This window comes from Neopelma chrysocephalum, unplaced genomic scaffold, assembly GCF_003984885.1.
Source record: "Neopelma chrysocephalum unplaced genomic scaffold, ASM398488v2 Primary Assembly neopelma1_24, whole genome shotgun sequence".
Lineage (NCBI taxonomy): Eukaryota > Metazoa > Chordata > Aves > Passeriformes > Pipridae > Neopelma > Neopelma chrysocephalum.
The window spans coordinates 47112233-47256411 of record NW_020897693.1 but is presented as its reverse complement, the minus strand read 5'-3'; the positions used below and the strand labels follow the sequence as shown (position 1 = coordinate 47256411).

At 41.4% G+C, this 144179-nt stretch overlaps 1 protein-coding gene across 10 annotated transcripts; it reads left to right on the top strand.

Annotated features, from left to right (window-relative positions):
• Nucleotides 1-45666: 45666 nt before the first annotated feature.
• CDC42BPB (CDC42 binding protein kinase beta) lies at nt 45667-140993 on the top strand. 10 transcript variants are annotated; one of them, XM_027674021.1, is made up of 39 exons: nt 45667-46043; nt 73884-73975; nt 85037-85120; nt 88612-88707; nt 92879-93027; nt 96325-96418; nt 98187-98387; nt 100224-100472; nt 101437-101516; nt 102509-102675; nt 102764-102883; nt 104763-104896; nt 107255-107497; nt 109077-109187; nt 109643-109887; nt 110059-110164; nt 110724-110848; nt 111595-111700; nt 113308-113456; nt 114055-114149; nt 114237-114316; nt 115658-115708; nt 116773-116862; nt 117286-117375; nt 117764-117869; nt 120239-120375; nt 120953-121092; nt 122652-122733; nt 125953-126169; nt 126572-126634; nt 131483-132079; nt 135072-135169; nt 135281-135365; nt 135520-135640; nt 135733-135850; nt 136788-136826; nt 136956-137061; nt 137154-137224; nt 139240-140993. In XM_027674021.1, the coding sequence occupies exons 1-39, from the start codon at nt 45866-45868 to the stop codon at nt 139369-139371; spliced, it is 5247 nt and encodes a 1748-aa protein (XP_027529822.1). In that variant the 5' UTR covers nt 45667-45865; the 3' UTR covers nt 139372-140993. The 10 variants fall into 10 exon arrangements, 9 of the variants coding, with proteins under 9 accessions (XP_027529822.1, XP_027529813.1, XP_027529816.1 ...); XM_027674012.1 differs by lacking the exon at nt 115658-115708 and having other exon boundaries at nt 45669-46043; XM_027674015.1 differs by lacking the exon at nt 115658-115708 and having other exon boundaries at nt 45866-46043; nt 117301-117375.
• The last annotated feature ends 3186 nt before the right edge of the window (nt 140994-144179 follow it).

Sequence of the window (144179 nt, the reverse complement as noted above, 5' to 3'; positions counted from 1 at the left end):
AGACCAGATCCCCAGGGAGATATTAGGGTGCCTCGATACCCCATCAGGGTAGTATCCCTTGTGCAGTGCAGGTGCTGGCTGGGACAGGGCAGAATCTGGATATGGGGCTGGACAAACTGCTCCACTGTATCAAACAGAGAAACAGCTGCGCCTGCTTTTGCACCTGTATCTAAGGGCAGCAGAATCTTTCAGGGAGATTGATGGGGACAGTACTATTCCCCCAAGGGACTTTTCCCTCTGCTTTCCCTTCTTCTCCCCAAAAGGAGGTTCCTGCCTGTGCTTTTCCTGAGTTGCTTCACTAGGAGCTGCAAAAGACAAGGTGGAGAGCAGAGACAGGCAGTGACTGCTGTCAGGAAAAACCCAATGTTTTAAAGCTATTCTGAGTTTTGTGGCAACAACTATTTATTTTGGTTTTGTGGCCCCAAGGAAGAAAAGAGGAAGCTTCTGTCTCCACTACAAGATCTGTTTGGTCCTGAGTGGCAGAATATGCTTCAGTGGCACACATGGGCTGCACCCAACCCTGAGGGCACTGTGGGACATTCTACTTTCTGTCAGCCCCCACGGTGACCACAGTGTGTTGGGGCTTTGCTCCTGCTCCTCACAGAGATTGTTGTGGGGAAGTGAGCAGTTGTGCCTCTTCCTGAGGGGCTTTCAGGTAACAGGTACGGCTCAGAGCCTCTCTGTCCTTCCTTCCCACCAGCATGTTGAAGCCTCTGAGGGATGGGCACCAGTCAGAGGTTTTCTTCCCTTCTTTGGATGTCGCTGGGCAGTGAGCAGCTGCTAGCTGACACTGATGAAGAGCAGCCAGCTGGGACACTACCCAGATAGAGCAGCAGTGATAATGAGAAAGTTACGGACAGCCAGAGGGAATGGTTGAGGTCTGTCTGGATGATGAGAAATCCCCAGGTGCTTTTTGATGGTCCTCTTGTAGAAATATCTCCACTGTGTGTTTACCATGTATCTGGTGAGGAAATGGGATCCTTTTTTTCTCACACAAACACTTGTGATATGGCCCATGTCTCTGTCAGCTCAAGATGTGTCCATGGCAGACAGAGAAAACACTCAGAAGAAGCAATTGGCATCTGCCTGGTCCTCTCCAGGAGAACTTTGGAGTGGTGTTTCCAACCCTTGATGCCTTGAGTGCGGAATTCACTTGCCCTCCATGGGCAAGTTGATCAGACACCAGCGGGGAAAGCAGAGGGTGTGGATAGGATATCCTCTGTGTGGGCTCCTGGAAGCCTCATACTGGTTGTTTCTGAAGCCCACTGCAGTTTCTAAAATAGGCTGTAATGGCAAAGGCTCTTTTGATGACAAACAGGGTAAGTGCCAATCAACCAGTGTTATTCCTGTGGAACTGATTTGAACACTGCACAGACTGAATTTAATTTCATGATTAATTATACCAGGAGACCACAAGTATTGGATGGGTGCCTTTCTTAAATATATATATAATGGAAATAATTATTGGCTTCAAGAGAAGGAGGTTGCATTTTCAGATCCAGGTAAGACTGGTGTGGGAAGGGCACTCAATTTGCACACCAAATCCAGATGAAAACCCAGCGCCAAGGTGCTCAGTGAGACGTGCCAGTGCTTAGGCCCAGGGTGGCACCAGCTGCACATGACATCTCCAGATTCTTGGGAGGGGACCATGTGCAAGCCCCCAGCGCCAGGGGGGCATGTGTTGCATAACAGAAGCCCCTGCCTTGAGCCTCTGCCAAAATCTGACTCATTATTATGACCAAAGGCAGCCAGGTTAGACGTGCAATTTCCACAGCTGGATGTCCACAGCGGCACCTGCACACACGTGCCCATCTTCCATATCTGCCTGTAGAGCTGTGTGCAAGAGATGTAGCTGTCACTTTGCTCCTTCATGGTGTGTGTCCTGCTGTTTCCACGTGCCTTGACAAGTCAGTGCCTCAGATGAGCAGTGGCAACTGCCCATTCACACAGCATCTATGTAATGGTGTGTCTTACCACAAACCTTGCTATGGATTAAAAGGAACAAATTTCTTTTGCCTCTGTTGTAGGGTAACATCAGAATCAGGGACAGCGGTGCTGGCTCAGCTGAAGTGAAGGAGTCAGATGAATATGCATGATGCTGAGGCATTATTATTAACCTTGTGAATTTAATGTAGTAAATTTGACCTTTCTTCTCCCATCTCTTTCCCCTTTGTGGATCACTGTGCTTCTCAGACACACCTCTCATTGTGAACCATAAGGTGTCATTCCTTGTTGTTTGCTGTGCATGTCACCTGTGAGCGCTCCGAGACAATTAATCACTCCAGTGCTGATTGAAAATTCTCAGTCCTTCAATTTTCTGGTTGCATTCGACTGAGTAATGTCCTTGCAGAGACAGTGGAGAGAAGAGTTTCCAATTCATTTGCAGATACTCGATTATTTCAAAAGGTGGTTTGTGAAGCATCTGGTAATACATAAAGTCCCATGGCTACATATCCTGAAGGAAAACCCACGCAGCACAGCTCCTCAATCCAAGCAGACATGAGTGAGCTGGCCAGTGACAGGCTCAGCTCTCACACAAATCAGGCAGCAGCTAAAGGGATTGATTCCCACCCGATACAAGGGCTTTTGGGTCAGAAAATCTGGTCACACTGTGGTTCTGTTTGAACCAGGGAACATAAGGTGTATTAACATGCACTGAGCATGGGAATCGCAGAGGCTTCAGGTGCCAGGGCTTCAGGCTGAGAAATAATGAAGAATCACACAAAGCATTCTGATACTAAGCATCAAAAACCTACTAGAAGGAGGAGAGTTCTTTTTATTAAAACATCTGCTCTTCCTTGGCTGCAGAGCTCCTACTTATATGCTTTCCCCATCCCTTCAAGCTTTACTCCCTGATACACTTTCCAAGCCACACATCTTCATCCCTTGCCACTGTGCAGGGAAGGGTGCCTACCCCACACGTGAGTGTGCAACGCTGCAGGGGTTGTTTGTGGGATAAGATCTGCAGGGATTGCTGTAACAGGGGCCTCCCTTTGTAATACCCAATGTCCATTTAAATTATTAAGCTAAATGTTGGCTATGATAATGAGTTACTATGTGTTATAGTATTGGCTTTATTTCCTTCTCCAGATTTGGTTCCTTCTGGTATTGGAGCAAGGTTTTATCTATCTGAATCACTGCATAAGTCATATGTGGTCTATAGGCACAGGACTGTCCTCCAATAGCCCACCTTCACTCCTGGAGGCTGTGGTTGGGAGTATGGTTGCCATGGTGGTAGCAAGACAATTAAAATGGGTTTATAATCAGCTGAAGTTACTGACTGTTTCCAGGATACCATATATCCTAATCAATCTCAGCTCTGACAGACCTTGGAGCCAAGCCAGATCCAATGACAGCAGTTGGTGGCGTTTAATTTTTTTCTTCCTCCTCCAGCCCTCTAGGGTTAGCTTTCCTGCATGGGTTTGAAGCTGCAGTTCAAGGTGAAAAAACCCTCCATCCTTTCTGGATGTGGTATATTTCATTCTGCATCCTTTAATTTGGGCTTTGCAGCACAAAAAATGTGTGAAGTTATCCCCATTCCTCTGACCTCCTGACCTGGCAGAAGCTGAACTGGCTTCCTTGCATCGCCTGATGTGGGTGCTGCCCTTTCGTTGAGTGCAGGGAATAAGGGATCTCTTTGTTGAAGGCTCCTCCTAACAGGCTGTGCTGCTCCCCCTGCCAGGCCATTCCCTGTGGGTGGTGGAGGCTGGAAGCAATATGTTGGAAGTCACACTGTATCCCAACAGCTTGGGATTCAGAGCTGTCAAGCAGTGGCTCATTGTTAGTACAACTTCTTCCAGAACGCCAGAAAAAGAAAAGGCGACTTAAAACTTTTTATGACCTGCTGACACATGAGTCTGGTAGGAAACTGACTGTGAATCTGGAGAAACAGCAGAGGGGTTTGGAGATTTGCTGCTGCTGCTAGTTACAGGGTTATTTTTTCCTACAGGTAGCAATGTGAGCCAGCAATTTACATCAGGTTGTTCCAGCTGGCTTACATGAATCTACTTTGTGGTGTAGGTGCTGCCCTATGCTTGGTCAGCACTTCACAGGGATGTATAGTATTTTTCTGAGGGCTTTTTGTATTTTTGCCATGGTTCAAGAACACTTGGATTCCCATTTTAGAGAGTTCCTGACCTACATGAGCCCTGAGGTGACTATGTAGTCCCAGGTTGGGCCAGCTGTGTCCTGCGAGTCTGTGTGAGTTTGTAGTATGAGACTACAGGATGGCACAAAATGGAACTGCCGATTGCTACTACTAACAGAGTAGCAGCTCAGAGCTGCTCTGTATGGCACTGGACACTTCCCCAGTGCAGGTGCTACTGTGGGTTTCAATCTCAGGGCTCTCCTGTGTTTTGTGGTGACATTGTCTAGCTCCATGTTCTTAACTTTTCTCTTTCTTGAATCCTCACTTACAGGCAGAATACTTGAAGCCACAACAATTATCAGCATTAAAATAAAATTAACTTGAATCTAGCTTAGGTTTATGGCCCTGCTTAAACCTTCTAGGTTTGTGAAGCCTATTTTGGAAGCTGCTGGTCCATGTCTTTGCAATCAATCAATCAATCAGTAGCATGCCATCAATCATTGCAAGCATTTGGTTTAGGTTATCAGACCCTGCACAAATCTCCTGAATTTCTAGCATGCCTGGAGATTTGCTAGCTCTTCACTCTCTGTTGGGATTTACCTGATCCCTCCAGCTGGAAGAGTCTGCCAACAGCCTCCACTTCACAGAAGGGGCCCTCCACCCTGGCATCTGCTGAAACAAAAGATTTGGAAGCATTAGCCTGCTCCATTAGTCTCCAGGTTAGAGGGTCATTGAAGTCTCCAGGGTATACCAAAAACCTTGTTTGGAGACTTTTTCTTTCTTAGGAACCTGTTACTCTCAACACAAAGTGACCAAAGACAAAATCTTGAAAAAGTCCTAATTTTCCAAAGATAAGCAAATTAGCGATGAAAATGAAAAGCCACGGTTTTCTTTAGAGGCTCTGTTTGAACATATTTTTTCCATGACTCGCCCTTGACACCATTAGGTCTTTCTGGCAGCTCATTTTGGATGATTTTGTTTCAAAATATGTTTAGAAACTTAGGTTCTAATGAAGGATAATAATTACTCAACTAACAATGAACTTATCCAACCACCCGAGGAGTCAGAATGATTTACAGCTTTCAAGGGAGCTGATGCTAGCTCGCCTTTTGTCTTTCTACTTAATGCCTCTCTAATATTTTTCTCTGGACACAATGCCTTTATGAACTGTTTTTTCTCCTTCTTTTTTTTTGTTCTTCAATAGAATGCCAAGTCCTTCCACCACCTAATTCTCTGCATACAAAAGGAGATTTAATATCCTCTAAATGACTATAAAGAACAAACCTACCAGATGGCAGACTTCATTGCTCAAGGGGGATGCAGGCTGCTTCTCTTGGAGAAGCATTTCAATGTGGTTTTGAGAGAGAGAGTCACTAGATGTATTCATCTTTCCCTTACTGGGGTGCTGTGATATAACTCAGGAAAGGTGCAAGAAGAGGGAAATACATTTTGTGATCCAACAGAGGAAACAAACAGGCATGAAAAGCCTTTTTTGCTAATTTCTTCAGTCTCTCTGAGGCACATGTTGATCATGACCTTGAGCATCTCAGCGGAAGTTCTGAGATGTACCGTCTGGATGCTATGCATAACTTTTCAGACTTGAAGCAAGATTTAAGAAAGTTTCTCATTCAAAGACTACTTCTCCAGATTTAAAACAAGGATGTTGCTGACATATAATCAATGCTCTTCAGGAAGAAACTGTTCTGCTTCATTTTCTTTCCATTTTTCCTGTGTCAGAAATCGACAAGATTAGTTGATTAAAAAGACTTCTTTAAGAGCAAATGTTTTGCATCTCACTTATTTTCCAAGTATTTGGCTGAATAATTCATCTGACACATAGCTAAATCATTTATCTTCATAGATTATCTGAGAAGAGATCATAATATTTACATATGGACCTATTGCTCAGACTTATTTGCTAAATAACTTATTGGAATAATTTGTGCTCTGTGTCTCATTTGTGGCCAGTTCCTTGGGAGATGTTGATATTCTGATGATGTGATGTGTTTCTGTTCCCAAGTGGGTGAGTGTAACTTTCTGGAATTATTTTGTGATGTAAGTGGCTGTTATTATGAGTTTGAAATGTGTTTTCATGCTAAATTCACACTTGGTGAGTATTCTTTCCAGAAAATGTGTTCCCTAGGATAACTGTGGAAAGCAAACACAAAAAAAGGAAGGAACACAGTCAAAGCAAATCCATAAAAAGATTCAGATGCACAGAAACGTATTTGCAGGACACACTTATCTCTATTGTGAAGCAATATGACAGAGGAGGAGACCTCAGATTTACGAGGCAAAGATCACTATGTGCCAACCACATCCTGTATGGACAGCTTGGATGACAATCAGCTGCCAGACCTGCTACCAAACAAATATGACCCACAGTCACTTGTGTTCTCCTTGGGATATAGGTTACACAGCAAAGTACCAAGCAAAGCAAAGTGTAGCGTTACATGTCAAATGAAGGAAAGGAGGAAAAGATAAAAAGGGCATATTAATGGGATGGCAACAATCTTGGTTTTAAGGATGAAGAAAATAGGGTATTTTATGTGCCTCCAAACTGACACAATAGCCTGCAGTAATGGCCATTACTTGATACCTTGAAAGCAAGAGAATAATTTCCATCATGATTTAGTGATCAGCTTTCACCCTGAATTTGGAGATCTGATCTCCTTATCTTTGCAAGTGCTACTGGGAGACCTGCTTGGTAACAAGAAAAGAATTCAACCTAACAACAGCTCATTCATCCCGGTGCTGTGCCAGGTAAAACCCAAGCATTTAACTAGAATATTAATTCTCTACAGACCTTTGCTTCCAATCATGTTTGCTGGAGCCAGTATGTATTTTAATATAGCCAGAGAGAGGGTTTATCTCACAGAAAGTCAATTGAACTGTGTTTTTTCCCACCATAAAAGAGTAGATTCCAATGTAACACTCATCACAATATAGTCATGGGGAAAAACAACTATTCCAGACTTAATCCCAGCTACCAGTTGGGAAAACAGGTTGCAGTTTTGTCCCTCTCTAGTATTCACATATATCTCTAAATTTTGAAGGATGTCCTTGGCCATCTGGAAGTGATATTGACTTTTTTAGAGCTTTGGCCATGTCTATATAGGGATGGTATTTTTAAGTGTGTGTATATATATACATATATACATATATATACATTTTACACACTACATTAAACTCCCTGGTCTGCCCTCCTTGTTAAAATAGTCTAAGGTGTTTCCCTTGACAGCCCTGGTGCATATACTGTTTTCTCAGTACTTGGGAGATATCCTGAGGTCCAGTGATCCCTTGCTCTACAAATTTACTGACAATACTTTGTGGGATCCCTTTCCAAAACTACAGGAATACTGGTCTGGGGAGTTAAGTGTATTAAACCACCAAACTCCCATGATTCACATCTTTTCCTGCCATCCATTAGTGTTCCTGGCACCATTTTCAAGTTACTATTGGGCAGCAGATGGAGGACATGCTGCTAAGTGCTATGATTATGAGATTCATTAATATGGATGGGATTATGCACATGCATTTGTAGTTGGGCAAGCAGAAGAATTTATGTCTGGAGTTTTCAAAGACACTGGATACTGAGGTGATACAGCTGTAAGAAATGATGGTGTAGGAAGATGAGATCAAATTTTGTGGAGCACTTACGTGAAGCCTTTTTACTTGATGAAATTTTTGTTTCAGGGCTTATGTAGGCAGCAACAACTGCTGGGATATAGGTAGTGGTGCAGAACTGGACGGTCACTTCCAGTGGCAAAGCTTTTGGATGACAAAGACCAGTTAGATATGTGAGCAGAACTCAGAGCTACTAGAGAAGAGCATAGCCGTGAATGTCCATGCCACCATTACCTCTGGCATCTTACTGCTGATCAGGAGCTCACCGGCTGGGTTTGGGAGATCAGCTACAGCAAATGTTGTCACAGAGATTTGAAATGGGGAGGTTTCAGCTCCATCATGTCATAAGCTTGGAAATGTGCAAGAGCTGGAGCTGGCTTTAAAGGGCTGTAAATGACAAACAGTCAGGTCTGGTCTTTGCCAGCAGAATCAGGTATTTTCCATGGGTTTGCAGAGGCTGACTGATCACTATAAAATATTCACTGGCAGTAATGGGAAGTGGAAAGGTCTGTGATGCCGTATCATTGCAAAAAAACAGGTCTGGGTGCCGGAATGGAGAGGGACTATTTGATTCTAGAGATGGTACAAACATTATGGTTCCTCTTCTTGTTCTGGGCATCTGGATTCAGTGTATGCTCTGTTTCCCTGGCCAAGAAGGCTCTTTGTTGGTGGTTTGGGCATGAAGGAAGAATTATTTAGCTTTGTGCAGAGTGGCTGCAGCTGATCATGTACTTGAGGAAGATGGATAGGAGGGAGGTGGTACTTCATGGGAAGGGTGGGTGTTTCTCACCATGATGTGCCTCATGTGATAAGTGCCTGCAGGTTTTTTGCACCTCCATAAGAAGAGAGACATCCTGAAGGAAATATTGGAGCGGGAATGAGAGTGGGAGCAGGAGGAAGAAATTTAATGTTTTAGGCAAATGGGGAAAGGATCTCTGCAAAATGACCAAAATAGTCATGACCACAACATAACTGGATTTTGGGTGTGCTTAGGAAAGAGAGTGATTTTTGGCCTATGAATGCATTGTAACCAAGGAAATGTCTTCCCCTTTGAAGTATTGATGGTGTGTGGGCATGATCTGTCATTTAGGGGTTGAGCTGGATGTACGTGACCTTTTCCACTCAAATGCACCAAAATGAATTTGAGTGAGGAAAGTAATACATGATGTGTTGAATAAAAACTCAAAGACTGCAGCGAGGAAGCACACAAACATAACAGCTGTGAATGAGATCCCTGGTCAGACTAAGGATACCAAAAGGTACCCAAATGGGGCTGAGAGCCCCGGGATGGTATGTGCCCTGGGTCGCATGGGGTTCTCTGTGCCAAATCCTGTTTCCCAAGATGTTTGACTCTGCACTGCCCATACAATCCTTCTTTCCAGGGTGCCCGATGGGAGCACCTCAGGAAGTGCCATCTCCCTGCTGTCTCTGTAGCCCCGATGCTGAGATGCATTCAGTCAGCCCTGGCACAGATTCTCTCCCAAATTTTTCCCATTCGGGTATCTGTCAGCCTCCCTGTGCAGGATAATGCTTCTTTTCATACAGGTTGTGTGCTACAAGTGCTGAGGGAAATGATAAATTATCTAAGTGCTTATTGTCCATTCCCAGTTTCCATGGCAACCATGATAAAATGTTTCTTTTCCCACATTTCAGGAATGCCGTTCACCTCCTTTCTTCCCACTCTTCAGTTCCCTTCAGAAGGGGGCAATGCATATCCTTCAGTTCCTCAGGGACAGATCCCCATGGCAAAGGCTCAGTGCTGCCCTCACCTCCAAGGAGAGATGTTAGAGGACATGGGGCAGCACTGGGCAGCTGGTACATCGTATTGGTACAAACTCCCAAGACCCAAACGGGTCTTCTCTGAAGAGGAAATGTTCATGCCAGGACCACACCAGGAGCCAGCATCTGCCAGATGAGCTCTCCTCATGCCTGCAGGAGTGGAAGAGGAGAGCCCAGCTCTCTTTGCCTTGCAGAGGTGTGCTGTACCATCTGGGCTTATACAGGACCTACAGAGCAGCACAAGTGCACTGCAAATTAACTGAGTTTCACAGAGGTCTTCCTAAGCACCTCACAGCACCCCAAAATCTGCCTGCACCTTGGTCAGCCTCAGGAATTCAGTTGCAAAAGCTAAAAGCTGATAGCTCACCTTCATCAGCTGAGTGAAATAATGAGCTAGAGAACCTTTCCTAAAGAGTTTTTCTGCACGGGATGTATTACTGTTATACACATACAAGGTTCACAGTGTGCTTAATTATTTAACCGATATGTTGCCAGTCAATGAACCCTCCACTGTGTGAGCTGCTGTGAGTGTGCACAGCTGAGCAAACTGCCAGGAACACGGGAATGGGATGCAAGGGCAGCAAGCCTGGCTACTGGCTGCAGGGTGGTGATAGGAGACAGAAAACCTCTAAGTTTTTGGCGACTTCATTTTATTGTGCAATGCATTTTGGTATCTTCTCCCGGGTAACAAGTGACAGGACAGGAGGAAATGGCATTAAGTTACAGTGGGAGAGGTTTAGGTTGGATATTAGGAAACATTTCTTCACTGAAAGAGTGGTCGAGCATTGGAATAGGCTGCCCAGTGTTTTGGTGGAGTCACCATCCCTGGAAGTGTTCAAAAAACATGGGATGTTGTACGTGGGGCATAGTTTAGTGGTGAAGGCAGCGCAGTTGGGTTAAAGGCTGGACTCGTTGATCTTAAAGGTCTTTTCCAACCTTAAAGATTTTAAGATTCTATGTGCAGAAGGAAAGAGCATTGAATGCTAAGCAAATGACGAGTCAATACCTGGAGAACAGAGGTTTCGTATACTGTCTCAATATTTGAATATATATGATACAATTTACATGTATTTGTACACATATACTACTGGAGGTTTTCTCTGCACCGTGTTCAATGAAAGCTCTTCTCGAGGTATCTGAGTCCATTGCTCAAATCTAGTAGGTCTTTGCCCATCACTGGCTGCCTGTGTTAATGTCCACCTTGGCAGACTCTGGAGCACTTCTGAGGTAACAAAACTAAGATACTGATGGTTGCTTTTGTCTTGTTCCTCACCAAGAGGAACAGAGTGGCAACAGAGTGGTTCTGAGAAAACAGTCTGTCCAACCACTGTCCTTTCTAGCAGCATAATCTGTACAGCACAACTATAATATCAGGTAAATTACCTGCAGAAATATTGTGCAGCTCCTCATAAGTCAAATAAAGAATGGATCATTGCCTGCCTGCCAGAGTGATCTTGCTTTCCTTCAGCTCTGCACTGGCTCCAGGAGAGCCACCTCTTTCCTGTGGCTCTCCTCGTTCTGGTGATGGTTCTTCAGAGGGAGGGAGAATGTGTAGCTCTGACCTTGTCAGGCCCCTGCAAGGTCCTCAGGGAAGCTGTGCAGTGCTGCTAAATGAACACACTCCTTTCAAGCACTGGGAAATGACAGCACCAGAGAGCTGGCATCTAGTCAGGATGTTGCTGGAGCTGTGGTGTGCACACATGGGTACCAAGGACGTCAGTCCCAACAAGGAGCAGTATCACTTGGTTAATATTTGGAAACCCAGCATAAGTGCCAATGTTGGTACCAGAGCTGGCTGAAGATCAGGAATTCTGGTTCACCAAAAAGAACATTTTTCTTGCCTTCCCTTCCCTCTGAGTTTCATGAAATTTGGGCCAAAGACTCATAACCCTAAGGCTTCTTAGCCAACAAAATGACTTTCCAAATACATCTTTCAGATTCCCCAGTTTGCAGTGCCCCCAGCCTGGGGATGTTAGGGATTCAGAGGAAGGCACCCCAGAGCCTGGCCTCAGGTTTGGTTGGCTGAACCTAACTCATTCTATAAGAGACATTCTAGTCCTGAAGAAAGCAGGAACTGTGGAGACCAAACAGCTTCACTGTGAAGTCAACAAGTACCCATTCATAGAGGTTTCTTATGGGACCCTTGGCATGAGCAAACATTTGGGTTTAATCATTGTCTTTCTCCCTGGCCTGGTGCCAGCCAATGCCCTGGCATAGCATGGCATGGAGGGCAGCATGCACTGAGGGCTGTTCCCAAATAAGAGGGAGGGAAGGCTACATCAACTTCAGCACCATCCTCCCCACACAGTGCCACACTTATTCCATACCCCATTTTTGAAGAAACAAAATATCACCCTGCTCAACTGCAATACTATTTCAGACAATTAGAATTGAGGTGAAAAAGAAATAGAAAGATAATTCTAATAATACTGTATTACGGACACAGGGGCAGCAGAGGGGGACCAGATGAGACCCAGAATCAATTGTGTTATGGACTGGAAATGGCTAATCAATGCCACTTGGTTTCAGAGCCAGATAATGGTCCCTGTCCTGATTTTATTTTTTATTTCAGACCTAGACTAGCCAGCAAATTCGGTATGGAAGTGAGCAGCATGAGGATATCAGGCACTTTTTATGCAAACTAATTTAGTTCCTCTGGTGTAACATCTCCTTAATGAAGGCTTTGTGGAAGCAACAAGAGGTACAGATTTGTTGTTCCGCCTGTTTAACAGGCTCATAAGAATGCTCAGGATAAAGTATGCTACACTACAGGTTCTTCAAATTGCCAAGGTGACCAAAATCCTCAGAGCTGCCCAGCTCTGCTGAACGTATGGATTCTCATTTCAGTGGTGGTGTTATAGACTGTCCATAATTTGCCAAATTCCTCACAGACTCATTGTGGGACAGTTAGCACATGGATTTAACCCCAGTATACAGAATGGGGAATGGGCATAATCCAAAGTTGGAGGATATTAACCAACATTAGTTTGGATTCTCTCTCCTCTAGTTTATGAGTAGTTTGGAAATCAGTCTGAGATCCCCAGGTATGTTGAAAGAAAGGTATTTGAAGAAAGACTTCAAGAAAAGGGTTGAAGAAGAGATTGGTTACACAACTAATTCCATCATAGCCATGAGCATCTCATCTATCTCCCAGCCATTCCCATTATATCGAAACAGACCTGTTGTAATGAAGCATTGAGAGGTGAAAGAGGGGGTTAATGTACTAGTCTGTTACTGCTGAAGATATAATTTACAATTTGATGGAGGTCACACGGAAAATAAACATGGTTGTCTTAGTTGATTCTTCAGGGCATGTCCAATGGCTAATTTTCCTGAAATCTGTGGTTTTGCATTAGTTAGGAATCTGCATAAGAGACTTCAAGAGAAGAGATTGTATTTGAGCTTGTTATGCAGCCAAACAATACATCTATACCTCTGGCTTTTATTTAACATTGTACTCTTATTACCTGGGGTTTACTCTTCTGGTATGATGTATTTCCCACCCCTCAGATAAAGCAAAGTAGTAGCTACCCAGGGGCCTGTGAAGTATACAAATGGGGCTGAGTTGGAAAGGTCAGCCCTACAGATATGCTGGACCGTGCCAAAGAGCAAGGCGAGCAGATTAAGCTATATAAATATTTAAAGAGCTGTAATTAGGACTAACATGGCCTCACACTCCCAAGGTTCATTATTATACATGCACATGGCAGAAAAGCAACTAATCATGACCTTTCTCCACTTGCTTTTCTTTACATTTTTGACAGTGTTTTTCACTCTCTAAGATGTTCCTGGCTGGCACTGCCCCCCTAGGAGGGGACATGAGATTTGTCATGTCTTTCTTGAGACCGGGAAAATTCCCAGAAAGGTTTCAGAAGGAAGTAAGGTGGAGGAGATGTTTGCTTTCACACAGGCATCACCCTATGCTGCTGGGGTCTGGGGCAAGGAGGCAGAGGTTTCCCTGTGTGGTCGAAGCTCTTGACCAAAACCCAGCAGGACTTGAGGAGCCCTTGCTGAGGACACCCAAGTGTCCCAGTGTCACAGACGTATTAATACCCTCCTCCTGGTGGGACGACTCCAGCTCATCCTTGGCTCCAAGATCATATATTTGCAGCTCCAAGACTCAGCTGTTACAACTCTCCTTGAGGCGTGTAAAACCTCACAAGCTAAAAACACTCCAGTTGGTACAAAGCACAATATCCTCTTTGCTTAGCAACATGCGTCTCCATGAACACTTCACACCACGAGGCTCACTGTTGCCTCAACACTCGTCAACTGAGCCTAATGCAAGGTCTCCATCCTGGGATGGAGGTAATGGGTGACACAGACACACCACGCCCTGCTTCCATATCCTTCAGCAGCAGCCACCTTCCTTTGACACACGGACCATTGGGACAGCCCATGGGGTCGGCCACCACAGCACCAATCCTGGGGTTTATGCTCCTTGAAGTGCAGCAGTTTTATGCTCCTGGGTTTTATGCTCCTTGAAGTGCAAGAGTAGCTCACCATGGTGGTACCACCACCTCCAGGCAGGGAGAGAACAGTGGGCCAGTCACTGGAGGAGAGTTACCTTCTCCTTCAGAAGAGCACTGAGCTGTCTACCCCAGAAGAAGAGGGCGAGTGAGGGTCAGAGGCTTTTTCCAGATTGTCCATGGACAGACCCTGATGTTGGGTGGGGAATAGACCCATAAATTCTCTCTGCAGCATCCCATGGGGCTTGCTATTAGTGGGAACCAGCCCCTGCAGGGCTGCTGGTGTGGGTCAGGGCTCATGTCATACAAAGCCCCCACATTTTTAGAACTCCTGCTTTTCCAGACCTAGAATTTTAATTCTGTGTCTGTGCCCCTTCCCACCATGCTCACAGCTCAGGAGGAAGAACCAGAATGACCTGCATAGCAAGTGCACCTGTTTTAAACCAAACATGGTGGTGTTGGACAACACCAACTGCACATAAGCAAAACTTCTGATGGCTGTGGACCAGTCTGGATGACATTTCCATTAAGAAAGACTTTATGGTCATCTGACCAAAGAGAAAGACAGAAAGAATGATGCAGAGTGGGAGGGGACATGTCCCCAGATAGCCTGGAAGCTGGCAAGAACACCTGTGCTCCACCAGTCAGTAGCCTGCACCTGGACACACACCTCTGGAAGTGGCCACAGAAGAAGTAAATCCACATACATGCACAGGGGGAAAAAAAAGAAAAAGGAAGAAAAGAAAGGAAAAAAAGGTGGTTTGCTTCCTCACTCTTCCCTGTGGCCATATTAATTGGGGCTTACTCCTGCTGTCTGTACGCTGGCAGTACTCCCACAGCACTGACTTTAATAGGAGTGCAGATTGCAGGATCAGGCCCACAGTGTCCTGGAAAAGATGAATAATAATCACTATGTGGAGAAACACTGCAGTTTGCAGCTCAAAGAACACTTTAAATCTGCTTAGCAATTTGTAACGCCCACAGTAGCACACTGTGTAAAGCTGCAGTTATGAGACAAATCACTTTTCCATTAACCACAGCTCCAGGATGTGCCTTATGGCAGCACACAGGGAGCAACGAGGGATGGAGGGGAGGGGAACACTGCAAGTGAGGCGGTGCAAGAAGCCAAGAGGTTTGCTTTTTCCAGCAGCAGCTGTGTTATCCCTTTATGGTTATTTTCTGGGCTCGCAGCAATTAATCCCCATACAGCCTGACTCCAATGTCCGTCCATCTGCGGACTGTTGTGCCGCCTCTCAGATCTAACCATCACTCAGTATTGATGACTTTCCTTCAACAGCGTGCCTGGGAAAAGGAAATTACATGAATTTTTCCAAATTACAGTGTTCTTCCCAAGTACAAATCTCAGTGTTGTTTGATGAAGTTTGACCTGGCCACCCAATGTTCTGCCAGTAGTTACTTGACCTCACATCCACCTGAAACATTGCTCTACCATGCCAAAACACAACAGTGCGGCTATAAAAGCTCAATTTAAGAGCCTTTCTCTTTCTTATTTAAGACTTTGACATCCTACTGATCATCTGGAAGCAGAGAACATCTCCAGATCAATATGCCCTTGGTTGGCTTGGGGCTGTTTCGGACTAGCAAGAGGCACTGAGCTGCTTGGATCAGGAGTAAATGGCAGGTCCCAGTCTAAGCCACCACAAAGTGGCATAATCAAATGGTATTTGACCTGTACCTGCTGCCAGCCTCACCATATTGAGAGCAGGCAGCCTGGGCAAGCATTGGGAGCCTCTGGGGAGAGGAGTGCTGGGAACCCATGGCAGGGAGTAAGGAGTGTTGTGGTTGGAGCTAATCTTCCCTATTGGTGTGAGACGGTTGGTTCTGGGGAGCCTTGTGACGGCTTTCGAGTGAGGGAAGCCTCAGCAAAGAGAGCCAAAATTAAAGAGTTCACACTAAAATATGACAAGAAGCCAAAGAGAGAGTAACTCCGATGTTCAGTCTGCAAAGCAGGTAAAGGCAGTTTGTCACAGCAAAACAACCCTGACCCATGGGACTGAAGCCTCATTCAATTTTCCCCAAATGGCCAGCTGACATCTCAGGGGCCCTCTCAGATTTGGGCGGGGGGGGCAGCAGTAAGGGAAGATCTTCCTTTCTAGCCTACAGGGAGGGAGCAAAGCTGCTAGTTCTGGAGCCAGGAAGCCCTGCAGCTGAACACCCCTCACTGCCACAGTCACGACGAAGGGTGGATTTAACACACGCTTGCCAGCTCTGACCCTCTAGTCCCAAAACTCCCCCACATACCAGGCACAAAGAGATGAGTACCTAATGATGACAAAAAGCACTGGCAGAGACACTGCCTGAACCACAGCCATCAGGTGGGAGGCCATCTACAACAAATTCTTCACCAAAGCCTTGGGCAGGGTGACCTGGCTTTGAAGCGCCACAAGAACAGAGTGGGTTGCTGAGCACAGATCTCTACGAAGAAAAGGAGAGACCTTGGACACACTGGAAATAAAAGGGTGGTTTGAGATGCAGGAAGAAGGAGGATGGTGAGTTATCTAGAAGCATCTACACAAAAGTACAATGACATTTAAGCCTGACAAGGCCAGTGACGAGATCCAGGCAGACTGGGGAATTAGACAAAACGCCAGGGTCTCATTGCAAGCTTTTATCTCATTCCTAGGGAAGGTGTTTGGAGACCTTGAACAAGAAGAAAGGGTAGCAAGATAAACAGAGCAGGCAGCTGAATCCCTCTAGGTTTTAAAACAATGATCAAAGGAAAATGTAGATGAGGAACCTGCCCTCCGAAAGTCAGAGGAAAAAGATTCATAGTTCAGTGGTGGGAATCAGGTATTAGAAAAGGTATTTCAGCTCCTCCAAGGAATCCAGCCTGTCCTACACTAGGAAAGCACGTGTTTGTGTTGCAGGGAGCATATGGGCAGGTCTTTACAGATAGGCCAAGTTTCCTTCTGCCTAGATTATGGGAAATGCCACAGGTCCTAAGTGTTAGATCTAGGATAGCATGGAAGGATGAATGAAAAACAAGATATTATATGAAAAGGAAAAAATTTTCACAGCAAAACTTGTTAAATGCTGAAACCTAGGGTTGTGCAATCTCCAACCTTAGTGATTTTCAAAGCTCAGAGAGAAAGGCCCTTGGGTAATCTGATTTAATCTTGAAGTTCATCTTGCTTTGAATAGGAGGTTGCACCAAATTATCTCTGGGACTTCCTTCCAACATAAATTGCTCCATGATTCTGTAATTCTATGATCTGAAATGATCTCAGGGTAATATTTTAAAGTTTTAAGATGTTTGCTTGCTGTACTAGGAACTCAAGTACTGCAATATTTGGCCTTAGAGACATAGAAGGGAGCTTAAAAAAAATACAGGCCATCCACAGCTCAGCAAAACCTGAGCTATTCCTAGAATGACTCTAACGACCAAAGTCAAACTTCCCCAGTTTGCTCTCAGGCTGGGTCCTGTGCTCCCATTGTGAATGTGAGAGATTCTACCAGCCAACATTTCCACTGGGCAATGCATCTCCATTTCCAATGAAGCAAAAGAGCATCTCTACTTCTTTCAAGCAGTCAGATATTTTTATGTTACATCTCATCTCAAGAAAAGTTTTAGTGCTGTGTTTGGGCAGTGATGGGGGAGAAGCAGGAACATTTCATACACTTAAGGTTTCTTTGCAGACTTCATCCTGCCAGCCACAGGAGGACAGTGTTTGACCATAATGTGTTTCAAGAGTAAGCCCCAGGTCACGAACCCTGTAGCCCTGACTCAGAGCAGAAGCTAGGGAAATAAAAATTAAAACAAACCTCAAAAATAAAAGTGGAAAAGTGGCATAGGCTAGTCCTCAGTGATACCAGTGGCAACATTTGATTTCGAGCTGGTCATGCCTTGCTTACTGAAGCATGGACAGGATGCCTTATATTGCAGCTGCCAGTCACTCAGGCCTGAATACCCCAAACGGGCCACATTTGATCGTTACTCCTTCAGTAGTACCTTGAGGTTTCCCTATAGGACAAGCAGCCTACAGAACCAAATATTATGTGCACAAAATACACCCCCTCTCCTCCATCATCACAGTGAAATTTCCAGTCTCTTTTGTCCCTTGACCCACATTTTTGTAGCAGGTGCTTTTAAATGAAGGAAAGAAAATGAGAAACAGCTGTTTGATGGCTAGTGAAGGCCTGGGATGGCAGCAGCAGCAGCCAGGGCTGAGAGAAGAATTAATGGGCAGCATGCACATGAGGAGGTCAGAGGTGGCAAATAAATGCAGTTTATCAGAGAGTTATAGAAATAAAGGAATGAATCACATTGCTCACATCACCATAGATGGGGTATAAATAGAGTTAATCAGCACTGAATGAAAGCATATTAACTCAAGAAGAATTATTCATGCACTGCAGGTGTTTTCCCAATCTCTGTCCATGGAAGTAATGAGTGAGAGCAGTAATTGGTGTCCAGCCCATCTCTAGCCAGCAGCTATTGCCCCTTCTGGACTGAATTAATCTTCCAAATTGCTATGCTGTTTTACAACACATATTTCAACATAATGATCTTTTACTTATTATTATTTTTGGTAGCTAGTGAGTTATAGAGATTGATAGCATCCTTTGCAAAAGAAATAATGAACCCGAGGGGAACTGATAATTCATTGAACTTTTGAACTGCCTCCGAGTCACCTCAATGGGACTTGAAAATTATAATGTATTATTTATTCAGCCCTGGCTGTGTCTCTCTCAGTGTGGTAGGAAGCTTCAGGAGAGTAATAACAACATAGACCCTGTACACTTTCCCTGAACACTCACTAGAGAGAGTCTGCTACTAATTTGCTTTTCAGTAGGGACTGTATTTTCCTTTTGTAGATGCTTATTAAAACAGCAATTTCTATGTGTCAGTTTACCAATGCAGCCTCCAGAGTTTCCCTCACTCTGGTCAGCTGAGCTGCTGCTTCCCTGCTGCAGCACAGGAGGTGTTTTGGAGCCCTCCCAGGGAGGTTCACAGGCACTCCTGACCTTCCTCCTCTCTGGGCCAACACCACAACTCCCACAGACTTCAGCAATACAAGAACTGATCCCCAAATAAGTGGATGTAGCTCCTCTGGGTCCAAATCTCCCACTGCAAGGTGCTGAGCTCTATAACCAGACTCAGAAAAGTGCTTAAACAGAGGCTTAACACAAGCATGTGCTCTCCTTCCTTGGGAGCTTAGAGCTCAAAGGATCATCCCTGATAAAGTCCAAACCCCATTTATTTCCCAGTGAAGTGAGGAGGTGAAGGCTTCAACAGGTGCCAAGGCAGCTTTCATCCGCACCATGAGTGCCGGGTTTTGCCACGTTCACCTCCTCATCCTCCCTCTACGGTATCAGAGTGGGGGAAGACGCTGGCTTTAGGGTGCCTGATGGGACCATCCCCAACCCTCTGACCCCTGCAGCGGGAGAGGGGCCATGGCGACGGGCATGAGGTCACACCGCTTTGCCATGACAAAGGCCCATTTCTTTGCACACCTGAAGCAGAGCCGCAGGAGGAAGAGGGGCGAGCACAAGAAGACGTCCACCTACGCTCCTTACGCCAAGTTTTGTCTTTGACAGCAAAGGTTCCCTACAATATCTATTCCGCGAGTACTCGCGTGTGTAAATATGTTGTTGACCCTTTGACGGCCAACCCCAGCTGCGCAGGTCGTGCCTGGGGCGCTGTGGTGGGGCCGCGGGGTGAGGGGGTCCGGGTACTCCCGCAGATCCGCCGGCGCATCCTCCCCGCGGCCGCCGGGCGGGACACGGGGCTCCGCGGCGGAGGCAGCCGCCGTTCCTTTACTGCTGGCTCCCTCTCGTGGGCCTACCCAAAAAGCACAACTTCGGCCGCCTCGCAGCTCCTGCCTCTGGGACCCCCTGCCCCGACAGCAGCCCGCAGCCCCTTCGCCTCCCGGTCGTCCTTCATCTCCGGGAGTGAGTGTGATACAGAACCGGAGTTCGGGCTGCAGCACCCGGCCAGAGGCATCGTTCTGGCTGCCAGGCAAAAGGCAGTAGTTTGAGTTTTCCAGGGTGTATTGGCTTCACTGCTGTGTTCATATCCCCAGCGAGGGGGGTTCCTCATTTAGTGCTCCTGCCTTTATGCCTTACAACTAGTTTTAGGGAGAAATGTGCTTTCTCCCAAGCAAAAACATCATCCACAGTTGTCAATCCTCTGCCCTTTCCTGCATTTCCTCAAGCTGAAGTCTACAGTAGCTGAATCCCTGGCAGTATTGCAGCATTTCCTTCTGCTGCTGCTACCCTATGTCCCATGGGATTGAGCCTGTCTGTCCCTGTAGCATCCTCCATCTACCCTGCAACTTTGTTTAACAATCTTCATCTAAGTCTTCAGCTTGCAGCACTTTCAGAGAGCTGTCACCTTCCTCTTTGTTCCCAGGCTGTCTGCAAGCTCCTCTGCTCCTTCTTGACCCACTGCACCCCAGCTCTCACCTCCATTTTCACTAGCCATGATGCTGCACCTGCTTGGCAGCCCTTTCACACCTCTTCCTTCTCTCTGCACCTTCTACACTGTTCTCTGCCAGGGCACTGTCAGCACTGCTGTCTGTTTTTATCAGCTGACCCCTTCCTTTCATCCCTGTGATGCCAAGTGACCTGAAAATGTGCTCCTCATCCTTCAGTCCTTCCTTTTATTCTTTCCCCTCTCATGTTTTCATGTTTCAATCCAAGCTTTATCCCTTATTCCAACTATAACTTGTTCTGAGATGCAAAGAGTAACAAGCCATGCCACCCAAAGTTGCACTGGGGACATGGAGCTGATGTGAGGATCAGGACATGCCTGCAGCTGCAGGGCTGTAAATTAGGGTCTGTGATACTCTGCTGCGTGAACTCGGGAAGGTAAATGAACCTTCCTATGCCTTTCTTTCCCCCTTTCATCTGTTCTCTGTATTTCAAACATAAGCTGCCCAGTGCAGGACAATTTCTTATTCTCTTGTGGTAAGGTGATAGATTCAAAGAGGTCCCATTTTCTGCGTGAATCTAAGGCCTGATAACAACACAAAAAATAACAGGAGCATGTAGTGCTTGTGAAATAAACCTTTGGCAAATGGGTATCTTGGAAGTGAAGTGATGCCTTCTAGTCTTTTACACATTAAACACCCTTGAGCCTGCAGCTGCCTCCAGGACAATTTATTTCAATTCCACCTCATTTTTATGTGAGATACTCCATGAGATTTAGTGACAGTATGTGAAAAAGGAGCTGGAAAGCGTTTTGTTGTAGAACAGTCACTGAGCCATTCAATATGCTTGATGTGCTTTATTCAGAGACATAAATCACTAAGTACTGAAAATTTATGGAGAATTATACCATTTGGTGATGCATCTGCCTTTCCCTTCTCACCGGTTAGGTTTCTTTGGGCTCACTGGAGCATTTAGCAAAGAGGAGCGTGCCCTGCCGATCAATCCAAGAGCTCCTTTGCCTCACGGTAAAAAGGGTGTAAGTGAAGTGGAAAATACGTGTTCTTTCTCTGTGAGAATTACTATTTACGTGTCACTTGCTTGGAAAATTTAGCAAGGATTGTGTGTGTTAGAGATGTCTGAAGTCTTTGGAAAACAAAGCAAGGCTATTTCTGAATGCTATCATTCGGACTGGAGGGTTTCCCCATCAAGATGGAACTTCACTGTTACATAGCAAGGTAGTTCACTGCTGTCAGAGAAAATAATTTTTGCTTTGACTAGTTTGGTGTCCCTTCAGTCCGGTCATCCAGGTCTCGGCAACATCAACTGCACATGAGCTGTCCTGGGATCATGGAATAGTTTGGGTTGGAAGGGACAGTTAAAGGTCATGTAGTCCAAGCTCCTGCAATAAGCAGCAGCATCTTCTACTACATCCGGTTGCTCAGAGCCCCATCCAACCTGACCTTGGATATTTCAAGGGATGGGGCATCCACCACCTCTCTGGGCACCCTCTTTTGGTGTTTCACCAACCTCATCAAATAAAAGGAGATGATGCAAGCTGCTGGACTGAGGGCAGGATAATTATGCCTTTCCAAGCACCCCAAAGAAGAGCAGGAGGTAAGAGAGATGAACAGAAAGACTCAGCTTTCTTTTATCACCCCTTGGTGCTTGGCCTTTTCTCCAGCAGATCCTTCCAAGGCACTGCCAGCATCGCCAGCGGAGAGCTGACCTCAGGCAGCACAGCATCAGCCACTGCCCACTGCCCAACCACTACTGTGAGAGTGCAAACTCTTTTTGCTTTAAGCAGATGAGATGCCATCATGAGATGGGAAAGAGGATCCTGCTCCTACTGTCACTGCCACCAGTGTGAGACATGTTTTCAGTGTTGATGGCATGGACTCCAGCACAGAGCTGGCCGTGTTGGAGGGACCCAGGCTACTACCTTAAAGCATTGGCTTGGCTCCCATTGAGTCCAGCTGCCAGATTCTCACTGCAGTCTGTAGACGCTGGGTTTGACCCTTGCCAGAGTGAATGCACTGAAGCACAGCCCCTTGCAGGGCCATCAGCCAGCAAACCCCTTTCCCTGTCCTCATTCCTGGTGCTGACCATCCCCTATCCCAGAACCCCTATGCAGACATAGGGGAAGGTGTGTGACATTCGTTTGTCAGTGTTTGCCAGAGACAGTAGCCACTCGTGTCGCTGCCATCTCCATCCTGGCAGCCTGCAACCACTTCCCAATGCATTCTCTTACCAGAGGGATAAATGCTGGCCAGTGGCTTGGCTGTTCAGTGTCTTCCAAGTTGGGGATGTGCTACTAAATGAAGCACCATGTGCTCTCTGTCTGGCCCTCCTCATCTCCTTTCCCTGCAGCAGGAATTATTTATTGCCCAGGAGCAACAGTGAAGGGCTGGGTGTTGGTCTCCCAGTTGGAGAAAAGTCACGGCCAGAGCTGGGCTCTGCCTTTTGCTTCCTTTGCTGTTGGATCTATTTTTGTTTCAGGTGAGCAGATACTCTCTTGATGTATAATAGAAATGAGTGAGGACATAGTTCTTACCCCAGGATCAGTCTCTTTGAATTCAGATTTTTGATCAGCAGATAAAGGGGCAGAGAGCAGGGGAAGGAGAGGAGATCTCAGTACCGTAAGGGTCCTGAGGAGGAGGCCTTGGCATCTCTCTGCTGTTTCCGTCAGTGCAGGAAGGGGCAGAGATTTTGATTCTGCACATCAAAGTCAAAGGCGAAGGCAGGTAAATGGAGTTCATTCACCTCTCATTTGGGCAGTAGATTCACTCATTTCTCACCAGGTGCCTACAGCCCCAAGCAGGGACAAGCGCTTACTTTTGTTCATCACTGATCACCACTTTTTGTTCACCAGCACTGATACTGGTTCAAATACAGCTTACTTCTACTTTTTTTATTTATTTTCTTATTTTACACATATATATATCAACTTAATATCACATAAAAATACAAAGTCCTCTCTAGCCTGTGCCCTGGAGAGGCAACCAGGTGGTACTTAGAGGACACATAAACAGGTGCTTTCCTTGTCCTGCAGCTGTGCCCAGAACTCTGCACTGAGCCCCCCTTGGTGACACCTCTGAACCTGGTGGGTATGCACCTTGGGGGGCTCCCAGGGGGGTGGGCCTTGGTAAGCCATGCAGGGTGAGGTGCTGTGCAAACACCCCCAAAGGACGGTCCCCTCCTCCTCCAGGGTCTTCATGCCGAAGGATGGGACAGGGAACTGCAATATGGCCACAAAGCAGAGGGTAGCAGCAAAACTAGCCCCTTTGCTGCCCATGGTTAACTCCTCTCCACCCCTTCTCATTCACCACAAAACCTCTGTTAGAAAATTTTGGAGATGACTTAAGAGAGACCCCTGCAGTCAGAAGGCAGATTTGGGGAAGGATTTCTAGCAGCTGCTGAAAGGGGAAACAAAAGCATAACCACAAGCAGCAGAAGACCACAAATCAGCCATCAATATTTCCTACATGGGCGAAGCAAAATGGCCAAGGGACTAGACGGCAGAGTGCATGACCTCAAGACAGAGCCCAGTGTGTGGCTGGAGGACGGCTTCTGAGCTAAGAGGGAAAATGGGATGGCCTTGGTGTTATGGAATCTTATGATGCAAAACCAAAAGTGACATTTCCTTCCTTTTTATACTTACTTTTTATTAATAATTTGCAAGGGGAAGGTGGGGAAAATAAAGAGTTTCAGCCTTCATCTTCGGTGGCAAGCTGCACAGCTGGGCCATTTAATAAATGCAGGGCACCTTGTGAGAGCCAGTGGCTGCGAACTGGATGCCCTGCTCATCCCCACACACGTCAGCTTGCACAAAACCAGCAGTGGCACTGTGACTTTGTCTGCAGCAAACCTGAGTTACAGCTCAGTTCCCCAGGGGCTCAGGGTCGCTGACTTAGAAGAGCGTTTGCAGTTAGTCAGACTGGAGAAGTCCAGTCACAGGCAGCAATGTGGCATCTTATTGCTCAATTCATTCATCTCATTTGTTAACTGTTACAGAGGGAGAAACATCCTGGAAGGACATTGTTTCTGAAAGGGGAGAAGCAGCCAGGAGCTCTGCGAACACGGTTGCTGCTCCTGCTGCAGCTACAGCGTAGGGCTGCACTTAACATCCCCATCACGGCCAGAGGGCACGGTTATGGTCTTCTGCTGCAGCAAGCAGGATCTTCAGCATTTAATTTGGATTTAAAAGTGGGAAAATGGCACTTCAAGTAGAGGGTTCTGGCTGGAAATGATGGAGAAATACTATTACAAGCTCCTGTCCCCTCCCTGGGAGGCTGCTGGAGTGATTTATGAGCTGGTTTATGGACTGAGACATGCAGGAGTGATTGCCTGTTCCTCTGCAGTGCAATGCAGGCTGCAGCTAGCATCAGCTGAAGGGTGTAAAGTGCTGCTGTGCAGTCCCCATGGCTGAGAAGAGACAGGCCCCCACTCTTGGCCCTCAAGAGACCCAACCTGGGTTTGTCCTCTGCCATAACACACAGCCCAGCAGTCACAGCAGTCATATCCTGGCCTCTCACAGGTAGTCAGGGCTTGAAAACTCATATTCACAAGGCAGCTGCAATATTCAAGGAGTCAGAGCTGCAAGGACGCTCCTTTATAAATCAAGTGCATCTACTAGCTACATCTTCCCAATCAGTTCCCAGGGAAAAACAGGCTTTTTGTCAGGAATTAATGTCTGCTTCATGGTTCCAAGTCAATATCTTTAAATGCTTTGCAAAAGAGCAATAGAAATGAAAAGCTTTCCAAACTGGCCATGCATATTAAAAGCCTCATCCTTCAGTAGACTAAAGCCAAGCAATAATCCACTCAGCTCTCACTTATTTCAAGCTTCCTTTTAAAACAAACTCATCAGAATATTTGTAGGCGTTAGACAACCCAGTTTCTCTGACTGAACAGATCACAACCTGCAAACTTTCCCAAGGACCCGTGTGTGGCTGATGTGAACATCCCCCTTCTTCTGCCGTCCTGCAGGGCTGTGTGTTGGGATTGCAGCCCACTGGGGCCAAGGACAGCTTATGAGATCAGCTCAGTGGCATTTCGCTCGTCTTGCTTTGCCATAAACAAATAATTACAATCAGCATTATCAGGCTAGCTATTTATTATTGTTATTTGACTTAAGATGATAATTTGCATTATTACATGAGAGCTTCTCTCTATTCCAAGCAACCACATTGGATTGGAAAGATATATCAGCAATCAAGCCACCCATTTTAACTGCCTCCCTCTTCCCAGCAATGGCAGTGGCTGCCAGTGCAGCCAGCATGTGCAGCAAAGACCTACCTGCTGAGCATGCTGGCAATCTGCTCAGCTGTTTATCTTCTCACTTGACTTATGCCAGTAAATAGATTCTCACTGGGAAGCCAAGGAACAGGTAGGCTCCTACCTGAGCCTGCTGCACTTGCACTAATGTGAATGATACAAAAAACCGTGATAAAAACTAGAGAGTTGCCTGGAATAGATACAGACCCTATGCATGGGAGAGCTGGAGGAAGAGATATTTCTTTGCCCTGGCTGTGTGCAGGGCTGAAGGGAGGGAGGAGAGATGCCCGGCTCAGGGCAGTGGCTCAGAGCCCTGGTGCTGTAGGGGCAAGGGAGCAGGCTGAGGGAAGGCGCCACCTTCCCCCTCACTTACCTCATTTATTTGAAAGGGCAGCTGCTGACAGAACCACGAGGAACATTTGTCTGTGACTTTATCACTGGTTTCCATGGAAAATATTGTGTCATGGGGGAGTATGAATTCAAGGCAGGAAAAAGCTGAAGAATCGGAGAAGCTGGGTAACAGGATTGGGAAAAGGCAAGTCAGGGACCGTGCCAGTACCTTACCGGTGGGCTTCCTATGTGGTCAGCATGCTCCCACACTCACACCCCAGGCTGCATGGCTGTCACAGGCAACTGGGGTTTCCTACAGGCTACAATAACAAGACCACGGGTTATTTTAATAAAACCTCACCCCTGCAAAGGTCTCTCCCCAAAATCACCCCCCGAGGCCCCTCTGGGCTCCCACCACCACCCCTCAGCCGTGTCCCGAGTCCATCGATCCCCCCGGCACCCCGGCGTGGCTCCGATCCTGTGTCACTAGAGGGCACTCGGGTTATTTTTTCCACCAAGCTTGAGCATTAATATTCATAACATGCGCCGCGCTCTTGGGGCGGGTTGGCAATATTCTCTTATGGCAGCAGAGAAATTTTTTTTCAGCTGTTTTGCAGGGAGCGGGAGCGAACGCAAAAGGCAGCTCCTGTTTTCGGCGGGGATGCCACAGGAGCTGACGGCAGCGCTAGGATTGCTGCGGGCGCGGCGTGGGCTGCATGGGATGTGTGTGTGCCCGCCGTACGTGGGACCACGTCCTGCTGCACTTCGAAGTGGTGCTAGAGGAAGAGATGGGTCCTGGCCCCGCAGGGTGTTCAGTAAAGTGTAAATTCCTAGCCTCCTAGAGCTCCAAATAAAATAAGAGCACTGACACGTCCAAAGCTTGATGCCTGGTGAAGGATGAACTAGGAGTGTGGGCTTTTGTTTCCCGCCACTGAAGCAGATTGCTAATGCAGAAGTGAAGTAATTCTTCAGGGGCCTAGAAAAGATCCTTTAGAAATAAGAGATGTGAGTGGTGATCTGCCTGCCTGGACCGAGGCGTTGCACTGCATGCCTCACTTGGACGGGTTTTTTTCGTCTATTTTGACCTGACCCTAAGGCTCCTGGTGTCCTGCCCTGACTCTGGTGTCCCCAGAGGAGTAGAGGATCCAGCCACTGCCCACACACTGTCCTGAGCTGGAGCAGCACCAGCCTTCCCAGCTCAGCGCCATGCTCTGCACTTCCCCAGCTGCAGGATGTCCCATGCCAGATCCTCCCCACCACGTCCTGCCCACCGGCACGTACACACACACACACACACACGTCAGCACACAGGGCACCATTGGCACATACCCCAGGAGCAGCCAGCAGCTGGCATAGGGTACAGCTCCATGGAGCAAGGCTGCGAGGGAGGGACACGGATGGTTACAGCTCCCAGGTTCCCCCAGCTGTTGGGTCCTCCCTGACTCAGGGGGTACACGACCTGTGGCAAATTCCCTGATGCCTCCTTCACTGATGGCTGAGAGCAAAACCTTTGCCCTCCCACAGGATGCCAGAGCTGGCACACTGCAGTCACAGTGGGGTTGGTCTCACCGTGACCCTCAGGTCTTCGCCAGGAGCAAAGCGTGTGTTGATCTCCTCTGATGAAGCACATTTCCCTCTCACAAACCACATCTCATTAACAGTAATGCTTTCTAAGCTGTAACTGGTATTCAAATCCAAGAGAAGTAGAGTATTTTCCCTTATTTATTGCCACTTTATTTGTGCTGGAGTAGCAGCTAGAGGCTCTGATTGGGACCCCCTCATGCAAGACATAATGAAAAAATGGTCCCTGCCCCAAAGAGCTTCCGGTTTAATTACAGAATGAGCGACAACAGATGGATGCCCCATACAGACAGGGAGGAGCACAAGGTAACAGGGAGACAATTATGATTAGCTTAATTACCCACGGTCACAGTACAGCAGCTGCCTGCTATTGTCACTAATTGTCATTCCAATTGCAATAAAAGAATTCTTTCAGTTTAATCCCAAAATGTTCTCTGTCACCCAGGGAGAGAAAACACAGGTATTTTCCAGCGCCTTGTGCCTCACCTCTCTATGAAACTGTCCTACCAAGCCTGAGGATGCAGGACACATTGTCTCAGTAGTGGTGCTTTTACAGATACCTCCCTGCCCCTGTTTGCTTCCCAGATGGCCCTGAGACACAACAGCGGTTTCTGTGCCCTCCACTCCTGTCCCTGCCTGGTCTTTCCATGAGATGGATGGAGGAGCTACAAATAAACTTGCTAGCAGCAGTGCAGAGATAGAGCACGGTGCACCCAGCCCCATACAGGAGAGAGCAGCAGGATGAGGTCTCACTGGTGGAGGTCTTGTACTGTTTTACCACAACCTGAGGGTTAGCCCACCTTTCTATATTTCTCTCTCTTTTTCCCCACCGTGACTCAGCTGCATCATGTGTGCTCACTCCCAGCATCCCTCATGTGCTTGGACACTGTGACTGTCACAGAGTAAGACCAAATTGTGTCCTTTTTGTGGTTAGAGTAACCATCACAATTTAGGTGGTATTTAATTCAAAACTATTCCCATGTGCAGCTTTCTTGACTAGCTATTTACTATGTATTTCTGCATATTTTTCTATGTGTTTCTGTATCTACTTCCAGATTTTGGCTGCTCAGATTCATGTTTCAGATGTTCCTGAGCATCTACTGAGACTGGCTTGTCCATGTCACACACATACACATGCATGTATTGCAAGATTTCTCCATGCCCACACAGGACAAGAACAGAGGGCACATCTGGCCATCCAAATTGGATTTCTGCTTTTACTGAGCCCCAGAGGAGCCCGTCCCTCTCTGCCAAGCAAAGAGACTCTCAGGAGACTGAGGCTGCAGTTTGGTCTTAAGCCCAGGCCCCACCAGGCACAGCTTCCCTGCCTCCTCTATTTTTACCACCAGCAGCCATTGTCCCTTCCTACGCACAGGCATGAATCCTTCCAAGGTGAGTTGGCCAGGGGTTGACTTGGATCATCCCATCTCCCTTCTCCACAGCTGCCCATCTTACCTCAGACTGTAAAAAATGACCTATACTGCCTGCTGAGTTACACCCTGGCCCTCAAGCATCCCACTGGGGTGGAGCCATGAGCTCTGCGACAATGCCAGCTCTCGGTAGTGCCTCCTCTAGGACGGAGCAGAACTGTGAGCATTGTCCTTGTTGGCTGCAGCAGTCTCAGTGTTACAGGGCCCTCAACCCACCCTCTCTCCCTTCCAAGGGCTTGTATTAGCTTTTGTTTCCTTTGCTGCTCTCTTCAAGCTGAAGTGTAGAAGACACCTGTGTAGAAGGCATGGGGTAGGGAGGGAGGATGCACTAGACTGCACCATTGAGGGCATGACCCTGAGCTCTCCAGGGCTCAGGGGTTACCTGCAGCACCAAACCTGCTGCTGCAGTGCAGCAAGTGATGTGGAGCAACAGCTGGGCTGACATCTATTGCTCGTGCTCAGGGAAACTTCTCTGACGCAAGACTAGAAGCCTCCTTCACCCAACACAGCCATGGAGAGGCAGGAGAGGCTCTGGTGGCTAGGCTAGTCCAGGCTCAGCCAGGCAAGCAGTGGGCTGCAGCCCACCTCTGCATGTTGGCACACTGTGCCAGCCATGCACACCAAAAGTGCTGTCTGCCAGCACTATGCCATGTGGCACACTGTGCCAGAGCCCTGGAGAGAAGGGGTTTGCCAGTCTATCAGCTATGATGGAGGCTGGCCAGCTTTGAGGGAACGAAGTGGGAGCACTCGCACCAAAGGATGAGCTCGAGCGCTGCCCACCTGCCAAGTGCCATGGGCAGCTGCTGGGCAGGCCTGCTGTGTCCTGCCTGTGAAAGCCATTTCAGGATACTGCATTCAGTTTATAGTGTTCTAAAAGCAAGAAATAAGTTGCTTTTTCCTTGCAACTCAGATCACTCTGTGTCCTTGGATACTCACATCATGTCAAGTGTGAATAAATTGTACTTGCTGCTTTCCTAGATATATTGCTTTTGTTGGAACAGCAAAGTGCCAGGTTTATTAGCAAGCTGAAGAAAATATCTGGGTTTTGGTTTGCTTTTTTATCCTGAGCATTAATAACTTGTTATTTATGCCACTATCATTAAAAAATATATATTAAAATGTTCAAAGATTTTATGGCAGCTGCTGCTGAATCATTGCAAAGTGGAAAAACTCCTTCAGTAAAAATTAGCCCATCACATGTTTGTTAGCTGGGTTATCTAGGGTTGCATTTCTTTCCTCTCCCTACCTGGTAACTATTGACATGACAAGTACAAGCAAGGTACAAGATAAAGTGTAAATGTAATTTTAAAATAAAGCCTTCTGTGTTGAAAAGTGGTAACTATACTGCAATCAATCTGCTGCTACTGTTTTCCTTCTGCTCAAGTGGATATAAGTCAGGGAGAAGGAGGATGCCACAGGATGCAGTGATGTGCTTGCCACAGCCCAGGCTGCCAAATGAGGTATCTAGGGGCCTTAAAGACCATGACAGTTGGATATGATTTGCCGGCACATATTTTGCACCATATGTCCTAGCAGTTGAAGTACCCATGAAGTGTGCTTAAGCAATGATATGCTGCCAGGATGAAGGCTGGTGTTCCTCAGCCTTTCAGCAACTCTTCTGAGGGGAATGATCAGAGAAGCCGCAGAACCTCTTGGTTTTTCTCTATGTTGGGAATGAGGAGTTGGTTGAACGTGCCATCCAGCCCAGCAAAAAAGGTGAAAGACAGAGCCAATAAAAGGTGAGTTAGCATAGAATTTGCAGAGTTCAAAAATTGAACCATTCCTGTCAGAGTGAGACAATATTCCCAAAAGAAAATGCAGTCAAATAGCACAGGGCTGGGGGAAACCCATCATAAACTGTATTGGGAAGAAAATGGTGTTCTTTCTGAAGGATGCAGTAATCTATTTGAGACAGGTCTTGGTAAATCAGTGCTTCAGTGCCTTCTTTGCAATGATGAGACAGATGATGTGAAATGATAAGAAGTCTTGCATAGCTAATTCACTGCAATGTTTCAGAGCTGTTAGTGGGATGATAGTAAGAGAAAATAGAGAGGATATTTTCTGCCAAGGTTTTTAAAAAGCACTTCATAAAGAGATTAATTGACTATTGGCTGTGGTATGATAATGTACTAAAGCATTGAGTTAGATAGACAGCTGGCTCAAAAACAGCTTACAAGGGGAGGCTAGGACATGAGGAAACCAGCAAGCATTTGATTTTAAGACTTTAATTATCTATAATGTCTTGTATGTTTAAATGACTAGGTTGGGATATGAAATATTAGTTACCAAAATTTGCAGGTTAAAACAACAGTTGGATTTAATAAGCAGGAAGGGAGCTGGTATGTTTGCAACACAGCTCTGATCTGAAAGATGACTGTGAAAATTATATACTGGAATTTTTTTTTTTACATGGTTGTATTTCATGTAAAAGCAAATGATAGTTTCATAACCACTTGCTCTGCAAACTGAACAGGAGATCCGTGAACGTCAGTGGGAATATTTGTTGAGTTGGGTGCTTCTCAAAGTGAATCAGGGCATCAGTCTCTAACCCAAAGCCAATAAAGGAGAGATGGGTTTTACTGTTTATGAGTAATGTGAAACAATAAATCAGGGAGAAGTGCCAAGCTGCAAATAGCACTGTCATGCAATACACTGCCAAGTATTTGGGAGTCCTATTCAGAAAAGTTTTGAGCTCATCAGCATTGTATGTCGCTGCAATAAAACTGGGAGAAATAACACTATTGCTGGGGGTACAGAATGCAGAATCTGTGCCATATGGCCTGTGGTAGGTGCATTTTGCTGTGATTACAGCACAAAACTAACACATTAGTTACACAAACGTTGTTTTAGGACTGGATTAAATCTCATGAGCTATGGTAGGTTTCTATGCTTCTCTTCCATTTAAGGAATCTTTAAGATGCAGTAAACATATGATTCATATAGGGGAGGCTGCTCAGGAATTCAGCTGTTCTGGGTAGTGTGGTTTTGTCTGGGTAATGTTTGAGGCTGAGTGACAAGGGTTGAGAGACAGAGAGGAAACTTGCAGGTCATCCAGAAACAGACACAAGAAGATATATTAAAAGCACAGCCCCAGCAGTTGAGGGGAGAGTGCAGGGCTTCTGTGTCCCTGTGTCTGTCCAGCCTGAATCCAGAGAGCTGCTCATTCACATCGAGGCACTGACTGAAAAGCTTCCTGGGATGTAGGCAGCAAAACTGACTTGGACTCTCTTGAGTCCCGTGTTCAGGAAAGCCTGACTAGCTCCCTGGCTTGAGGGGTCTACCTCTCCTGAGCATCACCGTTACATTTTACAAGCCTTGAAGAGCAGTTTCTGATGTTCCCACGCTCTTGTTTTACTCCTTTCTCCAAACTGGGCATGCAATTTAGATCACAGTCAACCCTTCCATTATTGTTTTAAACCCCCAAGCCAGTAAAAATAGCTTATAAATGCTTTCATGTTATCTCTACAACCCATTTTTTAGTAAATCAGCAGGAACACATTGTGCCCTACTCCATTGTTGGTCCTGAGCCTCCCAAGTGCCTTTTGCATCTTTTTTTTTTTTCCCCAAAAATCTTTCTGCAAACAGCTCAGCTGTGCAGAAAATGGCCACTTACTCTTCACCTTTGCCCACCTCTCTGTTAAGGACCTCATTAAAGTGTTCCTCTGCCTTTCTGCAGTTGAATTCTTTAGAACTAAAAGCTTCCATTTTTCTTCTTTATAGGATTCACTCCCACTTGCTATCTTCCCTTCACTGCCACTTTTGTAAAATGCTCACATGCTGTTAGGACTCCTACTCTGACCCATCATGTCCGGAAAGCCACAAAAGAAATATCTTTTGCTTCATTCTGTCAGCTTTTTGTACCCACTTGCAGCAATATCATATTCCTCTGCAAGAGACTGAGTTGGATTTTGAATGCAAACAATCAGTCACACTGCACATTAATCCTCAGCTGCTTTTGTGTCATCCTTCCTGTGTTGGGTGTATCTTGGAGGTACCAACACCTTTCACAACTCTCATACAACACTCACTTAAAACCTCAAGCTCAGCATTTCTGTAATGTCCCTTTCTAGACTTTGGTTTCTCAAAGCCTCCGGGGTATTTCTATGGCTGTTTCTCATCTAATTCCTCATCATGCAGGTATTTCTGCTATTGACATTCTTACAAGTCACAGTCAGAGCTCCTCAGCAGCCTCATCTTTTGCATTTCTGATTTCCTTAGCAACTGTCTTCTGGTTATATGTCTGCTGTTCTCCCTGCACCGGTACCTACAGAACCTGATTTCTGCCAAATTTGTCGAAAGCAAAGAAATAGCAAAGATGTTCTCTTCCTGCACGTTCTGTGCAAATGGGTGATTTAATAGAAGAGAGAGAAGTTGTGGTTTTACCCTCCCAGAAGGAAAGGCAAGACTATCTCCAGCCCTCACCTACCGGGTGTGGCAATAAGCACAGCCAGGGTGCTTGTGGTACTTGGTTGAGAGCCCACAAGAGGTAGGTGGGAAACAAGAAGGGAACTGGAAACACTGACACTAGCCAGAAGGAAGTAGTGAAAGCTTTGGAGGGCTGGAGGACAGAGGCACAGGAAGCATGGGTGGGAAAGGCAGGTACAGGACTGGAGTGCTGGATGTAGAGCAGTTCTGAGGATGCTGATGTGGAAATGTCAGAGAGGATGAGTAGAGTTCATTAGTGATCATTAGTGTAAGGGCACAGATCCAGTGGAAAAAGGTTCCTTAGTTCTGTACCTCATGAACACTGTCCATCCTGGATCACTACTGACAAACTGATTGACATGATTAACAGTGACCTGAATAACAGTGACCTGATCTCTCCATAATATCTTTAAGTGTGTCTGGTCTCATTCCCTTGTAACTGTTCACAGCCCAAGGACTCTTTTAACATGTAATTAGTTTCTTCCTCTATTTTAGCACTGTAGTTCTCTTGCTTGTTTCTTATGATAAACTTGAGAAACCCAGCATGGATCTGCACAGTTCTTCATGGACTGTTCCTGTTATTTCATTATTCGCTTCTGCAGTGATTACTGACGAAGCAGATACCGTGCTCCCTTTTTTATCCTGAAACAGCAAATTTATTCACTGAGGGCTTCCAAACTGGTGACTGCTAATAACCCAGGCTCATCATAATACATGCTCGCACTGCATATCTGGCCAGCTTGCTTCTGCTACAGAACAGTGGGTTTGTGCATTTTTAAATGAGAGTATTCCAGCTCTTTCAACTTTTGCATAGCTGTGATATTCCTCTGGTTGCAATGTCATGTTTCGGGGGTGGCCTGAACTGCATAGGATCAAAACATCTCACAGTCCAAGTTTCACTTGCACACGTTATTCTTGGTGATTTCCTAAAGTGTACTTGAGTTTCATATAAATCAGGGCTTTTATAGGAGAAATGTTCGACATATCCCCACCCTGCAGTCTAAAGGACCAGGCTTCTTCACCTAGACACTCTCTTTCAGCGTGATGGGGGAAGGAACCTGCAAGTAAAATTACTGGAGAATTAGCTGTGTGCCCATGGGAATACTAAAGCCCTTCAGCAGGGCCATACTCTAGCTAGAAAGGGCCATTAAAACACCATTAGAGCTCATACTTCGTATGAGTGAGGCCCACAGCCCTGCCTCAGGGTACTGAAAATGAAGCAAATCTTCACTGGAGCCTCAGGAGTTATTTCTCAAGGGGAAATGCAGCAGGCAGGAGGAAGTGCAGGCAGAACAGGACAAGCTGTAAACTTCCAGCACATCTGGGTTTAACCTGAGCTGCAGACCCAAGACTGCATGCCAACTGCATTAAAATCATAGAAGGATTTAGGATGGAAAAGATCTTTCAGATCATCAAGTCCAACTGTAAACCTGACACTGCCAAATCCACCACCAATATCACGGCCTGTCCCACAGAGACAAGACAGCTACTCACAGCCAGAGGGGAGATGGCCACTCTGACCAGGCTGTGTCTCACCACTCAGGGGCTGCTAAAGGCACCTTGGATACGTGAGGCTGCCTACAAGTCGTCAAGGACAAAATCCTGGGATAGGTGTCCAGCCAGGCATGGCTCAGACCTTGGGTTGTTGCCCCATATTCCCATATCTGCAGCCAATGCCATCCTCGTGCTTTGCTAGGGATCCAGCAGGATCCACAATGAGAACTGCACGTCACCTTGCTCAGTGGTGGCTGCTCCTTGAGAAGGCTTTCTCAGTAGTAACACACCAGACAGTTTTGGGGCAAGACAGATGGGTGGACATGACTAGGGAAGACCTGAAGATGTAGATCCATTGGTTAGCTTAGGGCTGTCTTATTTATGTTCAGAGCAGAGACCATGTCAGCCGTGCTGAGCAGTGTCTCTGCAGGTTCTCTGAACTGTGAGGCTTGGCTCCAGGGGTAATATCCTCTCACTCCTGCACAAAGCCCATTTCCCCCAGGAAAAAAAATGGCAGTTACATGAATCAGCAATGTGTCCCTGTGACAAAGAAAGCCAAAGGTTTCCTGGGCTATGTTAGGAGGAATGTTGCCACCAGGTTGAGGGAGGTTATCCTTCTCCTTTACTCAGTCCTGGTGAGGCCCTGCCTGGAGCATTGTGTCCAGTTCTAGGCTCCTCAGTACAAGGCAGACGTGGACATAGTGGAGAGAGTCTAGTGAAGGGACACTAAGGTGATTAAGGAACTGGATCATCTCTCTTATGAGGAAAGGCTGAGAGAGCTGGGCCTGTTCAGCCTGGAAAATAGAATGCTTGAGGGCATCTTCTGAATGTGTATAAATACCTGAAGGGAGAGTGTAAAAAGAATGGAATCAGGCTCAGTGGTGCCAAGTAACAGGACAAGAAGCAGGGGCCACTAACAGAAACCTGGGAGTTTCCATCTGAACATGAAGAAGCACCTTTCCTCTCTGAGGGTGACCAAGCACCAGCACAGGTTGCCCAGGGAGGTCATGAAGTCTCCACTCCTAGAAATATTCTCTCATCCCTATAGATACTGCCCACAGCCCTGGGCAACTGGCTCTAGATGGCCCTGCTTGAGCAGGGGGAGTGGGAGCAGGTGACCTCCAGAGGTCCCTTCCAACTCCATCCACTCTGTGATCTGTTATTCTGTAACACAGTGAGGATTCTGTAATACAGTGAGGATCGTCTGTAACACCTGGACTTCTAAAAAAGGTGACCTCAACTTTCTATCACGACAATGAGTGATTACATTTGGAAGCTGTCCCTGAGATTCTGCTCGAGTTGAAGCCTGCTGTGAGTACTTTGCATTTACTCTTAAAAACTACACCCAGGTGGATGGCTCAGAGAACAAATGTATTTAAATTAGGCATGTGGATTTGCATCTTAATCATGTTATCATGATTAAGTAGTACCTAGTGTTACCTGAGGCAACTACAGGCTACACACCTAAATGAAACCTGAAATAGTCAAACCCCTTCTGCTTTACATATATTATGTCAGTGCAGATTTTCACATCTGCGGGGCAAATCATAGATTGGCAAGCAGCATTTTAATGACTGAATGAGACAGCCTTGTCCAGCACAGGCCTCAATTAACTGCAGTAATGACAAATGCTTTGAAACAATGTATCCTGTTCCTGGACCATCACAAAATTCAATTTAGGTCTTGTCCTACTCCCAGCATAATCAATAGCAAAATCTCAGAGTCAGATGGACATCAGTGGATTTCAATGAAGTTATGACCGATTCTGTCAGCCCTGGGGAGTTTAGTTATTGACATAGTGAGACTCTGCAATTTGCTATTGACTCAAATGAAGGCATGGCAATTTACTGTAGCTGAGGACCTACTCCCCCGTCCCCACTTAATATCAGGAACAGAAGCAATATCCATTTGGAATAGAATAGAATAGAATAGCATAAGTTATTTCAGTCTATTAGGAAGGGACCCACAGTGATCATCCAGTCCAACTAAACTCTGACAGGTTTGAGGCATCAGTAATCTCTCAAGGAAGCTGTTCCAGTGTTTGATCACTCTCTCCGTAAAGAAATGTTTCCTAATGTGCAGTCTTAACCTCCCTGATGTAGCTTTGAACCATTCCTATGTGTTCTGTCACTGGATCCCAGGGAGAAGAGACCAGCACATCCCTCTCCACCTCCCCTTCTCAGGAAGCTGTGGGAGGTAATGAGGTCATGCCTCAGCCTCCTTTTATCCAAACTAGACAAGCCCAAAGCCCTTAGCCACTCCTGATACGCCATTCCATCCAGCCCTTTTGTCAGTTTTGTTGCCCTCCTCCAGATGCACTCAAGGACCTCACATCCTTCTTAAATTGTGGGGACAGAGCAGCACACAGTCTTCGAGAAGATCCTCTCAGAAAGAGCAATGACAACTTTGTGCTGTCCTGGGTTGTCCACCCTGAGTCCTTGGTCTGTGCCATTGGTCACTGCAGAGTCTTCAGTTTTGCATTCAGGAAAGTTCCCATTTCCCCATCACAGCTAACAGACTCAGAACAAGTGATAACCACAGCAGCTTCCTCCTTGTACACTATACATCTGCTCTTATATCTCTCAGCAGGGAAGCAGCTCTCACACACAAGGCTACTTGGGGATTCCTTCCTTTGCTGCTCCTCTCATGGTGCTTGCTGCTGGCAAGACCTCCTTGCCTGGGACTATGGGCTCCTAGTACGTGTGGTGATCACTGCCTGCTCTTTCATCTCTGAAAACAGAGCTTTGATAGGACATATGTGATGCCATAAAAATGTATGTTTGACACTGTCACGCACACTAGCAAATGCAGTCTCTACCCCCATGGTATTGGGAATTGCATGTACGGTGTTTGGTCTTGTCTCTGAAGTTGAAAACCCAACTGAGGTAGCTCATCACAGATTCAATTTTCAGAACCTCAAGTTGCCCTAAAATGCATGCATCATTTCAACATAATATGGAGACAACTATACAAAGCTAAAAAGAAAACAAGATAAAAGAGCAGGAGCTGCAGATATTTTATATACTAGGAGTGGTTGAGGACTAGCAACTATAGAGCCAGCTGTGGAACTAGCCATTATCCTTTCCTTCTTGACTGAAGCTGGAGAGCAAGCCTTGCTGCTACTCCTTCCAAGGGAGGTTAATCCACTACCAGGGGCATTGCCAGCCACCATACAGCCCCCATCCCCAAATTAGCAGGTGCATGTCCAGCTCTTCAGGATCCTTTCTGGTTTTTTGTCTGTCCTTCCCCTTGATTCCTGCAGGCAGCATGAGCTGCTGTCTGACCTCCGAAAAGCATGACCTCTGAAAAGTCCAGCTGTGTGCCACCACTCACTCCTTCAGCATCTGCTACTGGAGAATGAGTAGCTCATTGCTAGTCCGATTGACATGGGGATGACAAGGAGCCAGCCCTCAGCAGGGAGGTGGGAAGTGGGGGATCAAATATTTCCGATGGGTGGGGGACTGGCGGTGGCTTTGAGAAGGGGAGTCAGGTAGGGGTATCATTCAGACTTCCCTGCAGTGCTGTGAAGTTCAGATCTCTTCTGAATTGCTGTCAGTGTTGTTACAAATCTTTGTAATTGCTAACGTGTGAGAAGAGGGCTTTGGCGCAGCTCTGTGCTGAGGCGGGGTAAGTCTGTAAATCCAGACTGAGCAGCTCTGGATGTGTAATGGTGCAGTCAAGATCAGCCTGAAGGTTGGCTGAAATCTTGGTTCAGAGCAAATGAATAGGAGCAAAATGTCTTTTTTGCACACTGTCAGAAAAATCACTTTGTTTTTGGAAGAGGTTTTATAGGACAGAAAAGAGAGAATTATCAGGAGCAGCCTTTCAGGATATTTGATGCTGAAGCTGGTACAGTTATTATTTCACTGTCCCAGGTTACTCTGAATTGAAGCCATTTTGGTCCCACCTCTGCTTTTCTGAATAGTGCTCAGAAATTTGTAATAAAGAACCATCAGCTGGGAATGGTTTGCCAGGTCATCATTACTGAAAAGTAAAAGCATTTTTCTGTACAATGTCTCCTGCTGCTTTTAGGGCAGTGTACAACTGCATTTTACCTGAATGCTATTTATGCTCTGCCTGTATCTTAGAAAGAGATTGGAATATTTTCTGATTTCAACTTCTCATTACCACAAAATTATTATCTATGGATTGTCCATTGTGGAGAGGGAACCAGGGAAGAGAATACAATAGAACTTGCTCTTTATTTTGATTACGCATTTTCTGAAAAATCAAAGAGCACTTTGTTAGAGAAGAAAGAAGTGTGTATTAAAGTAACATTACTTAAAATGCAAAAATATTTCATTCAAAGCAGATTACTTCTTTTCCCTTTAGATAGACTTAGTTGTGCTTATCTCCATGGGAACACTACTATTAAAGTCAGTGACAGATTTTTAAAGGTTCAAGAGAGAACACTGGAGAAGTTTTATTTTTCAGTCATTCTTCTTAAGGCATCAAAAAATAAAATGTATTAGTTAGTGTTAATTTAAAATGCAGTATGAATAACACTGCTACTCTCAGCAACTCAGGAGAACTAATCCTACAGATTAGCCAAGAAAAAGGAACACATATCCTACCTATCTTTTGCACCTAAATCTCCTCTTATTCTCTGCAACAAACAGTGTGACTCTCAGCTTTGCTGAACCACAGTGCCAGACTATGTAGCAAAAAATAAAAAAGCCCACAAAATAAAATCAGATAATCTTAGTCTAGCATCAACCCAGGCACAAAAAATTGCCTCTAGGAACACTGTGCTTTTCACACTTTGTACAGAAATTGATCTGACCGAGTCTGGCAGATGTGAAGTTGCAGTAACACAACACTATTAAATGACAAAACGGCAGCTGTACAGAGAGCAAGATGTGGTGCTGTGACTTGCAAGGTGTCATAACTGGCGATGAATATTTGGGGTTTTAACATCATCTCTGTACCACTTCTTCCACCTTCTTGGAAGATCCCTAAAGAAGCAGAGATCTGAACTCTAAGGAGGGTTTTATGTTTCGTTTTGTCAGTCTTTCGATACTGCCATGTGCCTAAACAGACAGGATCATTGAGCCAATGTTTTTCTTAGGATACTGTGGACTTGAAATCAGAACTGAAATAAAAATGAGCTGTTGTCTTGCCTAAATGTGGTGATGACATTCTGTTCCAGATGTCCACGACAATGACCTCATCTAAACCCCTAGTTCCATACACTTCAGTCATTTTCAGACAAATCCTGGGGTGGGGGTGAGGGGAGAAGAAAAAGAAAAAAAAGAGAAAGACAAGAACAAGTGATCTCATAATGATTTTGATGAAAGCAGCTGCCCACTTCAGTTAATGCTGCTCTCGAAGCGTGAATGGAATGGGAAGCCTGTTAATTTGATGGGATCCATTTCAGGGTCCTTATATTAAACTGCCCGTAATCAGGAAACATATAGATCAATAAGACTGACAGTTTCCTGAAAGCGCAGCAGAGAGGCAAGTTCCCTTCTTTCAGGTAGAGATATAGGCAGCAATTTTTGAGTAAGACAACTATATGAGCAAGAAAAAATACTGAGGGATAAAATTGTGTGTTTGGGAACCTGCTGCATCTAGGCTGGAAGAAGTAAGGTATTAGCATGATTTCTTTGCCTATTATAGCACTCTGTTCCCTAAATCCCGCAAAGCAAACCAGTCAGAAGCAATAGGATTCCTAAAAGTCTCTACTAACACACCTAATGATATTTTGCTTCTTTATTTTTTGTTCTCTTTAAGAAAGTATGCACCAAGTAAAAAACTTTTCATATCCCAGTTTGCTTCACTTTCAGGTCAAAATGTTGGGTTATACCATCACTAAAATCTAGATGCTTACAAAAGCAATACAGAAGCACTGCTAACAAATGCATGTAATGGCAGAATGCACTTAACAGGAGGTAGCCTGCCAAATGGCTTTGCTGCTCCTTTTTTTTTTTTTAATTATTGTTATGAGAAAGTATTTTACTGAAAATTGGACATGACCAGACTCTTAGCCCTTCCCAGCACTTTCCTGTGAACAACTGCCCTTTCTTTCCTCCCACTTCACTCATCATCATGTGCAAAGGGAAGAGCATTTGTGAAACTGCCTTGCTCAGCTAGTGCTTTGTCTTCTTTGAGAAATTTTCTGTGTACTTCCCACCACAGCTGATATCATACAGTGGTGACTTAGCTGTTGGTTTTAATATTGAGTACATTAGCTCAATGCTCAGGCTTACATGGTGCAACGTCATCAAAGACAACCCCCACTGACGGATTATTTTTGGCTCCCAGTATGGATGACAGCTGTAGATTTACACTGCTTTTGGCAAGAAAGAATTTTTTAGAATATTGCCAAATACAAACAGAGCTGCAAAGGTGACAGTTTCCTAAAAAATAATTCCAGGAAGGAAAGTCCTTGATAATAAAACAGTCATGTTGTTTTTAGGCATACTTAACTTTTTGTTGTAATCTACCTTTGGAAGTTATTACTATGAGCTTTCTCTGATTTCAATTTAATTATATTTTGCATTCTGGATCCTTGAAAAATTCCTCCCTTGCTGCACATTAGTCATCTTCTCTCTCAGTTAAAATATTCATCTAATTTTGTTAATTAGTAGAATATATTTAGGTCTTCTAGCTAGGTTTTCTAGCTCTTTAGAGTCTCCCCTTTGCTCACTAATGTAAAAACAATTAAAACAAATAGCAAATAAAATATTGCAACTTGATGGTTTTTTTCTCTTTTTCTAGAATTATCTGTCTGAATGGGACAAAGGAGATATTTGCAACATCTTCACTTTTTTTCTTTTTATTTTTAGCATGGGGTATTCCTTGTTAATGAGCTGTGTTTGCAATTTCTGTCCATACTCTTTGTATTTCTTCATTTTTCTCAATTCCAAAATGATCGGTGGGTGGATTTTCCTGAAGTCATAAAGTGGTGACACAGCTATTTCCTGTTGCCATCAAAATTCTGTAACAGAATTTCTCCCTCTTCTAGTTACTAAGTTACTGGGAGTACAGCCAAAACAACAACAACAAAAAGAAAAAAGTAATAAAGAGACCTAAATTGATTGGATCCAAAAAAACTTTTCATTAGCCATATGGACTTTGTGCATTCACTTCTGCAGGTCTATAATAATTCCAGATAAATAAGTGAGAAGATGTCCACTCATTAAAAAAAAAAAAATTAATTTAAAAAATAGAGAGAGAGAGAATTTTAAAATATAATTTTCCACTAAAATATGCCACAGGAGAAAAGGAACTGGTAAGATGGATCATTTGGTTCATTTTAGCCAGATCACATTTATTTTTAGTCTATGGAATTGGCACAGATGAGTAACAGAAGCAGAATACCATCAACTACATTTCCAAGCTTGCATATATTTCCTAGTAGGAATACCAAATGTCTACCAACTTTTCAGGTCGGTATGTTTTTTTGTAGTTGAAACCCTTGCTGTGAACACCCGGCATTATTTACAATGCACAAGGCTCTTAACCCTTTGCAAGGGTTCTTTAAATGAAATTTCAACTCAGTCTGGAATACCTACAGTTTTGCTCATAAATAATCCTGCACGTGCTGGTCTCATGTACTAAACCTTCCATAGCTGTTAAAGCCGGCTTCAATATCATCTGTCACCCATCTGTCGTTTTCCCAGCACTGGACCCGGCTCTTCCCTGTGAAGTCAGGAATAGCTCCTGAAAACCCCCGAATTATACTAATGTAAAACAGACTGAGGAGACTGGAAACAATAGAGCAATTGGTGGGCAGGAATGGCTATTTCTTCACCCAGTTGCCGCCTCCTTTATCTCTTCCTTGCTGAGGGAGGTGATGATAATCAACACCTGCAAGAACAGATAAGAAGGGGAAAGATAGATATTGTAACAGGATCTTTAAAACTCCGTTCTCCCCAGCCATTACTCTGATCAACTACCGGAAAATGAGTCTCCAAAGTGGGAATAAGCAGAAAATGTTAAGGTCTTCTTTTAAATAAAAGAACAGCACCAGAAAAACAATTGTGACTTTTAAAATGCCAAGGATCCTTGTAAATGAATGTATCTGTGATACGACACAGTTTGAGATCAGGTGAAACAATTGTAACCAAGGAGGAACACAGCGAGAGAACAACGAAAACTTTTGAGATCTGCTGTGAAATGTTTTGGTTTTTTTTTCCAAGTGGATGTTTTCAGAAGGAAGTACAAAGGGATAGAAGTTATTCAGGAAAAACAAAACTATTTTAGTCCACTGTTGGTTCTCTTTGTTTTAAAATTACAGGTTCTCAGTATAAAAGTATGATTCACAGGATCTTCTATCGACTTGCATTTTTTAGAATGAACAGGTCCTAACATGCCTGTATCTTCTAGACCCAGGTACTGGGTCCAAATGCACAGCACAGTATTATTATGAACTGAATAGGTCTCAGATATAACAGGTGTTAGATGTCAAAGAGATATCAAACATACCTGATTACAAGTATTTCTGTAATCATCAGCTGGACCTCTCTGTCACATTGGAAGCAATACTTTCTGCTACACAATAATCCATCTAACTCTGCCTGGTTATGCTCCTGACCCTTTGAAAAGGGCAGCTCCCTGTGTGCAGCACTGGTTGGGTTTGGCCTCGCCATTGGCCCTGAAGGTGATGGATGAGAACGTTCAGGTCTTTCAGCAATGACTGACATGTCACATCTGACTATGAAGGAGCCCTGGCAACTGCAGCCACCATGGTGCAAACCCTTGTCCAGCTCCTGCTACCAGAGGCAGGGGGTTCCCAGCCCTGACAGAACCAGCACTTGGCTGCCTCCCTTTCCGGTGGGATGGTTTTGAGCACACAGCACTCCAACTACTTGCCGGGGGAGACAAGCAAGGAAATGGCATCCTTGCCAGTTCAGCTTTGCATCAGGACCTGACTGGCTGCATTCCTACAGAAGTAAACTCCCATCCCAAGCTACTCAGCATCTTGCCTTGAGGTGCTGCAGCCTCCACAGAGAACAGTTGTGATGAGAAAGAAAAAAGCAGCACTGCAGAAAGTTTCGAGTGCCTTACACCCAGGTCCCTTCTCTTCAAGGGAACAAGGACATCAGCTGTTACTACATAGGGCTCTCTTTGCCCAGGCAAGCTGCTGCTGCTGGGAAATAAAGCCCTATCACCAGGGAGGTTCTGAAAGCCATAGGAAGCCACAGCTTCCAGACACCACGTCCTGCTGTGAGGCCATGCCTACCCTGCCAGCCTCGCATCTGTTGCCACCAAGGCAAGCCCAGCCACAGAGCAGGGGATCATGGCCAAGGCTGGGAAACAGAAGGTCTCGCTCCAGCCATGCCCAGAGAAGTCTCCCAATGCCCATAGTGCCCAGTGAAGTCCTCCGGGGTCAGTCTCATCCTTTGTGGGAAGCCAGGTGTGGACCTGGGTAGAGGGGACTTTGCCCTGGAGTCCTGCTGGGATGGCACAGGCTGGGCACACACACACACACACACACACACTGAGCCAGGCTGGGACACACAAGTTGTCCAGAAAATGTGATTCGTCACCTGGTGTGCAACAAGCCAACAATTACACACTCAGGAGAGATATTGATTATTTATTTCAGAGTTGCACAAGCCTGGGTGCCCAGTGGCATTGCACAAATCAGGTACCTGCCACCAGACTGTCCACCTATTATTTACACACAGAAATTCAGAGTTAGTAACTTTCCAAATACAACCCCTCTATTAGGATTTGTTGGTAATTTCCATACAAGTTAAGTAAGCCCAGCTAACTTCTATGCATGTTCAGAGGAAGGGTCTTCACCTGGGCAGGGGTCTTTTTGACATGTAGGTGTGATTTTTAGTATTATAATTAAGATAGTTCAGGTGTAGGATACACGGACTTTGAGTATTTTGCCAAGTTAGCAATGTATAGAGAGACATGGAGCTCCTGGTGCAGGATCAATGGAGGGCAACAAAGATGGTTGAGGGGCTGGCGCATCTCTTTTACAAGAAAGGCTCAGGGAGCTCTGAGGCTGTTCAGCTTTGAGTAGAGACAGCCTAGAGGGGACCTCATCACTGCCTATAAGTAATTGGAGGGTGGGTGCCGAGAGAGGATGGAGCCGGGCTCTTCTCAGTGATGCTGAGCAATAGGACAAGAGGCAATGGGCAAAATCTGATGCACAGGAAGTTCCACCTGAACACGAGGAAGAACTACTTTACTGTGCAGTGACCCAGCACTGGAACAGGTTGACCAGAGAGGGTGTGGACTCTCCCTCACTGCTGATATTCAATAACCATTTGGATGCAACCCTGTGCCATATTCTCTGGGATGACCCTGCTTGAGCAAGGGAGGTTGGAGCAGACAATGCACTGCGGTCCCTTCCAACCTGACCCATTCCGTGATTCTGTAAACATAAGACACACGCCAACATCTCGCTTTACTGCATCCTTAAAGCTTGTGAGCTCCGCCCATGTCCTTGAGTAAGGGATGCTGTTCCACTGATTAGGTCTCCTTTCTCAGGCTCGAAAGTACACCAACGCCTCACATCAGAGGCCCTCCCGAAGGAGATCTCACACACTCACTCACACACAGAGTGGGACACACGAAAGTGCTGCCGCGGACGCTCCGCACGCGTCGCCCCCCACCCGCTTCGCGGCGAATCTGCCGCTACGGGTCCCCGCTCGGCCCAACCTTCCTGTGCGGCCCCGCGCGGCCCTGCCCACGTCGGAGCGCGCGGGCGCCGCGCGGGGGGCGTGGCCGGGGCCGCTCCGAGGGCCGCGCCGGGCCGGGGGAGGAGCAGCGGGAACGGGATCGGCCCTTCCCTTCCCTTCCCTTCCCTGCCGCTGCCGGGGCGAGGCCGCAGCGCAGCGGGGTGGGGGGTGGCCGGGCCCGGCCCATGGACCGTCCGCGCCTGAGGCGGAGCCCGCGGAAGGAGCCGCTCGGCCGCGGGAGGCGGCGCGGGGCTGCCGAGCGCGGCTGAGCCCCGGGGCCTTCGCCCCAGCCCCGTCCCGCCCGCGCCCCGCGCCCGCCGCCCCAGCGGCACCATGTCGGCCAAGGTGCGGCTGAAGCGGCTGGAACAGCTGGTGCTGGACGGGCCGCAGCGGCACGACAGCGTGCTGAGCGTGGAGACCCTGCTCGACCTCCTGGTCGGCGTCTACGCCGAGTGCAGCCGCGACTCGCCGCTCCGCCGCGACCGATACGTGTCCGACTTCCTCGAGTGGGGTGAGCCCGGGGGGCCGGGGCCGGGGGGCGGGGGCTGCGAGGGGCCGGGGGCGTCCCGGCCCCGCACGGTGCTCCTTGCTCCCGGCGGCGGCCGGAGACGCCGCCCCTGGATGCGGCGCCTCCCTGGGGAACACCCCCGCCGCCAGCCGGGCCTTGACCCCGCAGGTCTCCTCCCTCGGTCCCAGGCGAACCGCTTGGCAGCCGGCGGCAGGAAGAGCACCGGAGTGTCCTTGGCCTGAAACCCTGCTCGGCTTAGCCCGAAATGTCAGGCTAATCCGGCGCTCCTCGGAGGGTTTCCTACCTGGGGGAGGGGAGGAGGAGAGTACAGCAGGCTCAGGCTTTGAAATGCTGCTCTGGTGCCGGGTCGTTGCTTTGGAGAGGGCGTGTATGTGTGTGTCTTGAAGAAACAACAGCTCCCGTTCATCATGCAGTCTTTTTTGTAATTTGGGTATGCCCCCGAAGGACAGAGCGTTTCTAGGCGGCCTTTATAAGACCTAAGCAGTCTGATAATGAGAGACCTCCAGTAGTCCGGAGAGCGCTGACAAAAGAAAATGTGGATACTTTTGGTAACGCTTAGGATAAAAGTTTCCTATCCAGTGTTGTTTAGTTAAAGGCTATTGACTACAGGTATGTGGAGAGCAGAGATCCTTCCCTGCTGCAAGTCTAAATGAATTTATGTTAAAACGGCCATGGTGGCTGACTGGTTTATTCAGCTGAGTAAGTTATGAATAATAATGCATGATGAAGGTGACTTAACTTCTCCATGGAAATGAGAATTGAAGGGGAGGGAGGAGACATCATTGCTCACGAGTGCATTGTCCCGTTTATCAGCTGTTTCATGGATGTACAGTTAATTAGGCCTTAAAAAGACCACTCTTAAAAAAGAAACGCCAAAACAACAAAAAACAACCAAGAAAACAAAGGATTTCCTAAGGGAGAAGGAGGGGCAGATTTACTTCAGTAAATGCAAATGTGTGTCTTCAGCACTACAGACCAGAGCACTACCATGAAGGGACAGCTGGTTCTCCTTAATTTCTGTGGGGACCACCACTCTTTGTCATACACTAACAAACTAAGAGGATTCACTTCCTGGACTCTTCTATTGACGTCAGTAATGCGATTGCCAACTGAATAATTAACCACTTTATCACATCTGCCCCCCAAGGCTGCAGCCCGGGGAACATTGATTATTTGTTTTGTCGTGGGAGCTTTGTACATCTTCTGCCAAGTGCATTCAGGGTGTTTTGTTTTTAAGCCAATGGCTTGAACGGGTCAGCACCAGCAAACTGTTAAGTGTGATAGATCAGACTGCAAAGGTACTTAGAGCACTGAAGTTGAGGAAAGGATTTGGGGCAGGCCAGAGAATGATGTGCCTTTTCTATAGCACTGCTGGTGGTTGTGTCTCACTGATTGATCCCTGCGTTGTCATTTTCTATGTGATGGAGAGGCTGATTATCCAGTTGTTTATAAAATCGTTTCTTTTAATTCTATTTATTGTGTTCACTGAATGTGAAAAGGTTACTGACTTGATGAAAAGTATAGCTCGCAATAAAAACAGTGTATAGTTCTTACTGCAGTGTGGGATTACCCTGGTATAACAAAGTGCCTATTCAATAAATAATTGAAATGTATGTGAGCTACCATCTGGTGCTGCAGAGTAGGGATAAAAGTTTATAATCCAGGCTCTTGATGGTAAGGGGGTGGGCCTAAATCTGGACTGCTGTATATTTGTGTTCCATCAACAAGGGATACTCTTAAAACCAATTACAGTTGATACCCTGTGCTCCTCCCTTTCCTTCAAGCTGTTAAAAACTAATGAATGCCAGCAACGAGACACCTTTTATCTGTGTCCTAATGCCCTCACAGTATGTTTCCACTGACAAGGAACTTGTTTCTGCCTCCAGCTTATAAGGAAACTATCATGCCAAACATGCTAATCTTCGTTGTGTCATGATATGTCTTAATTACAGCCTGATTCTCTGTTAGAAGATATTCTGGATTGATGTGCACAAGTTTTCTGTGCTGTTATGTGTCTGTGGAAGCATGAGAGTGTAGTTAAATATTTGGGATATACTTTGAAGACCAGTGTTTCTTTATCAACTGCAGACAGAATTTCCTTTTGACAAAATGGAGACTTATCACTGACAATGGAAATAAGCTGCATAGGTTCTAAGTTTGAATTAAACTGAGCTATGTAATAAGCATTTCTTTAAAATTTTGGATTTAAAACTGGGTGTGAGGTATCACACATGTAAAATTCCCTTGAAATGATTCAGCGTGGCTAATGGACTTGCTCTCATTCTTAATTACCAAGAGAAAAGAGAGTTCAGGCGTGGTAGTTGAGGCAGGGCTTTTTCTGGCTGTGTGGTGCAGAGAAGATGAAGAGTTGTATGGTGTAGTGTCCAGATGTGGATATCTCTGCTCTCTTGACAGCAGCATGATGCTGCTCATATTCTGGAGCTGGCACTTGGTTGCTGGAGAAGAGAAATGGGGAGTCCAAAAAATTAAGCTCCATGTTTATCTTGTGATACTTGGGCCAACTTGTCCCTACTCAACATCTGTGGAAGCCTCACACCTTACCTGCAGAGGCTGCTGAGCTCCAAATGGTGGATCCAATTGCTTCTGTCCTGTAAATCCCACTGCTGCTTCCTGGCAGACCTGCCACAGGCTTATTTCTTCAAAATCTTCTTCCTATTTTCTAACCATAGAAGAGCGTAGGGTGTGGCCATTCGCCTTGAGGCAGCTTGTGGCTTCCATTGCTTTACAAATGTTGTAAGAATCTGCCATTTTAACCTTGGCAATTACAGCTTTCCCATGGTGATTGGAGCTTTCAGACTGTTTTTTCCCTATAGTGGATGTATAATACACATATCTTTATGCCAGGTGTCTTTGGAGAAGAGCTAGCTGAGCTGCAAGTGAGGAGTCCAAAGTCCTTTTCTTCTAGTTATTTTTATTTATAACTTATGTTGAATAAGATCCCACCCAGTTGGTTATCAGTATATTGTTTATATAATAGATATTGAAATAATGCTCAGTATTCTCAGTGGGAATTGAACCCAAATCTCTTAAATAACAGACCTATGTCTGCATGTTCAGAAAAAATTTCCCAAATCTGTGCTTAATGTCTTTTAAACTGTTGTTGCATCTGCTGCTCCTAGAGTGGGAAATAGAGAGGAATCCTAACAGTGAGGAGTCCTCTTTATTCTAGTTGGTTTTGCTCATTCTTCTCTGAAAGCGAGACTTCTTAAAGCTATCATCAAGCACAGAGGAGGCTACGTGTCCTTTGGGCTTGTCTGATGGACTGTGGTGCACAGCAGTGCCTTGGTGCTGTGGGGTGGTATTGTCCATGTACTGCAAAAAAAAGTGCGCTGTCCCTTTTTTAACCTGACAAGGAGAGAGGCACAGGAGTGCTGGAGCAGCACTGCTGCAGCTCAGGTGTCCGAGCACCACCTGTCCTTTAGCTTTCAGGTACAGCGTGTTCCTCCCTATGGAGCCTCTTGTTCTGTCATACTGAGGCATCTGAGTCTTGCATAATCCTGTGCTAGAGTGGCTGCTGCCAGGGCACCTTGCTGGCTGGCATCAGTTTTGTGCTGGTCTGACATCACCTTGTTTTTCAGGAGTTATCTTAGTTGGCTGTGGCTGGTGTTCACTGCCCCTTACTTCCAGTCAGCAGGGACTGGTGCAACCGGCTGCTCCATTTTTGGACAGCTACTTGGCAAAGTTTGCAGCCAGTAGGCAAGCACATTCAGGGGAAAGTCTGACAGGAATGGGCTTTATTTGTATTCAAAATTATCTTGGTGCTGCACAGCCTCTCTTACTCCAGCCTTTGTTTCCTCTGACCCTGTGTCATACTGCTGGCCTTCTACAGAGGGCAAGGTGGCACATGTCCCCATACACTTCATTTGGTGTTGTCTCACTCCTGGACTATGCACTGGCTGGTTCTCTCTGTGAGAGCACCTCAGAAATGATGTCAAAGTGGTTTAAACTGATCTGAAATGTTTGATTTTTTGCTTGAAGCAGGTGCATGAGATACTTCTGTGGACTATTTCTCCTGATGTGTTATGAGCTGCCTGTTTGTACGCTGACTTATCTTCTATGTTCTCAGCTTGTGCAAGGTCTGCTACTCAGCTGGAGTGGTGTTCTGCTTTTCAAAGGTGGTGATGGGAGTTTTTTTGTCTGTGTGTTTGTTTTTATTTTTCCTGAGAGGAACTTAAAGGGGGCTGAAGCTATGGGGAAAAGGAAGATTGCAGATGATTAGCACAAGTAGGCCAGCTGGGCACCTGCTGCCGAGCTCCTGAAGACAGTCTGGCATAATAGTGGATGCTGTTGTAGTAACAACAATGTGCTCCCAGTGTGGACTAGAGGAGAGAAAAATGTACATGCACAGTGCTCACAGCAACCTCTAACCTAGCCCTGAGCTGCCACTTTTGGGTATATATCTGTTACACTTGAGGCTGGACCATAGATGGAAAAAATCACGCACAGAACGTTTACCAGGAAGGGCTGCTGTTGTGCTGGTGCAGTGATTCACAGCTTTGGGCCACTGTCAGGACTGGTGCTTCAAGTTTGGATCTTGCTGCTTGGAGGGGCTTTGTGAACTTCGCAAGTTGATTTGCTGGCCTTCTTTCTCCTCCTTCCAGTTCTGCTTAAAGAGGCACCTTAACCTTTCAAGTAAAAGAATACCTAATGAGGGAAGGGAGAATCTTGCAGTGTGGCCTTTCTGTCAGAATAGTGTAGAGCTTGCTCTCAGCCTAAAAGAAGTTGTGTTTAGAAGTGTAGATGAGGACTTGAGAAAAGATCTTCCCAGCCTGCATTATAGCATCTTCAAAACGAGCTGCAGGGTAGACCTAGTCCTCTGACTGCCACAGTTACTGATGTACTAGAAAAGTGGTAGGTAAGGGCAGGGACATGATATGTGAGGAAGTGTGCTGCTGATATAGGAGACAGAAACTATCCTTAAGTATTTTTGAGATGATCTTAGAGTTGTCGGACTTTGACCGTTGCTTATGAGGATTTTTTTTTTTGGCCTTTCAGGGTTACACCAGGAAAAACTGTCACTTGATAACATGTTATATCTCGACTTGAGGGCCCAAATTCCTCTCTTCTTTCCTTTTGGCACTCCTACCGCATCTCCTGCTTACAGAAATACACATAAAAAGTCAGGAAGGGACCTCAGGCTCTGCCAGTTTGTATAATGTCCTTCTCTGTGCAGGCAAAAGCTGTGCAGTGAGTGATAAGCCTGTTGGGCACGAGTGTGAAATGACTGTGGTTAGATAATGAAGACAGCTGATGAACAAGACAACTGAATTTCAGATTTTGGCTAAATTTCCTCTACTTCCATCCTCTATCCAGCAAAGCCTGTTATTATCTCTTATACTGAAGATATAGCAGGAGGGTGGATTGAGGGCCCACTAGGGCAGCGTACAGGTGCAGGTGCCTTTCAGAGGTTCTGGGAAGGCGAGTGGTGGTGATCACTACAGTTTCTTTGTGCAGTGTGGATGAGCTGGAACCCTTTCCTGTGGTCAGATATGGCACACCATAGCTTGGATCACCTTTGCTAATGAAGTCTTAGTGTGAGCATGGCCGCCAAATCCCAGTTCCCCAAGTTCTCTGCTTTAAACTGGTTTTGTTCTTTTAAAAAATGTATGTTAGGATTAATTCATGTTGAAGTAGCCCAAGCTGCCATGTTATCTTTGACAGCATTGTAGGCTGGGCTAATGACCTGAGGGCATGACGTTCAAACCCTGCTGCTCTGTGATGATGGACTACTTTACAGGACATCTGTTTTAATCTGTTATTTTTAGAACGCGGCAATATCTTTTAATGACTTTTTCTGTAAAACTTTATGCAGTGAAACATTGCACTGAATGGTGCAGTCATGTTTTAGTAGTGGGAAAGTAATGTGGTCTGGAAGATGAGAGATCCATAGGCATGTGCTGTTAAAGTGACAGACTCCTGGGTGAAGCTTGTCTTTTGTCCCATAGAAGGAAGTCAGTATCACTTTTCTGTGGATAAAGGTACTAATAAATAGCGGAGGTCTTTACTGAGGGCTTGAGGAATTGTGTGCTATGTTAAAGGCTGTGATCTATATTTTGCATTTTAATTTTGTTTATCTATGAAAACTCAGAAGAGGATAAGTAAGTCATGGATAAATTTGTCTTCGCATAGGAAAAATGTGTGCAGCTAGGAGTTTCTCACTGATGGTACATGATAAGGTATAGAATGCAGAAATAAGGTTTCATAAGCATCCATAAATCTAATGATTTTTTGACTTGTTTCACTCTTATTTTCATATTGATTTTTCACATATATTAAGATATAATATTTTGCAAAAAAATTTATTTAATTTACATCCTTAAAACTTTCATGGTTGGCAGAGTTATGCATTACCAGTGAGATGTCTTGGAAGTCGGTTTAGTCAACTGATCCAGTACAATGAACTTTTTAAATCAAATTAAGTTGAACTAACCTATTTTTGCAAACAATTCACATGTGGGAGTGAGTCAGTTTCTTCCACACCTACTAGAACAAATGATTTTAACTGGGTAAATCTGAACTAAGGAGACTTGTTTCATTAGCTATTTTTAGCAAGTTGCTTTTACTTTATGGTTCTATATTAATGTTTCAGATTTTAAAAATGTTGATCTGTAGTTGAGATTAGTTGGGAATATTAAACTACAGGTTCTTTGTATTTATAAAAATTATATTTTATCCTTTGCATGTAATTTGAAGCAATTAATACCAGCTGGTTTTAGATGGGTATTACAAAAAGGAAGAATTATAATACTTACCTTAACAATTGCAAATTTATCTGAGCTGTTAACAGAATAGGATTAGGAAAAGTTTTATGGGTTCATCTTTTTCATTACCCAAGTCTGAAAAGATTAGTAGGATGATGGACCATAAACCAACTTTTTAGAAAAATAGAAGTGGCTTGCTAAAGCTTTTTGCTGTATTGTTGCCTTTGATAATGCCTTAAACAGAGCTGAGATTAATTTCCTAGTCTTTCATAAGGTACACTTGAGAATTCCAATGTATTCTCGATGTAGTTACCAAAGGGCTTGTATCGTGCTCAGTAATATATCTCAGCGAGGCTCTAGGTTTTGTGGTGGTTTTTGTTTTTTTAATTATTTTTTTTTTTAAGAAAAGAGATTTAATTTTAAAAAGCTTCTCCATTTCTAAGGATTTTCGTCATTTGCTCTGTGGTTTACTGTGATCTGTTCATTTCAGCTATCTCTTAACACTAAAATCTTCCACCCTATTTTTCTCATCAGCGTATGCAGATTGCCAGAATGCAAGCTTTCATTTATAAAGATCTTGTTCACTATAATGAATGTAGCTTTCTTCAATAGGAAACTACACGCTGTTTTCTTAAGCCCTGATTTTGCATAGGCCTCAGTAATCATGTCTGTAGATATACTTAGAGTGCATTCAGATTAAGTGTGTGCATCCATCATTTCCAGCTGAGGCCTTAGGCATCCTGAAGTGCCTGAGATCTTAATTTCTATCATTCATGTCATCAGGGTCTTAACACTGAAACCTGTTATTACTTAACCATGGCCTAAAGCTTCAAATGTGATTAGTATCTTCGGACACCCTACCTGAGACCTCTATGAGGGAATCTGAGCTTTGGAAACTGGTGGGGTGCCTTCACCAAGTACTGAATCATTGAAAATTAATGGAATTTATTAAGCAGATGTGCATTAATGAAGGCTGAGATATAGTTCTTAATTTGCTTAAGTGCAATGCCATTGAGAGCTGAATACGTATAGCTGCCTTTCTGCAAAAGGCCAAGAAGAGAAAAGATCAGAAGCAGCACAAATTCCAAATTCTTTTCACCATTTATAATTTTTCTCCAACATAAAAATAAACACGGATAAACTTTGTGAAGTCCTATTTCAAATGTGTTTGTGCCAGTTTAGCAAGATGTGCATGCTTAGGGTTTTAGAAGAGTCTGTACAAAATTCTGTCTGGATTTTTAATTCATCTTAAACCTGGGTTATATTATTCTAATTGTCATTAAACAATTAGGTGAAAGATAAAGTAACAAGTAAGATGACACATGTTTTAAATTCACTTAGGTAGATATGGGGAAGTCAGTCTTAAAGAAGTCTTAAACCACTCTTTTTCTGGCAATATTGTACTTTTATTTCGGACTATGTAGTTCGTGGGTTGTGGATTCATTCTTTTTATAGGCGGTATAACTTTACCCAAAACATAGCGACCACTGCAGAAGTATGAGGGGTGTTGTATGTTATGATTTCCCTGCTAGTAATGGTCCCTTAGCCTAAGAGTTAAACTGTGTGCCTTTCCTGAATAGATAAAATCTCTGTCCTCATCTGAGGAAGGACAAGTTTTCTAGTAATTGCATGGTAATACTGGTGGGGCATCTGAAACCTTTTTCCCACTCTTGAGAAATTCTTCTGTCCCTGGTTCCCCCTCTGCCTCTTCAAGAGATCCGTATGTACCTTGGGGGTGGATGGGGATGTTTCCATTGCCTTGCACACCTTTGGATTTCTGCTGCAGTTACATGACTTCTATGATCTTCATTTTGCATATCCTTCCTCAAAAGTTGGCTTCTTCATGGAGCTTTTCTGTGTTGCTGTTGGCTTTATTGCTGCCCGTGTGACTTGGATTATCAATGAGGAAAGCTGTGAGTGTTCTCAGTGTCTTTCTATTTTACTGTAATTAAGGCAGAGTAGAAACAGCAGGAGGGTGGCTTCAGGCATGAAGATCCTATTATATCATTTTGAAATATGCTCCCAAAGGTTTGCTTTTTAAGATGCATGTTTAGTCTTTAAATTTAGCTCTTTCTTCTGATAGGATTAGTTAGGTCATCCTGTGTCGTTCCTTCCACCCCCATTTCTGTGTATAATGGCTGGATGTCTGGGCCCTCCTTGTCTCTCGTTAGCCCTGAGAGATGGATGCCCAGTGTGCAGGCACTGCAGGCTTTGTTCTGCAGGCTTCTGTCCGTTCTTGGACTCTGGATATAAAGGAGAGTAGCAAATGTGTTTTTCCTATAGCTATAGGTGTAGTTAAGTAAGAAGTTTCTATTGAAAAATTTAAATTAGGATTTAAATTTTAAAATAATAATAACATTGTATATATAATATTATTAATGTTAATGATATTAATAAATTAAAATTTTAAAATTAGGTTTCTGTGTCTGAGTGTTTGCGTTATGTCTGTGAGAAATGGCAATGTAATATCTGGCCACTTTTTCTTTCTTTTTAGTTAGTATGTTCTTTAAGCAAAGGAGGGGATGTCGCTGTGCTCTTGCTATCAGTGGTTCCTTTTAGGGCGGCTTTGTTGTCTTGCAATGCTCTCAAGTTACCCTAAAGGAAACTACATTATTATGATTCAGAACCTCACCCTATGTGACGTCCTACAGGAGGCTGTGAGAAGAAAAGTTTTACATGTACAAGAGGCTAAAAGTGATCTAAACGTCCTAATGGAGCTGGTAATTGCTACATGTTGGGTTATAGTGCAGAGAGAAGGCTGGAGTCTGTGGTATTTAACCTTTCTGCCTTTTAAGGGTAATATGGTATTTTTCTTAAACTCGCAACACTTCATCTTTCAGAGCAGACTTCTGAGAAGTTGCAGATGAGTTGTATCGTAGGGAAGAAGCAAAAACATTTTCTTTCCAGACCAGCTTTAACTAGTTGTAGTAATATGCCTTAGTCATGTGGTAACATATTGCTGCTGAGAGGAGTTAAGTTTGACTGTGTTAAATTACTCTGTTATGTAACTGAAGATTTCCATTACCAGTAAGTTCAGCCTTTGGTTTCCTGAACAGTTTATATTTAAGTTGGGAATAATGACAATATACACACAATTGTTTTTAAACTGTGGTCCTGCTGGCCTGATACTCCAGATAACACAGGACAACATACAGTGAGGATGCCTAACTGGAGGCTGTATCAGGCCCATGCACTGTCTTTATCTTGCCCTTAGAAATATTTACTGGTTATTAAGGCAACTGAACTGTGGTTATCGCTGTGTTTGTGATATTGTGGGCCAGCAGGATTTACTGGATTGGATGTAGTGCTCTGTGAACAGGGCTGTACTGGTCAGGCTTGACCCAGGCAGGTCTACATCCATGGCTAGAAATAATCAATCCTTGTGAATCCTGAAGTTGACTCTGTCTGATGTGAATTGTAAAGATAAAAGACTTTTGAGAAGGTGGGAAGGGGGAGAAGTTTAAATAAAAAAATTAAAATTCGGTGATGGAGAAGCTTTTACTGCCCTTAGGAAAGGGCTTTCAGTAATTTTCCTCAACATTAAAGGTATGCATGGATATGAGTGACTCAGGCCAGGAGCAGAAGTACCCTGGTTGATCACAAAAGAATTGGAGCTATAGGTTGTCTGGGTATAACCTTCCTGTTCTTGTGGGTAGTATTAAACATTGTAAAGATTGTGTTTACGGTTTTGGGCACTTGTTGAGGGTGGGGATAGCAGACCTTACATTCTGTCCTTCACCTTTTGCATACCAGCATTATGCTTCCTTCACACTGTGAAACCTCACAGAGTTCAGCATGACAAGTGTGAAGTCTTGCTGTAAAAGCTGGGGAATGACCAACTAGAAAACAGCCTTGCAGAAAAAGATTTGAGAATCCTGATAAACAATTAGTTGGACAAGTCAGTGGTGCATCATTGTAGAAACAGAAGCTGCCTGTGTAGAGGGCTGCATCTGCGAGACTGTAGCCAGCAGGCTGAGGGAAGTGGTTATTTGTCCCTTTGCAGCACTTCTGAGGCCATTTCTGGGGTACTTTGTCTATTTCTGGGCTTCCCAGTACAGAAAAACCACTGGGGAACTGAAGAGAGTCTGGCAGTAAACCACTGATGTGGTTGGAGGCCTGAAGTACAAGATATGCAAGAAAGGCCTGAGATATCTGGGGCTGGTCAGCCTGGAGAAGGGCTGATCATGATCCTCAACTGCCAGATGTGTGGTTAGGGAGGACACACAGGCAGATGCTTCCTGGGTGCACTGCCAAAAAGGAGATACAGTGGACACAGGCTATGGCAAGGAGGATTCTGACTATTCAAATAGTCAGGGGGACAAAGTACTCCTTATGAGGGTGGTCTGGCACTGGAAGAGTCTCCCAGAAAGGTGATAGTCTCTCCATCCTAAGGGATAAACCTCAGCTGGACAGGCCTTGTGTCACCTGATTGAATTTTGATGTTATCTCAGCTTTGAGTAGGAGGGTGGACTCTGATCTCCAGAGGTCCCTGCCAACCTAAATTTACTGTGTGGTTCAGTATAATATTTTTTCCTGTGTTCACAAATGCATTTTACATCATGGCTGCTCTAACAGAAAACAGTTGTTCTTCATACTTCTCAAAATAGAAAGAAATATGTGAAATAGAATCTTCTTCTTGTAGTAGATGAAGAAGTTCACACAACTTGTGTAAATTTACTATTAATTTTTGATAATCTTCGGTGGTTACCACAGTCTGAATGTAAGTATCGACAAACTTGTAACTGAGCTTGTAAGTGACGGGAAACAATTTTTTTCATGTTGTTCTGCCATGTATTTAAAGAAAGCACCAGTTTCCTTGTTCCTAGCAGAGAATTGCCAGAACAAGTTTTAAGAACTTTGAACCTATGTTTTATGTCTAGTGCTTTTTCTGAAGTGTGGTTTCCTTATGTCTGGTTGTTAGCCTTGATAGCAGTTGAAGTATTTTAAAGCATTGTTCCATGGAGGTGTCAGAAGAGCCTGAAATCCCTGCATGACTGCGAGCCTGAATCATCCTTTATGAAAAACACAGGTTAAGCTGTTCTTCTAGATGTATGTTCTCATATCCCAAAGGGATCTCTATTTAGTAGAGTTCCTAATATCCTTAGATCTGACATTATAAGAAGTCTGGCTAAGCGGTTGCTATCAACAGGGTGAAACAAATCTTCCTCATAGTTCTAAAGATCTAATGGGAGATAGTAGCTGGGGTTTTTTGCTTCCTCTGTAGAATAAGAGCTTTATGACCTACCTGAAGTTGGACTTGCAACATGGTTTTAATGCTGATGTTCTTTACTGATGATAGCACAGTGAGCTAACCAAAGTGCGCAACAAATTCAGTGTTTCAAAATCATATTGATATATGGAAAATGGCACAGGAAGTGCTATCAGTGATGAGGATAGCAATGTATAAATAGGGCAAAACCCAAGAACTAAATCCTTTATTAGTGGTGTGTCGTGCCCATAGGGTATCCTAAGTGCCATTTGACTTTCCATACAATGAATTTATGTCTTTGAGTGTGTTGCTTCCAGCAAACTCCTTGGAAAATAATAAGATTCTTCAAAATTCTTACATTCCTAAATGCCTGGAAGTCTGGTAGACATCCTTCTCAGAGAACATATACTGTCAGCTGTGTCATAAAGGCATTAATTGACAGTACCATATAATGTAATGGTCCACTGCCCTTCTGGGGCAAGGACTGTGTCTGCGAGCAGTTTATAATGTGTGTTAGTTTTTCAGAAGAAACTTTTTTCAAAGTGTTCTGTGGTTGTTTCAGGTGCTCTGGTACATGCACGCTTGCAGGTACCTTGGAAGAAAAAGCAGATAGTAAAATAATGGCAATAACTTCTTTTTTTTGGACTGAGTCTTGCTGGTTAAAACTACTGAGAAATCATTCTCCTCCTCTCATGTCCTTAATTTCCTCTTTCATTTAGTTCAGACTCTTCCCTTTTCATTTCCTATTTGTATTTAGAGAAGGCACTTTGCAGTGATGTCTTTAAAAAAGCAATACACGTTTGTGCACACATTGCAGCAATGATCTTTTGTGTCAATGGCTGTAATATGTCATTTTGCACATTGGTAATGATAGCTCTTTCTTCAAGTGTATGCTTGATAGCTACAGAATAAATAATACAGAGACTTTACTGGAAAATGTGCTCCAGTAATTTACCTTCAGAGCTCTGTGGGGAGCTCTGAAATGGGTGACAGCTGGTGAAAGATAATGGATTATCTTTCTGCAAGAGGAAAGCATGGGCAAGACCTACTTCTTACTTCAATCTCCTTGCCCTCATCTCTTCCTCCCCCTTCATGTCCCATATAACACTTAAGAACCTGTCCTCTCCATTTTCTGAGACTTGGGTGGAAACTGCTAGTTATAATTTTTTGTTTAAAAAAAATTAAAAAAAAATAATTGGCAGGGAAATAATTTTAGGTGTGCATAACAATTTGTGGAAGAGGAAATCAACACTGTCAGCTTGTAATCTTTTAACACTTATCCAGAAATAGATTGTTGAGGAGTCATAGTACTTGATTTAAAACTTGTAGTCTTGGAATAAAAAAGAAGCAGGTACATGAGTTAGAAAGGAGTGGGAAAGAGATCATTTGAAGTCCTAAATATTGATCAATATACTACAAACATTGGTTAGGCCAGATGTCTTTACCTGTGCTTCTGGAAGTTCTTGTACTTTAAGGAAAACTTTTAAGTTGAGTTTATTTACCAAAATGTCTGTAAAGGAAGATTTTGAAGGAGCAGTGGAACTGATGGCACTCAAAAAAAACTTTTCGTATGAGATAAAGTTTCTTACTAGACTTGGGTGTTTTGATCTATTCAAATATGTAAGAAAGATGAGACTTCGGGTTGACTTCTTGGTTCTTTGAAAATGCCTTTCTCATAGAGTGGATCTTCAGTAAAGAATAATTTCTTAAATTTTGGGTTCATATAATATAGTTGTGAATGCTTCTGGCTTCTTTCCTTCCTTTAAAATGCAGCAGAACATTCAGTCAGGGGCGAATTTTTGCCAGCAGTTGCACAAGCTACTCTGCTATTGTAAAATTTCTTAGAATAATTAGGTGCATTTTTGTTCCTGTGTAAGAGTAACTACTGGTGCAGTCTGAGCACAGTAATAGAAACAGTGACAAAGTGACACTTGCTGCTCATGCAGATAATAAAGTGGAATAGTTTAACACATGACTGTTCCTGCTACTTCTTTTTAAAGATTTTTATGGTCCTGGATTATTTTTTTTTAATGATGCTGCTATGGACTTAGTTTTAAAATTCAAATTACATAGGAAACAAGAGTTAAGCTTCCTGAAATTATTATAAAACTGAAATTTTGTTGCTGTTAAGGTATAAACATTAGGACAGTTGCCAGAAGAATAGTCTTCAAGACTTAAACTCCTTTACAGACAATTTGATCAACAAAAATGCAAGTTTATAAGCACAGTCTTCTTTCCCCTCTGTGCTGCATGGTATCTCTGTCTTGCAGACCACTGCCACAAACTTGTGTTGTGTCTGTACCTGCCCATAAGAACCAGATTGAAACTTGTATGTTACTTCAAAGACCATGAAACTACCAAGAGATTAAAAACATTTTTGGTAATATTCATGTCCTTGCTGGATTCACAGTGGCAACCCAAAGGTGGAATGATATGTTATTTATCAAGCAACCCTGAGCAACCTTTTCATGATATTTGAAAAAAAAGATGACCTGATTGGCATATATATTATCTTAAGACATTATAAAGTAAAGCAAAAAATTAGAGATTACATCTCTTCCAGACTTTTCCGTTAGAGAATCCCAAAGAAGTTTATGGAAGAAAAGGATTACATAGCCTCAGCTAGCACCAAAAAAGAAACTAGCTTGTCTGAACTACATTATCAAGGATGAAAAGTTTGACAGTCTTTATAAACTGTGGTTTGGGACTGACGTTTTTTTTTTTTAAAGTGAGTCGATGCAATTGGAAAATATTACTTAAGAGCTAAAAGAGTCACAGAATGGGCAAAGTAGCCAAGGTTTACTTAGATGACACTGGAGACAAATTAGTAAAGGAAAATATTAAATTCTATGTGGGGAAAAAGAAGGGAATGGGGTATAGCTAAAATGATGCATAAGGAGGTAGAAAGACAACTGTTTGGCTTTCCTCTTTGTAAATACTGACTCAATGTCTATACTACTTTGCAGAGTTTCCAGTTGCATTGAAGTAGGTTAAAGTATTTTGAGGATTGACTGAAATTCCTCATTCTTCTGCTTGTGGTCACCTCTTCTTCTCATGGTCTCCTCAGAGGCCGAGTACTATGTCAGAAGATTTGTGGAAGGAAGTTAATGCATCTTCACTGGTTCGTACTCTGGAAATGAAAAGCCGTAAAAGCACCTCTATACTGGTAGGGTTTTCCAGCTGCATCTGTACTGGCATGCAGCTGCTCACCCTGGTGTTGCATTGGAGCTTCCAAATGTTTGGTTGTTATTTCCAAGTATGAGTAAAGAAAAAGGTTGGAAGCCAAAAGAATGGAGCCTGAGGTACAGATGAAGATTTGAGATTGCCAGGGTACTACAAGCTTGTTCTAAATGCCCTAGTAATTGACTTTGTTTTGAAATCAACACACCTGTCTAGATGGGCTGTAGATGAGTAAAGAAAAGGAACTGTCCGCCTAAATGTGTGGAAATAAATCTTAGGGCAAAAGGATTATGGATGTGGTGCTTATTAAACACAGATGGCATGTGGATAATCTTACACCTAAATTTAAGTAAACAGGAGTGTACAAAACTGAAAAGTTGTGTTTAAAATGACAAGCTTAAAAGCAGAATGTTCTATCTGATACTTCATCTGATATAAAAACTTGTTGGGATGATCCTCACTTGATATGCCTACCTTGAAAAACTGAGGAGCAAGACGTAAAGGTGAGACGTGATATCTACAACTGTGAGGGTAGTGATTGAACAGTTTTGTTTCTTACTGGCTTTAAGAATATAAGGCAAGAAGGAGGGAGAAGCTAGAACCCAGGGATCTTGGACTGCTGCTGATCATGCTGGAGTGTGCAGTAATGGGAGGTATGTTCTGCATTGGAATGTTAGTGTGGAGGATACAAGCTTCTGGGAGCCTACAAGAGGTTTGGGAATGCCTAGAAGCATGTCCATTAGACAGCACATCATGTGGGCTGGCAGTCTGTTGAGAGCTTTTCTAAAATCATGATCCAGAAACTGGATTTAAGAATTGAAAAGATATCACAGCAAAGATGTTAGGAAAAGACAGGCTATAAATACTAAACAAAATCAAAACCAAAACTGTTCTTTGATACACAAAATACTGAGATAAGGGGAAAGAGCTTATTCAGTGTACTGTACATAAATTAGCAAAAATTTGGATAGGAAAGCATGATAAAAATGCAGAATGAGGGGGAGAGAAGAAGGAAGAACTTCATCCTGCCTGTACTAGAGAAAGCTGAATTTATAATGCTTGGAAACTTGGAAATGTCTCTAGGAAAAGGCATGGTGTTCTATTTTTAGATTCTTGTTCCGTATGGTTTGCATATATATGTGATGTTAAAGCTGTTTAGTCATGCTGTAAATCAGTTAGATTTTAAAAATTCACTCCTAACTGTTCCAGGATTTGACTTCCCTAAGGACGACTTTTTGATTTAAAGGACAGTTTAAAAATTCAAACGTATAAACTGTCATGTATCTAATATTCTAAATTATCATTTATCCAAAATGTTTTCTTTCAGGGCTATTCATTGTGTGTTAAAAAACCAAACCCTGCTTCCAGGCAAGATTTAAATGGCTTTTTTTTCTTTATGTAATAGCAGGCGTTATGATCTTGGTCAGTCTGAAACTTCAGACTAATTAGTTGATGCTAGCAAACTGATAGCTGGAATGGGCAATATTCTAAAACAGTATTCTGCAGGCTTCTTGGTTTATTTCCTAATAATGACATTTGGGGAATTTTTTATTTGGGGGTGGGTTTTTTTGAGCCATTACTACTTATAAAAAATTCTGTACTGCTAATGATCCATGTACCATACAATTTGACTCCATTTTTAGAAATCTGTATCTAAGGCCAAGTTTAGGATGTCCTCATAGTTTTCCAGTAGATTCTCCCCTTCCTCCATGTGGTAAAAATTTAGACCTTCCTTACCCATTTTAAATTTTAACTGTAGTATATGAAAAGCCTGGGGATAGACAAATTGTGAATTATGCTATGTCAGTGTCAGACATTAGGGAAAAGTTGCAAAGTGAAATTAGAAGCATGTTGCCTTATCTGGATAAAGTTTTCATCACATCTTGGAAGGCTGAGAGATGTATTTCTCTTTCCTTTCTACGCTTTTTATATCCTGTCTGAGCAGTAAGTGTTAGGAAACATCCTGACATGCCCTCTGGAGCTGCGCTTACCTTCTGAATGACCCAAACCCCAATGATTTTGCTGTTACAGGTGGCTGGCCATGCTCTTAATGTTTGCCCTGAGTTTTGTTGGTAGTGACCTTTAGCACCTGGAGTCCGTGAAAATAGTGCTGCTGTAAATGGTCTTCCACTTCCTTGCTCCCAGCTGGTGACATTGGAATTAGTAGACTGAGACAGAATGGCCTTGGCTCTAGATTTCCTGGTCTAGAGAGAGAACTGAGTGAGAGTATTTATAATAATAAAAAAACCACTCTGAGCCATCCACTATAATGTGTAGCAAATCTTAGCATGGGACTTGTTAGTATTCTCTGCAGGATTAAAGACAATCCCCCTCTTCTCTCCTTCAGAGTAACTTGAGCTACTCCAAATATTCTAATGCCTGGTTACAATAATTGTTGTCGCATGTCTTCGTGGCCTTTTCCTATGGCAAAAATATGACTTTCAGTGACCTTTTAATTATCTCTCAAGCTCCAGGCAACTTTTGAAACAGGGTGAGTAATGTCTGAGAAAATGTCCTCCTCTACACTGCCATTTAGAAGGAAGTGAAGAGAAAGATGTGCCACACCTGTACTTACAGTAGCTGCTGCTGCTACTTGAACTCTTGAAATTGAAAAACAGGGTGTTTATATGTGTAGTGTTGCAGCCTTGAGCCATCAAAAAAATAAAAGTCAGATGCAGTTCTGTAGCACTGTAAGCTGATCCTTAGCCTTATGTTTCCTAGTTTGTGGTGTTGATATGGTTGGGAACTGAAGTATCAGGAAAAAGGTAATTGTTGTTTGTCTCTGCTCCCTGATCCAGCTTTCCATGGGTGTTAGCACCAAGGCAGGCCACCTCTGCAGCAACTGGACGGCAGCAAAGGCTGATGTGTGGGCAGTTTATCACACCCTGTGCCACTTGGGACAGTGACCTCTGAAGAACAGCTGTCCTCCTTTACCCTTCTTGCTTGTGCTGGCACAGCAGCCTCTCACGACCCTTCAGCAATGATGATTCAATTTGTTAAATTACAGGATGATAGTTGTGTTGTGTGTCTCAGGATCCCGCTGGTTTCGTGAGTAGAATCAGGTCAGTGAGGTGAGACCAGCTGAATTTGTTGGAGCTGATACAAGGAAGAGAGCGATCTCTGGAACTGCCCCTCTGGTTGCAGCAATCCACTATGGTTGTGTCATTAAACTAAAAGGGATACCTCATTATGTGGATTCATTCCTGTCACTCCTAAGTGCATTTCTGTAGAGTGCTTTGGCTAAAAGAACTTCATAGAAACCTCTAACCTCTAAAATAAAGGAGTTGGCATGTGGTAAATACGGCACCAGTGTAAAGTATAAATTGTTCTGTTACATTTTGCATGCATTAAGTTTATAGTCACTTGCGAGAACATCTTGCATATATCTGGAGCAAAAAAAAAAAGATGTGCATTCACTGTAAGTAATTGATGCTACTTTTTTGCTAAGTTTTACTTCTAAAGTGAAATAAAGCATGCAGTCAGAAACTAGAACTTTGCTCATACATTGATGATGTAAGTGGTGGCTTAATTAATGTAAGTGCATGTAAGCGCATGTAAGCTTATATCAGCACAGTGTGGTCATCAGATTGGAGTTATTTTATTTCTTAGCAGGGTGTGCAAGAGGTGCTAGGTCTGATGAAATTTAGTTTCATCCTATGTTGTTGAAATTTGGGTGAGCTCAAATTTGAGATTTTCTTAATCTCTGCTTTGAAACCATCTGAAAAATAAGTGATGATATCAAAGTTCTTTTTCTGAGCAGTCATAATTCTCAAACTATTCTACAAAAAAATAATTAACTATCTTTTTAAGATTATTCATCATGCAGTAAAATAAGTGGATTTTAGCAATATTTACAATGTTGTTATGGAATAAAAGAAATGGAATCATTGAAATTTTACTGTTTGGAACTAGTGATTCATGTAAAACCCTGAAACAATTTTTCCATTACGGATGTGCTTCAATATGCGATTACCATTTGCTGTGGCTTAAATGGCCTCTCCAACACCTGCAAAATCTGGCCCTGAACTAGGAGTACAGAAAAACTAAGGCATGGATAAAGCTATATTAAACAGAGATTGCATTCTGTGGCGTGTCACATCCATTTCTTACAATGTTTTGACATGTATCTTGGAAGATCCTGTGCTAATTTGGTACAGGTTTCCTAGAAACAGGCTCTGGACTAGCACTTCCATGCTTGCTGCAGTCCAAACCAGATTCACATCAATTCCAAAAGCCATTTTGCCCTTCTCCACTCTTGTCCTTCTCCCTGCATTGGACTGGGGTGCCAACGTTGCAGGTGTATCTGAGTCCCACTGGGCGAATGGTTTGGTGGGATGAGATGGAATGGGACAGACAAGTCAGCTTTCGTCTGGAGATGTTTCCTGGTTTGACGTACACATGAATGCTAATGTTGATCCAAACGATAGAGTGGAGTGTGGTAGGAAGGAACAAAGAAAAACTCTTTCAGCAGCAGAATGAATTTCCTTTATGAATTAAAGTGGTCATGTAGCTCCCTATTCAGTTGTCTGAAATGTCTGGAATGTCAGGCTGTTCCAAGGAAAATGTATAATTCAAAAGAGCCTGTATAGGATTGATGTACATGTGTCTTCCGGGCTGGGTATGATCATTTTGAGGAAAGTAAAAGGACTGAAGATGAAGCCTATGAAGGCATTTGGTATCAACAGTTATACAAGAGTGGAAAAGTTTCTTTATTATGGAATAGTAATATTTTCTTTGCATTTTTTAGCAAGGCTTAGGAGGAAGGAAAGTACCACCTTTGTAAATCTTAAAAAATTTGAGTAGAAGCAAGATACATTTGTTTCAATCTCTTCAGAGAGTGACAACTTGCAGAGGCTGAGCTTCTGCTCGGTAGGTTAGTCAGTGAAGGCTCTAAGGCTGAAGAGGCTGATGAACCACCAATGAATCCATGTTTGGTGCATAGTCTGCTGAAGGAGCTGGAAACCCTAGGGAAAGGTTAGAGAGGCATATTAGCTTTCCCTCTCCCAAACAAATGTGAGAAGTTGGAAAGAAGTATGAAAAACTGGACTACAAAGTGCAGTCAGGAACATAATTTCTCTGGGAGCTTTCTTCATTCTCCTGTGAAAGTTTGGCTAGAACTTCATTTCAAGCTGCTGAATATTTTCTGAAATGCCCCAATGAGCACTCCCAAAGGTGCAGGTTTTCTTGTTCACTGTTCAGTCTTTTTTCCTGCTGTATCTGAAATGCTACATGTTGTGAAGCTTCACCGGGTTTGTGTGGATAGTAAGTCACTTCTGGCTTTCCCAAACAAAATGCTATTCACAGTCATGTTTTTCTTCAGTCTTAGTACTAATAGTTCCATCTTCCAAGATCAACTCCAATGTTTGGAGGGGGAAAAAAAAAAAAGAAGAAAATACAAATCCTGCCTGAATTGCTTCTAGAGACCAAGTAATATTTCCCTAAATTTGAATCATTCCATGACAGTAACACAACAGTAAGATGAGAAATTGGTCACTGAGCTTCGTCCTCTGTTCGATATGAGGTTCTTCTCCTTGTACTTGCATCCCTTGTAGTATTGGGATATGCCATTACCTTTAGGTCTGATTGACATGTTGTTTTTATTTTACCTGACCATTATTTTTCTTTTGGTAAACTAAGGTCTTGCATATATATGAGTACAGCAAATAGTCATTTGTTGGTTTTTTTGGGTATGTAAGCCAGCACTTACTTCCTCTCACCTGCTAGAACACTGTTGCTGTTTAGTTCTCAAGGACACATGCGGTGGCTTTGATTAAACTGGCAACATGTTTTGTCACTTAGACTATTGGGAACCATCTGTGTGTTCCTCTCTTCTACTCTGTTCAAACCTTGCGTATTATCTTTGGTGTCCTTTCATTGTAAGCATGAAAAGCAGTGAATGGGCTAGTCAGGCAGATAGCCAGCTATTAAGTGTTTGTGGTAACATTCATCAGCAAGCTGGCATGTTGCTGCTGATTGAGTCCTTCTGTATGGCTCTTGCACTTGGGGCTTGCCACACAAAAAGAGTAGCAGTGAACACAGATGATGTTTCAAGGCAAATGCCTTGCTCTTCTGCTGGCAAATTTAGCAGCACTAATAGGATCAACATCAGAACTACTACTCAATATTTTTCTTCAAAGCGTTTCCCAGTGCCATTACCCTTTAGCTTGGTGATTAAATTTTTCATGCAGTTATCACAGACTAGTGTACAAATTCTAAATACTACAGTCAGTTCTTCTGTAATTGATAAAGCCACTTACAGAGCAAATGCAGAAGCTATGAGCACTCAGTCTTGGTTTATGCCTAAAACTAATTATCTTTTTATCCTTTTAAATTTTTGAGGGGTTTGCATGTAATTATCTAATCCAAATCTTGTCCCAATTCATAGTTCTGTTAAGTGTCAGCAAGGTATCTGATTGAAAGTGGTCAGACACTTTCACATATGCCAGAAAGCTTTTATAAAATAAACAAATCCATAATCATGGCTGCAAATGGATACCTCTGTGCAATAGTTCTTCAGAAGAGCTTGAGCATTTTTTAAGTATTTGGATACCAAATAAAGAAAAATATGATATTTAATAATTAGCTACCACTCACTGTCTTTAAAATCAGCCTTAAGAAGACTCAGACTTTCTTGCTGTTGTGTTAGTGTCTGTTTCTACTGTCATTTTAGTTCCGATAAATGCTGTTAGAAGAGAACATCTTAAAATTAGGAAATACTGAGTATCCAGGCACTGTAAAACTGGATGGCCCCTTGCTCGGGGCATAAAGAGGACTCTAACAGTGTGTGAAGCAGTGTCGTATCAGGAGGCTGTTCTGCAAGGGCTGTAGGCACTTTGCAAGAGGTAACCAGGTTGTGGAGTTTGTGTCATTGTAGTGATAACCAAAGTCTTGCACCACTGCACTGGTCTAATGGATGTTGATGAATGACGAAGAATCGGATCATTGAGCAAGAGGCAGACAGAGTAATGGAAGTGTGTGTATGTATGTCATAAAAACAGGAGGGAGGGCAAGCAGAAAATGTGTCAGAGAACACAGAATGTGTCACCTTTGGCTTGTAAACAGCAGAACTTTGGTGAAGTTTGAACCCTGTAGAATTTGTATCTACCTCCTTTACTAGGTTCAGTGGAATAACCCCCTGCCCTTCCCACTGTACTACCTTCCCTTTTCTGCTGCACTCTTCCTTTCTTCCCTCTACTGTGTTGTGTTGCTCCCCTGTCCCTGCATGACCACGGATGCTTTGCACCTTGGTGTGTGCTGGCTGCCGGGTGACCGCTGTATTCCTGATGCAGCCTTTCCCTTAGTGGAGGTGATACTGTGGGTGTCTTCTAGTCGCTGCCGTTTTTTTAATAAAACTTGTAGCAACTTGGTATCTTCAGATAACTTCAGTGAAATTTGATAAAGTGGAAGGGTGTTCACTGGGATCAAAAGATAGTGGGTGGGAGGAATGGCCTCAGACTGCCCAACAGTGGGATCACACATACCTTATTTCCTTAGGAAACCAGATTGAAGGAAAGCTTTCACATGGGTTGACAGTAAGAGGAAACAGGCAGCACAGGAAAAGGGAGGCAAGGGTCTATATTTGGAAAAATTAAAACTGAAGTCAGCAAAAGATGGAAGAATAAAAAAAATTACATTTTTAAAGTACAGGGAAAATTTCACAATTGGGTAGCAAGGCGATTATACTTCTTTAAAACTCAAGTGTGGGTTGTAACAGGTATTTATCACCCTAGTGAGCAGGTTGGGGCTACCTGGGTGTGAGTATCTTCCAAGATGTGTATACAAGCACTAACTTGTTAAACCTGCCAGCCTTCTGTTTTAGTAGCAATATCATAGGAATGCTGTTTCTTTGAAAAGGGTGCACAGAGGGCAAATAAGTTACTTGATTTCTAGAATGTAAGTTAAGAGGGATGGTTGAGGGAAATGGTAAAACTTGCTGCTCTTTCATGTTCTTTCTCCAAAGAAAACAACTTAAATAAAATATTGTATCTGCCTGGTGGGAGTGTGGCTCCACAGACAGTTATCTGTGTCATTTTCTTGTTTCCCTGACATTAATCTTTTGCAATTCACATAGTTGCCTACCACAATGTTTTGTAAAGGGGATGAGTAGATAAAGGGACTGTGGTGGCAGATGAATTTCTATCTGACCAGGCAGTTTGGACGTACCTTCAGGGTAGATCTACCTCAGTTTGTTATCATATGTAATGACTTAAACCTCAAATCACTTCCAGGATCGGTTCCGAACTGTGAAACTACTTGGTGTAAGGCAGTCCAGTATATGAGCAAGGTTCTCCAAGAGCCCATGGAGTCTCCATCCTTGGAAGTTTTTGAAACCTGACCAGGCAGAACTCTGAGTAACCTGGTCTGAAATCAGTATTGACAGTGATTTGAGCAGGAGGTTGGATTAGAGACCAGGTAGTCCCTTTCAACCTGAATTGTGAGTCTGTGTATTGTTTGCTTGCAGTTGTCACATTTATTTAAAACTTGGAGCTGCCAATGATACAAAACATCAGATGTTCTTGAACATTTGGCAGCTTCAGCTGAGTGATTTTTGTGACTTTCTGGAAACTTGCACTGCCTAACAAAATATGGAGGAGTCCTCAAATTACAGGCATCGGATAATTCCACCACTGAAGCAGTAGTTATCATAAACCCAGCGGGTAGTCTTTTGCCCACTGATATAAAGGTGCTGGCTGGTGTGATTCCAGATGGTAAGTTATTGACATAAATTGAATGATTCAGAATCTGAACAGAAAGTAAAAATGTAAAATATACCTCGACACTTCTCATTTTTAATTGCATTCTAGGTGGGAAGAGTTAACCTTTTATTTTTTGATGGTGATGTTGACAATACCGTCATCCTTCCCTGACCTGCCTTCAGAAATGAGAGGCAATTTGGCAAAAGCTTCTGATGTTGACAGAGGCTGGTGTGCACCCATTCCTGGGGTAGCAGTGCAGAGTGCCCAGTCTCCTGTGTCAGATCATCTCCGCTGGCATTTCCTGCAGCTTTTAGTCATTCTGAAACAGCCTTCAAATATTTTCTATCAGGTGGCATAATACAGATTGACTGCAGTGTAGGTGCACCAGCTCTCAAACCTAAATCACAAACCTGTTTACCTGTAACTGTGCTTTAAAATGTATTTTCAAATTATTCAAATTGATGTTTTCGTGTAAATAAAATATCGTAATCCCAGCTATCAGTGGAAGAGGAGAATATGATCAGAATAGAAATTGAATGTGGAAAATTATGTCTTTCATATGTACCCTGCTGTTCAATGAAGAAATAAAGGTTGGCATTTCACTTCCCATTATGAATCAAAACATCAACTGTTACTGTTTTGTATTATATTCTTGAGAGCGTACATTACTTGGCTCCTTAAAATTAGTTCTTTGGGGTTTTGTTGGGTTTTTTTGTTGTCTGGCCTTATGGAGAGCACCCTTCTTCCAAACAAGAATAAGTACAATAATGCAAAATGAGCTTGAGAGAAAAGGCAGTGATGCATACAAATATTTGCATGTAGAATGTCTATCCCAAATTCTGATTACATCCTCACAGTCATGAATAAGCAAACTCTTGCAATTACTCTCAGCTAATGTTACCCTGACAACAGTGTGTATATATAACAAAATTCAGTAATCACTGCCAACAAAACCCCCAGCACAGCTAATGCTTCTGTTTGCCAGGATGAAATACTTTCATTAAGTATTAAATCAACTCTAAATCATAAGTTCTGCCTTCAATATTAGGATCAGAACTAATCAGTAAAATGTAATTATTCATTCCAGTATATGGAGATAAGTTTGTCTTGAGTTCCCTATTTATCAAATAGTGATATGTAAAAGGAAAAGCTGGATCTTTTTACCAGTTAGCTAGTGATAAATCACTTGGCATTGTTCTGGCAAGCACAGCAAACACAGCCTGTCTCTGCTACTTTTTGGTGGAAGTTTCTCCTCCCTCAGTTTTACCAGTTCTCTGCATGCTACTGGTCTGGATATTTGCAGATTGAGGAACAGCAGCCTCCTGGGAGGAGAGTAGGAAATCAAATAGGAAATATTTTTTGATTTAACTTACTAAGAGATAGAAATTGTGAAATCCAGTACTTAAATGCAGCAGGTCACATCCTGGTGTAAACAAGTGCTAATAAAGTAAATATGAGTTTAAATGAATTACTGGTCTGTTGCCTCCTTTGAACTCTGACTTGATGTGTAACTTTTGTTGTGGTCTCTGTGATGATAAGATTCTGTGGGTATTAGGTTTTATTATAAGACTCAAATCTTTCTATTTCAAGAGAAGTCCTGTCCAATTTAAAATATTTCTGTACATTCAAGTATTCATGTTTAGTGCTTTCCAAGAGAGAGACCACTGAAGCTGCTGTGTTTCCGAACACCAACACCTACTAAATACTAAAAGCAAACATTAGTTAAGTGCACAAATGGCTTGTAAAAATAGTAACTTCCTTTTAGGAGAGAATACTTTTTTCATTTACATATATTAAAATATTTAATTTTAAAAGCACTACTTCAGTTGACCAATTGAGATGAAAAAACAAGATCAACTAAAACTCTTGAAGTTTTTTAATTGAAATGGTGGTCAGGAGAATGAGGGCTGCTCATCCTTCCTTCTTCAAGGGTATAATTCCTAGAAAGGTGACGTTCATGCCCTTCCCTGTGGACACTATTTCTTCTGCTTACTGAAATTAAAGTATGTACTCTGCTTGATACATAATATTTATTATCTTTTGAAATATAAAACACCTAGTGGAAGGTGTCCCTGCCCATGGGCAGGGACAAGGTCCCTTCCAACCTAAACCATTCTATGATTCTATGATTTTCATGTTCTGTTTGCTTATCAGAACTATTGCTAAAATTTGTTATTTATTTAAAACAAAAACTATTATTGTGTTAGTGACCACAGAAATAAAATTACTAGATTTCATTTCCCCTCTCCTTGAATTTTAATAACAGAAGCTGATGTTCTGCAAAATTAGTCCAAAGAACCACTTTCTGTAGTAGCAACCTCATACTTAATAATGGAACTGTCATGTTTATTTCTTGTCTGCAGTTGTGTTTCTTCAGTCTGCCTTGGTTTGGTGGGAGGGAGGTGAGAGAACCTTGCAGAATAATTGACAAATATCACAGGCATCAGCAGTGGTATTTACTTGTACAGGTGTCTGATTGGACTGGTATAGGTCTCTAACTGGTTTGAGGTGGTGTTTATAAACAATTTGGGGGGTTGGGGTGATAGTCTCAATGACCTTGTGGTGAGGAAGACTGTGGTAGGCATTTCTGTCCAGCTGAAATAGGGAGTCTAGCAGAAAAGCTAGGATGAAGTTCATACTTCAGGTAGACAAGAAACACGCAGTGAAAGGTGTATTACTTCTGGAGGAACCTTTTTAGTAACACCTCTCCTAAGTATAAGGAAGCAACATGGTTATTCTTCAGTACAGCTGTTTCTTCATTTTTTTAGCTCTGGTGATTTTTTGCTGAGAAGTTTTCAGGCTTTCTTTGTTAGACTTTATACTGAAATCTGCAGTCTCCAGTTCAGACTTCTGTCTGTGTCGTTGTAAGGGTACGTTTGTTTGTGTTATCATCCGAAATCAAGGCAATGACCCCTCTTGTAGGAATTCTGTTTGGCTTGTAACTCATTAGCTTAATCATAGTGTAAGGTGAGGTAAAACAGGAGTCTGGGCTGAATTACAAGTACTAGTTCTGTGATATTTTATTCAGTTGCACATGGGAAAAATACATGTGTTGAAGAACTTCATTCTTTTTAGTCTAATAATGTTTGTGATGAAGTGAAGAGCAGCGATCTTTTTGTGCTTAGTTTGAAGAGTGAGCTGCTGCTTTGCTTGTGCATACTTGCCCTTGTGCAGTTTGGCTTGCACTTGCACCACTGTTTTTCCTTATGGATTTGATCTTCTTAATCAGAGTAGTGAATTGTAACGAACGTCGTATCTAAATAGTGATCCCCGTGCTGTAATCTGGAGAGGAAAAAATTGATGGAGCTGCAGGTGCAGTAGAATTTATCAACCAAATATTTTGAGAAATGTCATGAATCCAGTGGGACCACAGAATAAAGTAAGTGTGGGTTAGTTAATCACTGGACATCTTTTAGGCTGGAGCCCTTCAGTACTTGGTCTAATTGAGATCTGGTGAATGTTGCTTAACAGAAAAGATAGTTCAAAGTAAAAATCCTAAATTAGCCACAGATCTTGTGGGAAATGGTTTCATTGCTGTTGGGTAGAGACAATCTCTCTTGAGAGTCGGCTGTTAAAGCTTTAGCTGGTACTAGCTGAAATAATAAAAAGTAAAGCTGCACTCTACTTAAGAAGAGAATTAATCTAGTGGCTGAAGGGTAGGACAGATTGTCTCTAGGGTTTACCAAAAATGAATGAGCTATCTCCCTTTCACATGGTCCTTTACTGATTCACAAAGCCCTAAAGAAAGGGGGGGGGAATCCTTCTGAAAGACCACTTTACTCATTACGCATTAGCACCAAGGCAGAGCCACTCATACGATTGAACTTTTTATAAAACTTTTAAGTGTTAATTAAATAGTGTTAATAACTTTTTTTTCCTTCTGTAGTCCTAATAGTTGAAGATTTACTGTTGTTCTGGGTATGCAACAAGTACTTTTGACCTTTGGTTTATGGATTATTTTGGCTTGCAGTGTTTCTCTTTATAATTGAATTTTCTTTTTTTTTTTCTTTAACAGCAAAACCATTTACAAAATTGGTAAAGGAAATGCAACTCCATCGAGATGACTTTGAAATTATAAAAGTGATCGGAAGAGGTGCATTTGGAGAGGTAAGAGATTTTTTACTCACAGTTGTACTAATATAACTTTCATCGTTTGTGCATCTGATTTCTTGCTATAGTTCACCTGTACTTGTCCTAAAGACAAAAGATTCACACAGATGTGTTAAAATACTTCCAAATGTGAGATGAAGCTAGGTACTAGTGCCAGGTCCCTTTGAAGCAGGTTATTTAGTGTCCAGTTCTGCCATTTCTGTGACTGGCTCATTCCGACTTCAGTGTAGCAAAACAAGTGTCTCTTGAATGTGTTTATGAACAGGGTGGTCCCACCTAGAAGCTGCACAGCTGAATTTAGGATCTCTTCTCCCACTTGCCATATGTACTGCTGGGTGCTGCTCTAATTTAACACAGAACTGCGCTGCTTCTATGGCAGGAGCGCAGAGGTTGCTCCACCCATCTGCCTGTCTCTGTAGCAATCTGGTAATGCAGAAAGACGCATTTGGCTGCCTCAAAGACTGCTCCCTGTCATCTTTGAAGATCAAAGGCTGCTGGATCTGTTTTTTGGACAGCGAGTTGAATCATGCTGGGATGATAGGAACGCCTTGTGTTTTGAGGACTCGCCAGTCCCAGGACCCTGGACTGAAGCTTTACTTCTTAATATGCTTCATGAAAGTCTCATCAGTCACACAAGTCTGGTAGGGCTTGCCACTGGCAAAAGCATTTGTGAGCGTGTCCCCTCCAGCAGGCATAGGATACCTGAGACTTCTGGAGAACGTCAAAGACAACCCTTTCAGCATTTAAGTACAGGTAACTAAAGTCATAGCTGTCAGCAAGAGAGGTTATTAACTAGAGAATTTCTAGAAGAAAAAAACCCTTCGATTTCTTCCAGGAAACTTCTTTTAAGTAGTGCCACACTAAAGTGAAATTTAGAGACTGCTGTTAGTGGCTCAATTCAGCCCATTAGCACTTGGTTACAGCTTCTGCTGCTGGTGGCTAAGGATGAACTTCCTCGTCTCCATCTCCTGTTGTCTCCACAGAGAGCAGGACTGTGTGCCATGCAGGCCTTTCCTTCCAAGCATGGTGTGCCCTGGACACCTCAAACTCTTCCACGAAGGGTTTGGTTGTGGGACAGGGCTGTCCGAGGCCGACCAGAACCTAAGCTGGAGAAATACCAGAAATTCCAGGACCCTACTGGACTGGGTTCAGAAAGTAATGAGGTTTATATGTGCAGTGATAGCTTCATGAAGTAATAGCTTCATATCCACATAATTTTAAGCTGCTTCAGAGACTGCTTTTGAGAAAAGTGGACTCCTGAGACAGAAATTAGTGTTTCAAGAATACCTCTTCATCTGTACCAGCATCTAATGATATGATGAGGTAACAGGTAGTTCAGTTGCAATTATTGTGAATACAGTTTCTGAAGGAACTGGAGCATTTTAAGTAAAATGTGGAGATAAACAGTAGCGTCTTGACTTGTAAGACAAAAATTCACTTTCTAGTGGATGTTGAACTTGATAAGTACAACATTTGTTACAAAAAAGGGAATGTTAGGGCAGTGGAAATACTGCATGGAAATCAGTTACTTGAGTGTTTCTTTTTAGCTGGTATGTGTTATTTGAACATGACTTTTAAAGAAAAAAGTTACTGCAAAGAGTTTGGCAGGAAAAAGCAAGAATTGGAAAAATTTGCTAAGTCCGAGGAAGGTCTGAAAAAAACTACAAATTTAGTCCAGGAAGGAGTTCTAAGCAGAGAGGTTTGTGAGTAGATAGAAGGCCTGGAGAATCAAGACAGTAGTAGGTAAGTGTCTACCTCTCTATTAGGGTTTTGGTTCAAAGCAGTAACACTGTTTTGAAGACAGTGTCCCTGCTTACTGCAGAATGATTTTACTAAGCATGTGCTGGATTTCTTTTGGAGGAAAATAACCAGAACCTCCATTCCAGGTGTGCGCCAAATGCGCTTCTGGGCCCAAGGAGTACCTAAGAATCAATCGCTGGGTTTGACTCTCCTAACAGCTTCAAAGCATGTTTGGTCCGGGAAACCAGGCTGGATACAGTCTGAAACAAAATTCCTGAACTGCATACAGTATAGATGGGAAGGCTCAGCACAGGATACTTTGATGTTGTTCTGGTCTCGCTGTGCTGAATTACTTGCTATAGTGGCTGTGACCACTAATATCTAAAGAATTTTAGATTAGTATTTTGGCAGTTTGTCTTTTGGCAAGATTAGAAGGGATTTCTGGATCTTTTCAGAGCTAGACTTGTGAATGCTATAGCTATCAAAAATGGGAACCCTTTATAGTGACTTGCAGATGGAGTCAGTGTTGGGATTGCCTTCCAACAGTGTAACTTAAGGAAGGGCTGTTTTCCATAGTACTTGTTCTGTTCTTTTTCAAAAGATGCTCTTCTCCACTTAAGGAATTGACCAACTGGAAATTTCAGTACAACAGCAGAATGAAGTATTTATATGCACTTCCAGAGACTTCAGTTTATATTTGCCATGGGGCTTTAGGATGACCTTTCTTAGCTTTGGATCAAAAGTCTTAAGGTGTATAAAAGATACGAATTCTGGATGAAAACTTGTATTAATAGTGTTTGGAGTGCCTGAATCAACAATGTGTTTCATATTCTTTCATTTGGAAAAGCATGGAACTTAACTAAAGCAATTCAAACATCCCATCCCCCTCAGTGGAAATGAAGTTTCACAGAAGTGAAATGAGAAAGTATCTTAATTTCATCCTTCTGTTAGAGCTGTGAGTGCTCACAGTCAGTGGTGTTAGTTATCTGTCAATATCACATCTTGTTCATCTCTTATCTAGAAAAGTTTTAGTTTATAGTTGCAGCAGTGTGAAACTTCTTATCAGTTTGCATTATGCAGGAATAATTGATTTTAAGTTCACTGTTCTTTAAGCACTCTTGCCAGAGTATTTTGTGCTTTTTGCTTATGAAAGCATCCTTTGACCCTTGTGTATACTACATGCTGTAATTGCCAAATATTGTAGGCATTATAAAATAGTAATTATTTAAAGGTTGACATTCCATAATAAGAAAATGAAATATAGTTTCTTGAGAGGAACTTGTGGCATTTGACTTGTATAAAGCTGAATGGAAGGGCTGTAAGTAATTTTTCCATAGAACGTTCATTCATACATGGGAACTATGTTAGAAATTAGTTGAGGGGATTTATCTGCTAGAAGTAAATTTTTAAATACCTATACAATGTGTTTAAATGTATAAAGAAATTAATCAGAATTAAACTAAACATATTCCTGTTAGAACTAAGTAGTTTAATTTAAACACTGAACAGCTAAACAAGGCAGACTTCAAAAACGATGAAAATTACATTCCATTCTTCTCAGTTTAGCTTCTTTGGACTTTTTGGAGAATGCCAGCAGCTTTATTCCTACCTAAGGCCTTTTGCATTAATCAGTAGCTTTGAAGAAATATAGCTTAAACAAAATTAAAAGCATGATATTAGTTATTAGTCAGGATTAGTGGTCAGTTTTTGCCAGACAACACATTAGCCAAGGAAATGTGGTATTTGACCAGAGTGAGGATTGAGACCACATGTGAAGTTATCCCTGTGAACACAACTGCAAAATCAGTATCTAATTTAAGGCAGATTGATATAATCACTAGTACATACCTGTACTGGCGTGTCACTACCTTTTTCTTACTTACTCCTTTGCAAACCAGCAGAACTCAGCTTGGTTCTTTACACTTTTTCCAGCAATATGAGAACAAAACCCAATGCAAAACCTACCTGAATGGAAGTTCTTGTAGCATGGGAACTGGGAGTATTCCTGCTTACAGTATGGTGAAAGGGATAGGAGGAGGACACTGTGTATGGGGACTGTGGCTCTTAATACTCGCATGTGCTCCTTTGCGAGGTTCGTCTGACCTCTTAGTAATGTAAGTCTTTAAGGTCATACGTCCTCATTTTGTGTAAAAGACCACTTATGCACATTGCTGTATGCAATTTCAGTTGAAGAGCAGTTGTTGAAGGAAGAATGTGTCAAGATGTACCTTGTTTGAGAATGTGGATTGTATAAGGTGGCTGACACCTCCTGGAAATTTGGCAGTGTGGGATTGAAACAATTGTTTTCCTTCCCTTGTTTGTTAGCAAGGATTTCTTGAATGAGCAATGCTTACTGTGGTTCCAGCGGAAGGGTGGAACTGCTTGGTCTTGCTTAGGTCAAAAATAACTAAAACTCTTAATGTGCCCCACCTAAGTATTACTGCTCTGAATGGATTAGAAATACCTTTTCATATAAGTGCTGTTCTGTACAGACTTGATCTGTGTAGTGTTTAGTAATAGTACATGTCACCTCGACTCGAGAGGCCTAGTCAGTCTCAGCTGGAATCAGCAGACAGAAAAATGTGTTCCCAGAAGAAAATAAATAATGGTTGAGAGAATAAGACTGATCCTCTGTGTACCACAGGTTCTGAGCAGTTATGTGGTTCCTAATGAGAGAGATACTGGCTAAGGTCGCAGTGAGAGTCAAAAGTGAATATGTAAAACCTAAGCTTCCTGCGGTCAGTCGTGCTTGGCAGCAAGTGGCAGAGCTGCTTGTGCCCTTTCCACCTTGTAATCACAGCTGTAGGGTACTGAGTTCAATGTTTTGATGTAGTTCTAGAAATTAACCTGGGGCACAGTGAGCTACAGACTGCAATTAAGGCTGTCTCACCTATTCAGAAGCTTTGGTGGTTGGTGTTAGGTGCCCAGCAGGGACTATACCTTCCTACATTGTGGATTAACAGAATTCCTAAGTATTGCACACAATATATGACACTTTTCATTGAACTATTCAAAGAGTCAAAGCATTCAGAATATGATGTGGAAGTATTTAATTAGCTTTGCTTTTCTTCAGTATGCTCATCACAAAAAAAAATTAAATCAAAGCAAGCTATTTTCTGCTGTGGAAATGGATGAAGAAAGAAGCTGCTTTGTTTTGAAAATGCTTCAAAAGAGCTGGTTGCTATCTTAGTCCTCCCCAGATCCGTGTGTGTTTGTATGAGAGCACCAAGTAACTATGGAGACAGGCAGGTTGCAAGGAGCTGGAGAGACACAGTTCATTGTAATGCTGCTGGTAGACCAGCCATTTGTCTCTGCAAACCCCCCTGATTGCTGAGGAACAGCTTAGGTGCTATTCGGGGTCTTTATTCTTACTTTGCAGAATCTTTCTGGCTGGCACTTGATTTCTTATTTGCACAAGATGAGGATATATACTGCATGTTCAAAAAAACCTGATTTTGGTTTGGAAATGTGCACCATGGCACATGAACTCTATCAAAAGACACTCTGATTGTTAATTTTATATGTAAAAGAGACATAAAAAAACCTGATAGAGCAGCCCAGACCAGTTTTTCCTCCAAGATGCAATATTAAAACTATTAACTAATGAGCTCTATATCAAAGACTTTTCATTTCCAAGAGTATTGTGAGGATAAAGCAGTTCCTGCGGTGTTTTTGCAGTAGCTGGTGTCCGCAGTAGCCAGTGTCCACAGTATCAATAGCATGAGACAGAAATAGTAGAGTAAAAATGGCATACACAAGCTTTAGCTGAGGGAAATGGCTGTAATATTCAATTATGAATCTGGTAATAAGACATTACAGCTAAATTGTTTACATCTGAAATGACATTTTGTCTCTTCTCCCGGTTGAAAGTCTTGACTAAAATCTCTGCTCAAATGTCTAAAGCCATTCCAAGTTCCTGCCAAAGGTTAATTCATGGTATTTTACACCGTTTTATCCGTAATTTTATTGTCCATTAGCCTAAGCAGATCTTTTATCACCCACATTACTGATGTCCTTCCTCCCAATTTTATTTGTAGATAACAATATCTACCTTTTTTTTTTTTTTAAACAAGTAAAGCTTCCTGTATTCCCACAGTAGTTTGAGAGACTCTTTAGTTCCTTGATCGTTTCAATAGTCCTCTTTCACACCTGCTCCAGATAAAGTTTATTTTTCTGAGGTGTGGCTGTGTGTGGAGTTTCCAATGAGTTTTTATTACAAGGCAGTAATGTTTACCCATCCCTAGTGGTGTGTATCTATCTGCCTGTGAATTCCAAAATTGAGTTTGCCTTTTTTCTTAACCAGTTTGCCGTTATGAGCTGTTTGCATGAGTATTTTCACCTATACGTCTGTGTTCCTCTTCTTTTCAGCTGAGAACATTTTGTACTTGAGTTTCACCTTATTACTAAAGTCCAGTCCTTGAGGATAAGTTTTACCTGAAAATTAAAGTGCCATGAGCATGAGTACTGTCCTAGTGAGCACTTTTTTATCTTTGCTTGGAAATTAATGCCAGCATTGTTTCCAAGAAGTTTTTGTTAACTGTCTCAGTTGTTTTCTGGAAAGCCAGTCTTACATTTAAATGATTTCTGCGCTTTATTGTGCCATACTTATTGTTTACATAAAAGAAAATTTGTAACTTGATGCTGCTTACTAATGCTGATCATGTCACTCAGAGGGCAAAGTACAGTGGTGGGAAGTTCTGTCATGTTTGTAGAGGCTGATTTGGCTCAGATTCCCACCCTGTAGGTTTCATTGGGGCATGAGGAAAGGTGGAAATTGGCCTGGGATGACTTTGTACAGTGCAGCCCTAAATGTCAATATTCAGTGGATTTTGAAGATCAAAATGTAACAAAATACTTCTATAAAACAATTCAAGAAGGAAAACACTAACTCTTGCCGAAGTCTAGAAAAGTTACTTTAGCTATATTGGTTCTTTATTTTATTTTATTGCAGTACAAGTGAAACAGAGCTTTGAGGCACAAAGTATGGGAATAAAACAGATGGCAGAAGTAATACAAATCTGATTGGGTGTTGTGGCCTGTAGTAACCATAGCTGGATCTCACTTGCACTTTAGCACCAATGCTCATATATTTTTTTACATAAATATGTCTAAAGTTGGTTGAATTGTAGTCACTAGGATTCATTAGACTTTCTGAGGTCCTTGAGGAAACATACTTGATCTTTATTGCAGTGTTCCTGTTTCCTGAGAGTTACAGTGATGCTAATCACACCAGATAGTAATGACTCAGACAGTAAAACCATACGGACATGCCTGGAAGGGAATGTTGCAGTGGTGGGGGAACCCTTGCACCTACAAGTTTTCCTTACCAGTGTTTCAAGACTTAGTAAAACAGAATCATATAAATCTCTCTACCAAACCTCTCTGTTATTGTTGTGTATTTGGACCCCCTGATTCCACATTCCCACCTGGCATTACAAAATGCAAGTTGGGTAAGTTTTAATTTTCTTAGTTTGACACAGGCATCAAAGGTAGTTGTTCTGGGTCAAAGGTGTGAGGATTAGTTAGCCCACATCCCATCCCTTTGGCCAGGTACAGAGGTGTAGGAAACAAAATCCAAGGACAGAGCAGAGCTGAACCCTCCCAGTTTCCAGCAGGTGAGGGTTCAGGGACTCCCTACCCCAGCAGTCAGTAGTCACTGAGACCCACACTGCTGTGTGTGTTACTCAGGTATTAAGCATGTACGTACTTAAATACTTTCTGAATACCTAGGTGTCCACAGCAGCCTGTGGCTGAGTTCCAGAACTGTTGTGTGACAATAATACTTCCTTAATCTTGTTATCTTTTTATGTTATTTGATGCTTTTCAATTTCTGTGTTATGAGAAACAGCAAATTATTGTTGTCTGTTCATCTTCTTCATGATTTTATATATCCATCATAGCTGTTACCTCTTTCAGGCCTGGAATATTTTAGGTTATTAAATCTTCTTCTTCAGAAGATTCCTCTTTTATTATACCTCTGCTTGTACATTTTTTTCCTTTCATTATCCTCAACATACTTCTTTTTTTTTTAACTTCTATTACAGTGTAAGTTGTATTAGCCTTGGAAATGAAGAGTGAGCACCAAAATTAAATCCTGGTCTGTGCATAACATGAGCACTTGTTCAGCCAGTAGACTTTTAAGCTCTGAAGATAGAAGCAATGCTTTTGTTCTTAAAGTAGGCATTTGTAGCAGTTTACAAATCTGTGTCCTTTGGAATATCTCTGAACACCAACTTTAGTAGATGTGGTGGATCAATATGTACTTTGAGAACCATCATATTTAAAACCAGGTCGTTAACCATGGTTAGTACAATTGCAGTAAGAGGTCTCTGTTTGATCTTGCGAAGTGGTCTGTGTGGTTATTGTAACTGAATTTGAGGTGCGCCAGAAAAAGAGGAATTAATACAAAAATAAGAAAAAACAACTCCACTGCACCATGTCAGAAGCAGCCAAAGTAAATGACAATAGTAAACTTAGACATACTGCCACCTGATGAAGAAAGTAAAAGAAATGTAACTCGAAGGAAACACTGAGGTGTTTTATAGAAGAAAGGATTTTTTTCATTATTGTAAGTACTCTTGCTTGTAACAGCACTGAGTGTATCAGAGCATAATTTTCTTTGTGCTTCCCTGTCTCAGTTCAGACGTCAAGGAGGTTTGGGTTACAATTTTCTGTTTGTTTTCCTTTAAAAAAAATCCTAATGATTTGAATTGGTTGAGGAGTCAGGTCTAGTCAGGCAGAAATTCTGTCAGTTATGTGCAGTATCTCCCTTCAGACTTCTTTTCAGAGATAAAATTCATGGGGAATTACCTAATTTGCTGTATGGTTCAGTTAATTTTTCTGCTGACACAAGCAGCTGCCCCTCTGTCACCCTTACAGCTAAAGCAGAGTGTGTTTACTGGTGACATAACTTGATAACCACTTAATATGAAAATATGACTCAACTTTCTTTTTATGAATTCTGTTTTTTCTTCCACAGAAGACAATTATCTTCCTCCAGAAAGTTTAAATTGGGTCTTTTTTAAGCAGTCCTTTCAGTTGAAAATAAATAGCACTAATATATAGTTAGCAACTGGGGAATCATTAAATTGGTCCTACAGATTTGGCATCCTTTCTTTTCTTTTTTTCTTTTTTTCTAAGCCTGTTTCATTTCCTACTTTGTTCTAACATTTGCATAGCTCCTCAGCTGTGCCTGTCCTCCAGCACTCCAGGCTCCCATCCTTCCTCTGCAGTTGAGTACGCTCCAAACTTGCACTATCCTGCAGTGCTTTGGGACAGTGATGGCCTTAGATGAAGTGCAGTAGATGCCTATCTGGGTTCGGGTTCGTGCACTGTATTTGTAGTTAAATAGCTGAGCAGTTCTAGTGCTGTAGTGAAACTTGAATGTTGCTACTCCAGGGCTCACAGAGCTGCACTTTCAAATTGCATCTGCCCCAGAGGGTTCCTTCCTTTGTTCCTCTGCAGCAGGTAACAGCATTCTGTGCTGTTCTGTCCCTGCTTTGGAGGTGGGGGCTTTTCCTGAGTCGTCATGTTCTGCCTGGAACAGTTTAAGAAGTGTAGTCAGCATCTTGCAGTTTTTCAAAGCTTTTAATATGGTGTTTGACTTACAGTGTGCCTTCAGCTGGATCAGGGTAATGACCCAATTAAAGTGTACGGAGAAAGGCTGTTAACAGTGACTTTTAGCTGGGATGAGGCAAGGAGTAAGGCTGTTTAAATTTTAAGCCATTGCTGAAGGTCAGTGTTGAACGGTTTCATATGTGCCAAGGAACCTCGTGTGTTTGGTTGAAACACTCCTGTCTTGCTCATCCTTCCTCTGCAGCATGAGCAGTGTCTGCGGGAGGTGCTTGTAGGCCAGGAGACACTGGGGTTGTAATGTAGCTGTGGATATTCTACGTCACTTATAAAAGCTGCTTCTTAGTGCTGTGCCTTTCCCAGCTGTGCTTAGGGCCAGATTCCCATGTCTTTCCTGCGGTGGGTACCTATGACACCTTTTTTAGAGCTGTGTTTCCATTACATGACTCTGTGCAGGTGTGTACAAGGTTGCTGTTATCCATTATGTGACCTGGTGAGTGGAGTTTCACTCACTGGCGGGTGGAAGGCTTTAGGACTTCGCCTGCAGGGTGAGATAACTGTCTAAATGTGAATATCCTGTTCTTGTGTTACTGGAGAAGCAGTAATCCCCGTGCCCCTCATCTGGAGCTTCTTTACTGCTGAGGTGCAGGGAGGTATGACATTTCCCTCTTCCCTCCTCAAGACTTATGGCTTTGTATGGTGTTGCTCTGCTTGACGCACAATTCCAACCTTTTTTTGTAGTCAGCATCATCTTAAAGCTGCTGTAGTTCCTGAATCCTTTGTAGATAAGGGTTTTTAAGCAACAGAAGAGGCGAGCTGATGTCATTCCTTTTACTTTTCACAGGGCTATTCAGAGCTCTGTTGGAAGCTGGTTGGTTTTCTGCTTCTGAAATAGAGATGAGCTGAGAAGCAGTAGAAATATTCAAGCAGTCCATGTATAGTCCTGTGAAAATGTTGCTGTCTTAGTCATGATGCCTGGGGGTTTTTTGCCAGCTGCAAGAATTCTGTGGAAATGGTGGCTTTACCACAAGAAGAATTAGTTTTGGTCTTGGAGAATACAAGTCTTGGTCAAAATAAAGTCTTTGCATTCTTAAGCCTTGAAGTTTTTCTAGTCTCTGTTTTTTCTTCCGCTGTTACAACTATGTGCACAGCTACTATTCATAACAGATCAGTGTAAGCAAATCTTGTACACAGGATGCAGAATAAAATGCTTCAAGCAAAATGGTGAATAAATAAATGATTATTTTTTTCTTTTAAGGTATCTGCATACAGTACACAAAAGCATGCTAATTTGCAAATATCTTTCAAGTTTCTGAGACCTGAAATGTGAAAACAAATTAGTCAAATGTAGTGTATTTCTATTGACAGCAGCCTTTCTTGTTTTCCCAGGCTGCCCTTTTAAATGTTGCCCCGTTGGCTGCAGGCCTGGCTACAAGCCCTGCTTGTTCTTGGGAAACAATGCAGCTCTACTACACATCTTCATATGAAAAGCTTCATGCTCCTCCTGTATCATCCCCCATGTACTTCATCACGAGCACTTGACCACACATGGTGCATCAAGCACATAGTATTAATGTAGGACGAATATAGAAGGAGCAAAGACTCAAGCTGTGGTTTATCAATGTGTCAATTGATCACTCATGACTCATGAGTAACTTATTTTGTTGATTTGTGAACATTAAGCTGTTTGAAAACTGTATTTTTCTGACCATGCTTCTGTTAAATAAAAATATCTTATTATTTCAGGTTGCAGTTGTTAAAATGAAGTGTACAGAGCGCATTTATGCAATGAAAATTCTGAATAAGTGGGAAATGCTTAAAAGGGCAGAGGTAAGTAATATGTTTTTTTTAACACGGAAGAATTTTTAAAATGACATTAGGAAGATTACATTGAAGCTCTTCCAGATTAGGAAGAATTATTTCATGAGCATAGGAGCTTCATTCTTTTTTTCTTTTTTTTCCTTAAGCTGTTTTAATGCAATCAAGTCTGACAGTCCCTTCCAGGCATCTGTTGTTCTCAGCATTACTGTGTATTCGTTTACCAGACAGTCTGCCCTAGTTCTTACCCTGAATTTATTGGCCAGATTTTTGTTTATGGTAAAGGCAAGTTAAAGACTACATGAAAGCTGAGATTGGTGCTACTGTGACATTCACAGCTGTATACATAAAGGTCTTTTTTCTCTTCCATTCAGAAAGCATACACTAAGGAGCTTTGCATCCTACAGTTTGTAACAGGATTTGTATAACTAGTGAAACTGTAACTAAATATTTTGGAATCAGAGATTCAGATTGTAAAACAAAACGTTAAGAAGGTAAATTTGTTTAAGAAGGGCTTTTTTTGTGAAAGGAGATGTACATTGTCACAACAAATTGTGTAAATGGGAGCGGGTACTTCGCAGATGAGGAAAAGACCTACTAAGAATACGCAGTGGGAAGCAGCTTTGTAGGATAGATATTCCTAGGATACCTACGCTTGCACAGTAGAGGAAAACCTTATGGCAAATGTAATATTACATAAGCTAACAGCAATAGATTTGAGGAGAAAGTACATGTAGTGCATCAGTACTCGCAGGAGTTCTGTTAAGGGGTGAGCACTAGCTGCTTTGCTGAAGACCGTGCTTGCTGACCCTTCCCTGTCCCATTCTTCTGTCCCCTTCCTGACACCTCCTACCCCCCAGCCTGCCCTTCCTAGTGCCTCCCTTCCTTTCAGTGAGTCAGTGCCAGCTCTTTTCCTGTGATAAAAATCTCCTCCCTCCTGTTAAGCCCCTCTTCACCAATGCCTTTGCCTAATTTAGTCACACTCTGTCCATCCATCCATGCATTTCTTTACAGGCAGCAGCAGTCCGGGTCTCCTTTGAGCTGTCAGGAGATTTCACACTCTGGGGTGTGCTGCATCAGCGGTTCTGCATTAAGCCTTTCCCTGTATGAGGGAAATTTGGTGCCCTTTCTATGCAGATTTCAACTGTGTTAAATCATTGGTCAGTATAGAATTATTTTAAACAGAAATGTTTGCAGGGGTCTCCCAAACTCTCATGGAAATACAGCTATGCTGGCTTACTTCAGTCATTTTTAAAGTGACTTCATGAAATGGCCTATCTAAATAGCTGCAACTTTTGCATGTAGAGATGTCCTGAGAAGACAGCTCTTTACAAACTGTCTTCAAATCATGCAACTAACTCCTCTTACCATCTCAGACAGGGATGAGGTGGAAAAGGTTTGGCCACCAAGAAAAATGTATAATAAGCACAGTACACACTTAAAATAAATAACAGTCCAAAAAAGTTCTCTTTCTGCTCATTTTTCACATCTACAAAAGGCAATAAAGGAACTGTCTTCTCTGCTTGGCCCCTTTGTCTTTTCCTGTTCAGTTTGCTCACTTGATTTGGCTTTTCTGGGTAAGCAAGACTTTACAACCTGCACATCAAGTTCACACAACATTTGGGTGTTAAAATTTCCCAAATGTGGTAAAACTTGTTATTTTTAAAATGAAGCCTGCAAGAATACAGTAGCCTCTTAAATGGGCAATTCCACTGAAAAGCAGACTTCAGGTGTTTTATTATCCACTGTATGAGTGGTCTGACAAGCATGTTGTTTTACTGGTTTATGTTTGTTGTGTATGACTTATTAAACCTAGCAAGAAGTTATCTAAATACTGCTTATTCATGTACTAGCTGCAAGAAAAAAAAAAAGCCCCGCATGGTTGGAAGCCACTAAAATACAGGAAAGATTAGTGAATATCACCTGACATCACCTGATAAATTGGTTACAAGCAAAATTGGCATGCTATCTGTGTTGATAAGGACAATTTGCGTTTATTGTTCTGACAGCAAAATACATAGTCATTAGCGTATTACTGTTGACAGTTCCAAATAAGTCCTGACTGGGTGATTAGGTAGCCTGTCATGCTTTTTCAAGTCACGTCTCAAGGCCTTTCAAGCTAGCGTAAGCAGAGAGGGAGAGTTTTATACTCTGAATTCATGATGCAAAGTGTTCGGCAGCATTGCTGGGTTTTTAGTGTTCATAACGTTCCCTCACTATTTGAGGTTGCACAGTGAACTGGATCAAGGAACTGATGTCTTCAAAAATAAACAAACTAGTTTTCTGTGTTGGCAGCCTCCTCACATTGTGGTGCCAGAAGATCTGAGAAGGGCTGTGCTCTGGTGCTGCGGGAAGGGAATAGGATTGCTTGGAGCTGCTGTAGCTGCCAAACTTTTCTGTAGAGTGTTACTTTGACCTTGCATTCATAAACCGTTAAACCACTCAGTTAGCATTTAATTACAATTTACTTCTCTTTGCACCAGTGATTACTAACTTTACAATGTGACCACAGCATGGTCTTCTTCAGTAGAAATGCAAATGGAATTTTGCTTCCTTTGAGGGGAAACATGGTCAAGATACCTTTATAAGGTGCAATCATGTATGGTAAGACTTGGTCCCCCCAGGCACATTTCCATTATACATTTTCTAAGAAATCTGAATGAACAGCAATGACAGAAACAAAAAAAAGTCAGTTCTTGTCTAGAACCCTAACACTTGAATCTACTGAATATCCTGATAATGCCTCTCTGAACCGAGAGTAGTGGAAGAGTCCCAAGGTCTGTGTCTTGATGGTTTTGATCCAATAAAAACATTAATATATTTTTATTAAGGAGGACTCGCTTGAAGTTTATGAAAGTTGGTTTTATGTAGAGATGCTGAGAAAACCTGTTACACAGAGCTTGCTTTTCTGAAGTGTTGCAGTGTGCTGTTTGAAGTAGAGGAAAGATTATTGAAAATGAAAATGTATTATACTGGACAAAGATAAGACAGTAATAGTAAAATCTGCTTATTTCCTGTAGTGTGTTAGCAGTGTCTGGAACTGGGACTGTAACGTAATAAAAGTATACATGAAACTGTTTTCATAAAGGTCTTTATCAGAAGAACCAGACTTACTTTCCTAGAGCCATTATCTTTCTGCTACAGATGGCAGTGACAAGTTATCATTTTCTGGCTTTTAAAAATACTTTATGAAACAAAGATTTAGTGTTGACTTGAATTGGCTTGTGGGCTTTTTGGTGTTTGTGGGGGTGTTGTGTGTTGGTGAGGAGTTTTTGGTTTGGTTTGTTGTTTTTTTTAAAGTCCCAGTCAGGATTAGAGTGACTGAATGCCTGACTAAAGCCTGCAGAGATTCCTTGGCTTGTCACTTGTGCAGACTGAATTCCAATGAATAGAGACCTCTGTTCAGTAATTTGAAATAATCCCATAAAACATCCATATATATTCATCCTGTGAAAACCAGTTGTTGATGTTGACAATGGCTTTTTCCCCCTCTCTTCCTCTAGACAGCTTGCTTCCGAGAGGAGAGAAATGTCTTGGTGAATGGAGATTGTCAGTGGATTACTACGTTGCACTACGCCTTTCAAGATGAGAACTATTTGGTATGTTTGATTCATCAGCTAATAAAAACTTTGGGTTATGAAAAAACTTTATTTTTTGGTATATTTTAAGGATATTAGTGCATTAGATCAGTCCACCTAATGCCTCACAGCAGTGTTTCAACATTCTTGTTTCTCCTTGAAGAAAAACTTCAAAGGGACTGGCTGTAACTCCAGGAGAGTGAGAAAGTTGTGTAGTAATGTAGTATATAGAGCTTTAGTTAAGCATTTTAAATTAAATAATCTACCGTTGCATAAAAAATATTGTATTCAAGTTTAATATTTTGGATAGGGTTGCAATTAAATAATTTGAGAGGTATTAACTCTGTGAAAGTGAGAAATCTTTTTATTTTACTTTTAACTTTCAGAATGTCTTTTGAAGCAAGATTTTGTTTAAAACTGGCAAAAGTAATTTAAAATGTTGGTATTTTAAAAGCCCTAGGGGGAAAAAAAAGCCTATTTCTTAAAAGTATTTATAAAGTATGTTTTTAAATCAGCAGATTGGTCATCTCAGTAGACTGAGAGACTTTAGCAACCATTTATAAAGAAAGTCCATACTCTTATGACATTTTTTAATGATGAGTTACTAGTACTGTAACATAAGCTGTGTTTACCTTAGTCACAGAATACAGGAGAGTACTGGTTAGGAGCAAAGACAGTGAAATCCCCACATTCTGTAGCATGCTGAACCACACAGCTTCCCTCTGGCTACTTGAGGCTGGATTTGCAAACCTGCTACTTCTGTAACAACTGACAGAGTTGTAGTGTGAAAGTTTTCACCTTCTTAACACTTTTTAGATAGTACCACAGTAGCAAGTCATGAATATAAATAAGAAAAAATGTATTGATAAAAGGCTGCCAAAGAGTTCAGGAACTAAGCAAGAGTTAGAAAATACACATTCATTTCCACAAATGCTGAAACAAAGTGCATTACCTTATCGCGTTTAAAGTATTTTTAGAATAACAAGCACATTGTAAGAAAATAAGTAGTCATGTCTTAGGCCCTCATTTACAGGCTATTTCCATTGAATGGTTTGTGATAGATCCAGATTTTCAATCTCTCACAGTTTGGTTATCTCTGACACTACCTTGTGTAGGTAGTTTATAATTTCAAATTCCCACAGAACCAAACAGCCTTCGGACTTGCATAAGAATAACATAAAGTATCCTGTTTGTATTTCCAAGTAGCTTGTAAGAATAGAGCTACCTAAGAAAAAATTGTTAGCTGTGCAAGATAGCAAGTGATAGTAATGACAGGGGGATCTAATACCATTTTATACAAATCAGTTCCAAGTGAGATGTATCAATATAAATACGTTTGTTTTCCCAAAGTTCCCACAGGCACTTAGATGTTGAAGTTTCACTTGACAGCAGAATTAGACATCTAGCATGTAATTAAGATCTAGTATCTGAGGAAGCAACAGCTCTGCCCAGCAGCCAAAGTCAGCAGATTCTCAGCTTGCCTGAGGTCTGGTTCTGCATGTGCTGAGATGCTGCCTTCCAATTTGGTCTATTACTCAGCATCTATCTCCTGTAAATGTGTGGTGCTCACAGATGGAGTGGATTTGCATCTCAGTCACTGTTGTAAATGATGCATGAAGAGAAGGTGAAACACATCGGGAAATAAATTCATCCAAAAACCTGGACAGAAGGTTCTCTTCCATACCATTGAGTGCTTGTCCAGGGGCTAAAAAATCTCTGTTGGATTCTCTTCTGAACTTGAAGAAGTTTATAGCCACATTTTTGCTCAGCCTGGAGAGTGCTACCTTGTTTCAGAACCCGGGCAGATTTGCTTTACTTTAGCTGTGCTGTTCATCTCTGATCCTTGCAGAATGGAATACAAAGCTGAGAACAAAACAAGAACAGACAACAGAGCTCAGTTTTCCAACCTGGCCCTCTGAAAGAGAAAGCTCTAGATTCTGTTATCTCCTCACAGTGATGTTTGTGCATTATAGCTAGAGATTCTTAAATTCAAAACCACCTAAGCCAAACCTGAAGCAGAGAGACAGCCTTGGTGTCTTCCCACACCTCGGGCTTTGCCTCTGCTGGCTGCATGACAAAGGGTTCAGAATGAGACAAAGAGAAAGTAAGATGTTAAAATTGAAAAGTAGTACCTGCCTTTGAAGAGTCTAAAAGTAAGTAGAGTTTTATAGACTCTATTTAATATTAATAGAGCATTTAATAATGCAGAACTTATATTTAATGAAGAAATACAAAATTCTGCAAAATGTATATGTTCTGGAGTTCATTTTCAGGTTCTGCTTCTGTAGTTTTAAAACCTTTGAAACAAATACATCATACGTTACTGTTTTCTAAACAGCCAACTCTTAAATGACAATACACGGGAATGCAAGCATGACTTTTCTTCTGATTCTTAGAAAGCTTTCATAGAGACATCTTGAGTCAAGATGGGTTAAGTAAGTCTTTGGTGATTCTGCTGAAGCAGATATGATGTAGGTGAAACATAGTCCATGAATATTAGAAACTTGTATGGGACCTGAAGTTCTCCATCTCTTCCAGATTAAAATCTGTTAGTTTTCTTTCCCAGTCTCAGTCATGATGAAGGACCTTGTATGTGTGTCTGTTGTCAGCCTCCTAAAGGCTTCTGAGTACTCATAAGAGTATTTTGATATCCTTTTTTTCCTTTGATTTCTAACTACTCTCACCCTGTTTGATGTAGTCAATTCCCTGGAAGAAATGTAATGCCTCTAGATTTCTGCAGCTGAATAGCCTTTATTTTAACCCCATAGGAAGAGAGAAGCAGTAGATTGTTCTGAATTGAGAGGTGAATAAAATTTGACTTTCTTATAGAAGGGGTCTCATGATCTTTCTCTGATCCAAGTTCCTTGCTTCTGGGTCAGCTGAGTTCTTGTTAAGTTATAAATGCTTTGGGAGCTGAGGGAAGTGCATTACCTTGTCCCTGACAGGCAGGATATTTCACTTACCACAGAAGGCTCTATAAGGTCTCTTTGCCTTGAATTTCAGAGAAAATACTTTAGGACAATATCCCTTTTAGAAGACTGATAGTTCAGAGTCACTCTTTTAAGCCAAAAGATAGTGAGGAAATGGTTAGTACTGCACTTTATGTTCCTTTGCATTCCTATCTTCTTTAATTTCCTTCCCTTGTGGAAGATGAATCTGTGGCAGGGACAGTGGATTCTAGGTTGCTTTACTTTGAGGAGAAAGATAACATGACTGCTCTGGAAACTTAACTCCAGAATAAACAAAGTTAGTCCTAAACCCACATATCAAATCATTTTGGGAAGCATGGAACAAAATGGCTCAAGACTGTGGTAGTACTAGATAAAGTCATTATACTTGAAGTGATGGTCTGGATTTAGGTGACTGTTGCTAGGAAATAACTAAAACATAATCCTTATTTTGTAGTATGAAAAACAAATAGCACATCTGAGTCCTTTTCTTTCATGTTTCCCTATCACTATTGGTCCTTTCCCTGGATAGGGTAATGGCTGTTTGGCCTAGGAGGCTCTTTACTTTTTCATTGAAATATATTCAAAAGACGATTAATCTTTGATTTTTAAATTTCCCACTTTGGTGCCTCTGGCTTGACAGTGCTTTTGGCTTGTCATGGGCATCTGTAATGTATAGTGTCATCAAGCTCCTGCCAGCTATGTTATGCATCCATGATGTGGAATGTGTCAAGATGAGTGTTTGAAGATGTTGATGTGATAAGTGCTACTTTTGGAACGACTAATAGTACTGAAATTATACCAAAACTAAAAGTAGTAATGAAATGTATATTTTAGACTAAGCTGCATCAAATAGTGGTTTTCACTATACTTATTTTTTTCTTCCATCATCTCTTATTTAAAGAGTTGATAACCAGCATTAGTTGTGGTGATATTAGATCATTTTCTTTGTGTGATAACACAATAAACTCTGATTTACTTGTTTGTTGTTGCCATATCTTGTTTGGAGGTTTTTTATGGTAAGAACTAAATGCTGATATGTCATTCTTACTGTGATTATTAAAGGAATGTGGTATCTTTTTATACTAAATAAGCAAATAAAAGTAAAACAGAAGATCACCAATTTTGACTGCTTTCCACAGGCGAAGAAAAAAAGTAGTGAAAGGTTAACTGGTGAACTTTGAGGGTTTTTTTTTCTTCCAGCTGTCTCCTAGTACTTGACTTCTTTATTCTTCCATTTTCAGTATCTAGTGATGGACTACTATGTTGGTGGTGACTTGCTGACTCTTCTCAGTAAGTTTGAAGACAAGCTTCCAGAAGATATGGCTAGGTTCTACATTGGTGAAATGGTGCTTGCTATACATTCCATACATGAACTGCATTATGTGCACAGGTAAAATACCATCTCATTTGGCAATGTAATGGAAACTGTACATGGAACTGTATGTGGAAATACATGTACAGTTATAAGAAGTTAATCCTAAAGATACTGCTACATATACAAATGATCATGGTTGCCACAGGCAAAATTACTGTGGGTACATGCTTAGTGTAACTCTATAATAGCTGTATAAGCTATTACATTTTAAATATCAAGTGTTGATAGATTGATATTTGAAGCAGTGACATTTATCTGACTAACCTTTTACTGAAGCTTCTATTTTTAATCAGGGTTCTTGGCTTATTCTTAGTTCACCTAATGAATATTTATCTGCTTTTGTCCAAGCCAACCTAGAAGTTTGAAGCAGTTTGAAACGGTTTGAGCTTTATACAGATGTTTGGACATTCTGCAAAATTTATGCACGGGTAGCCCATGATAACATCAGTGCATCTGCTTACCTGAGGTGGTCTCAAACAGTTTTTGTAATCAGTGGGCATGTACCAGTCTAATTGTTTTTGTACACAGGATGTGTATTCTGAATCACTGACTACTGTCGTGTAAACTTAGGTTGTGGTTTGTAACAGTGCAATTAATGTTTGAACAGCACAGGGAATTCTCAAACTATAATGCTTTGAACTCTTCTGTTCAGACTTTGCTGTTTTAAAATTCAATTAGAAAATATATATAAACTCTGTAGAACTCCTGTGAGTAAGTGGGGGCAATATATGGGGATTTAAAAATGTTACAGCCTCAGAGAAGTTCACCAGAGGCACCTCGCATCCATTTCTGAAGAAGGTGGCCTGACAAACTGACCAGCTACATCTTTTCATGGGATTGAGTGAACGTCTGTTGTGGCAATAGGAGTGGATGGCTCTGAGGCCAAAACATATGCTTTGAATAGGAGATGTATGAATGCCCAAGAAATTACTGCTTGGCGACTGGAATGGATTAGGAGGGAGCATGATTGCTCTGGAGAGGGTTTCAAGGACCCTTTAAAGGCTTATACAACCTGTTAGCTGTAGATAGGAAACAGTGGAGCTCAGAGATGAGGAATTAAGCCTTTCTGAACAGCAGTAATGGTCCCTGAGGCAAGTGAGATGTGCATGTGAAGCAGAGAAGTGTTGCATGAGATTGGCTCATGCTGCAAATGACACTGTGAGCAGTGTTCTTTAAAAAACAAATGGATTACTATATAGTTGTATATTAGCTTTCATAGTCCCCTGCAACTATTGAGCTTCACTTGTGGTTATGGGACTGTAAAAGAATGTTGACAATATCTGGAACTGAAATGTACAGAATAAGTTTAACAGTAAAAAATTGCTAATGAATTTATTGGGATAGCATAGTGACATAGTCTAGTTTTCTCAGCACGTATTTTTCTGTATTATCACAAATAAATATGCATTTAAGTTTATGTTGACAGGCATAGATTAGCATTTATTATTTTGTATTAATACTGCTAATGAGCAGCATTATTAGTGACATTTCAGCAATTAATTGTAGAGCAGTAACCTTTGGTTAAAAAAGGTTAATGCGAGTTTGTGTTGAATAAAAATGTATCGGGTTGGCAGGATTTTTACACATATGAGGACCCTTTGTTAAACCTATCACGGTTCTTCTCACAAGTCTCCTCAAGTGTGAAACCAGAATTTAGCACCTTAAAAATCAAACATTGTGAGCTTCCACATCTATGTAGCAAGGTGTATTAGAGCACAGGGTTTTTGTTTACAACTAGTAATTCTAGTCGTCTCCTCAAAGATCAAGCTGAAGGTATTGTACAGTATTTAAAGTTTTGGGCACATGTAGTGGCATTTGGAACTTCACTTTTGAAGGTTTAAGGTAAAGCACATGTGATTTTATATATTACTAGTAGATAGTATTATTTGAATAAACATAATATCAGAAAACTCTCCCCACCTAAATCAACACATTTATTGGCTTGGTTATCTTTTTCTTGGCTAGCTCAGATCAAAAATAATATTTCAAAAATGGCATGATGGTGTGCTGGCATGTTGGAAGTTGATCCTGGGTATTGTTGGCTAAAGGAAGGGAGAAGACTGGTATATATTATCTTGGAAGACATGGATTTTCTCCTTTTTAGCCTGCAGAATCGGTACATAAGTGAGTTGGTTTTGCTTTCTGCCCTTGTTCTTCCCTCTTCCTTTCTTGCCAACTTCCCAACATATTGGCTAGGTGCTCTTAAATCATTTGGGATATTTTAAGGCTATTAATTAAAAGAAAGCCACTCACTGAACCAAACAACAATAACCACAAAACCAAACAAAAACCAAAACCATCCCAACAAACCAACCAACTAACCAACCAAGTAACCAACCAACCAACCAAAAAACACCAAACAAATAAACAACACCTGAATGTCTGAATTATTATCTTTTGCTGATACTTTACTTCATGTGAATTTGAGTGCAAAGTGATGAAATAAAATGTCATTAATTGGTGGATGAAATTAAATAAATATGCTCTTCAGTAAATCCTTTTCGGTGACCTTCCTGATATTGAAAAGAATATGAAGTAATAAGCTAGAATGAAACAGGAATGTTAGTTTGTGTAATTTAGTAGCTTTATCATGCTGTATATGATTTTATACCCAGCTATATCTATGTAAGAACAGGAAAGATGCAGATTGATGTTGGAGACTTTCTAATGTTACTGTATCCTGTTGAAATAGTATTGCCCTGAGCCCAGAGCTGGATGAATTCAGTGGCTTGTAGGGTAACTGCTGCCTGTACACAGGATGCAAAGATCCTTAGGTATTCCTGGAAGCAAATATGCTGTGCAGTAGTGTATAGAAAGACTTGAATAGCAAATAAAAAGTACTGGTGAACAGAAATGCTGGACAAAATTCCCCGCAGTAAAAAATTGTCCTGGATAAGAAGTTAGAAGTCAGTTATAAGTCTTGGCAAAAAAACCCAACATTTGATTAAAAGATTGTCTTTTCTCTTTTATTTTTCTTGCCTCTAAACAATGTATTATGATGCATATAATCTTGAAATTATGTTGATAGAGTAAACTGCCTATCTGTCACAGTTGGTAGACTCATTGTCATTGATCTGCCTGATTATTTGACCATTCAGTGTTGAACTTTGAGCTTAAAAATCTGATGTAGTCTACATCTTCAATATTGTAGGCAAATTGTAGGAGGAGAGGGTAATAAATAGTACAGTAAAAAGCGTTTGCATCAGGGGGTATCCAACCTAAAATTTTGTGTTATTCTGATGCAAGAATAATCTTTACAATCAGAGCTAATACTATATGCTTAAATCTTTTAACTTTTTTCTATTCTAACAGAGATATAAAGCCTGATAATGTTCTTTTGGACATGAATGGCCACATACGACTGGCAGACTTTGGGTCCTGTCTGAAAATGAGTGAAGATGGCACAGTATGTATGAAGCAAAATTTAATTAGGTTGCTGGTAGTGGGACCTTTTAAGTGAGTTGCTGATCTTGAGGAGATTAGACATCATCAGCGTGCATCAGGGATGTGGTATATTGTAGACTATCTGATATGCTAAAAATTGAGGGAAGAGTGTAACTTAACGTACTTAAACACATTTCTGATGTCTTCATCTCCTCGTTTTACAGGCTGCTAAACTTTTAAAGTTACACTTTGCTATATTTTTCTGGTTTTCGCTTTTTCTCCTACTGGAGACCATTGGAGTTTTCATGAGATTTTTATGAACTATCCAAAAACCCTTTTATTAAAAAAGGACATAAATTTGATATTATGTATGTGTTACAATCACATGTGACCAAGAACCTTAAAAGCCATGACAGACTAAAGTACAAGTCATCCCAAGTGAGGACATAACTAAGCTCAACTAGAACTTAATCTGGCTGCTGGTGTAAAAAGTAAAAATATCTCCATAAATGTATTAACAACAAAAGGAGTGTTAAGGAGAATCTCCCTCCTTTATTGGAGTGGAAATATGGTGACAAAGAATGAGGAAAAGACTGAGGTACCTAATGTCTTCTTTGCCTCAGTCTTTAATGTTTAATAGTAAGACCAGTTGTTCTCTGGATAGTGAGCCCCATGGGCTGGAAGATGGTAATGGAGAGCAGAAATGAAGTCCCCACAATCCAAGGGGGAGCAGTCAGTGACCTGCTACACCACTTAGACACACACAAATGTGGAGTCACCATCCCTGGAGGTATTGAAAAGGTGTGTAGATGTGGCACACAGGGAGATGATTTAGGTGGACTTGGCAGTGCTCAGTTAACAGTTGGACACAATGATCTTAAAGGTCCTTTCCAACCTAAATGATTGTCTGATTCTATACTTAATAAGCAGTTTGTTTTATATGCCTTTGACAAATGGAACAGCAACATGATGGTAATTGGCCATCTTGTGCACCAGATTGGATATACCTCTAAAAGCTAAATTATGCATGATGTTTTTTGTTTGTTTTGCCTAGTTTAGGGCACTTGCCAAACTATGCCATGCAACATCATTCACTGATTTTGGCACAAACTCACATCTTGGTGATGTCCTCTAGTTATAAAATGCCTGCCAAGGCTTTACCATATTAAAATGCAAAATGAAAGAGCTATTGGAATTGAGAACATATTCCTAGAGATCAGAGCTGCTCTGCCACTGCCCTGATGGTCATGTCTTCTCTACTACTTGGGTACAGGGCATTCCCCACCTTACCCCTGTATTGTATCCAGTTGCACGTTAGGCAATAAACATTTGGCTGATTTCTGACATAATAAAACTTACCCAAGGAACTTGTTTTGTGATCTTCAAATGAAACTGTAAAATTCAGGGGTAGGACTTGATCTCCCTACTTATCCATTTTTCATTTCAACTTCTGGCAGCCAATTGCAATTTTAAAGTATAAACCAACACAAAGGAAAAACATATTTTGTCTTTCTGCTTTCACAATAACTGTGATTATTTTGGGTTTCTCCTGTCTACAGAATAAAACATATCAACTGATTTTATGTAGCAGTAGACTGGAACTTAATCTTTGCAGTCTTTGTTACTTTCTTAATATTTTCTTTGTTATGTTGCTGGGAATTTATAAATCTCTTCCTTCTCCAGAATCAAGTCCTGCTGTCTCTGTTTGTCAGAAATAGTAGCATGTGAGTTAAAAAAGTTGGTGAGAGAACCTGAAAACTTATGAGAATTATGTTTGCCTTATATTCAAGGTACAGTCATCAGTAGCAGTGGGTACGCCTGACTACATCTCTCCTGAGATCCTGCAAGCAATGGAGGATGGAATGGGGAAATACGGGCCTGAATGTGACTGGTGGTCACTGGGTGTCTGCATGTATGAAATGCTCTATGGGGAAACACCCTTCTATGCAGAGTCACTAGTGGAAACCTATGGGAAGATTATGAACCATGAAGTAAGAGCTATATTACATGTCTTGTGTTTTCACAGAGTTTATAATGTTTACAGAGAAACTTATCACTCGAAGATGTTGAAGTGATAGTAGTTCTTTGGTTTTTCACAGTGTTTTAGAGCCATGTTGTGTAGGTTTAATGGTTCAGGTTTTAGGAATGTTTGGTTCTCTGAACTGCAGAAATTTAATTGTCCGGCAAGTTGAAATTTTTCTCTAAATGCTGATGTTGTTCTCATTGGAAAATCTAAGCAGTCATCACAAAGTCAAAATTAAAACCTACTCTTAATGTTAGGCCCAATGCAAGTTTCCTCTGGAAAGTGCAGGAGAAATGAAGTAATGCATTATTTACACAGCTGTGCACATTTTCTGTCACACTGATAACAGTACCAAAAAGGCAACAGGCAAGTCAATCAGTGTAGACATGAGCTGCATGAAGAACCTGAGGTTGGGCATTTGCCCAGGGTCAGAGTGGTAGAGAAGAGTGGGAACTTGTGGGTGCATTTTGAACATTAGAGAGTGAGAATAAAACAGTTCATCGTGTCCTTTCAAGAGCTGTATGAGAAGGACGTGTTTATGTGCATACTCATCCCAGGTAGCCAGAAGCTGTTGCAATAGGGTTATTATTGCATTTTCTTCTTCCCAGGATGAGTGCACTCTTCTGGGGTTTACAGTGCTGACTCTCACAGTGAGGCAGTGATGGATAAGACATGAAATCCTTGCCAGAGCTGACACCCTTGCCGTGATGAATATTAATCTCTCTCTTGCTTTAATTCCTTCAATGCATGAACTGATTGCAAATATAACCTGTCCCGCAAACTTAATGTTTTAATCTCACTTGGACACACAGTCAATATGATTGTATGTTTTTCATTGGAAGTTTTTAAGTTTAATTTCACTTATGCTGGTTTGGTCCTTAATGATCTCATTTTTAAACTTGAAAAGTTTAAAATATATATTTTTATATATATCTGTCAGCAACCTGATCTAGTGGGTGGCATCCCTGCCCATGAAAGGGGAGTTGAAACTAGGATGATATTTAAGGTCCCTTCCAACCCAAACCATTCTATGATTCTATGATATGTATAAATATGTTATTATCTTTTACTGGAAAACAAACAAACAAACCAAACCAACCAACCAAACACCAAAAAACCCTTCTTGACGATACAGCGGTGGTAGTAGTAACAAGCTAAAATACAAATAAAGGTTTCCCAATTTTTTCTATCTAGGGTAATTTCAGTTGTTAGTGGTAATTACATTTTTTATATCTTATGTTTGTTTATGATAATATAAATATTTTCTGAATGTAGATTAAACTTTGGTAAGAAAAACAGGTGTTTAACCTATAAATTAGAAAAATACATCCTTAAATATAACAACATTTGGTAAAGAATTAACTACTATCATGGGGTTTTAAGAGTTGAAATTAATTAAATCTCAAGGAATACATCTTCAGGAGATCAATGGACCTCTGACTAAGAGTACCAGTGGGGGCCTGTCTTTATTGTATAATCTTTAATATATTGCAGTATGTTAAAATTCTGGTATGTCTTAAAAAAAGTTTGCTTTTCCCAACAGAGTTACTGTAACCACAGTTAGTTTAAAACATATCTGTATTAAAGAAATTGAAAAATGATTTCTTGTCCTCAAAATCCATTTTAAGACAAAAAGTCTATCACTGAATGTATTGAATTGTGCTCTGTCACTGCTCGCTGGAACTAGAACAGTATTTTACTATTCATTTCCAGTTTTACTAGCATGTTCTTTTTGAAACTACTTTTGGAAGTTACAGAATAAATTCCTTCTCTAAAAACTTCTCTTATTTGTTTTGTTTTGTAGGAACGATTTCAGTTTCCATCCCATGTTACAGATGTATCTGAAGAAGCAAAAGATCTTATTCAGCGACTTATCTGCAGCAGGGAGCGTAGACTGGGACAGAATGGAATAGAGGATTTTAAGTCTCATGCATTTTTTGAAGGACTTAATTGGGATAACATCCGAAACCTAGAAGCACCTTACATTCCAGAAGTTAGCAGTCCTTCTGACACCTCAAACTTTGATGTAGATGATGATGTACTAAGAAATCCAGTGAGTCTTTGTTTTTAAATATTACTAATGGAAGTGTGCAACCTTGCTGCACTGTAAGGTAGTAGTGAGAAATTATTTCAAAATAAATAATGTGAGAGATGAAAAATAAGTCACATCAAATGTGAAAAATTCAAGTTTTTCATCTCTTTGACGTTTTGGGTTATCAGAAGTCATGAGCTGCTTTTCTAAGTGGTAACACTTGCCAAAATGAAGTATTGTTACATGGCCAAAGTTAAAACATACTTAGATGGGGAAAAAAACCGCTTAGTTGCCCTTTCAGTTTACCTTTACAAGGAGCCAGTATTTGGATTTATTCCTTTTCAAAGGTGAAAAAATATCTGTCTTTAGAATTACACATAAATTCTCCATGCAGCTTGGAATCACAGCTGTCCAGGTGAGAGGACTCACACTGATACTTCTCCACTGACTTAAGAACCAGGAGGTTGGTTTTTGGAGTAGGGAACATTGGAGTTCTGGCCCTGCATTTCTGTTGTGTCATAGTTTGCAAATGTGTCAGGAAGAGCAGAGAGCTTTTGTGGTAATTTGTTCATCAGCTTGTATTCCAAGAAATAAAGAGCTTTTGGCACGTTTTTTGATTACATGTCCAACAGTAACTAGAATGCTAAAACTAACAGCACGCATTTTGGTGCCAGGTCACTTTTAATTAGGAACTTGATATTTCAGATTTTCTTTTACTGGCTGCATTGTGCTTTGAACTTGTTGAAATGCTGCTCTTTCAAGTGCCAGTTCAAGAGGCTCCTAAATTCAGATCATTATATTAAGTGACCTAATCTGAAATAAACCTTGTTCAGGGACAATGGAGTATAACTGCCAATTGTCAGTTGATGTACTAAGAAAAGTGTTTCCACTAGCTGTCTCTCTTTTAGCTGTTGAGGCTCAGTCAAATGCCTTTCACTCTGTGTGGGTTCTCTTTCGGGTTTTCATGCCTGTTGTTTTCATGCAGGAAGTGGTGCCACCAAGTTCTCATACAGGCTTTTCTGGATTGCATTTACCGTTCGTTGGGTTTACATACACAACTGATAGGTAAGCAAAGGATTTGTTCTTCATTAAACTTGTTTCCCAAATGCAACTAATTCTAGGAAATTCTCATTTTTAGAAACATGTACAAAGGTTGATGTCCACAGGTATACCTCTGGATAAACCTATATTCTTTTTTTTTTCCCTTCAAATGTCTTAACATATTTGGATTATATGTGCCAAGATTAGATGCTTTTGTATTTAATATTTTATCTATTTGAAATGAAAGAAAGTTAGGGGACTAGATGTGTCAATTACAAATGGGTATAAACTTGCTGTCCCTGCACTATGAGGCTGAGAGCAAGTATTGTCCATGCTGGACATCTTCCAGTAGCTGTTCAGGATTATCTCATTGCTCCAATGTCCTACTGGTAGCCCAGGTTAACACAGAGGGTTCTGAGCATGGACAAAGTGGCTCACTTTGCACATCTTTGAAATGGCCTCCTTGTAGAGAGATCTCCATGAGATCTCTCAAACATGTTCTTGTCTCATATGTTAAGATATTCTGCCCTGTTTGTTACTTTGTTATTTCTCTTTGTTGGGGTTTGTTACCCTGTGAACCCAAAATACACATCTCATCCTTTTCAGAGGGAGATCATATGCATTAACTGAAATCCGTCTTTGTCGTGCTTTAAACTTTGGGGTTTGTCCCTCAGCTATCTCAGTGCAGGTACACTTACCTGCTTTCTTTTCTCTGCCAGACAGTAGTAACCTTTGGAATAGGAGAGTTAACATTTCCAATCATTTAGGCAGTTTGTTAAGTGAAATGTGCATCTGCGTTACTGAAGTCCTGCATGCAGGTATCTTAATTCTACAGCAGCGTGGACAGTAGTTAGGGAATAATAACTTTACCCTGACAGTTGTCTCTACAGTAACAATTACTGCATTAATTGTTCTTGTAAATTTAAGGTGCCTATTTGGTGAAATCCCAGCATGTCACTGCTATAGACTGCTGTGAGTATTTATTAAAATTTTCTAACTTATGTAATTGTTTTCAGCTCTTTATCTGATAGAGGCACTTTAAAGAGTGTGATGCAGTCTGACACTGTAACCAAAGATACAGATGTACAACGTGACTTAAAGAACACTTCACAAATAGAAGGCTATGAAAAGAAAATACGGAAATTAGAGCAAGAAAAGCAGGATTTGAACAGAAAACTACAAGGTTAGTGGTTTATATTTGTTTGGATCCTTCCTTCTGGTCATTGGAACATATTTATTGAAAATATTTTCCTTTCTTTTCTGATTTTAAGAATCTACACAGACAGTGCAGAGCCTCCAAGGTCCAATGTGTGTTACAGTAAATACAAGCCGAGATAAGGAGATTAAAAAATTAAATGAAGAAATTGAACGGTTGAAGAACAAATTAACAGGTAAGCCTCCGGCATGGTAATTATAGTAATGCAATTTATTTTGGTACTCCTAGTAACATGATGTGCTGTGTTTTTGCAATACGTAGAATTAATGTTCTTGAGGTACTTAAAAGAGTTTTTTAAATCCTCCTTCAATATGAAGTGGCATTTCAGTTTTTCCAAATGAGTGCTTAACTACTTCTTCCACTTGCTTGACCTGATAGCATATACTAGAGTGGGAAGTCTAGAGTACAATGAATTGTGTGGATGGATTCAGTTAAATATTTTGTGTGATGTTAGTTTCCTTAAAAATCTTAGGAGATTATGTTCTCTTACTCCTTTTTGGGGGGAGCACTGTTTTGGAGGGGTAAAACTTGGAGGCAGGTGTAAGAGATAGGGGAGAGAGAAGTGTGGTTGCTCTTTAGTAACATAAGGGAATAGATGGGAGGATGTTTAATAATAGTTCACATTTAAATATTTCTGAGTTCCTGCTCCCTTTGTGTTTCTATTTGGTGATGCATTAATTAGGAATCACTGAGCATTGCAGAAAAACAAATACTGGCATCTGTCCTGAGGGAAGACTGACTCATCCATATCACTGAAAATCTGTTGCTTGACAATGCTATTAGTTTATCCATACAAGTTTCCTGTTAGCACCTAATTTTTAAGTGGGAATCAGTGATAAACAAAATGTTAGTTTTGAATCTCAGTGATTTGGCTGAGAGTTTTATAGGGGCCTGTAGTATAGCATATGCGAGTTCACATGCAGAATTGCTGATGCCGATTTTTTTTTTTCCCCATTAGTTTGGCAATATACCCCTTTTGTAGGTGTAAGCATTGCAAAAATCTGTTCAGCTCTCCTACACAGATTATCCTTCCAAAAAAAGCTATTCTTGTGTATTCTGAAATTAGGTTTGAATCTAACAATAGTTAGATTAAGGTGCTACTTCTGCAAATGGTTCAGGTTTATCTAGCTCCTTCAGCCAATGTTAAATATAAATTCTAGCAGTATGTCCTGATTTAAAAAGAAGTGGCATTGGTTCATGTAGGGTGGGAGGAAGTTTGTGCAGAAGTGAGGAAAGGAATAATGCTTCAAGCGTAATTACAGCAGTGCTTGGGATTCCGGAATACATGGGTCCAGTTTCCTGTTCTGCCACAGACATCAGTAGAACTTGAGGGAGACAGTTATTCCCTATGCAATTTCTTATTTATTTGTTTAAAAGAGGTAGTAATTAAAACCAAATGGAGAATGGTGGTTCATTTTCTTACTAGTTCTAAGACTGAGCAGAAATATATAGAGGTGACTAGTGGTTTTGGGCTTTTTTTGCACTTAAAAGCATTAATTTCAAGTCAAATTTGTATATTTTTCTTTGAGAGTAAAGAGAGAACAAAATGCCAGTAACACGAGCAATCCAGTCTCCAACTCACCTCGTCCAGGATAGTTTTTCCTTCTCAGACTATTAGTTCTTATCTAGTCTAGAAAATAAATAGTCCTTGCCTGTCTGGCTGGATGCACTAATGACTGACTGTAGCCCTTCTTGTAACATAGTGAAAAACTATTTAGGAAACACATTACTAGAACTAGAATTGGAACAACTCAAGTTTATTTTAATATTTTCAAGGGCTAGAAGTTGCATTCGTCAAAAACAAAACCAAGCCCTCTGCTAAGGCTTTTCACTTAGAGTTCACAGTCTTTGGGGGAATTTCTTTAAGGGGCTGAGAAAAATAAAATTGTTTTGAGGTATCAATGCCCCAAAATTACCTCACACAGTCTAAAATGCTGGGAATGGGAAAGAAGTTTATTTTCCAAGCAAAGTGATGCCAGTTTGCATGAGTGATGTTGCTTGTTTTATTGGTGTTAATTTGGGACCACTTACCTTTAATATGCATTAATCTACAGATGTAAGTAAACTGGAAGCACAGCTTGCAGATGCAGTGGCTTTTCGACAAGAACATGAGGACTCCATACACAAGTTGAAAGGGCTAGAAAAACAGTGCAGAGTACTGCGGCAAGAAAAGGAGGACCTTCATAAGGTATTGATCCAAAGACAGATACTTTTAAAAATGGTCATGTAAAGTAGTTGTAGAATAGTTATGTTGTGATTGCAATTTTAGTGTTTTAAATGCTGTTTTTTAGAACTATACTGAGATGTTAGGGAACCTGTTCTGCATACAGTAGCTTCTCAAGGTATCAATCTTTCTCTTTTGGAAGTTGCTGGGCTTTTATTTCAGATGTGTTCTGCTAGGTAGAACGAATACCTAAAGAATGGTTTTAATTAAGCTGTTTAATTATTTTTAACTGTTTCAATAGAAATCTGAGGGCAATGAAGAGAGACTTCAGAGCCCTGGGATGACTTGTTGAGGGATCAGGAACATAAATATCGTTCTCCTCCATTCTTCCAATTTCAGAGAATGATGAAGGAGGAAAGAGGAAGAACCAGCAGATCAATAACTGGCTGGTACCCCTGGCAGAATTCTGAGGTTTTTGACCATGGGTTGGTTTACATGACACCAGGCCTGATGGTGACAGATGGGGTACACCTGTCTTAAGGGGGAAAGGATCTTTGCACAGAAGTTAGCAGGGCTCATTGAAAGAATTTTAAACTAGATTTGAAGGGGAAAAAGGGATAAAGCCAGGCTCAATAGAAATAAGCTGAGGTGGGTGGCATACCAGTGTTTGGGGGATCATGTGCTAGCAAGGCCCTGCGGTCTGTCATCTCAGTGGAAACAGGGGATGGAGATCCATGTAGCAGCAAAGACACAAGGGTTATTGATGTGTTAAAACCAGAGAAGTGCCTGAGAATGGTCACATAGAAATTAGGGCTTCTCTCCCCAAAGAGGGGATGGGATAAATAGCTAGCTTGTAACAGATTCAACCAGGTGAGGAGCTGGGTCCTGCACTTCGGTCATGACAACCCCTTGCAATGCTCCAGGCTTGGGGCAGAGCATCTGAAAATCTGCCCTGCAGAAAAGGCCCTGGAGGTCCTGTCAACAGTAGCTGAACATGAGCCAGCAGTGTGCCCACGTGGCCAAGAAGGCCAATGGCATCCTGGCCTGTGTCAGCAACAGTGTGGCCAGCAGGACCAGGGCAGTGATTGTTGTGCTGTACTTGACATTGGTGAGGCCACACCTTAAGTAATGTCCAGTTCTGGGCCCCTCACTGTAAGAAAGACATTGAGGTGCTGGAATGAGTCCAGGGAAGGGCAACAAGGAAGCAGAAGGGTCTGAAGCACAAGTCCTATGAGGCCTTGAGTGGCTGAGGGAGCTGGGATTGTTTAGTCTGGAGAAAAGGAGGCCCAGGGAAGACCTTATTGCTTGACTGCCTGAAAGGAGGTTGAAGTAAAGTAGGTCTCTTCTCCCAAGTAACAAATGACAGGATGAGAGGAAGTGGCCTCAAGTTGAACCAAGGAAGATTTAGATTGGATATTAGGAAAAATTTCTTCACTGAAAGGATTGTCAAGCATTGGAACAGGCTGCCCAGGGAACTGGTGGAGTTACTATCCCTGGAGGTATTTGAAAGATATGGAGATGTGGCACTTAGGGACATGGTTTAGTGGTGGGCTGGACAGTGCTGGGTTAACATTTGGACTCAATGGTCTTAAAGGTCTTCTCCAGCCTAAATTATACTGTGATTCTATGATAATGTACACGGGAGTTAAACTCAGATCTATATATATATATGTGTATATGTGTGTATTTTTATATATATATGAAAGAGTTAATAGAGCTAAGTCACTGCTCCAGCTTGAGCGCACTTGCTCTTTGTTATACCAAAAGCTTAATTGCTGCTTAAGACTGATGGTGACTTTTACGTAATTGCTGATTTTATTTGCTGCTGTGTAAATTATACCTTTGTTTGCTTCCTAAAATTTAGCAGTTCTTAGTTTAAATCAGCAAAATATTTTGCAGTAATGTAAATAGGGAGTTGCATATACTACATACCACTTTCAATGATATTAAAAAAAAAGCTATCTGTATTGGAATAGCTAGTTTTGGAAAAGCCTACTAGCCATATTGCTCATGGGCATTCAGGTGAATCCAAAAGCAATCTGTGGGCCAAAATCTCTGAGCTGTTTGTACCTTAGAATTTAACAGTCTCTCTTCTGTCTGTTAACCAGAGTATATGAGTAGCAGAAAAGGCTACACCAAAGGTAGTCTTGGAGCTGCCACACTAGTAGCAGAGTAGTGGCTGTCTTGGTACATTACTGGAGCTGCTTAGCCAAGAAAAACCCTCAAACAATTGTGTAAATTAAGAATTAGAAATAATCTTTAGAAGTTATGTGAGGTGGTTGAGCTTTCAAGTCATGCTTACGTAGGTCCAGTTTTTTTCTTCTTGGAAAGAATATATGGAGTTCAAATTATTATTTTTATTATATTTTTAATTTAAACCAGCAACTTGTAGAAGCCTCAGAGAGATTAAAGGCGCAGTCCAAAGAATTGAGGGATGCCCACCAGCAAAGAAAGCTGGCTGTGCAGGAGTTCTCCGAGCTCAGTGAGAGGATGGGAGACCTGCGGTCTCAAAAGCAGAAGCTGTCCCGGCAACTTCGTGACAAAGAAGAGGAGCTGGAAGTGAGCATGCAGAAAATTGATGCTCTGCGACAGGACATCCGTAAATCCGAGAAGATAAGGAAAGAGGTAGCTTGATAAAACAGCCAGCAGTAACATGTTCAGCTGCTGCTTATCAGTATCTCATATCTCATTGTATTGAAAAACTGGGAGTGTCTTCTGGGTTTTCTTGGGTTTTTTTGTTTGTACTCAGACTGATTTGAATCTGGAGGAATCTGTTTTTACTACATGCCCAGGTTATTAGTTCTTGTATTTTGATTCTTGTAGGCTCTGACTCACAATCAGCTTGAAACCTAGAAAGCTCAGTGAGTTCTTCATGTGCTTTGAGGTTGGAGTATTCTGACTTCACTGTTTTTCTTAACTGAATGTTTCTCTTCAGCTGAAGGGAGGAATAGTGATACAGATTAAATATGTGGTTTTCCTTCCTCTACAGATTAAATATGTGGTTTTCCTTCCTCTCTAGTCATTGTAAGAATATCTGTAATATCTTTAAACAAGTAATTTCCAATTAGTATTCGAGGGAATTTATAGTTTTACATAAGATGAAGTGGATAACCAGAAAAGGGCATAAGAAAAAGCTACTGTGGTTAATTCAGAATGTTTTAATCGCTGAAAAGTCATCATGTTTTATGTATTCTCTGGGTGAAGTATAGAAGAGAAATTCAAGAGCTTTATAAACATTACTAGAAAACTTCTAGTAAATTGAAGGGCAGTCTATGAAAATGTAGTAAAAGATGAAGTTTCTCAGGCTTTTATCCATGAACAAGAAGTGGTAGATAACTGGGAACTGGCAAGGAGCTCTGGCATCTCGTCTCTAGAGCAGAGTGTAGCAGGCATTCAAGCGTTGTTCTTTATTCAGTTAAATGCTTTCATGCAGAGCTTTAAAATCTCCTGTCTTTGTTCTTAAAAATTCCTCTGTACTCCCTTTCGTAACAGTTGTATCAATCTTCTATTCAAAACATAGTCTAGAAGTTCATTATCTTGTCCCACAGTTCTAAGTACAACCCTTTTAAAAACAACTTTGTGAGTTTAATTTGAACACAGCAAAACAAATTTTACTCTTCCTGTCAGGTTTTGAAACTGTGTCACTATTGCTTGAATTGCAAGTTGCCTTAGTTGCCACTAAATCCAAATTGTCTTTCTGATAAGCTTTCTGAAGTCAATAAATGGATGATCAAGCTTATTTGTTCCATAATCCCAAGGCAAAAATGTTCAGTGTTCATATTTGAAGTATTTTGCAGTGATTTGGGTCAAAGATTGAGATTTTTAAGCTGCCTTACTAGATACTGAGGCATGGAGCTGACCTGTAAACGTGGGAGACTTTCTTCTTTCACAACTGCAGTGACGTCCTAGTGCCATTTCCTTCTCTTTACTTTAATGGAAGCTGTGCAGTTATCCCTGAATGGGTTTGATGTAGTTCATATCAGTACAAAGAGTCATAAAATAATAGTTTTGCTGCATGAGACAGATGGATGCCTGAATCACTGAAGGCAAAACAATTATCATGACATTCTGAGATGATTGTTATAGTGGTGTAACTTAAAATAGAAATAAATATAACTTGCTGCTAGTCCATATGGAGGAAAGGAAATGAATGATACAGATAATGCTATCGTGGGTTGAAGTGACCTAAAATTACTTGTTACAGCTGGAAGCCCAACTTGAAGAAGTTGTAGCAGAAGCATCAAAAGAACGCAAGCTTCGTGAGCACAGTGAGGTTTTCTCCAAACAACTGGAAAATGAACTGGAAGCTCTAAAGGTTACATGTTTTTTGACAAATATTTACTCGTGGCCCAGGGGCTGCAATAGTTTTGCTTACTCAACTGTTGATACCAGTGGGAGACTTGAAAATTACAACATTACTAGAAACCTGACCTAACCTGTCCAGATTTATTTGCCTTTTTTGCTTGAAACACTTTACTTATTGGACACTAATGTCTTGAAAATGCCCAGTTTATGTAAACCCTAAGCAGATACTAAACTAATGTGGTCCAAATCTGTTATCTGCAACCCATTTCAACTCCTTAATAGGGTCATGTAAGCAGAGCAGTTACTTGGGGCTTAATCCTTGGAGAGAGGTCCCTTTTAAATCACTTGGTGCCCAAATAAAATTTTTTCAAAATTGCCACAATTGGACAATTCTGACTTTAAAGAATATTCCCAAAATATAAAGATCATGGCCTCTTCCTGATGGTTTCTCCTCTTCTTCTGCAGCTGAAGCAGGGAGGCCGGGCAGCTGGTGCCACACTAGAACATCAACAGGAACTTTCCAAAATTAAGTCTGAGCTGGAAAAGAAAATCTTATTTTATGAAGAGGAGTTGGTCCGACGAGAAGCATCACATGTTTTAGAAGTAAAAAATGTGAAAAAGGAAGTACATGATTCAGAGAGCCATCAGCTTGCCCTGCAGAAAGAGATCATGATATTGAAGGATAAACTAGAGAAAACAAAGCGAGAGAGGTAAGCTTTTGAGCGTAATTTCTAAACTATGGGTTTCTTTTTGTTGCCTGTATGTATTGCATTGCAAAGGTACCTGTACTGGCTGCTATTTCACCTTAACTTTATTCCCTTTTGAAAAGCCCACAGGTTTAGCAATGTTAAAGTGTTCCGATTTCTTGTCCTTCTCCTTAGGCACAGTGAAATGGAGGAAGCAGTAGGAACAATGAAAGAAAAATATGAGCGTGAAAGATCTATGCTGTTGGAAGATAACAAAAAGCTAACAACAGAAAATGAGAGGGTAATTATTTTAGGAAACATTTTTAAGCAAAATATAATTCTTACATCATTAGTCTCTGGTGTTGAAGTAGTCTACTCATTGATCAAAACAGGATCTGTGAATGTTCAGGCACTATCTGAATAAAACAAATATCATTTTCACCATATAAATGTCAGAGATTTGGCTACATACTAACTTTAGCATCCTGGTACTGCTCTTTGGGGGACTGATTCCTACAATTCAGAGGACACCATCCGCTAATTTCTTCATGAAGGCTGCTCAGAGAGGGAAGCATTGATAGACTGCCTGCCTTCCTGATGGCTTACAGTTAAACCTTATTCCTCTCTGACCTCTACACTTGCATTTTCTTTTCCTTTGTTTCAGATTATTGGAACTGGCAGTTCCACCGTAAAGAACCCCTTCCAGTCCTTTGCTCTGTGTTAGAGCTCCCAGATAGCCCAGGGTGGTCTTGTTGGTTCAGATCCTATAGGTGTTTAGACATACATAAAAAGTGACATTTTTTATATATATGTCAGTGAAACTGACATAAGTCACAAGTGAAACTAATCTTTTGTTTCAGCTCTGCTCCTTTGTGGACAAACTAACAGCACAGAACAGACAGCTAGAAGATGAGCTTCAAGATCTAGCAGCAAAGAAGGAGTCTGTTGCTCACTGGGAAGCTCAGATTGCAGAAATTATTCAATGGTATGTGCTGTTTAGAGATCCAGATATGGCCACTTTCAACTCTGAAATATTGATTGGCTTTTTTTTTAATGTATAGCTAGGCCTTCTCTCTCTGTCTGAGATGAATAAAAGCATGGTACTTTTGAGTGTTGATTTTGTTGAAATTGTCAGATGCCACTGCAACAAGTACAAAGGAGAAAGTTTTGCTGTCAACTCTAAAGCGATTATTAAATCGTCCAATCTGGAATATTTTGATAAATTAAGTCAGGAAGATGGTCATGATTTTAAAGGTCCACATTAACATATAAAACCTCACTAGCTGTACACTTGGAATTGATTCCGAGGTCTGTTCTTCCTTCTCTAATTCACTGTTTTAGCAATCTGTGTATTGCAAGTATTTCAGCAAGTATTTCAGTATGCAAAACAAAAAGGACTGGAAGGTAACCCTTATAAAAACTGAGCAGTAATATGCAGATCATGTTTCAAACTATAACAGTGAATCTCTGCAGAACTCTTGCTGATGGCGAAAGGGAAACTTCAGTTTCCTTAGCAACTGCCACAATCAAGAAAATCAGATAAAAGAAAAATCTGAAGTAGGCAATCTAAGATATATTCAGTTTTCTGTTGCTGGGAGAGTTTTCCCTGCTCTGTCCATTTCTGTTATGTCCCTAAATTCAGTGCAGACACTCTGATAATTTGGTAGTACACTATTTGGTGCTATGAGCCATGAAACTGCTAAGTTACAGGTTTTTGTAATTGCACAACAGGGTAAGTGATGAGAAGGATGCTCGTGGCTATCTCCAGGCATTAGCTTCCAAGATGACAGAAGAACTAGAATCATTGAGAAGTTCCAGTCTGGGGTCACGAACACTGGTAAGAAAATAGCAAGCATTCAGGCTGTTCTGGGGTTGTCTGAGAAACTACATTTTTAGTTTTGGCTACCTGTACATAATCAGAATTCTTTTCTAATAAATCCCTTGCTCTGCTTTCTGGGTTTTAGTTATTGCTTGCAAAATCCAAGTAGCTAATCTGATCAGAATTTGATAATTACAGGGGGTAGTTGTTTCATACTAATATCTGCCATCACAAACTGCTTTAAACAGTACAGAGGACAGAAGAAGCAATAACTTAAACCATTAAAGGGAAGTACAGAAATGTACCTCACCATGTTAGATGCAACTGAATAATTTTAACTGCTGTTACAGTGAGATAATGAAGTAAGTTTTCTTCCGTGAAAAAGTATTAACTGGTTGATACTGGCACAAACTAGGGACATGCTGAAAGCTTGTAGCTTCATTTATATGCAGAACAATGAAACTTTATTCTATAGTTTTCCCATATAGCAGTAACATGAATTCCCCAAAAAATCTGCAAATTATAAGAGCTCTCATAAAGGAGTAGGGTTTCCAAGAGAAAAACACCCACAGAAGGAGAGGGAGAACCATTTGCAGCTTGGCATGGAAGCCCACATCCCTAGCAATGCCAGTCAGCACAGTCTGCCATGCAGAGTCCATCTGCTGGTTTATACATTTAAGAGGTTACTCACCCCTTCCAAACCTATGAATATGGGAGAATAAGAGAAAGTTATTACTTCTATGAGCTAACATTTGCTTACATCATCAAGAGGTAATTATAATATTGAGAGGTTTAATAGGAAGAAAGATTGGATCAAATGCAGTTGGCATTTTCATCTTAGCTACTGCCAGAATAAAGAATGCTGTCTGTTCTTCTTATTACAACTGGTTTTGTAACTTCTGCAGAACCTGATCTAAGGCAATTATTTCTCAACATAAAAAATGCCTCTCATTTTTCATGACTATTATTTGCAATTTCATGTGTGACTAGAGAGGCATTTGTTAGGGAATATCAGAAATGTAATCCATACTGAAAAATGCCTGGAAAAGCTCAGAATTTTGGCTTTTGGAAGTAGTAGGGTGGAATTGCATGGTGTATGCAGAAGTGTAGCATATGCTACTTAGCAAGCATAAGAATTGCTTAGGCAAATGTTCTGGGTATCTTGGGTATCTCAAGACCCAGATTCTTCCTTTCTTTTTTTTCTCATGGTTTTGCTACTCTTGCTATGTTTTATATTAGTATGTTTTACATTAAATATTGACATTTATCTCATGTTTGAAAGTCCATTATGTCACTGTGCAAGTTTTACACTCTCTTCTAGATTGGACAGTGAAAACTAGCCATTTTCAATGGGTTCTCCAGGTTTGACTTCCATGCTCAGTGATCTAGTGTTTTGGTTTCAAGGATATTGTGTTAATGGTATAACCAGTATTAAAATAGCTCATTACTTCATTTTTTGTGTAATGAGGTCCAACTACTGACTGATTTTCATGCAGCAGGTATCTTGTCCATTACTAATTAAAAGAGCATTCTCTGAACCAGTGTGAGAGTTAATTTATGTCTTTGGACAAGAACTGAATTATCCTTAGACAGTTGATACTAATATTCAGTAACTTATGCAACAGGATCCACTTTGGAAAGTGCGACGCAGTCAGAAGTTGGATATGTCAGCCAGACTGGAATTACAGTCTGCTCTTGATGCAGAAATTCGTGCCAAACAACTGGTTCAAGACGAGCTACGAAAAGTTAAAGATGCAAACATATCTTTTGAAAGGTAATCAGACCTTTGGTTCTGTTTGGGTTTTAATGTACTGATCTAAACTGCTGATTAGAATAGTAGCAACTTTCTTAAAATGGCCCCTTGTGCCTGGGATATTGGACTTTGCCAGAAAGATCCCATTTTACTGACTACACATTTCTTCCATAGTCAAATGAGAACTGTAAAAATTTCTTCAAGTAAACATTTCACTGCTATACTAAGATATAAATCTTGGGCATCTGAGGAAAAAAGCATAAGAGCAAATTCAAAGCAAATTCACTACCATTTATTAGACTAGGGAAGGGAAGGTTTAGACTAACTGGAGAGTTAGGCATGTTCTTGGGAATTAAAAATCAAATTGCTATTAGAATAATACCACATATCTGCAATAGTAGCAGAAGTCTCAAGTTTTAAATATCTACAGTTTTAAATATCTAGTCAAGTATTGAGGTGCCTATTCATGGGAAAAGTAAAATTAATAAGCCTTAAAATAATCTCTTAAAAAAAACCCATGCTCCTCAAAAAAAAAGGCATTTTCTGAAACTTTTGTGCACTGGCATTCCTACCTCTGAGACATTTCAGATTGCATTTTGATCATATTGTGTTGCTTTAGTAAATTAAAGGAATCAGAAGCAAAAAATAGAGAACTGTTGGAAGAGATGGAAGGTTTGAAGAAAAAACTGGAAGAAAAATACAGAACAGATTCAGGTAATTAAAGTTACTGTGTTTTAACAAAGTTCTAACACCACCTGTGATGTTGCCTTTTGGCTAAGCCTGTTCTGCTTTTGGTTTTAGGTCTCAAACTTCCAGATTTTCAAGATTCCATTTTTGACTATTTCAACACCTCTCCTCTTACACGTGATTTGACTTTCAGAGTGAGTTATTACATAAAATAACTATAAAAATATGATAACCAAATTATATTTTTATTATGTTAAAGTGACTCTTAGGCACTATATGGCACATTTGGATCTGGCATATTAGCCAAATTAGCATGGCACAGAATTGGATGCCCAGTAGATGTCAGAATGCTTGGCATTTTGTAGAGAAGCTGGTACCTTTGGGAAATATTCTCAGAAGTTCACATTAATTATTTCCTATTCTAGCTTTGTTTAGGTTAGTATCAAACATATGGCTAAATGAAATATATTCAGGGTCTTTTAGAAATGCTGGCACACCCTGTTACAAATAAGGGATTAAATGCTTTGCAGTTGGAAGATGCTGATTATTACAAGGAAAAGTGTTCACACAGTTCAAGGAGTGTTTAAACAGATATGTAAAATTGTTGGCTCCAGATCTTAATGGAGTGGTTAGAGTAGAAGGAGCTGGGAAGAGAATCAGAGGACCCACAGATGTTTGTATAATAAGTTTATCGTGACACACCCTATGATCCTTAGAAAACTAATCATACAAATCACAGCTCCAAGTAGGCGTTTCACTTTAAATGATTTGTGCATTCCCCGAGGAAGCAGCTGTTAAATGCAACATTGAATCACATTTCCTTACTTCATGAACTCTTGATCCGTGGAGATTTTTCTGGGATATTTTTTTTAAATGTTATTTTGCAAAGCATAGACAGTTAAGGATAAAACCAAGAGCTTGAACTGGAGAGAATAATCTGTTTATGAAGCAGAGTTAAGGGGGCTCAGGTTAAAACCTATGGGCATGCTGTGATATTTGCATACAATTTGTGTATATGCTGTTCCCAGCCACAGAATGTCCGTGCTGACTTTCTTGCTGAAGCAGCAATATGTGCTGTATGGATGAGGTGGAGGGAAGAGAGAGAAACATGATATATGCTACTATCTCAATAATAATTTTTATCTACTGACCTTGATATTTGGAAACATTGCTTTAAAAAAGTACCAATATACTTAAAAAAGTAACATGTAGAATATCAAGCCCGCAACTAAACAAGATTCCATTCTACAGGTCCTGAAATAAGTACATAGTCTCTGTGAAAATGCAGGTGGCATTTTCTGATTAATTACATTAAAATTGCTGATACTATGCTTAATGACTTACATTGACAATTTTTTTTTCACATGTACTTATAAAGATAGTTTGTATCATCTGCACTGGGGTTAATTTAGTTTGAATAAACATCATTTGGCCGTATAAAACATTTTATTTAGTTAGCCAACTAATATTCTATCTTAAGTTTTCCTATGGGTGATAAGCGATCATTTTTATCCCTCATATCTGTTACAACAAAGGATTCTGTTTCTTCTTCGTCTACATCTTCTCTGCTAGCCTTTTGGGAAGAAGTAAGTTTTTGATAGTAGTTTTGTGTCCTTATTTTGTTGTGACCTGTCATAGTAAAAATGGTCCTCTAAAATTAGATATTGTGCTTCCTTAATTTCTCTGTAACTTAATCCACTAAACCTCTTTAGAGGCTTACTTGTTTTATGGTTTGACTATCTATATGGCTAAAGCTGAATCACACTTAGCATTTTGAAATTGTTCATATTACATAATAGTACAATTTGATCTTAAATGGCCCAGCCCTACCGATCAGTTCATAACAACACAAAAATAACAAGTATCTGAACATAGTGAGCTAACTGAACTTGAGCGAAGCTTCTTCCTGTCTAAACTGGCTGGGAAGTGAGTGATTCATTACTTGTTGCCTTTAGTGCTAATTACATCACTGATGTGAAGTCTAATCTGATGTTTGTTAATCATGGTTTTTATGATTTCCTCAGAGTACAGTAATGCAGAATCCTACTTCCACACCCAGCTGCTTTAGCTCTGGAATTGTAGCATACTTCCCCCTTGTGCTGGCAATTAGTAGTTGCTAATTTAGGTGTGAAATTAATAGATGGCTTGTAATGGATGCTAGTCTTAAATTTTAGTGAAATATAAGACACTGTGATTAAGTAGACATTTTTAAACGACTTTTTAAAAGATTGAGTGTTACCACTTTAAGAATTTTTCTTGTGGCAGACTTTCCGGCTGCTGTGTGCTAGAAAAATCCTAGTGTAGTAAGCTACCATGAGAAATCAGCTATTTTAGGGATGATTGCCAGGCTTCTCAAACATTATTCCATACCTGCATGCAAGAGATTAGACACAGCCTTGCTGTGAGAAGATGACTGTTGCAGCATTGTAGCTGCCTGCTCTGAGATTTTGCATTTCAGTACTCCCAGCTTTTCCATCAGGTGGCAGGGTTTGTTTTGAGGAAAGATCTTTTTTCAGAGTGGAAGGTTGTTAGATGTTTGTGTATTTCATCTAGAAACCAACACTGGGTTTTGTTTCCATTCTGTTGTTGTGAGAATGCTTCATTCAGATACCTGATATATAATCTAGCATGTTTGCTGTTGCTTTTGCAGACCAACTCTATTAGTGAGCAGGAAATGCAGGGTCCCAAGTCAGAAGTTTCGCCGTCTACTTCAGTTGTAACTGCAGAGCAACAACAAGAAGTAAGAAAGCTGTTATTTTACCCTGAAGGGTAATTCACCAGAAAGTCTCTCTGTCTTGTTCACAAAAAATACATATTGCAGCATTCATCGTGAAGAAACGGGATTGAATGCTGCTTATTTGCAGTGTCTCAGTGTTAATTTCACCTGCTTTGAAGACAGTTGCAAATGAAACCTTTTCGCTGCCTTTCTGTATGTTGATGTACCTCATTTTCATGTTTTCTGTATTGCTACTCATTTGTTAGTGTGCAGGCTTTCCTGTGAGTGCTTTAAAACACAATCTGTTTCTATTAAATCAGAATGGTGATGTTTACGACAATTAAATTTTTGATCATATTCAAAAAAAGAAAAAAAATCAGAAGACAATAAGCTTTGCTACCCCAATCTTGAAACAAATTCTTGAAGCCTTATTTTGCTCAATTACAGTTTCTTGTGATTCAGGAACCAATTCGGCTTCAGAGGATGCCTGCTGCTCCTTCCCCCACCATTCAGTCCATTTCTCTAGCTGTACCAAAGGTAGGGGGACTGTGCTGACCTTATTCTAAAGAACAAAGGAAAAAAGTATAATCTATAAATTAGCCCTCTGTGTTTGTTCTTGTCCTGTTTGGGTTTGTCATATGTGTGTTTGTTAGGTCTATGTTTTTAATCAAATGTTTCCAAATGCGTATGGATGGGTTGTAGATTTTGTTGTAGGGGATGATAAAAAATAGTTGGGTTTGAGTATCTTTTGCAGTTGGAAATAAAACCGTTACTGTTGTCTTGCAGCACCTTTTACAAGCTGCACTTACATAAAAGAAGCCCAGGTTTCATAATGTACGCACTGATATAGGGTGGTGAAGGGAGGCGCTTGCATTATCTGAGTCCAGAAAATGAAGTTATTTTTTGTCCTGAATGTATCTTTCAGCCTAAAGCTCACCAGCTCAATATCAAGTCATTCACAAGCCCTACTCAGTGTAGTCATTGCACCTCTCTTATGGTGGGATTAGTTCGACAAGGTTATGCCTGTGACGGTGAGTCAGTGAAACTTTTTATATTTTCAGCAAGTCCCTCGAAAAGCATCCCAAAACACTAATGTATTTGAAGGCAACCATTTCTTTGGGGAGGGAATGAAAAAAAGGGGTGGCTGCCACTGAATGGTTCTCCTTTCTTTTGCATCCCTTTAGAAGTATGATTTCATATTGCTAATTAATTCTGCTACCATTAGTACTGTTACAGTGCAAGGGAGGGGACGGGGAAGGCAGAACTGGTTTCTGTTGCTGTAGTAGAGAAGACTACGGGAATGATCTGATTATGTCTATTTTTTGTTATCCTAATCATAAACCCTGAATGTTGAGAGGACCATTTGCTAGATTATTTCATCTGTAGCTTGTCTTGCTGTCAATTAGTTTTATTTAAAATGCTTTATGTGATGCATGTGTCACTACTGAATTCTGTGTTCGAGTATAGGGAGGTATTTTTATTTGAAAATATTTACTGTATCTTGATTGGACACATGAACTCAGTTAAATAGGTCACAAATCCGATGAAGGCACTACAGTATAAATAACCTTATTTCTGTGTCCAGCTTAGTTCTTGCTAGTGACACTCTCTCCACTGACACCCTCAGTATCACATTTAGATTGCCTCATCTGCCCTTCAGGGCTTCTTTTCCTGGCAGATCTTCTGGTGGCAGTTCTTCCCCAAGAGGACCTATTACTCTGCCAGCACTTGCCCTGGGGCTGCCTTTTGTCTCCTGTTGCTGACAGTTCTGAACTTTTGTTTTGCATCTCTTCCTGCAAGCTTGAAACTGTCTTTTTCCCTTAGTGTAGCTATCAGCTTCACTCTTCTTTTTGTCTCATGTGTTTTGATTAAGCTCTGCATCATTAGTTTCCCAGTTTGCCTATTCCACAGCAGATCTTAATAGCTACAAAAAAACTAGAATCACATTCACATAAGGATAGAGATGACTGCAGTAGAACAAAACTTTGCCATGTCCCACTCTCAATCACTTGCTTTTCCCAATTCCTCCTCTTTTTAATGCTGCAGACTATGGTAAAATACAGCTACACTTCCAGAGGCCTGTGAAACTGACTATATCCTGTGCATTTTCCCTATTCCACAACTGGTGTGCCTTGATATGCACAGTCCCAAATAGTTATGAGACCTCCTCGAAGAGCTGAGTTTATTACCTGGTCTTGGGGGGCACCTACAGTACTTTGCATGTATGACTTTTTGGTAACCCCTGCCTTCTTGGGAGCAGACAGTAGCTCAAAGAACAAGCCAGGCAGCCTGCTCGGAGCTGCCTTCTCTGCTGTCTCTTCCCTCAGGCATCATGAGGAGGAGGTTTGTTGCCCAGTCTGTGGCTTTAGCAGAAGCAGGCTGTTTCCAGGTTTTTTGGAATCCTTTGACACTTCATAATTACAGGACTAGATGTACCTAGGATAGCTGCCAGATTCCCACTTCTGAGAATATGGTTAGAAAGATACACAGGATAGATCAGAGTGTTGTGCCCTTCTCCTGCTGCCTTCCCAAGCCTACTGGTAGAAACAGGGTAGCTGGGACAAACTAAGCAGAATCTCTGTGGAAAGATCTGGCCAATAAGCTATGGGTCGAATGCCTCAGTATAACACGTTAACTCATTCTGCAATTCCTGTAGCCTGTCTCATGTAAAATGGCATATAATACGAGTTTTTTGTGTGTACTGCTTCTATATGAAGTGCTCTATAGGCAAGAGACAAGAGACCTTTGTCCCTTGCTGGTGCAGCATAAAGGGGTACAAAGTGGTGCAAATGGTAAGAAGCATGCAATGACTAGTATAGATGTTTGCTGCTTATTTGAACTTATTTGACCTCTGAGCAATATATATATATATATATGCCATTTTCATGCAGTATTTCAGTCCTTGTCCATTGTTTCTATTTCATTTATGCTTTCAAGTCTGTGTCTTGTGTTTAATAGTTTCACCCTTTCTGTCTTTTTAGTTGATTTAGTTTAACTTTGTCTTTGCAGTATCCTTGCATACTTGGATCAAATTAGACACCTATTATCACTATCCTGTAATTGTTATTCCTCCTTTACTAATACTGTTTCTCTTCTGTCACTGAGTTAGTTGGTGCTTAACGTCAGCGAGGCTGCCAAACTCCATTTCCTTGAAATGTGAATTTAGTTCCTGCCCTTTGTGGATGTAATAGGCTAAAAAGAGGAAATAAAAGAGCTTTGGAGAGTCTCACAATATCTAGGTGTGTTCACTCCTTTAGCATAGTGAGCTATAGCAAGTGAGCTGTTTGCCAGTTTCAGCATGATTAGTTAATTTGCTGAGTGTAAAGGTAGACTACGTTAATCACCTGTTATGATTGACTCATACATGCATTTCACTGTGAATTTTCTCTTTTGTACTTAGTGTGTTCATTTGCATGCCATGTTTCCTGCAAGGATAGTGCACCTCAGGTCTGCCCTATACCCCCTGAGCAAGCCAAAAGGCCTCTTGGAGTAGATGTGCAAAGAGGAATAGGAACTGCCTATAAAGGTTATGTCAAGGTAACAGTCTTTTGTTCTTGGACAAGAGAAGAATACTAAACTTCACTTACAGCTATGCAGCTTGGAACCTCTAAGTATGTTTAAACAGATCACCTAAATAGTGCTAAAGCCCTAAGGCTTTGCGTGTCATCTGTGTAACTTATTTAACCTTTGTTGCTTTAGATGTGGGAGAAACACTTGGTTTTACTACAAGAGCTGAAGGTCAGTAGATTAGTAGTTACAATGTTCATAAGCAGCAAGGGAAAAAAAAGAATGGTTTAAGAAAGAATTTCTGTCATTGTTGATGTAAACACAATATAAAAGGTAAACTGTGCTACCATTTTGGCATTTGTGCAGTATACAAGCCTAATATCTTTATACAAGCCTGAATATATTTATTAAACTGTAACAAGGAGTGGTTGAACTTAAGAGAGGAGAAATGATTGCTTGATTACTTGACATTTTTCATACTATTTTGAAGGGCAAGTAGAATGTGTTCTAATTCCATTGATCTTAGTATAATCTTTTCTAAATGTCTTGCTTTCTGTGTCTACTACATGTGCTTACATTTAATAAGCAATCAGTTATTTATACGCAGGTCCCAAAGCCTACAGGAGTTAAGAAGGGGTGGCAGAGGGCTTATGCAGTTGTCTGTGACTGTAAACTCTTCTTATATGATGTGCCTGAAGGAAAATCCACTCAGCCTGGAGTTGTGGCAAGTCAAGTCTTGGATCTCAGGTTTGTATTATTATGACAGAGCAGATATCCTCTGTACTTTTTTCTTAACAGTGGTATTTATTTATAGTACACAAGAAGCTATAACATTATGACAGCTCTGGTCTGAGAAGATATATATGTTCTGTATATAGACTGCAGCTAAGTTTAGGCTGATAGATAGGGCTCAGCAAGAAGTCACTTAAGTGACTCTGTAGTCACTTATAGTACAGTCACCAATATTTACAGAATTAGCATGCTTCTTCCTAGATTTCCATATGCATCTGTGGGAAGCAAATGTACTTTGGTAGATTGCTTTTCCCGTGCACTCTGACCTCAACATTGAGTCACAGATCATCCCATAGCAAATAATTTCAGGAATATTAGAAAAACTGAAGTAGTCTGTAGAAGAGCACCAACTAATTTACACTGCAAATGGCTCTGACCCTGCCATCTCACAGGAGTTATTATTTCATGGGGAATTATTTGAACCACTGAACACTGTCTACAAAAGATCTGAGACTTACAATGATCAGAGTAACCAAGAGGGTTTTTTATTGAAATTTATGGAAATATCAAGAAAGTGTAATACCTTTTAATGTTACAACACCTTTGTATCTCTGTTGAATATAAAGTTTGCATTCACAGGCACCTTGATTTATATTTTTTCCAGACAGTAGTAGCGTGGGGTTGCACCAGTACTGCTGTGCTGTTCTCACAGTCACTGAGAACTGTCAGTGTCAGCTCTCTGACATGCTGGCAGCGGGAGCAGAAACGTGGAAATATTGCAAATAGCAGCATTCACATCAGTACATTGCTTGAAGCAACTCAGCCAGATATTATAGCAACTGTCCCATCCTTTATCTGCTTATTGTAGCTATCTCTTTGAGGCTGTCTTCTGAGGATTCTTAGATGTTTTTAATAGATGTTAACCACCACAGCTATGAATTTTATCATGGGCAAGTTTCAGACATTAGTGTCATCTTTGCACTAAAATTGGCAATTATGGTGATCAACTTGGTCAAATTCAGTTTAAAAAGGCTTGTGTAGACAAGCCCTCTGGGGTGGAGCACTCTGAAATGCAAAAGTTGTTCTGATGTCTGTTTATTTTACTGTAATAGAGAATAAAATCTAGCTGTTTTGAAAACCCATATTTGAATCCCACAAACTATAATTATGTTGCCAAGAGCTTTTTATGTGATTTTTCTTTTTTTCCAAAGGCCCCTCTCTTGCTACACATTGAGGTATGAATTATTCATTTCTAATGTGTCTGCTGGGCTGGAAGAGCAATATTCTTGCTTCTAATTGTAGAATAGGTGTGGTTGGTACACCAAAACTACACAAAGCCACCCCACTTAACTTCAGGTGGACTGAGTTACCAAATGCTGTAGAAACATAACTGAAGCTTGTGAGTTGTTTGGGTCAAGGATGGTTAGAGCATAACAAAGCAGTGATGGCGGTTGTGACCTCTGTGCGGTGTTAGGAGATGGCAGCCTATTGAACCAGTGGTGATACCAATTAGATGATGCTGAATAATGTTAGTGTGTGCTTGTATGTAATTCTCTTGCTCTCTTTCTTACTAGAGATGAAGATTTTTGTGTGAGCTCTGTCCTAGCATCGGATGTAATACATGCAACTCGTAAAGACATCCCTTGTATATTCAGGGTATGGCAACCAATTTATTCATGAAGAAAATGCAAGTTGAATACCAGTGTTTTGTTTTGAGAATGGCATACATTATCCATATTTAATGTTGATTGAGTTATGCAGAAGTGTAAGAATTTACAAGGGCTGTTGTGTAGAGGAACAATATGGTGGTACTCATATCTGAACTGTAAAGAAAAAAGTTCTCCTTCTTTCACTGCTTCCTTGTATATAAAGTTTGGCTTTTTTTATTTTCTTGATTATAATTCAGTATGTTTTGTCTCTTCTTGCCATTGGTATTACCAGATTCTGTTTTTTCTTGCTTAGCTTTGGACTCTTGCTTTAGGAACTGATGCTGTAATAGAATAGTCTGAAGCTGGGTTGTGCTCATTGATTCTAGTCTGATGTGTATTATCTTGTACTTAAGAAATACATTTGAAACTTCAGTTTCTTTAATTACGTATTTAAGTACAGTAGAAAAAAATAAAATAAGAGAAAATAATTAGCTGAGTTAAAATATCCTCTGATTTATGTTCTATCTGAATGCTGTATTTAGTTTTTAACAACAGGAACTTCTTTCCTAGGTTTTATGTGAATTACATTTAATCTGGAATTTTAAAATTTAGAGCAGAGTACATAGTAGCCAGTATCTATAATCCCTTGCATTTGAATACAGAAACTCACTGTTTTCAGCATCTCTGATCCTCAGTCATTTAGAATCAAGTCAGTGAAACATGGAAAGCAAAGAGCTGACAGTCACATGCAGTCCTTATCATTTGGTCCTTTAGGGTTTTACTTAGGAAATGTCTTTGTACTTGACTGCCTCTATGTCTTTGCTTTTCTGCTTTTTTCTAGAAATATTTTCTGCAGTGGAATTTTATGCTTTGGTTTACTACTACCTTTACCTTAATTTTCCTCTTACATGTTTCTGTTTTGGGTTTTGTTGTTGTTTTTTTTTTAATTTCCATCTGCCTACTCTCTTCTTAAATTAGCAAATGTGGAATACTGTGGGAAAGGGCTTCTGAGGAGAGAAAATATGCTATGCAGAATGGTGGTTCATTCATTTAAGAACAAGGCATCCATACAGTTTACCCTGCCTGACTTGCTGCTCTAATTTCTGCCTGCAGTTTTTAACTGAAAGAGCATCTAAGAAAAAAATAAAACTTCTGTCAAATATCCGCATGTAATAATACTTGTAGAGATAGACATTACAAAATATCTCCATGGTTTGATCAGATTATCCGCTGCTAAAGAGATCTGTTAAATTAACTGGAAGTCTGGTGTGTGAGTAAATCCATTTAGATACCAGAGACCAGAGGAGATGCTGCCGAAGTGCACCTTTTTTTCTTAGTTTTATGTCCTCCTTCAAAAGAGGAAATTTCTAAAACTGGAAACCATTAATATCTGGTGTGAGAGTCTCTTTTCTCAATTTCATTTAATTCTAGATTTGCTTCTTGCTGACATAATGACATAGAGTAGCTCCTACATAACAGTTAAAACTGTTGCTTTATGTAATCTGTGTAAAAATGTAGTCTTTCTTTCATATGTGCCATATAACATAACACATTATGATATTGGCGGCCCACTAAAGACAGATTTTCATTTCTTCTGGACCTTCCACCAGCAGAAAGCAATACCAGAATGCTGCCAAACACTAAAATCACCTGTGACCACCTCTGACCCCCTATGAATTCAAGAAGAGGAAGAACTTGCCTCTGACTCCAACATTTCTCCTTGGCAACCAGTTTCTAAAGCTGGATGTTAGGCTGTCCTGCCATTTAGATACTGCAGTCTAAGTGCTTCCATCAATATACATTTTTAATAACAGTGTAGGATTGTCTGTAGTGGAGTGCTTCCACAGCTTAGCAGTTTGAGTTAAGAAATCTTGAGTTTCCTAGCAAATGCTGGATTTTTGTATGATGAATAATGCAAGGTATATTATGACTTCTCACATTTTTTCCTGCATTTGACTATATGTAAGATGCCACCTTCAAAAGAATGAGAGGAGTAATACATGGTGGTACTTCAAAGGGAAAACCTTAGCTGGAGTCTGGTTTGGCTTTGTTTTCTAACTTAGAAATATTATCCATTATGCCTCCATCTGTCTTTAAAATAATAATGCCTAGTTACAGTTTAGACATGAAAAAACTCTATGTAGAGTAATAAGAGCTGTGAACAATTGCGAACTACTTGGGTTTTTTCCTACCTCCCTTCACCTTCATCTTACTTCTGGAGTTCTGTCTTTGATATCCTATTGTCCCAGGTTTATTTTCAGATATATTTTATCTTTGACATTAGTGTTATTGTTCAGTTCTCTCTTTTCAGGAAATATATGTGTTGCATAACCACATTATCCACCTATATGATGATTTTCTTATGAAAGCATATGGGCTGAAGGTCTGTTAATCCGTGTTACAGCCTTCAGATTTGCCCTTTTGCACCTTTTGTTACTTTTTTCTGTGACTGAAAGCATAGTTCCCATGATCTCACAAACCCTTCCAAGCTCTTCGTACAGGACACAGAACTAATATTAAGAATTAGTAAGTGCATACTTCAGGCAACAGAAGTTCCTGGATAGTTTTTTTCTGTTTAGAATGCATTCTACTTTGAGATTTATAGGATGTTTTACCTGAAAATTAAATGAAGCCATAGTGCTTTTCTTTTAACATGGGCATGTAGGAGAAGGCAGACTTCAGTCTCAAACATCACTTTCCACCAGAGCTTTGAATGCAGATATGATGAGCTCCCCTTGGACAAATATTTTGAAAATTAAGTAGCAAAATCAAAATGTAGAACCGATCATAGCAATGCCTTTGGGTTTAAATGCATGTGGCTCAGAAGGCATGTGTGTCACTTTCAATAAGTTATTAAAATATGGTGGATAGGAGGGATCAGGACAAACTAGAGTATGCTACTGAAATTCCAGTTCAGAGCAGGAAGGAGCCTTTTACTGCCATATATTGATTGTTGAAGGATAAGAATGCAGCATTCCTTGCCCATATTTTAGGATCCAGAATGATTAAGCAAGACTGAGTACTTTTAAACAAAACCACTGTCTTGTGCACTGATTGTTTTTAGTTTGTTTCTTTGAAGCACTGTGGCCGTATTAGCTGTGTTGTGCATGCCCCCCAGGTACATCATTGCATTGTTATGAAAAAGTGTATTTTATTTTCACAGTTCTGCATGACAAAAAGGGCTTTTATTACTCTAGCTAATTTCACTTTCTCTGTCTGTTAAAAGGTTACAGCTTCTCTCTTAGGTTTGCCTTCAAAGTCTTGTTCTCTACTGATCCTGACGGAAAATGAGAATGAAAAGAGGAAGTGGGTTGGAATCCTAGAAGGGTTGCAGTCTATTCTTCACAAAAACAGACTAAGGAACCAGGTTGTGCATATTCCACAAGAAGCCTATGACAGTACACTGCCTCTTATTAAAGCAAGTTTAGCTGCTGCTATTGTAGGTATGATTGTTTTAACTTCTATAAGTGCATAAGGGTTGTTGGAGCTTTTAGATGGAGCTTTTATGCTTCATAATGAGAGCACTGACACTTTGAAATAAATTCCTCAGCCTAACTCCTTCACAGGAATTTAATAATGGGGGAAAATGTTAATTTTGCATTGAGATTCAGATTTCTTCATCCACTTGGGGTAAATAATACTATTTAATTGTTTAGCAGGTTGTTTTAGCAATATGGTATATAGCATGCTTTTGACAGACTGTGTGAACATGAACAAAATTGATTTGCTGCTGAAAATCTTGTTTGTCCAGAAATTTTTTCAGGTGTTCAAATCAAACAGTCTTGTTTTAAAGACAAGATTAAGTGTAGCTGAATTAATAGCCCTTTTTTTTCCTCTTGGTTTAGATCGAGATAGAATAGCAATTGGTTCAGAAGAAGGACTGTATGTGGTAGAGGTGACCCGTGATGGTAAGTTAGGCCATAATGCATGCAGTAATTACATACAGAATAATGAGCTCTATAACTTTTAGTGCTGCTGTAATATAGGTTGCTCAACAGCCTTTCATGTGTAGTAAGTATTAAGCACTCACTTAATTGATGAGAAGGAAAAGTGAATGTGAGATATAAGCACTAATTTGGTCATTATCATTACGTTCAGTTGACTGGCTGAAATTAAAGGGATGAGTTACTGGGCATATTCTGACACATTCTCACCTTAACTGTGTTCCCACAGCAGGTAGCAAAATGCTTGAGCACCCAGAGCATGCACAGCACACATAGAGTTTGTAGACTTTCCATCTAGATCAGGTTTCTTAAAACCACATCCAACCTGGACTTGAACACTTCCAGGAATGGATCATCCACAACTTCTTTGAGCAGCCTGTTTCAGTCTCTCACCACCCTCACAGTGAAGAATTTCTTCCTAATATCTAACCTAAATCAACCCTCTCTCAGTTTGAAGCCATTCCCCCTTGTCGTATCTCTATATGCCCTTGTGAAAAGTCCCTCTCCAGCTTTCTTGTAGTTTAGTTTAGACTTTAAAAGCACCAAACATACCTTGTGAAAAATCCGTACTTTCTTATAACTATTAAGGCATTCTAAATTTAGACAACACTCTAAATCCATACTTTTTGTGATATTAGAGCTAACAGCTCTTTGATTATTTCTAAAAAAAATAACTAATGCTTTCTTCACCTATATTTATAACCTCTGAGCTTAGGTTCTTCTGGTGTCTTTAACTATCTGGGAATTGAGGATAGTGATATAGATTTGTAAGATTAAAAGGTGCCTTTTCCAAGTGTGGAAAAATCACTTAAGATGCTCCTGTAATATCCCTTTGACTGTTTGTAGCATTTGTCATTCAAATTTCCAAACAGGTATTTCTTTCAATTTACCATTGATGGAAGAATTTGAATTTCACAGAATCACAGAATAAGGTTGGAAGGGACAACCAAAGGGGTCATCTGGTCCAGTCTCCCTGCTCAAGCAGGATCATCCCAGAGCACATGGCACAGGACTTCACCCGGTCGGTTCTTGAGTATCTCCAGTGAGGGAGACTGCACATCCTCTGTGGTCAATTTGTTCCTGGGCATCAGTTTCTGCCCATTGCCACTTGTCCTATTGCTCAGCACCACCGAGCAGAGCCTGGCTCCATCCTTCTGGCACCCTCCCTTCAGATACTGATACACAATGACGAGGTCCCCTCTCGGTTGTCTCTTTTCGAGGCTGAACAGGCCCAGCTCCCTCAGCCTTTCCTCGTAAGAGAGATGCTTCAGTCCCCTGATCATCTTTGCAGCTCTCCTCTGAACCTGCTCTAAGAGCTGTATGTCTTTCTTGAACAGGGCAGCCCAGAATTGGACACAGTATTCCAAGTGGAGCCTCACTGGGGCTGAGTAGAGGGGCAGAATCACCTTCCTTTACCTGCTGGTGGTGCTCTTCATAATGTATCCCAGGATTTTTTTGGCCTTCTGGGCTACAAGGGCGCACTGCTGGCTTGTGGACAGCTTGTTGTCCAGCACTGTCCCCCAGTTGTTCTCCACAGAGCTGTTTTCCAGGAGGTTGGCCCCCAGCCTGTACTGGTGCCTGGAGTTCTTCTTCCCCAGATTGCAGGACCCTGCACTTGCCTTTGTTGAATTTCAGACAGTTCTTCTCTGCCCATCTCTCAAACCTGTCAAGGTCCTCCTGAAGGGCTGCACCGCACTATGGGGTTTTGTCTACTTCTCACAGTTCTGTGTCATCAGTGAACTTGCTGAGGAGGCATCTGTTCCTTCATCCAAGTCACTGATGAACAAGTTAAACAATACTGGACCCAGTATTGAACCCTGGGGGACATCACTAGTGACAGGCCTCCAGCTAGACCCTGTACCACTGATTACAACCCTCTGGGATCTGCCATTCAGCCAGTTCTCTATCCACCTCACTGTCCCATCATCCAGTCTGCACTTCCTGAGTTTGCCGATGAGGATATCATGGGAGACAGTGTTGAAAGCCTTGCTGAAGTCCAGGTAGACGATATCCACTGCTCTCCTCTCATCCACCCAGGTAGTTGTCTCGTTGTAGAAGGCAATCAAGTTGGTAAAGCATGATTTTCCTTTCCTGAATCCATGCTGACTGCTCCTGATCACCTTCTCTTCCATATGCTTAGAAATGGCCTCCAGAATGAGGTGCTCCATCATCTTTCCAGGGATTGAGGTGAGGCTGACTGGCTGATAGTTCCCTGGGTCCTCCTTCTTGCCCTTTTTGAAGAGAGGGGTGACATTTCCTTTCTTCCAGTCCATGGGCACCTCTTCTGATCACGACAACCTTTCAACAGTAATCACGAGAGGCCCTGTTGTGGTGTCTGTCAGCTCCCCCAGTGCTCATGGATGCATCCCCTCAGGGCCCATGGACTTGTATATATCAGGTTTGCCTAGGTGATCTCTAACCTAATCCTTCTTTACCAATAGAAAGTCTTCTCTCACCGTTCTTCTTCCCTTGTCTTCTGGGTCAAAGATTCAGGAAGAATATTGAGGTGCTGAAGCAGGTCCAGAGAAGAGCAATGAGGCTGGTGAAGGGACTTGAGAACAAGTCCTGTAAGGAGAGGCTGAGGGAGCTGGGGTTGTTCAGCCTGGAGGAGGCTCAGGGGAGACCTCATCACTCTCTACAACTCCCTGAAAGGAGGTTGTAGCCAGGTGGGGGTTGGTCTCTTCTCCCAGGCAACTATCAGCAAGACAAGAGGGCATGGTCTTAAGCTGTGCCAGGGGAGGTTTAGATTGGATATTAGAAAGAAATTCTTTACAGAAAGGGTAATCGGGCATTGGAATGGGCTATCCAGGGAAGTGGTGGATTCTCCGTCCCTGGAGGTTTTTAAGATGAGACTGGATGTGGCACTTAGTGCCATGGTCTGGTAAACACGGCAGTAGTGGATCAAGGGTTGGACTTGATGATCTCGGAAGTCCCTTCCAACCCAGCTGATTCTATGATTCTCTGATTCCTGAGGGCTGGTCTTATCAGTAATTTCCTTGATTTCCTTTTTCAACGTGATTTAGTATGTGGCTATTTGAAAGTGGGATTTTAGTCATGCTAAAACTTGCATTTCAATGTAAAAATAGACTAATGAATACAGGTTTTTAATTCCTTTGACTTCCAAAATTAAATTACATCAGGGATGTAATTTTAAGTCAAAAAGAAAAATGTTATTGCTTCGTCTTGCTTAGAATAAGACATTGCCCAATTCCAGGAGAAACTGCTTTATACATGGAGACAGCAGATATTTGAAATTCTTTTTAGGAGTAATGAATGCCATTCCTTTGAGTAAGCTTCCAGTGGTCACCATTCTCTGAGTAGTTAGATATAAACATAACTTGAGATGCAGATAATTCCAGAGATTCCAGTACAGCTTCCTGCATTAAAGAAAATTGTACATTTAATTTGAAAGGTTATTTCATAAAGGAACAATTATCTGCATCACCATGTCATGTGTAAATGTGAAAATTAATTGTCAATTTTGGTTTAAAGGTAAATGATGTTTAGCAGGAATTTTCTATGGCCAGTTCTGTGTGCTGATAGCATTCTTATGAATGGTAATCTCTTTTTCATTTTATGGCAGTTGTAATTTTCAGTGTTAATTAACTGCCAGGTGTTTATATCAAAGGTCTTTGGTCAGAAGACCACTTAATTCTTGACAAATAAGCTGGAGTTGGAGCTAGAAAAAAAATCTTTTCTCTCTGGCAAAGTTCCAACAGTTGGTTATTTCATAGAATTTCTTCAGACATATCATCTGTTTGTGCAAGTGGGGGGATGCCACAACAGCACTTGGCTTTGTGATCTAAACAGCCAAAGTCTTGTTACCAAGTTTACAGAATTTGGTAACTTGGCTACGTTACTCAACTATTACTGAAAAAAAGGCATATAATTTCCAGTTAATATTTCTCTTTTTTTTTGTTGTTAATTATCATTTACAAATACTTTTAATGCATTCAGCTAACAGAAAATGAGTTACAATTTGATATAGTTGGCTTATGATTATTATGTTTCCTATCTTAGCATATCTCATCTATTTGTACTCCATGAAATACTCACGGCATTCCTGAAAGTGCTTGTACAGCCACGATCCCAAAAGAACACATTGTACCTAACCCCCTTAGCTGCCTCTAACCCAGCTTTAAAAAAATGCTTCAAACAGTGAAACTCCCCAGCTGCCATTGGCAGCCTAACTAGTCCTTGCTGTGGGATAGCTTTTCCTGGTGCCTGTCCTAAACCTCTCTTCCTGCAGCTTAAGCCCATTCCTTCTTATCCTTTCCCCATCGCAGCATTTTTTGCCTTTCCATATATGTGTTTTACACTCACTTACTGTACTGCTTTTTTATCTGACTGAGAGATCTGCCTGCATTTTATTTCCTCAGTTATCAGCATTAAATACTTCATATTTCTTCTCATTGTATTCTGCTAATTTGGTCTTCCTCCAAAATTTACTGAAGATGCCGATGTTTTCCTGAAGGTGGGACCCATTTCATAAAATGTAGTATCTGACACTGTACAGATATTATTATATAAAAATTATACCAAAAAATTTCTCCATTTATCCCACGTTAAGCATCCTTTTCCCACAAAGTGTTGTTGAGGCTTTTTATCAATAAATGATAAAGGAATGCTTTGCTTCATTGTTTGCTCTCTGAATTAATAACAAAGATTGAACACGTCTAATAAGTGCTCTTCCTCACCTGGTACACGTCTGTGTTTAGATTCGTTTTCAAACATCACTGTGTAATACTGCAGTGTTTCCAGGCCTGATGGTTTTTCCTGTTTAACTTACAGCATCTCTTGTTTCCTTTGCAGTGATAGTCCGAGCTGCTGACTGCAAGAAGGTGTACCAGATAGAGCTTGCTCCCAAAGAGAAAATTATCATCCTCATCTGTGGTCGGAACCATCACGTCCACCTTTACCCCTGGGCCTCTCTGGATGGGTCAGAAGGGAACTTTGACATTAAGCTTGCGGAAACTAAAGGCTGCCAATTGATTACAACTGGAACACTAAAGAAGAGTTCTTCTACTTGTTTGTTTGTGGCTGTCAAGCGACAGGTTTTTTGCTATGAAATTCACAGAACTAAACCTTTCCACAAAAAATTCAGTGAAATTCAGGCTCCGGGAATTGTACAGTGGATGACAGTGTTCAAGGACAAGCTCTGTGTTGGCTACCAGTCTGGGTTCTCTCTGTTGACCATCCAGGGAGATGGACAATCTATAAACCTGGTAAATCCTAATGACCCCTCGCTTATCTTCCTCTCACAGCAGTCTTTTGATGCCCTTTGTGCTGTGGAGCTCAGTAATGAGGAATACCTGCTTTGCTTCAGCCATATGGGAGTATACGTCGATTCGCAAGGTCGAAGGTCACGCATGCAGGAACTAATGTGGCCTGCAACTCCTGTTGCCTGTAGTATGTATATGTTTTTCTGTTGCCATATCCCTGTTGCTGCTTTACTTGTCTAAAAATAGTCAGCATTGTATTCAATTTTGCTTCAGTTTGTCTTTGAATATCTACAGTTTTAAGTTTTGATGAGTTAACAGACACGTAAGTTCTTCCTGATAGTAGTTTTGGATGTGGAGATCCTGGATGCTGCAAGAAAAGCTCTGTCTTGTTCAGGACACAGAGAATAAATAGCAGAATGCAAAATAACTTCTACAGAGAGTAATCCTGGATGCAGGACAGTGCAAGACTACCTGTCTGTGAAATTCTATAAAGTTTTTTGTTCCCCTAGAGAGTGTAAATGTCTAGTTGTCCGTAGGATGTCTTCTATGTCCTGTACTCAAAGTACAATAGAAAGTTGAAGAAGAAATGTAACTGCAACTCTAAAGGTTCGTGAAGATAACAAGAGGTAAAAATACTAATTTTGGCAGAACTGGTAGTACTTTTTCTCCTTTTGGCTTTATTTTTTAGGGGGAGAATTTCCAAAAATAATGTAGGTGGAGGGTAATTTTTCAACTACTCTGCGTGTTTCAGGAGCGTTGATTTATAAGCTAGGTACGATAGAGGTTACATGCAGAGCATTTTTCAGTATTCAGTAATCAAAGGCAGTTGATGATAAAACTGGGATTTCTATTTGGAGCTCAAATAGCAATTAGAAAATTTTGAATGATTGAAAGCAAGAAATAGCTTTTTGTTTAAACGGTGCAGCAAGGAGTTAGGTGCATGTTGGTTTGATCAGGTGAGGCCCTAATAGCAGTTTGTTTAATTTTAATTGTCTTGGACTGAAATTGTTTGCTTGCTTTACACTGACCTAGTTTTGTACAGAAGTCTGAAGGAAAGGCCCAAGGAAACAATGTAGTGGCAAATTTACTTTAAAACACCATTAGCTAAAACTAATGTTTCCTTTTCCTTAATCAGCTTTACAGTTTTTTGCATTTCAGCAAACTAGACTTGCTAGTTAATGGTCTTGTCTGTTATTATTAGAAGTGTTTGTTTATAACCTTCTTGTATGTGCAATCCTGAGTGGCACTGGCCTAGGGCTGTTTCTGTAGAAAGAGCAACATTTTTCGCTGCCAAAGGAAGCTGGATTACTTCCCTTTTCATTAGGCTTGTCCTCAGTCCTGGTGCCTGTCACTAGTGATGGTGGCTTTTTTTAACTTTCCCATCAAGAGGTCATAAAATTACAGAATGGTTTGGGTTGGAAGGAATGTTTAAGATCATCTAGTTCCATCTCTCCAGCCATGGGCAGAGACACCTTCTACTAGACCAAGTTTCTCAAAGCCCCACCCAGTCTGGCCTTCAGCACTTCCAGGGATGGAGCAGCTTCTTCCACAGCTTCTCTGAGCAACCTGTTTGAGTGCCTGCCAGGAAAGAATTTCTTCCTAATATCCAATCTAAACCCACTCTCAGTTTAAAGCCATTACTCTACATCCTATCGCTTCATACCTGTGTAAAAAGTCCCTCTCCAGCTTGCTTGTAGTCCCTGTAGGTACTGAAAGGTGCTATAAGGTCTCCCTGGAGCCTTCTCTTCCCCAGGCTGAACAACTCCAACTCTCTCAATCTGCCTTCATAGGAGAGATCATTGAAGTGGAAATGATTCTCCCCCTGTTATGGTTTCTGCTGTGGTAAAGCACCATGTACAGAGGTTTTAGGATACAGCAGAGAATTTATCTCTGGGGCATTTGGTGCCCTCACACTGGGAGAGGGCAGGGGCTGCACTCACACAGCTTTGTTATCCCAAGTGGCCTGTCTGGGTTGCTGCTACCCCAGCTTGGTTCTGTGCTGAGTCAGTGCAGGTGTCGTGGGGCTGCTTGGCTCAAGTGCAGCCTAGTGCAAAGCCTTGGAGCCAGCAGGTCTCGAGGCTGTAGCCTGGGCAAGCCCAGTGCAGACACTGACATGTCTCACTGGGAACCAGTCAAGATCTGGTCTAGCTCATCAGCTCTGACTTGCAAGTGCCAGCCTTGGCTACAAGCTGGTCAGGCAGAAGCAGTTGGTGTTTCTGCCTGATGCTCAGTTCTCTCCCTTGATTTGAACATCCAAGCCAACTGTGACCCCATGTAATAAATACTTGACCATAAATTGTTTTTGTGATACATATATATGATAGCTGTCCAAGGCTTTGTGTGAATGAATTTAGTACTAGCACCACACCTTACTTCAGTTTTTCTAAGAAGATTTTGTGATGTGTTTACTGTCCTTTTGGGTTATTTTCATTTTGCTTATTGAAGCATCTCTTCTCTATTAAATCCCATAAGTTTCTAGTAACTGCTCTTTACATCAGAACACAGTCTTTACATGAGCAGAAGCATGTTGTTACGAAGCTCTAGAGATCTCCGCTTTTCGTTTGACCTAAAATAAAGTTGTCTGGTGCCTTTTATGCTTTAAAAAAAAAAGTTGAAAAGAAAATGAGTTATGGGCTTTAAGCATTGTGACATTTTTATGTTAACCTGATGAAAGCACCCATACATGAATATCTAAAGCTAGATAATTGTTAGCAAAAGAGGAAGGAAATTGAGAACAGATCTGCATCATGAGTTCATGACCCAGCTCACAGATGGTGGCCCTCTCATCTCCTCTGCACACAGCAGATGTATCGTTAGTTTGCTGCTTCCGAAATGAAGTAATCCATAGAAAAGCTAGCTGCTCAGTTCCTACCACCTAGCAAATTTGTATGCATCTGAAAACTTCAGATGCCATTTTGCATTTTCATGAAATGGCAGTGTGAAGTTTTAAAAATACTGGAAGGGTCAAATTTAAATCTTTCCATGATGCTGGTAGTTGTCATTAGCAAGTCTATTATCACAAAAAATTCTAGTTGAAACTGGGGCTTTGAAAAAGTGTTTTAAAATGTGTCTCGCACATAGTGGAAAACTTGTAAGTATTGAAATTTGCTCAAATATATGTCAGATCTGGACTACTTGAAATGACATTAGGGTTTTCTATTTGTTTTTAATCTGTGCAGGTTGCAATTCTTCTTATGTAACAGTGTATAGCGAGTATGGTGTTGATGTATTTGATGTTAACACTATGGAATGGGTCCAGACTATTGGCCTGCGAAGGGTAAGTAATTTTCCTTGAATATTGAACTTAATTGGGCTAATTTCAAATGAGATGTTTCTTCATGGTGTATGCTGGGCTTAAGTTAATTCACTGTCTCCTTCCTCAAAACAGATCAGACCATTAAACATGGATGGCACACTGAACCTCCTTAACTGCGAGCCACCAAGACTAATATATTTCAAGAACAAGTTTGCAGGTGAGTAAAGAGCAAGGGGAGAAATGGGGAACTGATACGAAGCTAACTGAGTAAATTTAACCATGTTTTTACCTTTGCATGGGATGAAATTTGTGTTGGATACATCTGGTTCAGTGTGTACCTGTATATGTGAAATTGCATTGTGGTATTACAGCAGGAGCTGGCCTCAGTGTACCAGAAACATCAGACAATAGCAAGAAGCAAATGCTTCGAACCAGGAGCAAAAGAAGATTTGTATTTAAGGTTCCCGAGGAAGAGCGATTACAACAAAGGCGGTAAGAATTTAATTGTGGCACATAACTTAATATGTATGATGACATGCAGAGACTGGGAATGCTTATTAAAAAAAATCACTCTGTTCTTTTAGGGAAATGCTTAGAGACCCTGAGCTAAGGTCAAAGATGATTTCTAACCCAACAAATTTCAACCACGTGGCTCATATGGGACCAGGAGATGGAATGCAGGTTCTCATGGACCTCCCACTGGTAAAATACATTTAAAAGGGAGAGAGATATATGTGCATTTGTTCTTGATCACAAAAACTGTGAAGATGAGCTGTATGGGCTTCAAGTATTATCTCTGTACCAAATTCTTCTTTAAAGCCTTTTGAGAAAGGTGAACCTTCCTGCTGTGTAATACTTCTAAATCCTGTGCAAGGAAATACTGTTAGCTGGCTTATGTATGAGACACTGAATGAAGCAGAGATCACTGCCAGGAGCTTGTTAGTAGTTTTGTAAATAATCCGTCTCTCCTCCTTCCTTTTTCTTGTTTCTCTTCTTAAAATAACAGAATGAATTCCCTTTCCCCTCATCCTCTCAACATTCTGCTCTTGATATCACCTCCAACAGGCTTTGAGCACGTCTATCACATGAGCCCTATCTCTGCTGAATTCTCTCTCCAGAGTGACCATTCCTCACTGCAAGGCTCCCCTCTGCTTTCTTCCTCTTCCTGTCCCTCCTCTGCTTCCCTAGGAAGGGTAGGAGTAGCTACAAACTGTTAGGAATTGGAATGGTATGCTTGTGGCACTTTGCCAATTCTAGAGCAATAACAAGGGGGAAAAAACTAATGCTGTGGAGGTAACTAAAATGCATGTGAGTTGCAGTGCTTTCTAGCATTAATTTTATTTTGTATTTGACTAATACATCATTTTGTGAGCTATTTTAGTGTTAAGCCCACAAGGGGAAGACAAATGTGAAGGTACATTTCTACATTCTGTATGTACCCTCCGTTTCATAGCTGTTAGTCAGGCTTTCTCTTGTCTTTCTCAGATAGCCCAGATGTGGGTAAGGCATTTGTTCTTTCAGCAGGAGGAGGAAGGAAAGCAGAGCTGTTGGTACAGTCCCTGCCCCTTCATATAGGGTTTGCTGGCTGACAGGTTCTAGTGGCTGCTATGGGGCTTAGTTTTTTCTCTGTCTTTCTCAGGGTTTGTGTCTGTTACTGAAAATATGTGGATGTGGTCAAGTAAGTTCAGTTTTTCTACCAACACTGGGTTGTAATAGCTTCAAAAACACAGTAAAGTTTTCATGAGTAACAACTTCTCGTTGGATAGCCTTTGTTGCTGGCTAACAAGGTGTTTCATCTCAACTGTAGAGTGTCCTACCTCCTGCACAGGATGAAAAAACCTGTCCGTCTGCAGCAAACCTCTCACGGCAGCAGCAGCAGAGAAACAAAACCTACATCTCGTGGCCCTCATCAAGTAAGGCTGGAAGGAAACTTGTCAGTTCTGCACTGTAATCTGTGGCATCAACAAGAGGTGTAAACCTGCCTTTTTTCCTTTATTCCCTCCAGGTGGCAGTGATGTGGGAGTGGCCATGCCTTCCCGAAGTATGTCCGACCCTGACCAGGAGTTTGACAAAGAGGTAAAATAGCTTTTGTTAAATGGAGACCGGCAATATCCTGTTGACATAGGTTGTTTTCTTTTTCCAATAAATTACATTTCCTAGGAAATATTTCATAGAGACGTTTATGGAGATGTTTTCCTTCCACAAATGTTTTTTTTCCAGCCTGTAATATATGTTTGCAAGTTAGATATGCCAGCACAAAAGCAAAGCTGTGAAAAGATCTTTTTATGGTGATATTTTAAGAAGTATTATGTCTTGGATTAAGCTTTATAGGCAAGGCAAATTTGACTAATTGATGAAATGTCCTCAAAGCTCCTAAAATTGTTCTCTGGGCTAATAGCATAGAATAGCAAAGTAATATGACTCGTTAAGTAATTTTCTGTGCTGCCTTAAGGAAGACTTTTTGTCATGTAACTTGAGAAGGAATCATATTTTAAAATACATAGAATTGGTTTTAGGAAGAGTACGTGCCAGTAGTCACCAAACTGAAAGTGTCCAGGCTGTACAAAACTGGTGTTCTTGAATCTAAATAGAGAAGATATATGATTTTTGTTTCCTTGATTTATCATGTGTGTAGCTTCTTCCAAGCTTTCCTGAGGGACTGTCCGTGCGATGAATGTGTTAGGAAAGAAAGTGTTAGTGGTCCTGCGAGACAAACTCTTTAGATCAAGATCTTTTTTAGTGCTTTTTGATACCCAACTGCAAGCCCATGTAATGTTCTGGATTTTTAAGCATGTTTCCCTGAAGCCAGACCTTTGCAGGATGCCTTAGTACACCCCAAGTCCAGGGTTCTGATTACAGTCATGTTCTGACTTCCTTTGTCACCTTCTAGCCATTAAAAGCGCATGAAAATGGGGATCTCTAAACAGTCTTGATTTTCAAAGGTGATGATGATGGACTATGTTAGTTGACTTAGTTATTCTGCACATCCTTTCCAAATTCCATTATATTCCATGCTGTGAAAATACTTGCTGTTTGTAGGCACAAATGATAGATTCTAAAGGGGACTTTTTACAATCTTTTCTCTTTTGGTGTATCTTACAATATCTTGTGACTTTCTAAATGTTAAAAAATTGTAGTGTGAAACTGGAAAGAGGCTCTAATAACACCTTTTGGCTTTATACTTTTTTCCCCGTTGCTTTTGGCTTTATTGCAGCATGAACTGGATCATGTTAGGATAATCTTGTTATAGATGATCTTATTATTGTTCAAGCCATGCAAAATCTTGTGAACAGCGTTCTTGAAGGATGTTACCTTGCAATCTATTTGCTAAATATATATTTCCCTTTCTTGAAAATAACTTACTGCAATGGTACCAGTTTTTCCTGTGCAGTGTTTCATTAGCTGTGAATGTGTGCAGTGCTCAGAGTTGTAACTCACCAAAATAGTGGGAATCTTGCCAGCCATCCTGTTGAAGTGAGACCAGGCTGTGAAGGCAAATATCCAACAACTAATCTAACACTGGGGAAATAACTGTGGATAGTCTTTATTAGATATTGACGTAGGATGTATCCAGTAAGTCTATTCTGTTTCCAGATCTCCAGCCTGATTCTTGGCAACCTTCAGTCTTTTGTAAGGCACTTCACATCCTTGTTGCTGTTTTGTAGACAGTTCACATGCTTGTTTCCTTCCTTCTCACCAAACTGAAGATGATTTGACTGTAATTGTTTACATGGGTAGATAAACCTACTCCAGGGCTATAAAAATTACCTAGAAATTGCAGGCTGGTAAGTTAGATAGATGCATTCCATCAGGAAAGTTTTGCAATGGCTAACAGAGGGGAGCTGGAGATGTAGCGATTTCCACATACTTTACCATAATTCCTGTTATGTCAGAAGGTCACCTTTGGGACTACACTACAGCCTGTTGATGATAATGGAAGTACTTGCATGAATGTTTAACTATGAAATTAATGTAATGCACACTGCTTCGTAGGTGTTGCTCATCCTAATTTTTGAGTGCCTTTGAAAGCTCTTGAGTATAAAGAATTCACTTCAAGTAAACATAATTTTTTTAATGTTTCTCGTTAACAGCCTGATTCAGACTCCACCAAACACTCTACTCCATCTAACAGCTCAAATCCAAGCGGTCCCCCAAGTCCCAACTCTCCTCATAGGAATCAGCTTACGCTAGATGGACTGGACCAGTCAACCTGTGACGCATAACACTACCGCTCTCACCATTCCAGCTCCGGTCATCCACTACTCCATGGTATTCAAGAGCAGGGCAAAGCTGACTCAGATGCTAGTGCCAAGACTGACACAGACTCTCTAGTGTTGTACAAGAATAATTATATATCCAGACTGTAGATACAAACTATTGAAATGAAGAAAATTCTTTACTAGTAGCAATCAAGCTTTTTATGCAGAATTGTTCACTGCTCAGCTATGGTTGGTTCCTTTCTGCACAGCTGTGACATGGTTTTATTGCATAGGAGCATTTAAGGCCACCAGTAAATAGTCTTATTCTTATGGTGAAAGAGAAATAGAGAGAGATACTGATAATGTTGCTACAATATCAGGAATATTATTTTTCTATAGAATGATGTAATGTCTGATTAGCAGGAAATCCTTTTAGACAGAATTTGGACCTCTAAATAGGAAATGTGAGCAGGTCTAGTTACATCCTCAGATGAATACACTTTTCCCTTTTTCCCATAACTGTTTGTTTTCTAAATCTTAAGGAGAATGCTAGGAAGCTGTAGGTCGTTTCCAACATCACCAGGAAGTCAAATGAAAGCTGGTTATAGTTTTGTGGCCTTTTAAATCATTTAGCCATTACATATACAGCTGCATAACTGTCTTTCTATCTTTCTACCAACTTTTTAGTCTTGTACATAGGACTATTGCCAGTTATCTCTTTACCCATTCCCTGCTTTTTAGTCCTCATCAATCAGTCACTAGTCAGGGCTTTTAAAATACTGGTAATTACTGCTGTGAAAAAAAAAAAAATTTACTCCTAGTTCCTGCCTATCTCCTCCTGAGAAGTTGTTTCTCCTGGGTTTTTTGGTGTAAGGACACACTACGCTGTTTAGCTAGCAAGCCTTCTCATGGACGCATTGCCCTCCAAGTCTGCCTGACCTAAGGGACTATATCGCACTAAAACATCAGTCTGCTTTATTGGCTACCAAAGTGGAACGTGAAGGATGTGTAACTGGGGGTGCTGCTTTTCTCATTAATTGTATCCTCACCTGCATGAAGACCCCATGATTATTAATCAAGTATTGATCATGTAGAAAAATGCACAACACACTCCTGTATATTTTGCGATGGCCCACGTGCAGTGATGTTTTGCGTGTATATTTAATCTCATGCTTCCATGTATTATACATTTAGTAATCAAGGATTTGTGACCATGTTTCATTAAAAGCTTGTAATTAATTCCGTGGCTGGCATATCCAGTTTGTCATTGTCACACTAGTGTGCCTTCTGTGCCAATTTTATGACAGTTGGATGTCACTTATTTAAAATTCGGTTTAAATGGGCTAATGATATGCCAATGGCTAATGTTCTTTTCTGAAACACTGTATAGGACGTGCACTTATCTTTAGTTTAAACTGAGTGTTCTAGTCAACATTTAATCCTGTTACGTTAAGTGTTCGACAGTACTTGCTCTTTTTCTCAGATTCTTGATAAAGGGGCTCAGTTAGAGCTGGACACTACTGCTTTGGGGGTTTTCTGGTTTTTACTTTTTTAATGTAAGTCTAAGTCTTTGTAATTATTGAATTGTGAGAACATTTTTGAACAATTTACCTGTCAATAAAGCAGAAGAGGGAGGTTTTAAAGTTCATAGTCGTCTGTCTTGACATCTGAAAACAATCTACCACTGACACTTGCTTTAGTCTCATGGTAAATTTACTTTGTTCACATGGATGTTTTACATAAACTGAAAGATACTTCGAAGCTCTGTACCCGAACACTACGAGAAAGGTGCAAGTTGCTGCAGGTAAATGAATGTTCAGGAGAGACAGAAGTCCTTCAGGTGGAATACAGTGTTAAAATGTTGTGCCCTCAGTTTGTGTTGGAGTTGTCATTTCATTGAGTCACTGGCCCTATTAGTTCCTTTTTAATTGATTTATATGACTGCTTCCTTACGGCTGAAGCACAGTAGGATCTATTCAGGCATCTTAAGGGTGATAAAACAATAAATATTTTTGACTTGTTGTCAAAGCAGTAGTCCCAAAGAAAGGCTTAAAAACATTTCAAGGATTGGTGTGTGAATGGTGCCGCCCCTCATATAGAGTGTTTTTTTTTTAAAGCTCCCCTCATGCTCTGGTATTTGAGCACCACAGAGCCCACTGTAACTAGAGCAGAGCCAATATCTTCTCTAGTGTGTTCTGGGTAAACATCCCTCACCCATAATGGAGTGCCTGAATTGCTTCTTGGTTTGGCTCACCCTTAACAGGGAAGGCCTAAGTGGGTGTTTTGGACCCTGCTGTTCCTTGCCTGACCCAACCTACCTGGGCAGACTGGGGCAGGTTGGCTTGGGAGAGTGCACCCATCCCATCCTGGGGATGGGGTGATAGCTGACAGGAGGTTTGAGGCTGTGTGCCGGAAGCATTCTCACAAGTATTCATGCTAATCAGCCTTTGACTTTTAAAAAACATTTCTCCTGCTCTTGAGCTGATTTTTCTCTGCACAGTGAGGACTTAGGATGACAACAAAGTCTTTAATTATGGGGGTATTAAATCATAGCACTCAGCAGTGCCAGGGCTTGGTTATAATTTAAGCAGGAGAACGTTTCTAGAAAAATAAATTAATTGCTCATATGAATACATTATTCTTTTCTTTCATTTTTTTTTCTTCCCTCAAGTCTGGCCAAGCAGAATTCCTTCCCAAGTCCTCCACCACAGGCCTTTGCAAATCATCTGTTCCCTTGAGGATTCTGATTCTGGTTACCTAAAGAATCCTTTTGAGCCCTCAGGAGAACTTTCAGAAATGCAGAAATTCAGGATGTGAAATGGTCTTCTGACAATGTGCTTTCTTATCCCTGGAGGCTACCAGTCTAGGATCGAAAGTGAGGAATTGAGCTATGCAAGGAATGAGGATAATTTGGTCTCTGCCAGTTCCTTTGCTCATTCCATTTTCACAGAGGCATTACATCAGGTCCCAAAGCTGGGGTGATGGGTGCACCACTCACCAGAACAAGTTGATCACTTCTAGCACAGACCTTCTCCTCAAAGCTGAGTATTTTGGAATACATCACGGTGTTCTTGCCACCCTAGAACTAAACTCATCTGCCACCACCTCTGTCTACAGAACAGATGTGCTGAGAATAAACAGCTTCCTAAATAGGTGCAATCTGCTGGAGGGGGGTGTGTAAGCACTCACTTTATCTTTGCAGGGTAAGTGTTTCACTCAGGGAAGTCACAGGGAGGGGCCTTCAGCATGGAAATGCTGCCAGGTGCAGGCACCCTTGTTGTTCTGCACAGCGCCAGATTGGGCATCCCTGGGAGAGAGCAGATGTGTAAAAACCTTAAGAGTAAGCCTAAAGCACTTGAGAAGCAGGAAAGTGTTTGAGGGAAGAGATGACTGCGGGAACTGCACTGCACCTTGAGGTGCAGTTAAGCAAAGTATTAGTTAAAGGAACGTGTTGCATGCATCCTGACCAAAAACCTTGCCTAGCTTATTTTAAAAGAAAAAGGAAAAAAAGAGACATGGCATTCTTGCATGCAAAGCTACTGGAGCCTCTCGTGTTCCACTTTGCACCCTGTCTGTATGAAGCAGCTCCAGCAGTCAGAAGGGAGGACAACCCAAAAAGCAGCAGTCACCTGCCCAGCCCTTGCCTTCCATTGCTGTGGCAGCAGGTCTGGACTGCCTTCTGTCCATTTGCACCCCTGAAAATGTAGCTCCTCTCTCAATTTCCCCTTACAGCCTTGGGGCTCCTCACAGCTTGTGTGGCAAGAGCTGTGGCTGCTGCCACCCTCTCCCAGTGCAGGGCGGCCCCTTCCTATGGGGTGAGAGCTGCTCCCTGTGGCCAGGACAGTGGTTGGAAAGAGCCACACGATCTCTGTGCTGCCTTGCAGATCTCAGTGTTCCCTTGCAAAGCCTCCTAAACATGTTTCTGGGGACAGGGGGTGACGATGAGACCGGGCATCAGCTGCAGGGCTGGTGCGGGATGCCTGGGAAAGCCAAATGGTGGCAGAGTATGTCCCAGCGGTGCCTGATGCTCCGGCCAGCGTTGCCGGCGGGGTTAGCTGAGGACAGGAGCAGAAGACAGCAGGACGTGCTCAGCCAGCGGAAGCTGCAGTGCTGTGCTCCAGCCAGAGGAGGAACATGGACTCAGGAATGAGCCCCTTCCCTGTCCTTGCAGCAAATATTTTCCCTGCTCCCCAGTAAGCTGCAGCACTTTTTTGTCATCTGACTGCACAGGTTCATGCAGCTTTATTGGTTGCTTTCTCATAGATAAAACCCTCAGATTTTTTTCAGCATCGCCTGCTTTCCCATTTCTTACGCAGTCCCTGCGGTCCCGTGAGGACGGGCAGTGCAGAGAGCCCTGTGTGCTGATGGAGGAGATGGCCAAGGCTCAGCTGTCACCCCACAGCGCCTTGGCCAGCTCCTGCACTCCGGTGAGACCAGTCCTTGCCAAATGCCCTTCCTTCCGCTGCTGCTACCTCCTGCTAAAAAGATTTTTAAAAAGAAATTCATTGGACCAAGTCTGTCTTTAGGCTCGGGAGTATTTTGAGCACTGTGCCAGTCTGAATCTGGGTTTGCACAACTTCTGTGAGCTGCTGTATCGTGCAAAGGGAAGGAACCGTGATATGAGTTGGTGTCCATTAATAGTGTGCAAGTTGCTTTTTCTTTTAGGGAAGCAACGATTCCTGAGGTCTTGCCATTGACACTAATGCATTTTGAATTAGTCTGTCACAGCGGGGGGGACCCCTGACCCTCAGGACCAAGAGCAAAACAAAGCCATCAGGTGCCGCGCCGCGCACAGCCTCGGCAACCACCCATCTAATGTGCTGCTTACCAAA

Coding starts and splice junctions, on each gene's coding strand:
- CDC42BPB (XM_027674021.1), top strand. CDS start 45,866: ATGTCGGCCAAGGTGCGGCTGAAGCGGCTGGAACAGCTGGTGCTGGAC. Junction 46,044..73,883: donor GTCCGACTTCCTCGAGTGGG/GTGAGCCCGGGG, acceptor TTTCTTTAACAG/CAAAACCATTTACAAAATTG. Junction 110,849..111,594: donor ATTGCAGAAATTATTCAATG/GTATGTGCTGTT, acceptor ATTGCACAACAG/GGTAAGTGATGAGAAGGATG.